This window comes from Hippopotamus amphibius, chromosome 11, assembly GCF_030028045.1.
Source record: "Hippopotamus amphibius kiboko isolate mHipAmp2 chromosome 11, mHipAmp2.hap2, whole genome shotgun sequence".
In the NCBI taxonomy this organism is placed as follows: domain Eukaryota; kingdom Metazoa; phylum Chordata; class Mammalia; order Artiodactyla; family Hippopotamidae; genus Hippopotamus; species Hippopotamus amphibius.
The window spans coordinates 89,079,062-89,200,957 of NC_080196.1; the positions used below are offsets into that span (position 1 = coordinate 89,079,062).

The 121,896-nt window shown below is 37.9% G+C and overlaps 1 protein-coding gene across 9 annotated transcripts; it reads right to left on the reverse strand.

The window, feature by feature from the left end:
- Positions 1 to 22,095: 22,095 nt before the first annotated feature.
- Positions 22,096 to 112,193, reverse strand: SMAD2 (SMAD family member 2). Of its 9 annotated transcripts, XM_057698117.1 has the most exons (12): positions 112,056 to 112,183; positions 111,648 to 111,731; positions 83,540 to 83,828; positions 53,728 to 53,817; positions 52,482 to 52,675; positions 51,544 to 51,678; positions 48,768 to 48,842; positions 37,627 to 37,680; positions 36,225 to 36,437; positions 33,376 to 33,513; positions 33,047 to 33,191; positions 22,096 to 28,893 (listed from the first exon to the last, which is right to left on the reverse strand). In XM_057698117.1, the coding sequence occupies exons 3-12, from the start codon at positions 83,773 to 83,775 to the stop codon at positions 28,770 to 28,772; spliced, it is 1,404 nt and encodes a 467-aa protein (XP_057554100.1). In that variant the 5' UTR covers positions 83,776 to 83,828; positions 111,648 to 111,731; positions 112,056 to 112,183; the 3' UTR covers positions 22,096 to 28,769. The 9 variants fall into 9 exon arrangements, with proteins under 9 accessions (XP_057554100.1, XP_057554099.1, XP_057554105.1 ...); XM_057698116.1 differs by lacking the exon at positions 111,648 to 111,731 and having other exon boundaries at positions 112,056 to 112,193; XM_057698122.1 differs by lacking the exon at positions 111,648 to 111,731 and having other exon boundaries at positions 83,540 to 83,823; positions 112,056 to 112,169.
- Positions 112,194 to 121,896: the final 9,703 nt, after the last annotated feature.

Consider the following 121,896-nt stretch of genomic DNA (forward strand, 5'->3'; position numbering starts at 1 on the left):
AACTCACTCTGCTTAAGCTTTGAACCCCATCACTTCACCAGATCAACTCCTGTCACCATCACCAGTGACCTCCAGGATGCTAAACCTAGTGATGACTTCTCAGTCCTCCTCCAACTTGACCTATCAGCATCAGCAGTATGTGACAGTCTGATCCTTCCCCCAAACACCACACTCACCTGGTTTTCCTTCTTCCTCTCTGGAAGTTCCCCCACCTTCCCCCTCCTTTTTTCACTCCTCCTCACTTTACTAATCTCTTGATATAGCAGTACCCAGAAGCAATTCTGTCTCTGTCCATGACCACTTCCTTGGAGATCTCATCCCATGACTTTATATTTACTCTCTCCTGTAAACTGAATGTATGTGTTCCCCCCAAATTCACACGCTGAAACTCTAACCTCCAATGTGATGGTATCTGGAGGTGGGGCCTTTGGGAGGTGATTAGGTCATGAGGGTGGAGTCCTCATGATGGAATTAGTGCCCTCATAAGAAGAGGAAGAGACCAGAGCCCTCTCTCACTCTGCCTTATGAGGATAGAACAAGAAGGGGGCCATCTGCAAACCAGGAAGAGAGCCCTCACTAGAATCTAACCCTGCTGGCACCTTGGTCTTGGACTTTCCAGCCTCCAGGACTGTGAGAAATAAATTTCTGTTGTTTACTGTCATTTAAGTCACCCTGACTATGGCATTTTGTTACAACTATGACACCCTCATAGTTACCACCTCCAGTGTTCTTCATGCCTTTCTACCTGGTATTAGTTCCTTTCAGCCTGAAGAACTTCCTTGAGCCTCTTTTGTGTGTGTGAGTCAGCTGAAAACAAATTCTCTAGGCTTTTATTTATCCGAAGACATCCCTATTTCACATTCATTTTGAGATATATTTTTGCAGGATATAGGATTCTATGTTGACAGATTTTTTTTTTCTTTCACCACTTCAAAGATTTACACATTGCCTATGAACTTCTCTTTTCCTGGTAAGTCAGCCATCATTCTCAAGGTTTTGTCCCTCTGTGTAACATGTCTTTTTCTTCTTGTTATTTTTAATATTTCCTTTAATCTTTGGTGTGCTGGCTTAGCTGTAATTTGTACTGGTTTTCTTTGTATTTATCTGGCTTAGGATTCACTGATATTCCTGCACCTGTAAGTTGCTATGTTTGAGGAAACTTGGAAAGTTTTGGCTAATATTTCTTCAAATATCTTTTCTGCCCCGTTCTCTCTCTTCCTTCTGGAATTCCAGTTGCATGTGGGCCACACTTTTTTGATACAAGTCATTGAAGCTCTGTCCATTTTTTTTCCGATATCTTCTCCTCTGGGTGCTTCATTTGGTTGATGACTTGTCTTCAAGTTCACTGATACAGTCTTTGGTTGTAACCAATCCTCTGAAGTTTCTATTGCATATGTTGTATAATCCAGTTCTAGGGTTCCCATGTAGTTCTTTTTTATGGTTTGCATATTTCTCCTGAAATTTCGGATCTCTTTATCAATTAATCCATTATTCCTATTGATTTTTCTTTGACTAGGGGCCACATCTTCCTGTTTCTTTGAAATTTTTTGTAATTTTGGACTGTATATAAGACATTGTAGATGATTTCTTATAGAGACTCTAGATTCTGTTATCTTCCTCTGAAGAGTATTGTGTGCTGTTCTAACAAACTGTTAAGTAACTGACAGATCATCTCGATCCTGAGATGGCTTAATTCTAGGTTCTGTTATGGTGGGTCTCTTTTAGCTTTGTCCTTAGTCATAGTGTGAATCCCTCAGTCCTGGGATGTATCTTTACTTCAGGAGTGTGGGCTTTCTGGAGTTTCAGTGGGAAACATGAGACAAAGCCCCTCTGCGAAGCTGCAACCTCTGCTCAGTTCTATCAGCCTTCCAGTCATTGTTTTCCTCTGGGCACCTTGAAGTTTTCACCCCCACATGCCTACTTAAGGAGTCAGGCAGGGATTTGAGAAGAGTTTATACACAGATTATGGGGATCCCTGCTCTGTGACTCCTTCTTTCTGCCTCAATTTCCAACTTCTCTAGAAACCTCAGCCCAGTATGACTGCTACTTTTCGCTTTAGCTCTATTCACTGTGCAACGCATGGGCCAGTGAGTACCCTCAGGAAAACAACCTGTATAAACATGCTCTCATGCAGCGTGATTCCCTTCTCTTGAGGGCTGAACCTCCTCTAGATCTGTCTGCTTTAGGTCACTCTCCCATGCTTCCAGAGTTTATCACTATTGTCAGCAAAAGAGTTAGTCTGACACAAGCTCCTCTGTGATCACCAGAGGCTGAAGCTTCAGCCTTTGGGCTTTAGACATGCTCTATCATCTGACAACTCCCAAATTTATATCTACAAGCTCAGTCTCTCCCTGGTGTCCAAACTTGTATATCCAACATTTGCTGGAATGTCAAATAGGCATTTCAAACTACACATAAGGAGAAGTAATCCCTTGATCATTTCCCCCGCAAAGTTACACCCCTTGCAGTCATTCCCATCTCAGCAAATGGTACCTCCGCCCTCCACAGCGAACTTTGGAGACATCCTTGGCTCTCCTTTTCCCTCACATCCCACATCTAATCCATCAGCAAATTCTTAAACACATATTGAGAATGAAGTAATATCTGATATTTGCATAAAAATAAAATGATAGGAGTGTAATGAAACAAGATCAGCCATGAGATGATAATTGTTGCATCTGGGTGATGGGCAATGGTTATTTGTTATCCTATTCTCTTTGTTTTTATAAATGCTTGAAAAGAACACACACACACACACACACACACACTATAAAATCAAACCACTTCTCACCACCTCCATCATTACCATCCTGGCCCAAGTCACGACCACCACCTACCTGGATTATCGCACATGGTTTCTACCCTTGCCTCTGCACAGGTATACCACTCTCAGCTCAGAACCTATTAACCCACTAATGGCTTTCCAGTTTATTCACCAAAGACCAGTTTAAAATCCGAAGACCTCATAACGTTCTACAAGGCTCACTGTTACATCCCTGTCTTCATCTTACTTAATTCCCCACCTCTTGCTCATAATTACTTTGTAAAATGTCCCCAAATTTGTTTTTTCTGATACCTCATCATGATTAAATGCAGTTTATATATTTGGTAGAAAATCCACTCAAGCAATCGATCACTTTTTTTTTTCGATCACTTTTTAAAGGAGGGTTCCACCAAGTCTCTCCACTGTAAAGATACCATGTTCTTCCTTGTAACTGATAAATAATCTGTGCAAATAACCCAACCCCTGATTAACTTTCACCCAATGGTTTTAGTGTTCGTTGATGATTCTTATGAGTTAGTCATTACTCTGATGGTTACATAATGGTGATTTTCTGCATTTATTGGCTGGTACTCACTGTAAGCAAGAGCCTCTCTGGGTGAGGATGATTCTAGGGGCTGAGGTTAGTGCTGGCTTCTTAGCAGTCTGAGGTGATAAGTTTTGGACAGAGACTGAAACAATGTAAGAAAAGTGAACTAGCAACTCTAAGGACAAGGAAGAACATGGTCAGCATAAGAATATACAAATGTAAATCCCTGGAGATAGGCCAAACCTGGTGTATTTGAGAAAAAAACGAGAGGGCATGGAAGACTAGAGCAGAGTGAATAGGAGGAGAGAGGCAGGGGACAAAGTTGGGGAAGTAGCAGGGTTAGATCTTGAGTGCCTACAGGACTGTGCTCCAGGAGTTGGATCCTAAGAACGATGAGAAGACAGTGATAGTCTTAAGCAGAGAAGGGACATCATCTGATCTACCTTTTTAAAAGATCAAGTCCTCTTACCATTTTTCACTTGTCAGATGGAAAAGGTTGAACAAGTTTCATTAATGCATTGGGTTGATGAGGGTATGTAGCAAAAGGAGCATTCTCATTCATAACTAGTGGTAGTATACACTGATAAAAATTTATAGACGGTAACTGCAATAACTCAAAACTGCAAATGGACTTTGATTCAGCAAGTCTACCATTGAGCATTTCTCCTACGGATAGACTTGTATTTGTTCATAAGTTCAATGTTACTCATTGCAACATAGTATATTATAGTAAAACACAGGCAAAAATCTAAATGCCCAGCAGCAGGCATTAAATACATTGCAGTGTATCCACACAGTGGAATATTATGCAGTTGTGAAAAAAGAAATGCCGGTATTCTTTACTGACTGATATGGAATAATTTCCAAGAAATAATAAGTGATAAGATTAAGTTACAGGGGGCTTCCCTGGTGGCGCAGTGGTTAAGAATCCACCTGCCAATGCAGGGGACACGGGTTCGAGCCCTGATCTGGGAAGATCCCATATGCCATGGAGCAACTAAGCCCGTGCACCACAACTACTAAGCCTGTGCTCTAGAGCCCGCAGGCCACAACTATTGAGCCCATGTGCCACAACTACTGAAGCTCGCGTGCCTAGGGCCTGTGCTCCCCAACAAGAGAAGCTACTGCAATAAGAAGCCCACTCACCACAAAGAAGAGTGGACCCCACTCTCCGCAACTACAGGAAGCCTGCGTGCAGCAACAAACACCCAATGTAGCCAATAAATAAAAAATAAAATAAACAAATTTATTAAAAAAAAGATTAAGTTACAGAACAGTGGATCTAGTATATTTACAGTTAAAATGGGAACGATAGGTGGTCATGAACTATATCTTAGAAGGATATTAAAGAAGCTGGTAACACTGATTACCTCTAGGAAAAAGAGAGTAACTTCAACGTCCACCCAGTTAGCCTTTTTCAATATTATACTATCTCAATCTATTTCCTATTCAAAAAGAAAATGAAGATAAGAAGACCACTCTGGCTTCTATGTGGAAAAGAACAGAAACCGAGTGACCAGTGCGGGGCGGGGGGCCTTGTGGTCCTTCACAGAGAACTGGTGGTGCCTGAGCCCAGGTGGCAGTGGGGGAGCTGGTGCATCGACCACGGCCGTTGGAGCCCCATCTCCAGAACGTTTATATGTTACTGTCTCTCAGAGGATGTTTCTAAAGAAGAAATCATCCCAATAAAATCCCCTTGTCAGTCCCAGAGAAGAGAAGGGTCTTGCCCAGACCACACAGCTCATTGGTGATGAGTAGATATGAGATCTTAGGTCTTTTGAGTCCCAACCCAGTGCTGACTCATTTCTAATTATTGGAGTCTTGAAACCAAACCCCACTGCCTCCTGCCCCCTCTCCAAGCCACCACATTTTCCACGCCCTACCTGTGAAGCCACAGGCGGCAGCAGTACAGGTTCTGTGGCTTCTGGGCTCTTTTCTCTCTTTAGCCTTCCTTCCTTCTTGCCTGCTGCCACCCCTGCCTTGGAACTCAGTTATCCTCCCCCTCCCACTCTCCCTGAGAACCCCCCGCTACACACACGCATGTGCACACTCGCAGGGGGCTAAGCTCTTTCAAGGACCACCACCGCAGTTTCCCTCCCAGGATGACCCTTCAGAACCCTGGCTTCTCTCCCACACACCCAGCAGCCTCCTCTTCCACCCATCAGGCTCAAGACTTGCCCATCCTATCTTCCCACCCCTTTGAGTCATTTTGGCTAACGTATCTAATGAATAACAATTCTACCTGCCATTGATAACAGGTTGTTTTTTTCATCACTGCTGGGGATGAGAGGCCTAAAGGGCAGGCATTTCAGGCTGCTTCTGTTCAGATCCACTGAGCACAGGACTGGGGTACTCCCTACCACGCCACTCTGGCCCCTTCATGTGCCCAGAACAGGGCCCAGCCCCCAAACCCTGTGCTGGCTTTACACTCCCCATTCTACTCACTCTTATTCTAACATTCAAACTAAGAAGTCAATGCGTTAATCCTGCCCTGGTTCCTAAATATCTGTATGTGAGCCAGAGACTCTGGGAGCCACTAACGAGAATGACTCATTATGGGAATGACAGTCCCTTGGCAGGCAGACTGGGGTGTTTTTCTGGGATAGGCTTTCACCTAATTCCAAAGATACTGAACACTACATCTCTCCATTCTTTTCCTGGATCATGGCTGGGCTTGAGGGGTCTATGGCTTGGGTACAATTTTGTGCTCTGGATGCCTTCCTGTATAGACTCTGTCTTGCTCATACATGGACAGCACTTTGGCCCCATGACACCACACACAACTATGAAGAAAACAGAGTGGACAGGCTTCAGTGTAGGCAAGTAGGAAGCCACAGATGTCAAGATGAAAATAACCGCCGTGTGCTCACAGGAACCTGGCTCTGGGCGCTGATGCCAGTTTCCCCTGTTCAGAGCTTCACCCAGGGTGACCACAAAGTGACATAGGCAACTAAATATCATAAATGCTTTACTGATAATTCAACACACACTATACTCAGTGCCATTCCCTGATATGTTTAATGGGCTTATCATAGTCAATGCATGGTTCCACATGCTGTACAAAATCACAAATAACCTGGTGCACTAATGCGACATTTCCGTCCAGGCCTCACGATGCATCCGGGATACCTCGCCTCATATACCACTCTCTGGTTTTCACTGAATAAATCCGTGCCTATAGCACACTCAGAAGAGGTAATGGCAAGAGGGCTCAATCAGGAAAAATAAATGGATGAATGAACAAATAAATGAATGAATAACATTATCTACATCTTAAAACTGTACAGCCCCTCTCTAGTTTGTGAAGCGCTTTTACAATCATTCTGTTACCCACAGTGGTCCTCTCCTATCAGTTACAGCCCAGGAAGAGAATCTAAGACTCACAGAGACAGTGCCCTGAAGACATGAAAGAGCAACAAAGACCCCAAAGGGCTCTTCTGTCCAAAAAGACAAGAAAGCATTGCTCCTTATTCCTCTGTAAAAACCATGTCCCCTCCACCCTAACCTGAAGGCTGCTCTGATCACCACTTACCACACCCTCCTCGAGGGAGATGAAACCACGGAACAGGAGAAGGCTCAGCAGAGCAGTAGACATACCTAAGGAGATGGGGGAAGGGGGTGCTACAGGAGGATGGCTGGGAAAACTCAGCTTCTGATCCTCCTGCTTTCCCATGGCAAACAGGAACCAAACGACCACAGATGGTGGTGAAGAGGCTAAGCAGAGCCAGGCAGCTTCTGGTTCAAATCCCAGGTCTGCCACTTAAAAGTAAGCGACCTTGGGTGAGTTAGCCAAGCTGAGCTTCTGTTTCCTCGCCAGGAAAGGAAGAACAATACGTGCTACAGTCACCCTTTACATTTGAGTACACAGTTCTATAGAGACGTAGATTAGAAGACAGAGCCCATGCCCTCATGGAGAACTGGAAATGTGACTATAAAATACAGTAGTTCCCCCTTATCCACAGGGGATACATTCGAAGAACCCCAGTGGATGCCTGGGACAACAGATAGTACTGAACCCTACATACGCTATATTTTTTTCCTATACGAACACACCCATGATAAAGTTTCACTTATAAATTAGGCACAGTAAGAGAATTGCTAGCATCACTACTCGTGCTTTGGGGCCATTAAGTAAAATAAGTGTTATTTAAACACAAGCCCTGTGATACTGCAACAATTGATCTGATAACCTAACCAGCTACTAAGTGACTAAACAATGGGATACACTGAATATCCCGGGTAGGATGGAGCTGGATGGTGCAAGATTTCATCAAGCTACTCAGAACAGGCACACTTTAAAACTTATGAATTGCTTATTTCTGGAATTTTCCATTTAATATTTTTGGACCACAGTTGACACGGTTAATTGAAACCTAGTAAACAAAACTGCAGAAAAGGGAGGACTACTATAACATAACAATTCTTAAATCTGTGGATCTGTTATGTTGGAATGAGAGATGCCCTTCAAAGTAGAGAGGCAACTCAGCATCTGGGTTAAGATCTCAGGCTCTGCCCGCAGAGGCCTGGATTCAAATCCCACCCATCACTCACCGGCTGAGTGGCCTGAGTAAGACACTGATCTGTGTGTGCTTCAGTTGTGCCATCTGTGAAATGGGGACATTACTAGAAGTGTTGTAAGGATTAAGAGAGATAATGTACGTTGAGCCCTTGGCACAGTGCTTGGCACACTGGCTACACCTAAGGCTATCTATATGCCTTTGTGAGCCTTGCTTTGCTGGAAATATTTCTGGATTTTAAGAATTTATATCAGAGTTAATTTACAAAAGACAGAGAAAAGCACTTCCATTGCTTCAGTTCTACCTTTATTGTTCAACAGCCCCTTATATGGTAATCAACCAAGTAATTTGGGCTGTTTCCAACAATTTGCCTGCTGACCTCACCATCATAAAGAACTACTAAAGGTGTCACAGGCAGAGCTCAAGGAAGAATTCTCAGTAAAGTTCTCAACAACAGTATCACAGGAACAAGTCTGTCCTCCAGCATCTTGGTGGTCGGGGGAGGGAGAAGCTCTGTGCTGCCATGGAAACAGGCAGTCTCTACACTACAAGCCAGGCCTGAAGCTTCTCTAGTCACCCCCACCCCTTCCTTTTATTCAGTTCCCTAAAGCATAAGGCAGATGTCGGTTGGTGGTAAAGCAATGTCAGTTTTCTAGGCCAGAAACAGGCAGGGGCGGGGGGAGGGGGGTGGGGGTGGGGATGGGGATGGGAGGGACACTTCAATCTGGAAACTGAACCAGGAAGAGGTTAAGGAAACCCACAGGGGATTTTCAGGTAGACCAGCCAGTCTAGATACGTGCTCTCATGAAGAACAGCCCACCCCGGCCCCTCTTCCCAGGGGGCTAAAAAGGACCCAGAACCAGAAAGACAATTAAGCACTCTTGAGTCCGAGCCAGGTCTTCCAGACCTCCAGGTCTAGGTTAGAGCTCAAAAATGGGGCACTGACTCCAATCTTTTAAGAGCTTTGTTGGATGACATCCAATGTTCAGCCTTGTCTGTCATTTTTTCCCACCACATACCTGTTATTTGGATGGAGATTTCTTCTTAATTCTTGACCCAAAAGAACAAACTATCTACTTCCTTTTGCTTCCTTGTCTGAGACATACTTGGATATGGAGTGGAATGAAGTTGCTACAGAAAACCTTATAAAGAGGAGAGTGGGTATAATTTTTTATTTTTTTTTAATTGAAGTATAGTTGATTTACAATGTTGTGTTAATTTCTGCTGTACAGCAAAGTGACTCAGCTATACACATATACGCATTCTTTTTTATATTCTTTTCCATTACGGTTTAACCCAGGATGTTGAATATAGTTCCCTGTGCTGTACAGTAGGACCTTGTTGTTTATCCATTCTATATGTAATAGTTTGTATCTACTAACCCAAACTCCCAGTCCATCCCTCCCCCACTGCCCCTCTCCCTTGGTAACCACAAATCTGTTCTCTATGTCTGTGAGTCAGATCATTTAAATGCATGATAGATTTCTACCCCATTTGCCAAAAGCCATCCTCAAGAGGGCTGATAAAAGTCTGTTAAACGCTGGTAATTACATAGTGGAAACACATACCCTTGCAGACATGAAGTCAGAGGGCTCCTACCATCCTGGCTGCCTAGAGGGTTCATCTGAGCTTGGTCACTGCCAAATGCCCCAGCCAGGTACTCGGGCCCTGTGTACTGGCTTCTCATCCTAGGAAGAAGTAACCTGATCAAGGAATTCTAGGAACCAAGCAAATTCCAAATTGTACACTTTTGAAAATAAACTAAATGGCCACCAATCAAGTCACTTCCCTGTTCTAGACCCTCCTGGACTTTCCCCTTGCCCACTCCTCTTCTCCACCACGCGTCTCCTGTACCTCCATTCCTCCACGCTCACCATCCCCAAGGTGCTTCTGCTCAGGCTATGTTCTCAAAGTCAAATGCTACCCATCCTCCCCTCCCCATCTTGGCCCACCCTCATTGCTCCCTCAGGGACCCTGTGGCACTTTGTGCCAGACTGTGCTTTTGATTTGATTCCATACTGCCTTATAGTCGGAACTGGTTCCACCCGTGACAGCATATCAACGTTCTCCCGAATAGGTGGTGTTTCTCCTACAGTACCCACAGTGCGAGGCACAAAATCAGTATTTAAAAAGACTGGTTGCTCAACCAACACATTGGGTTCCACGCATCTGCAGGCGCAGCTGTGGCTGAACCCTCACGCCCTTGCACCGTCTTCTGGATCCAGCACGCTCCTCACTCCCTCGAGTGGGGGCGCGGGGCGTGCTGCCAATCCTGGTTTTGTCGTGTCAAAATAATCTCTGCGCCTGTCTGGTTCTCTAAAGACATAATTATTGACGTAGAGTTTTTCTGTTGGAATGAGCACCACAGCCCCCAAGGACTGGAGTGCCACGGGGTGTTCATTAGGACCACACTGCAGTAGCCACAGCTTCAGCTGAGACTAGTCTAACTCCGAGCCCCCAGCACCAAATGGAAGGTAGGCACTAAGCCAAGTCCCCTTGGCTTCCAGGGACAGAATGAGAACCACAAGGTTCTGCTGCTTTGAAAAAAGCTACCCCTGAAACCCAGATGTGCTTTAGCACTTCCAGGTACCATTTCCTTCTATGAGCTGGAATGGGTTGGTCCCCAATCCCACGTCTCCCCCTGCCTCCATCCAGAGCTCACACTTATTTCAATGTTTGCCAAAACCTGTGATCACAAAAGAGAAAATGAGCCACTGATCAAGATGCGACCCCGTGGAAGGCAAAAAAAAATGTGGACGGAGGAAAGAAGCAAACCGAGCATTTCAAGGAAAACAACTTAAAAATTAATGAGCTCTCAGGAAAGGAAGACATCACAAGAGGATCAATCAGGAGAGGGTTTCTGAGCACCTGTCAGTCCATCAAGATACGTGTATTGCATGCCCGCTTTGCATAAGGCACTGCTGGAAATGTTGACGTGGTTACAAAGACGTAGCATATAGGAAAAAAAAATGTTTGGGAAAAACTGATTTTAGCCTCTGACCTCAAGGAGCGTATAGCCTATGTGGTGCTGATCAAATCTAAACCACTCTTTCTGAAGGCCCCGGTACTTACAAACTGGCTGTCGAGGTCTCTTTCACGAGTGCTCATGGCACTGTCTCCCGTGCTCCCATATAAGATTTTGTGTGTATGCATCTCATGAGCTTCCAAGTGCTGCAGCCAGTTATCGCTACGGGGGAAGGGAATTTTCAATAGCGGTGGTTAGGGAAGGTTTTGCAGAGGAGATCAAATTCAAACTGGGTCAAGAAGCATGGATAAATTTGGAAGTGCAGAGCGAAGGCTGGAGAGCTTTCCAAGGCAGAAAGGAGCCCATGATTTAGCAAGGAAGTTAAGTGCACATAGGCCTAATTATAACATGATAAATGCTCTCCCACCAGTAGGCACAAATGACAAAGGAAATGCTCAGAAGGGACAAAGTTTGGAGAGAATAAAGAGGTCCTTGGTGGAGGTGATATCTGCACCGGGCTTTGAGGGATGTTATATTAGGCTGAAGAGAGGACATTCAAGGTACTAGGACAAGAACAGGCAAACCTTGAAGCCAGAAAGAGCAAGTCTGGGGTAAGAATGTCTATGTAGAGCCAATACTTTGATAATATTAAACATTCCATCTTCCTTGTACAGAATTCCTCCTGCAGTCTTTCCAATAAACCTAGGCCATGATGTTTAATAATGGCAGGACAGAAAAGTCTATGTACTAGAGTAATAGCTTAGTCACTACTCAGCTATGACCTTTAGTCTTTATTAGTTTATTATTCTTTGGCATCTCTAGGATGAAGATAAGGAGTCTTGGGAGTCGGGTTTTATTGAGAATGAAAAGGGAGTTCTAAATTCTAAGAGCTCCATTCTCATACCGAAAGCAAAGCTTGGACTGAACGTGAGTATTACCCTAAGCTGTAGATAGAGGGAACTTAGTTTATGAGGTAAGAAGAGTCGTTTCATTCGGGAGAACGAGGAATGACTCCTAGGGCAGGGAGAGAAAAGGATTCAGAAAGAAGAGTAGGTTGTAAAGAAGTAAGAACACCTGTGACTTCACTCTCTTTCCTCTCAGGGTCAAAACTCTAGTGTGGAGAGGGCAGGATGGGGATGGAGAGTGAGACAGAAATTGCATGATGGGTAAATGGACCACTTTCCTAGGCATAGCCTGGGGAAGACTGCAAGCCACTCAGAGAAGTCCTTCTTGTGGCTCAGAGGCATATGCAATACAGCTTGGGGGTACTAGCTCAGGGCTGGTAGAGGGAGCGGACCAGCTAGTCTGAGAATACTCTGTTGGCTTCTCAAAGCTTGAGTAAGATGCTCAGGATATCCCAACATTCCAACCTCCTCCTTTCTCAAAAGTCAAGCAGATAAAGAATCCTAAAGTTGGAAAATGAAGGCTGTTGAAAGTGGAGATCTTGAAACCAAGGGCAATGGCAGAGCTGTGGTCAGCAGTGGGACATGCTGACATATAAACAAAAGTCAAGGAGTCAGTAAGATTCAGTAAGGACAGCAGCCACTGAACAGAGACAGCAGGATGGAACACCAGGAGCAAGACTGTCCAAGGACCTGAGCACATCCACTGGAGAACCACTTCCCCTGTCACCCAGAGGTGACTTCTATTCCCCCACCCACTACAGCCATCTTGGGGAGGAAGATTGGAAGACACTTTGAAAAGCTGAGCATTTATTCCAAAGAGGCAATCTGAAGCCCAAGACAAACTGTTGCAATAAGAGAATGAGTTATCTTTGATTGGCAAGTTTAAGGTCATCTACCGCCTCCCACACCCTCCTAAATAAAGCCAGATGGGGCTCACGAGGAATTTTAAATTATTGATATGAAATGAAGAAAGTGCAACTTTCTTTTGCACAGTCTGAATTGCAATGTGTGGGAGGTGGGAAAAGGGAAGAGCATCAACGGGACAAGGTCTGAAAGCCCACAGGGAAATGCGGTCTAAAGCAGGGGGTTGCTGGCTGACCATCGCTTTGGGCTTTCTAAAAATGCAGCTCCCACTGCTCTCTTCCCGACCTGCTAAATCCCTCAGGGGAAGCCAGGGAAGATGCATTTTAAAAGCTCTCCTTGTGACTCCATTTTGGAAACCAGTTATCTAAGCACTGGTACAAGAATTAGCCTTGGACAGCATATAGCTTCCTCCCAGTCTGAGGGAAAAGACAAACGCTGCATCCAAGAGCAAGTGCAGAGATTGGAGAGGTGACTTCAGCGAGTAAGGGGATTAGGACAGAAAACCGAGATGACTGGTACAAACTGGTCTCAACATGCTTGGCTGTGAACAGCAGGCCTCCTTATGGGGTTGCAAAGAACTTTGTCTTCATTTTCCTGTTGTCTTTTAAAGTGGGAGTTACTGAGGATGTATAGGCTGCAGGAAGGGGCAAGTGGCAACTGAGAATTGACAATCTGAGAAGGAATAACTGATTGGAAGCCTTCTAGAGAAGCCACGCAGAACCAGCTGGGCTTATAACCCATTGCTTAGTTCTGACGCAAGACTTTTCCTCTGGCTCCGGGCTGAGGAGGGGAGGAGGGGGATCTGCTGGTGAGGAGAATTCGAGCTCTGGAGAGTCACTGTGGGACTAGCAGGGGGGTCACCTAAGGGACGATAAAGATACATTCTCACCATGGGGGACTCTCAGAACCTGGAGATAAGATCAACTTTCCTTGCAAATTTTAACTCCCAGTCCACTTTTAGCAGAGGCAAAAATACCCAATGGTTTTCTTCAGGGAGGGCTGTGGAAGTGGATTGGAATGGAAGGAAATTCTTTTTTTTTTTTTTTTTTAATTATGTCTATGTATTGTTCAGAAATTTTGGTTTTCATGAAAAAATGTTCTTACATAACTGTGTAGCTTTAAAAAAAATACCAAAGCACATTATGACATTTTTGGATTATATGTAAAATGTATAATACTTTTCAATAATACATTTACAAGTTGGAAAATAAGAAAAGACAGAACTTCATCTAATAACTGCCTAAACAATTTACCAAAACATGAACAATGAAGTAATCACAAATGGTTTAATGTAACTAATTGATTAGCTTGGCATGTTTAGTACTATGTATGTCCAATATATTTGCTATGCTCATTATATCCAAACACAATACTAGGTGATCAATCAAATTCTTTGGTTCCAATGCACTTTTATTTTAGGACACTTGCAACAGACATGACAAAGAAAAGTTTGGTTCCAAGTACACTAATCAGAGTATATAGTCCATTTAAGGCACATAAAAAATCATGCATGAAAAGAATGTCTAAAATCTTTATATCTAATCTCAAACACCAAATTTTTGTGTTGCTCAAAGTGAGTAAAAAAAAAAAAACTTGTCCATTATGGCTTGTTGAATGGCTTAATGCATTTTAGAGATTTTTCTTATGATTTGTAATAGCTTTCACTAACTGAATGTGCTGCTGGAGAAGCTTCAAACATTTCCCGTTAAAAATACATATACATCTAGGACTTCCCTGGTGGCACAGTGGTTAAGAATCCGCCTGCCAATGCAGGAGACACGGGTTCGAGCCCTGGTCTGGGAAGATCCCACATGCTGCGGGACCGCTAAGCCCGTGCGCCACAACTATTGAGCCTGCGCTCTAGAGCCCACAAGCCACAACTACTGAGCTCACATGCCACAGCTACTGAAGCCCACATGCCTAGAGCCTGTGCTCCACAGCAAGAGAAGCCACAGCAACGAGAAGCCCATGCACTGCAATGAAGAGTAGCCCCCACTTGCAGCAACTAGAGAAAGCCCATGTACAGCAATGACAAAGACCCAACACAGCCAATAAATAAATAAAATAAAATAAATGCATATACATCCAAAGTAAGGAGAGGAAAAAATTACACCAAACAGTGGTTTTCTCTGGTTGTTGTAATCTGGGTGATTTTTTTTTTTTTGCTGGTGCTTCTGTATTTTACAAAAATAATGGGTGTATTATAAAGTTAAATACAGAGTTTCATCCCTTGTGCCTCCAGTAAAAGATCATGAAATATTTTTGTGTAATTATATGAATGTGATAATCAAAAGTTGTGTGACCATTAAAGAGGAATATGGGGAAAGGGAACTCATTTAAACATATTTGAGGAGAAATATACTCAGTTCTCTGAAAAATGTGCTAAGGAAACACAGGACACAAAAGTTGAAGGCTGAAGTCAATACCACTTTCCAGGGCTACCGTGGAAAGCTCAGCCGTGTCACCAAAGAAACGCTCACTTCCCAACTTCCTCAACAGCAGAGACTCAGAGCCTCCACACAATTTTGATACTTGTAATAAGGAAACAGGACACAGATAATTGTGGTGTTTCCTTTTTTAAAACGTGTGTCAGAGTTACAACATACCGTGATCCATCATTATCATTGGTGAAGTTTCCCTAAAGCACTCCAGGCCTCCAGAAAGGGCCAGCGTAAGGTACAGTAAGCATACAGCTTCTTTGCATATAAGAAGTCCCAGAAAGGTTTTGGAAAGTGGCATTAATGAATGTAAAGTTCATCATTAAGAGAATAGTTTTCTCTGAATTGAAGGCTTCCTTTTACCTCATTTGTGAGGTGGAATCTCCTAGTTCTATACAAGCCAGTCTCGAAGTTTAGAGGGTGCTAATTCCGGTCCTGTGATAACGGCCGGGGGCAACCAGAAGGAAGAACCTAGAGTAGACAGAAAATACATTGCTTTGGGTTGTTTTTTTTTTTAAAGATTTTATTATTTTATTTTTGGCTACATTGGGTCTTTGTTGCTGCCCACGGGCTCTCTAGTTGTGGCAAGTGGGTGCTACTCTTCATTACGGTGCATGGGTTTCTCATTGCGGTGGCTTCTCGCAGAGCACGGGCTCTAGCTACTCAGGCTTCAGTAGTTGCAGTGTATGAGCTCAGTAGTTGTGGCTTGTGGGCTCTAGAGCACAGGCTCAGTAATTGTGACACACAGGCTTAGCTGCTCCACGGCATGTGGGATCTCCCTGGATCAGGGATCGAACCCATGTCTCCTGCATTGGCAGGCGGATTCTTAACCACTGCGCCACCAGGGAAGCCCTCCATTGCTTCAGTTTTAACTCACCTTCAATGGTGTATGTTAGAAGAGGCTGCTACTTAATTCTCCATAGATTGAAAACACTTGAACCAAACAGATCCCAGCTGGATGTCCTCAACTTCCCCACATTTCCCACTCTTTATTGGTAAATAAGTACAACAGTCAGACAGCACAAAGCGCGGGCATGGTGGATTGATTGCCTTTAGGGCCCCAATTCTTCACCCTCCTGATACCCTCCTTCTTTGCCTTTTCACTGTGTGATGCCTTTCCACTCTGAGCTTTGCCTGGGGCTTTCTTCTGGAGAATGCCGGTCAGCCCGCAGGGAGGGTGCACACTTGAAAGGGGCTTGTGGGACTGGGTTCAGTTGCCCTTCCCTCCTACCACCTCATGAAAACATGCCTGGGGTAGCTGTAGGAGGAAGAGACACAGAAAAGGGCTGAGTCAAGGACACCTCCCCAGCGAGCCAGGCAAAACTAGAACTACCCAGAGACGCCCCATCTAAATCACTGACCTAACTCGTAAACTAAATGAATGTTTGTAACTGCATACCACTGGGCTTTTATGGTTGTTGCGCATTACTTCTGTGGCAATGGATAATTGCTCCCACAGGTTTTCATTTACTTGACATCTCTGTGTGGTATCTCTCGCAGTTTTCTGAGGCAGGTTTGGTAACAAAGACCTTCTCCGCTGTCACCACCTCCTGACTGTGGATTAGACTGTGGATTCAGTCCTTCAGCACTGACCTCCTACCCAGTGTGAAGTGCTCTCATTTAATCCTCATAACCACCCTGAAAAGCAACTTCCTCATTTTGGGGAATTGGAGGAAATGAGGAACTCAAAGCCGACTGTTGAAATTATCTAAAGTCACCATAAATTGGCAGTCAGGGGCCAAACCAAAGATCTGACTCTGAGTTCAGTTGTATTCTCCATTACATCAGAAATGATAACCAAGGCTTAAAACTAGCAGAATGTCATCCTGTCCAAAGTCATTAAAGACAGAAGAAGTTTGTTTAAAGAAGGCAATGGAGTTTTATTTCATTATCCAGGAAAACTGAAGTAGCTGATCACTGCAGGGATCTTTTCTTCAAGCACTCCACCCCTAGCATTCTTGTTGCTTAAATGTCCTTTAAGACATTGCTATGCCCAGTTCAGAAACAGCCAGACAACCAAAGAGACTAAACTATATAAATCTTCCACCATTTCTCAGTTTTATCTTAGATTTTATGTTCAATCTGCTTCTTCAGCCAGTCACTAATTATGTAAATTGTAAATCTGAAGATTAGTTATTCCTTGGTGTCACTACTCAATAGAATAAAAGTACACCCATGGAAACAAATTAAGAGAGGATACACAAAATATGCACCCATCTTAAAGGTGATCTTCTGAAGAATGTAATAACAAACCAGACTTAGACACCTCTCTCTTTTGTGATTTCCGCTCTTAAAAAACATAGAAACAAATCAATTAAATATTCTAAGATAAGGCAGTTTTCTAAGGGTTACTTTAATTGCAAGAGGTTATAGGGGTAGGCTGGAAATAGGGGGAAGCAGAACACAGAGAATTAAGCAACATTTTGGTTAATGAAAATCACCCCATATAAGATTTTATACAGACATTACTAGAAACTTTACTCCAAACCTAGTTTACCAAATCTAGCTTGATTTTATTAACATATTTGATTTTATACTTATGTTAAATGTAAGCACCTAGATACTGGAATGATAAAAGATAGGAAAACAATTGTTTACTTAAAAAGTAGTTAAACTTTTAGGGGATAACATTTTGTCAGTGGTTGTTGCTTTAGAATTTAAAAACTGAATTTCACTTTGTATCGTACTTCCTTTATGCATGTACCTTGGAGCAGAAAATCCCCCCTTTACCAACTTCAGAGCAAAGCAAGAAACCACAGTGGTTTGCAGGCCACTAATTCTGTTACAGATGAAAGCATTCAATTATCTCTATAAAATTCAATTCCTTAGAAAATGTGTTTGTGATTGACCAAGTACGTTTTTAAAATGTGGTGATACCACACGCTATTATTCAAGATCTTGATTTAAAAGTTGGAACGAAGTAGCTTGTGGTTCTTGGGTAAAACAAAGACACTCATCTGTTTTTTTTCAATATAAAAATATTTTCAATATAAAAAGGCAACCTAGAATACTTTTATTCCAGATGTTAAGCTAGGCTTGTGCAAATCTTTTTTTTCCCACTGTAGCCCAAACATACTTAAAAACTGCAAACAACCATTTAAAAGTGGGTCATCAGTTATATTAACATCTTATTTACATGGCATTTATATTTAAAAGTGTGACCAAATACTGCCGATAACAAGTTAATATAGCTTAGAGATAAGATCTCTCATAAAAAAAACCTTAAAGATTTTAAATCAGAGTTAATTCTAGCTTAAGTTCAAGATGGGTAGTCTCAATGGAAACGCTGTCGGGCAGTGGTTAAGGCCTCTGATGATTGCTACTTCTCACCATAAAAGTCTACCTGTACCACAAAATTCTGCATAAAATTTCAGAGGGTTCTCTAGATTAACAGTCTCCAGCTGTAAATCTCACTTAATACACACACGTATACGTACGTGTTTAAACTGCCCCCTTCCCCCACATAAGCAGTCCATCCTCAGCTGGTGTCATGGCTGGTGTCCTCATGTCCTCTGCCCCAGCCAGCCAGCTCAGCAGCACAATCTCTACGTAGATTACAACACCCAAGGTGTAGAGTTATCTACGGCTTTTCCTCCTGGTTATCTAGGTTCTATTATTGGATGTGGGCTTCACAGTAGCACCTACCTAGCTGTGGTTGTCAGTTTTCTGCTCACCATACATAGCAGCTCAGTAAAGTTGTCCAGCTTTCATGCATATTCAGATCCACAAGTTCTGTTCCAAGATCTCATTTCGACTGGCCCCAAAGGTCCTCTCCATCTACCCAAATTCAATGCATCCTTGAACAGTGTGCTTAAATTGCATCTTGTCCTTCCTCGTCCTGCACCACACCATTCTGAAGCAACTTCTCCTTCCTCTAGGACCTCATCACTTTCCTAAACTACTTTTTAAACTTTTTAAACAAATTGATTGCCGCACAGCATTAAGGTAGGTGCAGAGGCAGCCAACAAAACAACTGATGATTGTAAAAACTATGGCAAGTGCCCATCTCAAACTCCTTTTATCCTGTAACCAACAATAAGGTCATGTAGTTTGGACTGGAGCACAAGTAACACATTCTACTCTGTCACAGCTTCCTAAAGACCATGTAGTCTGATGTTGGCTTATCACAGAACTTGCTACCCTTAAGTCTGGTTCAATGTTCTTGCCCTCAGTTAATGCGGTCGACTTTAAGAATGCAATTATTATAAGTCTACATGCAAACTAGCACCAGATCAATTCTACAAGTATTTCCATATCTGTTCATTGTAGCAGAAAATAGCTTGAACGTATGCTTTTGGCTTTTTCTTTTGGATTCCTACATTTGCAAACTTAATTTTTAGGTTGGGTTCATCTCATATTATTTTGATGAAGAGGATATGAGTCTGTTAAAAAGAAGCTGGATAACTGCATGGTGCAAATATATTCTTGGGCAGCGGATGAACACAGTCTTCACCCTAGTTCTCGGGCACACCTGGTGCTGAGAATGAGGGCGCTGGAGTACATTTGTTTGATATTAATAGGTGTGCTTCCCACACTAGGGCTTTCAATCTATTTTGAAGCAAGAGGGAAAAAAGGATTTGCCAAGTGGAGAGAAAGCCCAAACACACAAACAATACTTCTCTCTTCAGCCCCTTGAATATGCACAATTATGGACACTGGGCTTGTTAGGAAAATCTCCTGGTGCAGATAAGCAGCGTCACTACCAGCAGGGTCACGAGTAGGGATGCTTCCAGGGTGAAGGGACAGTGGAAAAGGATCTCTTCTAGTCATCTGTCAACTGAAGTGATGCTGTAGTTCAATGTTGGGAGGTTGCTTTCACATTGTTTATAGAGCTTTATGGTGTAGCAATTTAAGTAGGATTTGTTTAAGTAGGTTTCCTACCAATACAAAATTTTTAAGGAAATCAAGCTAGTCCCTGGGCTGGTTCAATGCCAATTAGCATAGTGTATTTCAGCTTTTGAGGTCCCTTTTGTTGCATCCTAAAGTAGGTGTCTTATCGATCCATCCTAGGAACTGAGCTCTTGCAAGGCACAAAGAAGAGTCCAGTTGATCTAAAAAGTTTTTCAATTATTTCATGACAATGATATAACTAATTATGAGTATGTCTTATGTATTATTTTTCAATAAAGTCTTTAAAAACATACCATTTGCTTTTTTGGTTAAGAGTACATTTTGAGAGTAAATGTGAATTTCACTTTCTAGTCTGTCTATAGCACAGATCATGTGTATTAGATCACTAATTTGGTACAGGAAAGCTCTGAAGTAAACTAAAATGCCTAACCTACTAGCACTGTGAGGTGCGTGTTTTATGTGTATACTAAGCAGTGTGTATCTGTCTGCCAGGCGAGTGGGAATAGACTTCTCATACAACACCAAGCTTAAAAAATAAAAAGATGCACTCTTGATAGCATAATTCCATTATGTGAAAATACACGCAACAATTTTTTTTGGTTTTTGTACAATTTAGAGTATGGTCAGCAAAATAGAATCCCCTCTAAAAAAAGATCAGTTTAAATCAAAATCAATGAAAACAATTAAAAATTAGTCCCGTAATAACATGGTAAACAACTCAAATGGCTTTTTTTTTAATGCTAGGAAAAATGTTCACCTTTCAATGGTGACAGTACTGTTAACACAGGTAGAGAGCCAACAAGGTAAAAAGTGAAGCACATACAGACACACACAAATATATATAAAAATTTGACCAGAAATCACAGGACATTTAAGCAATGTTTTCTTAAGTAGAACTATTTTTTTGTTTTTGTACTTTAAATAGACTAAAATATTTGGTGTGGGTGGAGGGAAGGAAATCAGCATTTCACAATTTTAACTTGAAAACCAGCTGAAATAAAGCCTCAGCTCATTGATTTAAAAAAAAATGGAACCACATCATATTTTGACAATCATAGGATTAAAGCTTACAAAGAACACATCTACCATCTACATCACAGTGCACAGAGGATGCAGTCTGAGGACTACCACAGGGAAACAACAACAGACTCTGCATCCATCATATTGCATTACAAAATTAATGCCATCTCAGAAAAATCTCACCTCCCGTGGTTGGTGGTGTAGCTGGTAAGCACCTGAGGGGTAGGAGGCTATCAGAACTGAGGGCGCTGCTCAGTCTGGATCAGGACACCCAATTCCTTCACCTGCCATTGGCTGACGCATTTAGTAATCTCAATACAACATTCACTGAGCATAGACATATAATGCCACGCTCAGGCTTCTTGAGCAGGAGAGTCTGCGGAACGTAGTAGAGGACAGAGCATCAAAGGCCATATTTTCCCTCAAGAGAGAAGAAATCCACACACTACTGAGTTTTCTTTTACCATGAAAACTTAAATTTCAGATCACATTTAACTCCGGGAAGACATGATCTGTACTTACATATACACACAGGTTCTGAAGAACTTCAATATTTAGTTGCCTCTTCTGTTTCATTAAACCACCAGTTACCTTCCCTGGATTACTGTGTTGGTCTCATTACCACGTTGGTGCTATTAGCTATTATTGGTATAAATCTCACATTCCATCAACAGTAATAAGTGATTGGAGGACACATGGGCCATAGGGCAGCTGAGCTGAATCGCAACTATTACAATGTTTAAGGTGAGGGTAAGTCACTAGAACACCTAGGGCCATCAGCGCCTCCTTGGTGTGCCTGGGGCTTTCCTGGGTTTAGCACTCAAAGTCCCACATCCCAGGCACAGCCTCAGTCCCAGGCACAGCAGGGCAGTTGGTCTCCCTAAGAACACTACTCAGTCCTCCCTTAGTATCGCTAGAGAAAGGGTAAGAATTTTCAAGAGCATACAGGGCTACTTATGAGGGAATCAGCTCAAAAATATTTTTAGGACATTTGCTCATCTCTGGTTCCTAGAAGTCCGTAAATATTTAACAGTATCAATTTTAAGAATAGTTGGTAAAACTTAAGCAAATTGGTGAGCAGTGTATAAAAGTTCATCCTTGAAACCTGTTTTCACACAAATCCTCTCTATAGGTTCTTCTGGTTTTGTACAGTTATACAGCATTTTACTGTATCTTTTTGAGATTTTGAGAGCTAAATGAATAATCCAGTCATATCTTTTCATATTCTTTTTTTTTTTTTTTAGGTGAAAAGACTCTTTGCCAACTATTTCCCACATTCTTGCTTCATATATTAACAAGAAGACTGCCAACTGGAGCTATTTCCCTCAGATTACAAAGGCCCAGAATTATGTTACTTTTAACTGTGCTCTACCAGAAGGTCTGGCCTTGGGAAAAGATGGCAAAAAAAAAAAATATTCTCAGATACGAACATTTTTATTTTGCCTATAATGCTGTGATCTAGCTAACAACCGCACAACTACTTTCATCTTAATCTTTATAGTTTTTCTTGTTTTGCCGTCGTGTATAGAAATGGTTAGTGTCACAGTTTCACTACCACTAATAAAAAGATATAAATATTTATGCCTTAAAGGCCAGAGTCAAAACAGCAAAAACGAAGCCTGAGGTAAAGTTGGTCTAAGAAATGACCATTTTGGGTTCTACATTTTGCAAAAAAATAGGGTATTTAGAAAAAAATGTAAAATCCATGCATGTTACCTACTATGTATGTGATAATTCTTTCTCCTGATTTTAAATTAATCTGTGTATATTAATTACATAAAACCAACAAATGATTACATTCTTAATGCAGGTACATACATTCATCAGAAAAGGACCCTAATCTTTTTCACCAACACTTTTTTTTTCCATTTGAACAATCCAAGAATGTGAATAAAGAGAGTGACAAACAAGTATTTTCTCAGGAACTTCTTGAGAAAGGAAAATCTCTTTGGAAGAAAAAGACTTTAGTAAGACTTCTACTTCTACAGACAAATGCTGAGAACCAACTTTATGCCACAGCACTGTAAACAGCAGGACTTAATACAGAACCAGAAATATGGCAAGTTAACCTAGTGACTAACACTGTAAAATGGCCAATAGCTGTAAAGCCACATGGAAAAAGAACAGTCGAGTGTGAAATAAAAAATATATAACTATTTTTACAATTCTAAAACTTCACTTTTGTCCCTAAATCAATATATTATGGATTTCATGGTTCAATAAATTAGCGTCTTTAATTATAAAGAGAAAGTAAATCCATACCCACCAGCCAAAACAGCAAACTGGAAATTCTGGAGAAAATAAGAGCTTTTTTTTTTTTTTTTTTTTTTTAAAGAGGGTAGACAAATATAATTCTGGGGAAAACCTGGCTGGGAAAAAATCTGAAAGTCCTTTGTGTGGAGTTAATGAATCCTCACTCCCATCATCAGCGGCACTATTCTTTCAAAGGGCCCTTAAACATCTCAATCAGTGGTGAAATTCTGAGTCTACTATGGACCTCAGGGCAGCAAACCAATTGACACTGAAGTTAACTGAGACTAATACACTCTGGTTAGATCCTCTGTGAATCAGAAAGGGCCCAAAGAACTTTGGAAAATCCATTTCTGCTCAGCAGAGCTAAGAAAGTCATCTTCAGGCTACCCTTAAATACAGGAAAACTTGACCTGGCAGTGGTACTTCCCAGGGTATCTTAAGCAGCAGTCTTCTGCCAGGGGAAAACAGCAGGGGTGGGGGGCACACAATCTCACATTATCAAAAAAAAAAAAAAGGTAACCTTAAGTCAGTACTTTCCAGAGACCACTCAGAGCCTTTTTTTTTTCTCCTTCCGATGTTAGTAAATTCCAGTTATGATTGTTAATTGTCAAGCTGCCTAAAAACGGCATACTAACTGAACTGCCAAATTAGGACCCTGGCAGAATAAGAAATTTACCCTGGTGGTCTGTCCATGAAAGGGAAGTGTCAGCAGGCAACTTCAGAATTTTTTACTGAGATCTGAGATTTAAACAATAGAATCATTGAACACTGTTAAAATGTATGCAAACGACCCCTACTGTTAGGATTTTTCTATGAGTGTATATGTATATATAAATCCATATATACACATTATATAATTTATTTCCTACTAAAAAGATTTAAGGCAGTTATGCTATATATAAAGTTAGCTATACTATCCAAGATAAAACAGTTCCTACTCAAGAAATTATGTGAACAGACAAGTTCGTATCATAAACGCTATCATGAGGCTATCTGCATCTAGTATAGCTCACATTTCCTGGTTGAGGCTCCCAACACAGGAATTCCACTCCAAGAGATAATTTGTCCCTCAATCTCCACACACAAAACGTAGTCTGAACAGACAAAATATTTAGGAAAACTTGAAAAGATATAAAAGAAACTCAGTAGGATTCTGACAACCTCTAGACACCACACACTATCATTATTACTCTTGACTTTACCAAATACAAACACCCCACTATGCTCCAAGGTGGAAACAGGGCTAGTATTATAGGGAAATAATTGGCTGCAACTGCCAGAAAAGTTCATAATCCTAAACATAATTTAAAACAGAATCTGATGATTTATGCTATTTGATCATCACAAAAACATTTAACTGGATAGAATTTCTGAGCCATTTGTAAGATGTCAGTGACTGACCAATCTGAACAACGTCAACTTTCGTGGTGAAGAAATTAAGACCCTGGGTATGAACAGCACCGTCCTTTTTGGTCTTTAGTAAAGCTCAAAGGAGAGAAACATTCTGTTGGACACGGATAAAGTATGGCTGGCAAGGAAGAGGGCACCTAGCAAAACCAATAGGGATATGTGTTGCCAAGAGAAGGAAAGGAAGAATAAAATTCAGTTGATGAATATAAAGGACTTCATAAAGTTCATGAAGAAAATGGGTAACAATTTGTTATGTCTACCCCTCAATGTCTTGCACCAGAGTAAGAGACAAGATCATGGGTTGTTTACGTCCACAGACTACTTAGGTATCTAAAGAGATACTGGGGAATGGGGGGGGGGGGGGGGGGGGGGAAACTATGAGAATGGAACATTTAGCTATGAAAGTAAAGGCTGTACATAAAGACAGATGTTAAGTACAGTGAGGATTGTCTTGCATTATATTATATCCCCCCATCAACCAGACCAGGAGGGTGCTGATTATTGAATAAATGCTCGAAGTATTTAGTTATTTTAAAAAAAGAAAGATGTTAAAGGTATATTTGGACAGTTTTTGGAAGAGGTAGAGAAACCAACTGGGTATATATACTTTTTGATTTCAACTAGCAAGAGACTAGACTTGATTGTTTTCCAATTTCAAAATCTTAGCCTTGATGAAACTGACAATTAAAGGCACAAATAAAGTGAAATTATCAATAAAATAATGTTAACAAAGGAGAAAATCTGGCAATGTTTAAAGGACTGATGAATCAAGCAAAACTAGATATGATTTAAGGTTCAAAAAAACTCTAGATATTAACAATTTGCAAATATATACTTAGAATACACAATAAGAGCACAGAAAAAGAATATTTAGCTTTCAAGAAAATCAGGCAGATTCTCTTCTGGCAAAGTGACAGGTCCTGAGAGAGAAAGTAATCCCCACAAGACTAAGATGGCTTGAGAGTCAGTACCAAATCCCAGTTATCTTTTTATTACTCAACATCTATCACACTGGCTGGGTAAAGAACAGGCATCAATAAATGTTTATTGACTGAATGTATATCATAATGTACAATTAGCATACTAACTCCTGTAGTTTAAAACTAGTCAGGAAAGTCTAACTTTTTTTTGAAGCAGTAAAACTTTTTTAAAAAAGAAATCTGTAGAACTCCAATACAGAATAAAAGTGAAGCTGCCACTGGCCAGGCCAAAGTCAGTGGGAATGTCACCCGCCTCCAATTCCCTAAATTGGCCCTAAATTGTATGCAATCCACTGTGAAAACCACCATATGTCTTAGAAATGTGATAGCATGATCATTCAGTTCTCATGTTGTTAAACTGAGGAAATAACCAGGACTGTGTAGAAGAAATTCTAAATGATGTTGCTAACTTAAATAAAGACAAAATTCTACAGAGAGGAGATCTTAGAAGAATGAAAACAAACCCTAAAGGAAAAAAAAAAAATCAGCCAAAATTAGGCCACAGTGGACAGAAGAGAATGCAAAACCAGCATCTCATTAAAAAGCAAACAAGACCACTGAACATATTCATACCAGTCTAACCACCACCACCATGAAGTCGACTGCTTGACAGGTCCAACTGCTGAATACAATAGGTGCTTCCAAAGAGTTGAGTCCCAGTTTCATACTGTACAGAAGAATCCCACCATAATTGTAGAGATGTGATGTAGAGATGTGTGTTGAAATGCTACAGATGACACTGCTTCGCTTAAAATATCAATGCAAGAGTAACTGCCAGGACCTTGTACCACTTTCAAAGTTGTTCTTTGCGCCCAAAGAAGAGTGTTCCCTAACATCTCTACAAGTTCTCAAATAAGTAAACACTTCTGAAGGGCAGAGCCTCCATGTTTCCAACAGGTCTGAAGGTGGTAATATCTAGGACATTTACTCTAGCCACAAGATGGGCTGTAGAAGTAGTAATTAGCAGGCGGCAGGGCGTCTGGAAGCAAGCAGCCAGTTGCTACAATGGTGAAAATCTGCCCAAGGCAGAATCAAAGAAAGAGTTTAAATGGTACTGACCTGGTGAAAATTCTTCACAATAAGGACTTGAGGAAGAGGAAATATTAGTGAGAATGACACATGAAGCAGTCTGTCACAAAATAAGGCCACCTTCAACTATTATAAACTGTAGAACCAATCTGATCCTCAAGTTCAGATCTGTGTAGAGGTTTTTGTATAAAGCATAAACACCTAGTAAATAATGAGCTTCCTTTAAAATAAGCCTTGCATTTGATGCCATTTTCTTTGCCAAGAATGCCTATTTTTCCCTGGCTCTCCACATGGCTTGCTCCTTTCTCACATAAGTGTTAACTCAAGCATCGCTACCTCACAGAAGCCTTCTATGTTCTATCACAGTACCCTGTTTATCTCCTTCATAGACAAATAAGCTAACTGTTACAGTAACTGCTAACTCAGCAAAGGCAAGGGCCATATCTGTCTTGTTCACCTTTACCCAAAGGCTAAGAAAGTTCCTGGCACACGTAACAGGTGAACAATAAATACCTGTTGAATGAATAAAAAATTACTAAGCCAAGTTTACATGAACACATACACGCATAAACAAATATAGGAAAATGGGGACTATTTAACAGAAAACGACCAAATGCTGAGTACTGAAAATAACACCTGCAGATACAGGTGAATGTGGTTTCAAAAAACAAGTACCGAAGATAATCTGTCTTTAAAAATATGAAAGCTTACTAGCAGGGGACCAGGAGTGGTTATTTTCCATTTGTGGTTATTTTCCATTGCCACTGAGATGCAAATAAATGTTTAAATTACAGTGAATTAACAATAAACATAAGGATTATCTGCTGTAGGATGGGCTTCCGACAGTTTCTGACATCTCCTGTCACTGTGGAGCATAAAGTATGATTGGTTCTAATAGTTACCACATATTCAGGATTAGTTAAGAACAGCTCAGACTGTAGGTAATTATAAGCTAATAAACTTGCTAAACTGTTTCTCCCCCAAATTTTAAAATTGGGAATTCATAATTATGTAAAATAACACAGATTTTATAAATTTAATACAGCATACCTTAAAAACAGATGACCTTTATCTGCTGATCATACCTCAGCATCGCTCTCCTAGGTATTTTGCTGAAGCAATTACATTTTCAAAAGGTCCATTCTATAATACAATCTGATAATTAAATCAAATGAAACAACTCAAGAGCACTAGGTTTGCTATTGAAATATTTTAAAATATCTTTTTAAATATTGAATTTTTTAAAAGGACAAATATATTGAAATAATTGTAGCATATCCCTGAAAATAATTATACTGCCACCTGTGCATTTTTTATGTGTAAAGATAAATCAAAAGACTGCTAGGTCATACAAGTCTATTATCATCCGTCAAAACTGAAATTTGGTTTAAGACAAAGGGACTTACTCCATATGAATTCTTACTGTACCCCAGAATTAACTGGTGCTGGCAGTATCAGTGCAACCATTATTGGCGATGGATGTCACGCTACGCTGTTTTGGTATCAGGACAAAAGTGGAAATGGAGGAGTGGTTTGGAAAGATTTCCATAAGGTTTTAGCAGTAAGTAAATAAACACAAAAACAATGAATATTTAAGACCCACTGAACACATTAAGGTCAAGGATTTCAAAAGTTAATCCACTTTTCTTCCCCCAAGAGTTTATTTTTGGTAAAAGGCAGAAAAATTAGTTTTTCTACAAGGGAAATCTGCTTCTAAATGATAATTTGAAAATCTTGATATATATTATATATTAAAAAAGACACACAAAAATAACGAAATGGGAATAACAGATTAGGTACTGTAACTTTATAAAGGCTTGCCTAAATCAAGAAGCAGCACACACACACCTAATTTATGCAAACTAAAAATGTATATAAACAGCACAATACTGTGATACTGGATCATGATACATTACCTGTACACATAACTACTACTGTTATTAATAAACCTTTGGGACACTCAGTTTTACGCCCAACAAGACATCAGTAAGTCTTTAAAATCTTCTCCTCCTCCTTTATGGGGGGTATTTCTAGACACTAATTTTCCCATCTAATATTGGAACATAGGAAACCAATTCCACAAGGTGCTTTAACTGATGAGACCTCAAGTGCTGTTTTCTCTTGAATTTTTGGATAGTAAACAGTCCATGGGGACCACACACAAATACTATGACAGAAGAGTTGGTACGTTAAGTCTTTTGATGGGACTTGATTGGTGACGAAGCTTTATGACATGCTTGAGCAACGCACTGAAGGGGATCCCATCTGAGTTAATACTTTGTCCAACCACTGTAGAGGTCCATTCAGATGAAGTTCAATCCAGCAAGGAGTGCTTGTTACTGTCTGCCTTCTGTTTAAAAGAATGTAAGAAAATAATTATGAAATTAAAAGAATAACATGGCTATGGAAGAATTTAGATAAATCAAAAGGTTGTATCAGTATATACTAAAGCTTAGATTCTTTTTTGAATGGGTATCAATTTTGGATCTCCATTATTCTGAAAACTGTTTAATCCTCAAAGTACTTATGATGATTTTTTTTTTTCTTTTAAAGAGATTTACAAAAACATTCTTTTCCCCTCAAATTAAAATTAGTAGGGTAACCTTATTATTTACAATCCAAAATGGGACACCTTTAAGACAGAATGTAGTCATCGTAAATAATGACTGCCAGGGCAAGAGACATAAATGAGCACTGTCCCAAACACACCAGAATATATAAAGTCACCCTACTTATTAATCATCCACAGAAGAGAAGGCACTCAAATAGCAAATGAAGTCCAAATGGAACAGGATTCAAATTTAAAGTACAGCTAAAGAATATTGTGACCCAAGCTTAGCACAGAATGTTAAGAGCTGGGGTTCAGCTTCTCCTGACAAAGCCAATAACCAACATCCCTTTCAGCAAAATCATGCAGTTTTTTATTAAGAAACACCTCTAGCACTTCAACAAAATGAGCTACCCTCTGGGAATCACAAATTGCTCAATGACATCTTGTCACTTCCACATACTGATTTTAGTTTATTACATACAGTAAGTCAGTAAGTCTGCTTGCTTCCTCAACATGACAGCCCTTCAAACATGAGAAAAGGCCATTATCATCTCTTCACCTCCAAGTGACACATGCTCAATATAGTTTAAAACTGTATTTCAAAGGATGCCATTTTCTTTAGCAGATGGCGTCAGTGTCCCACTCTACCCTTCAGATTTTCAGTGTTCTCTAGCCAGCTTCTACTTGTAGGTATCCGTATTTCTGTGCCTGAGAACCTCTCTGCTCTGTCCAGACCAGAAGTGCCAGGAAATTAACATCCCCAGGAACAGCGCTCAAGCAATGACACAGGAATTGGCATTTAAACGTCCAGTTTCCTTCCCCTCTGGGTGAGATAATTCTGTGTGTTCTTTACTCTTTTCTAAAGTTTTCCTACCGGAATTGCTCTAGTGACCCACCCACTAGAGTAGATGGCTTAAGAATGGTACTGGCTACCTTCCCTCCCCTCCCTCTCTTCCCTACTTCCTCCTTCCTGACCAGTGTTCCCTCCATTTCCTGAATAAACTTCTTGCATGCAAACCCTTGCCTCAGGGTCTGAGACACACATTATCTGTCCCTCGCCTGTTTATTCGCTTCAGTACTAATTCACTTTACTGAGACATATTTCTCAGTTAACTATGAATTCTTTACACATCTATATTTTCTGTTTACTACATTTCCTGATTTTCATGCTGGCAATCAAGCTGGCACTAAAGAAACTGAAATACAGTTTTAGAAATCCAACCATTAGATCTATCTCCTCAGCTCCAGTGTCATTAAGGATAAAAGGTTCCATAGTTCACAGATCTATGGGTATATGAGTTATTTTGGTCTCTAAACGTTAAAGGAAACTATTATCCAAAGTAGATGTACCTGACTCCATTACCCATGAAAACATACTGTGTATTACTGCTTCTCATATAGATATAAAATTATCTCTGGGTTAAAGAACAACAGAATCCACAGTGAATGAAGGGCAGCATCTCTCTCCACGAATCAAAGCTGGTCTTAACAGGAGACCCACTGATGCACATGGACTTCTCCCTGACCTACGCAATTCATATTCAATTCCACTGAATTTCTACCATGCTTTGCAACATTATAATTTTTTGAAGAGAAAAAAAAAAGTCTGACCTAATAAATTAGTATCAGACAGTACTATCTGAATCTGATTTTAATATCAACACAATCCAAGTCCAAAGGGAAAAAGAAACTCAGCATTCTTTAAAGTTATCACATCTCAAAGGGGAAATGGTATTGGCTACATTTCCAATGAGAGATCTACAGCAAAGTCAAAAAGTGAATTCGTCTACTAACATAACTTGGACAAAACAGTGAGAAGTCTTCATTCTAGGATATACATATATCATACAATACATTTTTATAAAAGTATTCAAACCAGCAGATCTCAAATCTTACCATCACAAAAGTCATACACCTCACAAAACTTAAGACAGAGAATCAAGTTTAAATGAAATGAAATAAATTCTGAAGAAGGAACCAAACCACCGAAGGAAATAGGAATACTATTATTATACTACATGAATTTTTTTATATACTATATCTTTTTTATTTTTTAAATTAAAGTATAATTGATGTATAATATTATGTTTGTTTTAGGTATACAACATAGTGATTCAACATTTAAATACATTACAAAAGGATCAATAAGTCTAGTAATCATCTGTCTTCATACAAAGTTATTACAGTACGACTGACCATGTTCCTTATGCTATACAGTACAGCCCCGTGACTTACTTATTTTATGACTGAAAGCTTCTACCTCCTAATCCCCTTCACCTACTTTGCCCAACTTCGCCCCTGCCCCACCGCTGGCAACTACCTGTATTATTCTCTGTATTCGTCAGTCTTTTTTCATTTTTTTGTCTGTCTGTTCATTTGTTTCGTTTTTTAGATTCCACATGTAACCGAGATGATATACTACTTGTCTTTCTCCGTCTGACTTATTTCACTTAGCTTAATACCCTCTAGATCCATCCATGTTATCACTAATGGCAAGATTTCATTCTTTTTTTTGTAGCTAAGAAATATTCCATTGTGTGTGTATATATATACATGCCAAATGTGTGTGTGTGTGTGTGTGTGTGTGTGTGTGTGTGTGTATACGCATGCCACAACTTTATCCATTTATCTATCTATGGACACTAAGACTGCTTCTGTATCTTGGCTATTGTAAATAATGCTGCAATGAACACAGGGGTGCAAACATCTTTCCAAATTAGTGTCTTTGTTTTCTTTGGGTAAATACCAAGAAGTGGAATTGCTGGATGCTATGGTAGTTCTGTTTTTAATTTTTTGAAGAAATTCCATACTGTTTTTAATAGTGGCTACACTATTATATCCTTTCTCTCTTGTTCAAGGGTAATGGTGTTCTCAGAGTTATATTAAAAATCCAAAAAATTTAAAATAAATTGGAAACATGGTAGATTACTTATTTCTACATGAATATCTTCTTAAGCAAACATTCAGATAGTAAGTAATGTGAACTGGAGAAAGACTAAGTATTTTACTTATAGTTTCATTCTTTAATATGCTGATGAAGTACTCCCTTTCTCTGATGTGGAATCCAATCAATTGTTTACTTTAGCAATACCCTGATCTATCTTATTGCCTGATGACAGATTAGCTTTGGTAAAACTCAATTATGTGACTGCTACTACTATCCTTAGAGAAGATGTTAAAATTCAAGCAGAGCTTCCTCAAGTCCCGTCTCTACCACCTAGAATGTGTCCTTGGGCAAACTATCAAATCTTTTCTAAGCCTATTTCCAAATAAATCTTAGTTTGGACCATTTTTTACCTTACAAAGATTGCAACCTTGTAAAGAAAGGATAAAAACAGCCACAGTAATTCTTAGCCCATGTTGAAAGGCGTGAGATACTGCGTATAAAACACAGAACAGTGCCTGGCACCTAACAAGTACCCCCTGCTATTACTGAATGAAGTTTTAACCTTTTAACCTCATTTTGAAGGTGTCCCAACTTACTTGTCTGGCCTTATCCCTCTTTGCTTTCTATACGCCAGTCAAGCTGAACTGCACTCTATTGCTAGAACCAGCATTTTCCATCCCGCAAACCTACGACTACTGAAACCCTAGGCATCTTTTAGAACCCAGACCCCGTGCCATCTCTACCCCGCCAGCCCCCGCGAAACATCTCTCCTTCCATGAACTGACATAACCCTTCCAATATGCCATTTATGGTATTTAACACTGCATTCTGTTACAGTGCCCATCCATACACGTTTTAATTCCATGGTCTATAGTACCAGCACAAGAATGTGCAACAGTTTTGAATCTAGAGAGACTCCAACTTTCTCTCATTATTTTACATAAAGATCTGCTGACTCTATAAACCTCAGTGAAAATAAATACATGTGAACTTCAGAAGATTCAAAGAATGGGAGAAAGAAGAATTACATTGTAGAAATTTAAGAACTGAATATGTATGTCATACCGGTATTCTGCTCCCCATCCTTTCACAAAACTCATTCTTATGGTGCACATTCTAGTTAGCTGATACACGGCTTCAAAACCCTGATTAACGGACTGAGCCAGAAGAGCAGCAAATTCCTGGTTGTTGAAGATCTTCAGGTTACAGCCTATGATTGAAAAAAAATATTAAAAAATTATGTAAAAATAATATTACCATAAGAAAATCATTTTCAAAGGGCTATAGATATTAGAACGTGAGCATGCAAATCATCTCCTGATCCCTAAAATTAATAGCAAAGAAAAACTCAGCAAGTTGATATGAGAGGTTTATTTACATTGTTGTATCCATACCTGGTGGAATTTTACACACCGTTGCAGGGTGCCAGCCGTATCTCTGATTACAATTGGGGCTCTGCACAAAGATTGCACTATCACTTAGGCACTCAGCAAAAACTTCCCCACCTATGTAATATAAGCGCACTCCTCTTCCTAAAACAAAATATATATGGAATTAGTTTTACAACATTTACTATTTCAGCATGACTTCTGAAGAGTCTTTTTAGAGGAACAGTAAAATAATATAAAGTATTTTGATGACCTTTTCCACAGCTATGCTTTTCAGAAATCTAACTTGGAAGCATACCACTGTATATTTTTCCAAGTATTTTTTAACAATGATTTTATTGATTTGTAAAGATAATATATGCTTCTCAAAAACACTTAAAATGTAGAAAAGTGAATGGATAGAAAAACAAAGAATTTCATACAAATTATATTTATTTTTAAATAAAAGAAACTGAATTCATTTGAAGGAATTAACTAATGTCTGGATTACTATGTCTTCATCATAATAAATGGCATTTCTTTAAAGAGACCACTATGGTTAAGAAAAAAGGTAATAAAAATTATCAAGAGTTTAAAGTCACCTATCCCTTTTAAATAGGGATCTGACAGCCAGATCCCTATTTATATAAGCAGAATTAGCTAAGAAAAATTATACTGGAAGATTTTAACCTACCTCTTTCAGAATCTGACAGATCAAATATGCATAAAATATTAGCAATACAAGGATTTAAAAAAACACTCTGAAAAGCAGAATTTCAAAATAGCAGTTAAGACTCTCACTCCTGGTGTATTTATCTTCTCAATTATTCAGTCAAACACTAACCTACAAAGTACTGCTTAAAGGGATTTTTCAGATGTAATTAAGTTTCAAATCATCTGACCACAAGAAACCAAGATTACCTTTGGTGGGCCTGACTTAAGCAGGCAACAGCCCTTAAAAGGGACTGCGCTGGGCTGGCCCCAGTGAAAGTGATTCAAAGTGTGACTGTGAAGATGGAGGGGGCCATGCAGGTGGCCTCTAGTTGCTGAGAGCAGCCTCCAGCTGACAATCTGTAGAAAATGAGGATCTCTGAGTGCTACAAGTTCAAGGAAGTGAACTCTGGAATAATCACTTGTGAGCTTGGAAAAGGAAATCAAGTTTCAGACGAGAACACAGCCCACCTGACCCTTTGATTTCCCCTTTTGAGACCCAAAGGAGACTCCTAACCCACAGAAGCTGCGACACAATAAATTTGTGTGGTTTCAGGCTGGTAAACGTGTGGTAATATGTTATGCAGCAAAAGAAAGTTAATAAAACAACCAACAAGCCAGACTTACTACATAAATACAGAACCTGGTGCCCTGTTCTCTTAATAACTACAGAATATATATTTTAAAAAAAGTTGTGCACTTGACCATTAGGAAAACATTAAGTCCAAAAAGAAGAGATTTTTCAGGCTATAGTTTCTGATCAAAACCACCCAATAAACTAGAAATCGAAAGTAAAAAAAAAAGATGATCCAATAATTACAGCAATCCAAAATTTTGTAGAGAAGTAAATAAGGTAGGGTAAACCTTCTGTTAAATTTTTATGCAGAGCCGTAATTAGAACACAGAAAAATGAGAACTGTTTTAGTTAAAACAGGGCAGATATTCAGAGGCCTTCCTCACCTACAAGACACCTGAGTACTTAATAAGATTATATAAAATTTATACATCAAGCAAGATTTGAGAAATTCCCCATGGAGCCAGCTAACAGACCTCTGAAGTCACTAGCGCTTGCGCTATCACAATGACTCCCTAGTGGTCAGCACTATTTCTCATAGGAGGTGATGGTTAAACGAAAACAAGCAAGCTATTATTAAAAGAAGTTACTTTAAGGTGATGAGAACTACGTTCAGTTATTTTATGGTGCTCAAACTCTCTTTTACCTCATTGTCAAAAAAATACTGATGACGCAAAGAGTCGTCGTTTATGTGTATTACATCTATGCAAACTTACCGTATTATGTGTTAAGACCGAGATTTGCTAAAAACTTATTAATTCATTTGAAAATCAAAATAATAAACCCACTACATGTTAACATAAACAAATTTATGAAAAATAACTATTTTGCAAAGCAAGGAAAAAATTAGTGAAAAGAGTACCAATGTTTTATATTTTTGCAATGTATTTTTTATATATTTCTCCTTAATGTCTGGCTTAAGAGAGCAGAATTCCCATCAGATTCTACATTTAATTTCTTGCAAAATGGTAAGCCTTGTAGCCTTTGAAATACTTCACCGTACAGTCATGAGAAAACGAGAGTGAAAATGGCAAACAGCTTCTTAGTACCACTGTGAAAATAGTTTTCACCTCACTAACTTGCTGAAAGGGTGCCTGGGACCACCACATTTTAAGATCCTATGAATTATTTTTGAACAAATTAAATGGTAGGTCTTGTTTCAGATATCTTGCTCCAGATTAATAGTGTGCAGATTTGATACATGAATTCACTGAAGGCAGACAAAACTAGGAGATGTAAACAAACTAGAAAAAATACATGATTTGTTAAAATTACAACCCTAAAATCTGAACATGACAATTTTATGACTGGTAGAGGCTCAGCAGAGTGAAGTTATTTTATCACGTATTTAACTCAAGGACTTCCCAGTATCAAGGGTGCCAAATAAAGAGAAGCTCCAGATAAAAGTTTGCAGGTGGAAAGATCACTAGGATCTATTAAAAGCTGAGAAGCTGTGCACTTAAACATGACTGCACTTAAGCTGAGAGAAGGCAGGCTTTTCTGCACACAATCTCTTGATGTGGTAAACCACATAATGCTCTCACGTTATGAGTATATGGCATTGGTTTTTCACACAAGAGAAAAAAAATACCTATATGTCTTCTTGTCATTTCGACTGTAGCATTTCTGTTGACATTGGAGAGTAAACCTAGGCAGAACCTCTCTGAATTTGATGGGTCTGTGAAGCCGTCTACGGTGAGTGAGGGCTGTGATGCGTGGAAGGTCTCTCCAACCCTCTGGTTTAATTCATAATATGCTATTGAACACCAAAATGCAGGTTCTGAGTAAGTAACTGGCTGCAAATCTGGGGGAGAAAAAACAAACCCATACAAGAAATGTTGTGTGAACAATTCAAGCCACGTCAAGCCAAGAATAGACTGAATATCATCATCTTTACATGTTCTATGCCAGCCTACGCTGGCAACAGCTCAGGAAACAGACTTAACATCTACATCACGAACTCCAGACTCCAAAGATCATACCAGATTTTCAATTTCTCAAATTTCCCCTATCTCATTAAGTCATCCAAATCTTCAAACATCTTTTTTAGACTTCATGGTGGATCATTTGTTCTACTAGTAGTTTTACCCTAGTTGTACCAGTCAATATGCATTATAAAGTTAATTTTGGGTAGGATAGAGTAGAACAAAGCTGAAGCAAGGATTAATGCATCAAAAGCCACAGGAAAAAAAAATGTCTAACAGGATACAAAATATGACGTATTTTTGACATTTGTCTATTTTAACATGAGAGTCTTACTGAGTTATCCTAGTTACAAAAATAGAAAACTCACATAGACACAAGAAACAGAAAGTAATAAAACATACAGTATGCAAGTGGAAACAGAATACAAATCAAAAAAATCTACATATTCCATGGAAAAATGAGGATCACACGTATTTAAGGGCTGTAATTTTGTTTAAAATGCATCATAAGTAATATCATGGAAAAAAAATAATGCTTTTGTAGAATAAATTCCAATGTATAGAAACTGAAGAGAAATTGTGAGATAGTGAGGTAAAATGAAGACCGAGAATAAAGTACAGAACGTATACACACATACACATATATGTACATTAGCTATCGCATATATATATATCTCTCCCATATTACATGTACATATGGGAGTGATATATGTCTATATATATTTATACGCACATCTCATTAATAATTGCTATTACAAAATATATAAGAAACTAAATACATAAAAATCTAGCCATAAAGAACATAAAATTTTTCATGAATAATATTATGCTTTCCATGAATAAAAAGATTATTAATTTCTTATATTCATACGTGCCAGGAGAAAAGACTTTTATTGGTATTGAGGCACATTATCAGTATCATTTTTAAAAAGCACTAATTTGAACAATCATTTGATTATTCACTGGGATCTTTTTCTCATATATATGGAAAACAATTACCAAGAAGGACATTTAATTAAAAAGGTGATACAGTATAAAAACAGCAGGGGAAATGTATTTGCAACTTACCCAAACTATGATTAACGGGGGAAAGAGTAGTAGGAGATAGTTCTGCTGGAGATCCTGAAACAAAAGGATTCAATTTTAAAATAGTTGTGAAAATATTTCCAGAATTTCTGACCAAATAATAAAACTGATTGTATATGGTTGTAATTAATTATCACAAATAATACACAGATAATTTACATGCCAAGAATTCAAAACATACAACTGCTTAATGGAAGTTTAATTTTGGAAGTTTCAATACATAAAAGATAAAAAAAGTCCTGACTTCAAGCTATCCTCTTCCAAAGGCATCCAAAGGTATCAGCTCTTTGTGTAAAACCTTTCCAGAAATACTCTACAAACCATACAAGCAAATATATTGTGTTCTGTGCTTCCTGCTTTTTATGTACAGATGGTAACACAGTTCTGAACTTTGCTTTTATACTACTTATTCTATCAGAGATGTTGATATGTTTCCTTATTATTTACTTACGTATCCATCCATCCATTCACCTATTAGCTGCATAACATTACATCAGTGTATATCATGATCCCATACTGATGGATAGTCAGGTTATTTTCAGTCTTTTGCTTTAAGAACCAAGCTTCCAATGACTAATCCTGCGTATTGTGCATACTCTCAATTGTATCTGAAGGATAGACTCGAAAAGAGAAACTGCCAAATCAAAGGGCTGTCCATCTGTAATTTGATAAATTTTGCCAAAACTGTCATCTATAGAGGCTGTACCAGTTTACATCCCCAGTAACAATATAAACAGTGAGGGGAGGGGAGGCTCATGTGTTCTTGTTGATAAGTGAGAACAAGGTCTTAACAAGTATAGTTTTAATTTGCATTTCTCTCATAAATGACATTGAGAAGCTTTATACTTGTTTATATTTTACTTCCTTCCTGTGAATGGTCATTCTTTTCTTTTGCTCAATTTTCTATTTTGGTGTTGATCACTTTTCTCACTGTTACAGAAGGCTCTTTATGTTTTAGTGATATTAGTCCTTTCATGGTATGGGATGCAAACATTTGGTCATCTGGCATATGAGTTTTCATCCCAATTTTGATTAAGCAGTATTTAAAAAAATCTTTCATGTGATATAACCTACCAATCATTTTGGAGTATGTCACATTTTGATAAAACAGTGGTGATAATGTAAATTCTTGTCTTACTCTTAACTTTAAGGATATACTTCTAGTATCTGCCCATTAAGTATGATGCTGGCTTTGTGGATGAGAGAGATAAAATTCTTTATTTAGGAATTTTGCATAAATAATTGTAAGCAATTCTGTTCTGCAGATTTATGCTGCAAGCACAAATGTTATGTTGCCTCATAAAGACAAGCTTTAAATAAAGCTTTTAGAAGCTTTATGTCTTTTCTATGCTTTGTGACAGTTTAAATAACATTGGAATAACATTCTTTAATAGTTTGGTAGAATTCCTATGTGAGATTCTTTGAAGTTAATTTTCTAGGGTTTACTCTAACCATTTCTCTCTTTCTTCTATGCAGGTTGACCGTTCAAATTTTCTGGAGTCAGTTTCAGTAAATTATATTTTCTTAGAAAAGTATTCATTTCTTCCGGTTTTAGGTAAACTGGCTAAATCTAATCAAGAAAATAAGGCAGGAAGGCGCACAAACACATAAAAAAAGAAAAAGAAGGAAGAACCACAAACACAAGAAAAAGAGCGACAGAGATTACTTCACTCAATTTCATGCAACTAAATTTTAAAACATATTTGTTGTAAACGGCTGTTAAATAATATTATAATTGTAGGACAAATTTTGTTTTCATTATTCTCTACATATTTTGAGAATGTTACACAAAAAAGCATGACCTACAGCTCCCAAGCTTTAAAAATATAGCAATGGCATAGATGTTGAATAAGGTCAGATGCCCTCTGTGGACCTCTCCCCTCTCTACATTAGGATAGCCATGAGCTAACATACCAGACAATGCAGGTGAAACCGCAACCCACCCCCCACAGAAACCAATGAATCAAAAATAAAGAACAGGTGATGATGATTTTTGAGAAGACAGAACAGCCTTCCATAACAAAGTTATGTTCTTTTTTTGTTCCTCAGCTTGAAAAATCTGTTGGCAAGTCACAACAGGTACAGTTATGAAAAAGGTCAAAGTATATTTAGAACAATGAACTAAAACTCACTGCTGTTTCCTGAAGCTGAGATAAAATAAACAAAGCCACTATTAGAAATGGAGGAAACTGCCCAATTTTTCATATTTTTTAACTGTTTACTCCATTAAATACTTATTAGAAGTAACCAGTAGATTCACAGTTCATTAATTTAGACTAATAGTTCTAAATTACTCTAAATGAGTCCAGGCAGATGTTATAAAAGTTAGAACTACAGGTTATGAAAAGTTGATTACAACCATATATAAAATTTTTAGAAGTTAAATTAAACTAAAAACTTATTAGCCAACAGAAGTTTTTAGAAACATTTTTTAAAAAAAACAGAGCCAGGTTAGATGATGATTAACCTATTAGTTACACATATATCCATGCTCCTACTGAAGTCTGGGACTTTCAGTTATGAGAAGTAATAATCTCACTATTTAAAGCTAGTTTCTATACTTGCAGCTGAAACACCTAGAGACATGCTTGTGAATGTATCCTTGAATACAAGTTCACATATATTTGTAGGATACATTTTTCAACAGGGAAATGCTACATCAAATGGAATATGAGGTTAAATTTTTGTAAGTGCCTTCCCAAATGTTTGGTCCCACCAACAATTTACGAGCTAATATTTCTTCATGCTGTGTCACTACCTTTTTTTTTTTTTCAAATTTATTTATTTAATTGGCTGTGTTGGGTCTTCGTTGCTGTACATGGGCTTTCTCTAGTTGCGGTGAGTGGGGGCTACTCTTCATTGTGCTGTATAGGCTTCTCATTGCGGTGGCCTTTCTTGTTGCAGAGCACGGGTTCTAGGCACATGGGCTTCAGTAGTTGCGGCACACAGGCTCAATAGTTGTAGCTCACGGGCTCTAGAGCACAGGCTCAATAGCTGTGGCTCACGGGCTCAGTTGCTCCGCGGCATGTGGTATCTTCTTGGGGCAAGGCTCAAACCCGTGTCCCCCACATTGGCAGCCGGATTCTTACCCACTGCGCCACCTAGGAAGTCCTGTGTCACTATCTTTTGACATACGACAGTTTGAAAGGTTTAAAAGGGGCAATTCTGATTTTTTAAAATTTTACTTTTTTTTGTTATAAATAGTGCATTCATGTTCTTTATGTCCATTTTTTATTAAGTACTGTCTTTTTCCTCTTTATTTGTAGGAGGCTTTAAATTTAGAAATCAGTTATTAGGCTTGTCGTACATTTACAAATATTTCTCCAAGTTTTTTGGTTTGTTTTGGTATGTCTTACAAGATAAAAAGTTTTTCTATGTTATTCTTTAGAGCAGTTATAGTTTCACAGCAAAACTGAGCATAATGTACAAGAGTTCCCATATACCAAGTACACATGCATGTACAACCACACCTGCCAACAGTGTCGCACACCCAATGTACATTTATTGCAACTGAGGAACTACACAGACATCATTATCACTCGAAGCCCATAATTTACATTAGGTTTCATCCTTTGTGCTGCACATTCTACAAAATTTGACAAATGTATAATGACATGTATTCACCATTGTAGTATCATACCAATAATTACACTGCCCTAGAAATCTTCTGTACTTACCTGTTCATCCCTCCCTCCCCTCTAATCCCTAGCAATCACTGATCTTTTTACTGTCTCTATAGTTGTTTATGCCTTTTCCAGAATGTCATACAGTTGGAATCATCAAGTATGTAGCCTTTTCAGGTTGGCTTCTTTCACTGTAATATGCATATAAGGTTCCATGTATTTTCATGCCTTTATTTAGCAGTTTCCTTTTTAGCACTGAATAACATTCCATTGTCTGGATGTACCACAGTTTATTTATTCATTCACTTACTGAAGGACATCTTGACTGCTTCCAAATTTTGCCAATTATGAATAAAGCCATTATAAACATTCACGTTCAAGTTTCTGTGTATACATAAATTTTCAACTATTTTAGGTTAATTAACAGGGAGCGTAACTGCTGACTGTATGGTAAGTTTGTTTAGTTTTTAAGAGGCTGCCAATCTGTCTTCCAAAGTGACCATACCACTCATTTTGCATTACTATCAGCAATGAATGAGAGTTCTTGTTGCTCTACATCCTCGTCAGAATCCAGATTTTGGTCATTCTAACAGGTGTGTAGTGGTAACATTTTAAATTTTATTTATTCAAATTTATCAATCTTTCTGCTATGGTTTTATATCTTGCACAGCTCTCACTCAGATTATTTTAAAAATTCTTCACTGTCATGTCCTAGAAATTAGTCTCATTTTTAATTTGTTTTCTCCAAATGGAATTCATTTTGGCATGAGATGACTTACATGTCTAGTACCTATCTATAACTTTTTGAGAAATATTAAAATTAGTTTGAATTTCTTGAGCAAAATTAACAGCGAAGAAATACATACATTACTTTTTAAGTTTCACTGTGTTAACTAACCATAAATTATTATCATTCAAATAAAAACAAAACAATCTTTCAAAAGGCATACATGGAAGGATACCAAAGTTAAAGGCCTTAAAATCATTTCATTTTACCTTCTTTGCATTCATATTACAGAGATAATCCCTAAGAACTAAAATTATCTACGGTTTTGTCTTTATACCAAAAAAGGCTTAAACACATGCTTTTAAAAATCTCATTTACTGCATACACAGACCAATCACATTCACAAACCCTTCAAAAAACTGAGAATCACGCTGGATTATTCCTTCAACCATATCCCTACCTAATCACCAACCACGTCCTACCTCAGCAATATATTGCAAAAGCAGGTATTTCTCCCATGTCATCTGAAACGAGCCAGAGGAAGTCTAGTGTAGCAGTCAAGAACAGAATTTCTAGAATCTGAGATCCTAGGTGCAAATTCCTCTGTCACTTTCTACCTATTTTTCTATGATGTTCATTACGGTATTGTTTTTTATGAATTACATATAATATTTAAAGTTTCCTGTTTTACCTAACTGCTTTTTAATTTTTTATAATGAACATCCATTTTTCATTATAAAGTCCTGTGTAATTCAAAATGTTGCATCATAATTTTAATCTGTAAAATACTATTTAACTTTTATTTGATATAGAATGGTAAAAATAAGAGATTAAGCAAAAATAAAAGATACAGGTACTATGTCAATTTCAGTTTAAAAATACATACTTCCTTCATCTTTCTTTACTATATGCTAGGTATTCCCAAATTTCCTATAAGCATGAATTCTGTTCATAATCAGAATACAGTTGCTCTTCTTTTGTTTTTATTAGTAACTTCCACAGGGCTCCCCTCATGGTTAGAATGTAGAAGACTGTTGGAAAAACCACTGCTCTTACAATAAGAAAATATCAGAAACACTAAAAAATTTATATTTTTATCAAAAAGTGACCACCAAACTCTAGGTCCATTTAAGTCTAAATGAAGTAGTTTACAGAGCTCTTCCTATATAAGCAGAGAGCAGTAACCACTGTCATTGCTGGGAGCATCTGCCAAGTCAGGGCACAGACACACACAGAACTGCACTTGCCAAAAGAGAAACCAGCTGAAATTTTAATCGCCACACACAGGCAACTGGAATCTGAGATGCCCAAGCACAGATACGGTCCCCTTCATTAGCCAATTCTAACCCTCATGTCTTCAGCTGAGTAGCCCACGGTAGCACAGCAAGTTTCAGGCAAGGATGGAAAGCAGTGAGAGCCTACAGAATCACCATACTCATACCTGAAAGACCTGCTGAGTTAGGGGACTGTCCTTCCTTCAAACCTGAGGTGATCTGATATTAAGTATTAAATCATCACATATCCAACTCATCTAACATACGGAAGAGGTTAGATCCCCAACTTATTTAGCAACCAGAGAAAGAAAAGTGCCAGTCTTTCCCAAGGAAACTATTGTCTATATTACTCTCTAGTATTATTTTATACACAATATCCACCATCCAACTAAAAAAACATGAGACATGCAAAGAAGCAGGAAAAAATGACCCGTAATCAAGAGTTTAAAGTTAATACAAGCAGACCTACATATAAACCAGGTACTGGACTTATCAGATAGAGTTTAAAATGGAATATTAAAATGGAAGTTATAAAACTGAAAGACAGATTATCTGAAATGAAGTCAATGAAGTGGCTTAGAGAAAACCAAAATTTAGACACACATATACATTATCGTTTGATTTTCAACAAAGGAACCAAGGTAAATCAATGAAGAAAAAAAAGTATCTTCAACTAACAGTGCTAAGACAACTGGACAAATTTCTACAAGAAGGGAAGTTAAGAGCATTTGGAAAAAAATGCAGGTAAATACAAAACATTACTTTTCAGTCCTTTGAAAAAATTTTTTAAAAACCTCAAAGTCTAAAGCAAAACATAACATCTGGGAGTTTGCACATACTTATAAGTAAAATATATGAAAACAGTAGCACAAACAACACAGGCAGGTGAATGGAATTATAGTGTTGTAAAGTTCCTATACTTCACATGAAGTTGTAAAATATTACAACTTAAGTTACCTTCAAAGTAGAAAGTGATGGTAGGGGATATACACTGTAATCACTAGAACACTTACTGAGAAAACAATGCTAAGTGATACTGCTACAAATTCAAAAGAATAAACAGAATGGATTCAAATATAAACATATTTGATTAACCTAAAAAAGGCAGGAAATCAGGAACAGAGGAACAAAAACCAGATGGCACAGACAGAAAAGAAATAGCAAAATGGTAACCCAAACCCAATGATTAACAAGAATTACATTAATTATAAAGGAACTAAATATTCCAATTAAAAGACAAACATGACAAAAATTTAACAAGCCAAAAACTGGCTCTTTAAAAATACTAACTGATAAAGCCCCTGCAAGACTTATCAAGAATAAAAAAGTCAAATTATCAATATTATAAGTAAAAAATGGAACATCAAGATTTACCTGATCTTGCAGACATCAAGGGGATGACAGAATATTAGGAATAATTTTATAGCAATAAAATCTACCACTCAGATGAAATGAACAAAATATCTTTTAAGACACGAGTTACCAAACGAACACAAGAAAACTGAAAACTAAATAACTCTCTATTTAAAAAACCCTTCTCTATAAGAGATGGTTTCTCTGGTAGACACTATCAAGTATTTAAGGAAGAAATAATACCAATCCTATGCAAAGTCTTTCAGAAAATATTAGAAAACCTCGTCTATTGTATTTTGAGCCCACCATTACTATGATATTGAAACTACAGAAAAGCATTACAAGAAAACTAAAGACCAACATCTCTCATAAACATAGATGTGAAAATCCTTTTAAAAACATTAGCAAATCAAATCCAAAAATATTCTAGGAGCGTAATTTGTCATAACCAAATAAGGTCAAAATTGGTTTGTTATCAGAAAAATCATCTGATGGAATTCACTTCAAAAAGAGTAAAACTGTATGACCCTCTCAACAGATGTAGAAAAAGGACAAACAAAATCCCACAGTCATTCATTACAAACACTCAGAACACTAAGAATAAAAAGGAAAATCCTCAATCTGACAAAGATAATCTATTAAAAATCTACAATTACTTATTAGGGGAATTATTAACTGTATTCCCCCTATGGTCAAAAACAATGCAAAAATATCCACGCTTAGTATTTCTATTCAACAGTTTACTGCAGGTCTTAGCCAGGAGAGAAAACAAAGAAAGCAAGAAATAAAACTGTCTTTTTATAAGAGATGACAAGGTAGTGTATACAGAAAATCTTAGGCATCTACAGAACACTAGACACAAAAAGTGATTTTAGCAAAGTTCAGGAGAAAAGACCAACATACAAAAATCAAATTTTATTCTATATCCTAGGAGCAATTAAAAATAAAACTGAAAAATAAACATTTATAATAGCACTAAAAGGTTAAAATAGTGAAGAATGCATCTAATGACAGATATGCTATATATCTATGCTAAAAATTATAAAACACTGCAGAGATGGCATAGCCAATAAGACCACTACCTTAAAGTTCTCAAACCTGACCCTTCGTTCTTGACAAATAACCTTACCTTCTTATTTTACTGAGAAGATCCTAATCATGAAGATGAACTGCTTCTGCTTCTGGATTTCAACCCCTCAATTTACCTCTAATTTTCATGCAATCAACTTTCTTTTTCTTAGTGGTTAATTCGTCCTTTTATATTTTCCTTAAATATACTCCTATGGTATTTACTATGCGTTAGGAACATTTAACTGCTTTACAAAAATTAACTGCTAACAACCCTATTAGTTAGATACTATAATTATCCCTAATTTACAGATAAAGAAGCCATGTGCCTAGGCCATCTAGCTAGTATCTAGTAGAGGGACAATTCAAGCTCAGGTCGTCTAGTTCAGAGTCCAACCACGCTATCCTGCTGCCATGCATTTGGTTAGAGAAGCTGCCTCCTAAGCGAGGTATGTTTATCTTGTCTAGGGGCACACAAAACGACTGGCTTATATGAAGAAAACATTAAAACTAAATCAAACTTATATTTCTTGTGATGTTCAGCCTTATCCTTAATGTCCACAAACTTTAAGTAATGAAGGCTTGACCAGAGAAATTAAAAACAAAACAAAACAAAAAAAAAACCCACAAAAAAAAACCCACACCCAAGGCAAAGCAAAAAATAACAGGTGCTAGGTTCATATAGTTCTGTATTCTGCTCTATTTGTCCTCTGGTTACCCTTTTATTTTTTATTTTTTTAAAAATTTTTTTGGCCTCATGGCTTGCCAAAGCTTAGTTTGGCTTAGTTCCCTGACCAGGGATTGAACCTGTGCCTCCTGCAGAAGAAGTGGAGTCCTAACCACTGGACTGTCCCTCCTGGTTACCCTTCTAAAAAATATTAACTCCTTCTAGTTCAGCAGGTCTTGAAAGATCAATTTAATTATGTCCTTCCCTCAGGGAAACTATGGACCAGAGTTTAGAGAGAGGCTAATTTTGTTCTAGACTGGGACCCGACAACTGTCAGAAAATTCCTGCCATGGCACTGAGAGAACAACAGACAGCAGGGAGAAGACTGATACTTAAACCAACCTTTAGCATCTCATGAATCAAATATTCACTGTCACTGTCATTACAGTAAACAATTTTAAATGTGTCATTTCGAAAAAGACAGTAACATTTCCCCCACTAAAACAGAAATATTAGGTTATGTTCAAGCTAGCCCCAAAACACTGAATTCATTTTAGCTTACTGAGTCAGCTTATTTTAGATTTTGGCCATTACCACAACCAGTGATTCTATTCATCTCATTGCTCCTCCCATGTTTCAGCTATAGTACAGAACAGGCGTGTGTGCACTAATTGGAATCCTTATGGCCTTCTGTGCCTGGCTTCTTTCACCTAATATAATGCTTTCAAGGTTCATCCGCATTGCAGCATGCATCAGTACTTCATTCCTTTATACGGCTGAATAATATTCCAACATATGGATATAACTCACTTAATTTATCCATTAATCATCTGAAGGACAATTTGGGTTGTTTCCACTTTTGGACTACTATGAATAATGCTTACATGAACATTTGTGCACGAGTTTAGTCTGGACATGTTTTCAATTTTCTTGGGTGAAATTGCTGAGTCGTATTGTTATTCCAAGGTAACTGAACCATTTTACATTCCCACTAGAAACATATGAAGACTCCAACTTCTATCTTCATCAAGACTTGTTAAAATCCTTTTTTGATTATAGCCATTCCAGAGGGTGTGAAGTGATATGTCATTATGGTTTTGACTTGCATTTCCCTGATGATTAATGATGTCATCAAGGCATATTTTTATTGGCATTCACTTCTACATGTCACAGCAGCAACTGTCCATCATGGCGCAAAAAGAAACACGGCTGATTTAGAAACACAGTTCTTTGACCCACGTCCATGTTAGGAAGACGTATTTGGAAAGCCAAATGTCATTTGCAGTAAGACCTTTACATTAAGATGTACAATATGTGGAATTCCCTGGATGTCCAGTGGTTAGGACTCTGTGCTTTCACTGGTGAGGGCAAGGAACTATGATTCCCACAAGCCTTGCGGCCAAAAAAACCAAAAACAAAAACGTACAATATGTTATTTCCAATGATCATCATCTACTTTTCTTGGTTATCTACTATTTTGAAAGGCGCTAAGTATGATTAGCTGTAGCAGAAGCTTCTCTACCTGGGAGTGTGAATAATGGAAGACTTCAAACAACAGAAATATTGTAAAAGCCAACCACCCCAGCCCCCACCATGTAAAAATTAACTTAGATTATCATAACTGCAGAATGCTTTAATATAAACTGTGTAGAAAAGCTGATGCTGTAATATGGCAGGTTGTGATATTAAGGTGTCCAGTCCTTAAGATATAACCACAGTGGAATAAATCAAAACATACAATTACAACAATGACATCACAGCTATTTCACTGGTAACCTATTAGTTCTGATGGGTTATATACATTTTATTACATAAAAACTGTTTTAAAGCTTTGATACGTGTAATATTTATTACATATCCAAATCTTTTCTTCATTGTGTTTCAATTCAAGGTGATAGCTAAATATTAATTAATTGAATTAGGTCAGGTACAATTATACAGGTATTTTGTGTAAACAATCTACTATAATTCAGAGCTCATTATTAAGTTAAAAGAGCACTGAAAAGCTGATCCCCATCTCTTACTTGCAAGTTCCTCTGAAAATCTGTTACTGGGCTAATTAGAGTCTTTCATCACAAAGACATTTATTCATAGAGGACCTAAAACTTTAAACAGAAGCACAAAATATAATACTTAAAAAGAAAAGTAACTGGGTGTTCTCCAATTTTTATTTACTCTAATAAGAGAAAATTCTAAAAATTATTCTGCAGAGTAGCATATGTTAATCTTTCACTGACAACAGGGTCCTCTCCTTGATGATTCAAATATGATTAAATCAAGATAAAAGATTCTTTTTTTGATATGTGTCCCAACTTCTCTTAAATGTAAGGGTTATGAATAACTCTAGTGAGTTTCAAACAAGGCAAAAAAGTATATCTAATTACTGAGGAATTTTGAAAAATATTTTTTACCTGTATCCATACTTTGGTTCAACTGTTGGTCACTTGTTTCTCCATCTTCACTGATATATCCAGGAGGTGGCGTTTCTAAAAAAGTTTAGAACAAATCACATACAGCCTCAATTTAATCTCGTCGCCTTTTCTCCCAGCTACCAAAGATAACCAACAAATCACTCCAAATAACATATGAATGTTATATAATATCACTATAAAAAGCAATATTGGATACCAAGGGCTTATAATTCAGGTTCTGATCCAAACCTTATAGGCGCATCTTTAACACTTACTTGTGATGTAATTGAGCTCTCTGTGTATATTTTCTTAGCTATTATTTACATATCTGGCTCATTCTCATATGTATATTTTCTGGGCCAAAAGCCAAAAATATAACTTCAAAGATGCCTCAGTTCTGATCAGTATGTTTCAAAGAAATTAGTATCCATAGTTTTTTTTTAGCCTAATGGCCATCGTGGATGGGTACTTAGAGATGATTAAAGGACACATAACACAGACGCACAAGATTTTGGATTACAAAGTAATACAGGCTTACATCTTACATTAGGTTCTATAGGGCAAAATATGGTAATACAGTTCAGGAATGGTCTAGCTTGAATTCTAACTAAAAAGTGCATTGCTCCATGATTTCTAACCAGTAAATCTTGAATGCTTGAGACAGAAAATTAAATTCAAACACAGACTACTACACAAAACTGAGGCAAACTACTTCCTGAAAATACGTAAGATTCTAATGTGTCATTTCCAATATGGTTTATGAACAAAATGTTTGTATTCAGGAAGCATGTGACTATCTGAATAAGCTTCACATAAAAAAAAACATCTATACAATCTTACCAATTATAATTTCAAGGAGGAAAAATAAGTTTAAATGATATAGCTTAAAGGCCTCCCTCATTAACTCTTTACAATCTCTTCAATAAGCTAACTATAAATTTTTTTTAATTATTTATTTATTTATTGGCTGCATTGGGTCTTTGTTGCTGCGCGCAGGCTTTCTCTAGTTGCAGTGAGTGGGGGCTCCTCTTCACTGTAGTGTGCAGGCTTCTCATTGCAGTGGCTTCTCTTGCTGTGAAGCATGGGCTCTAGGCATGTGGGCTTCAGTAATTGTGGCACAGGGGCTCAATAGTTGTGGCTCACAGACTTAACTGCTCTGAGGCATGTGGGATCTTCCCACACCAGGGCTCGAACCCATTTCCCCTGCATTGGTAAGTGGATTCTTAACCACTGCCACCAGGGAAGTCCCTATAAATTTTAAGTATCAAACTTTTCATTTTAAGTGTCAGTGCCCCCAAGTTTTTAATAAAAGAATAAAATAAATTCCTTCATATACTCAAACAACAAAGAATATAAAAATAAGAATAATACATACCATTATGTGCTATTTTAAAAGTTAAAGTAAATAAAATTAAAAAGAGCTAAGCTCTGCCAGTTTAACTCATGTCTCAAAGGTCTAAATAGGAAGAAAGACTGAACTGATAAATACGTTATCCTTCTTCATTTTTCTCCATTATTATTTATGTATAAAATAATAAACAACTAAGGTACTAGTGTTTTGGAGGAAATGTTAAAATTTCTTTCGCAGTGGAAAAAAAAGTGAATCCTAAGGTTTTGCTGTCAGTTGGGTAAAGCCCCACTGTCCAGAAAAGCAGATAGGCGTAATCCACTTGTGATTTTCTACCTTGTAAAATACCCAAATCTAAACAAATAAGGATGAAGGGAAATTAAGCCCAATCATCTCCACAAGCCAGTAAACATTTTGACTAACATCCTTCCACAAAATTATTGGGTAGGTGTCTTATAAGAGTGTATGCTTACGTCTCAGTTTCCTAAGTATTGTTGAATTATACTAATTCCCACATCAGAGACTTAAGTATTCCCTCACCCCAAAACACAACCCACACATAACTACCTCCAGTCAAATTCTCCTCCCTACAAAATGCCCTGTGTTCATCCTGCTTCCCCTCATCCTAGCCCCCGCTCTCTACAACAAACTCTTTGCCCTGTCCTCCTAACTTCTCAAACTGTTTATGTCTCCCAGCTATCCAAAAACAGCTTTAAACCTTCTTTTAAGCTTTAAATCTTTCTTTTAAAATAGTAATAAAAGAAAAAACATTGAAATAATCAGAAAACACTTTCTAACCTTAAAATTATCTATTTTTAAAAATCCCCTTTTTCCTTATGCTTTCAAAATTATCTCCAATGAACATTATTTCCATGATGAGATATATTAAAGGAATTTTTTAAATGTAGTTGAAACTCTAAGTTCCTTACATATTTTCAGTTATATAAAATAAACATAAAAGTGGAATAGATAAACATTACATAAGGAGAAAAAAATTAAGACACTAAAAAATCCAATGTCTAGCTAAATGCTCACCCTTATACCTTTAGTTTGTGCTAGGAAAAAACTCCCCAAAAAACAAAAAAAAGGAAACAGAAAAAAATGTAAATTATTAGCTGTTCTTCTAACAAACAGTAAAAACTAAAAGAGCAGTTTCCATATCATGGAATATTACTGGACACAAAATATAACAGAGCAGAATTTGAGAACCATGCAGTTCATTTATTTTTCAGCACTACTGAGTCCCAGATGAGAAAGAACTAAAATAGAGGTTTTCTGATTTTTAGCACAACATACGTGCTGCTATGTCTGTAGAACTAAAAATTTTAAAAAGCCAAACCATAATTTATTAATTGATTAATACCTGAATGTTTATGAACAAAATTTGTATCTATCCCAACTTTTAGGAGATTAAGAAGGCAAAAATACCTGGGATGTAATTACTCTGTGGCTCAATTCCCGCTGGGAAATTAGTGTTTTCTGGAATGGAGTGGGTGTAATCATCCAGGGGTGGTAGTTCTGTTAAGATCTCAGTATGCCGTGGCACTAACACTGGAGGCAACACTGAAAAAGTGAAAGAAAACCAAGTTAACAGTAGAGCAAAGGGGAGGGGGACACCTTTATTAAAAATGTACACACAAAAAGAAGTAGCCTGATTAACTTTTGAAGTTTAGGATCCACCTATTTGCTATTATTTGGTTATTGAGAAATTGACAGACCTGATTATGATTTTAATTTACCATGTAGTCCACAATCTAAATCTCCAAGTTGCAATTTATCTTGTACGTTTGGGGACAAAGTGATCCTGGTAATATTATATTACCACAGAAGTTCATAAATCCTCATTGGAAAGGTTGCAGAAAGATTTCTAAAATCAGATTTGGGGTATTTTTTTTTTAATATAGCTGTATTCTTTTAGAAAGTTTCAAGTATACAGCTAAGTAAACTGAAAGTCCTCCTATGAGTTTTACCAAACTGCTTAGATACAAATAATGTCATTAAAGTACATCAAAAAAGCAAAGAGCAAGATGACTGAAAACAGTGCAGCAGACAGGTAATGAGACATGTCATTCAGTCCTAAGCAGATGATGCAGCTGCAGGATTAGAATTTCCTAGATAGGTACTTTGACATGAAATGCTAATCCAAGAAACTAACATATCTTTCCCTTTAAGATATATTTTTCCATAATATATGTTAAAAAATTTTAAAGTATTTTTAATTACCACCAAAAAAAATGCTGAACTTAAGGTAACTTGTTAAGAGTTTTATATCAAAATTTCCCTGGGTCAATTAGGTATATGAGTACCTAATATACTTAAGTTCAAGCATTTAATTAAAACAAGGGAAAAAAATCTAATTTTCCTACCTGGTGTCTCAACTCTCTGGTAGTGGTAAGGGTTTACACATACTTCATCCTTTTTAAGATTAAAAGCATATTCGCAGTTTTCAATTGCTTTGAGTTCATGATGACTGTGAAGATCAGGCCAGCGCCATAACCGGCAATATATCACATGAGGCAGTCCTTTTCGATGCGATACCTGCAGACGACCATCAAGAGACCTATCGGGAAGCAAGGGAAAAGGAAGGTGGGAACTTTAAAAAATATGTACACTCAAATGGGCTAAATCAGTACAGTAAGAGCATAAAGAAAGAAATGACAGACGTTTAGTTAGTTTTAGTGAGTCTAAGGAAGAAAAATGTGTTATCTAATGGATCTCATATACAAGTAAGCAGCAGCACTAGGGTATGTTTTTTATAAATATGCTACATAAATGACTCAAATGTCAATGAACGGATAACCGCTTGGGGAAAAAATGCTTTTTTTTAAAAAAAAAAAGTATCATATAGCTATACTTCCAAAACTTTTTGTCAACTTCTATCTTCAGGGAATCAAATTCTTATTTAGGGAGGCTTTTAAGGGCATTACTTCTGTAGGGGAGAGAATTATCAACAAAAGGAACTAGTGTGAAGAATGATAAATACCAACAATGATGTAAAAGTAACTTACTAAAACTAACATAACTCCTTACCCAGCTGTGGCTGTTCTGAGTACTGAGGTACATTTTTATAGCTCACACAGAAATGCAGATGGTGATGGATATGATGAGATGAAATGGACAAATACCAATATGCTCAAAAAAGAGAATAAGGTGATTTAAAAAAAAAAGATAACATAAAAATGAGTTAGCCTGGCATTAATTGTCATATAAGGGGTTCAGTAAATAATTATGTACTTATTAGTATAAAAATGAGATTTAGATGATAGCAAGAAATTTAGCAAAAACTGGTCACATATCTACTTAAAAATTAGGCCAACAACAGATTATAATCTAACCTCACACTAAAATGAGAATATAGTTATCCATGTTCCTATTCTTTAGGGGATGCAATAATTTAAAGACGACTCAAAACTAGAATTTCATTGATAAAACATCAGCTGAAACATTTAATATATTTTTAATACTGGCAAGCGGTTATTTTAAATGCCATGCCTTATTTTACATTAAGGAAACATCCTACGCAAAATTATACTAAGCAACCCACTACAGGTCTTCCAAAACACCCTCCCTCCCACAAGATCTCTAGGATTCGATAGAGGGCGGAATATTCACCTGGTTTGTTCAGAGAAGCTGTAAAGGCCTGTTGTATCCCACTGATCTATCGTATTTGGTGTACTCAGTCCCCAAATTTCAGAGCAAGTGCTGTGCATAAATTGAAAAACAAAAAATTGATGTGAACATGGAAGCATGGTTATTCAAATTACCATGATGTAAAACATGGAAAATGTACAGAATACTTCCTTCACCCAGAAAATATACATTGCTTCACTTTTTCACAGGCATTGAGTGCTGGTTTCTATATTTTCTATATGAAGGAAGCCAATAAAATGGAACATGTGACTCCAGATAAGTTATGATTATGTTTTTAAAATGTGAACACCAATGCTCTCTAGCTTAATGAAATCATACCTCTCCCTTTCCCAATTTCCTCTACTTACAACAAAGGATCCTATGCCATTAGCCTTACTAGCAGCTTTATTTTTATAATCCAGTTTTTTAAAAAAACTTATCTAAAAATGGATGTCAACTGGTATTTTTAATATAGGTAAAATTCCAATTGAAATAGACATATATCCACAGTTAATATTTCCAGGTTATCTGTTTGGAACACATATATTCAGTTTTACTGAAAATTATTATTGCTCTCAATACTATAAAGGACAAGGAAATGAATCTTGAAGTCATTCTAGTACAGCACTCTACCTTAAAAGTTTTAAAAAATTGCTATGAGGACTAAAGATACATGAAAGCAAAAAATTCGTAAAAGATAGTATGAATATGACAAAGTTGCTATATCTAGTTTTTTTCATCAATACACCTGACAGACATACACCAGAAAAACCTCGAAATTTTTCTTCCACATTTCTTTCCAGAACAAGGGCAGCCCAGAGGTAAGTCTGCCTATTTTCCCTGCCACCACTTCATCTGTGGGAGAAGAGAAGAAAAGGAAAAAAGAAGAGGAGCTTAAAAAACCATATGGAATGAAACTACTGACTGCCAAAGGGGTCTCAGGTCACAAGTCGTACTTTTAAAATCAGAGTCAAAAGATAATTTCTGAAGCTCTATTCCACTTCTTACATATTACATCATCAAAATTTAAAGGAAGAGAAATATTTCAAAACAACTTTTGAAAATAAAATTAAACAACTGGTTAAATTCCAGATGTATACTTTGCTACAGAGCTAACACCATCAGCATTTCAAAGGGCACTGGTGAAAAATGCTGTCTTCCTGTGGCTGGGCAACACATCACGTGGGCTGCTGGGCTTCAGGCTTTCAGCGCCACAGGGCCTCTTGCACAGTCACTGGGCTGCAGAAACATTTCACACCGTGCTTTGGAGGCTACAGTAAGTGTTACACGCATGGTTTTCAAAAACACACTTTTAGACACTTTCCAGCAGCTTTTGAGATATCTTACAGATTCTCTCGATTTTCAGGCTTCTAACTTTCACTTCTCAGACTATAAAAGTCAGAAAAAGCCATAGTGGAGGATAATTCAGATCTTTCTTTTTTTCCCAAAGATGTACTGACTAAAAAACCATTACATAAATGGTTCTCTTAAGATATTTATCAACTATCTACTGGAAACATACAGCACCATGTAGTTTAAAACACAATAAAATTAACTAAATTCTAGAGTCTCATGAATATGAATTTAAATCTCAGAAGGAACAGGATACATCTTACTCTTCTCTCTTTGAAAATAATGAGGAAGATGATTGATAACAGAGTAGATAAGGAGGCTATTCTGCTCTTATGAGACTAAAATGAACATTTCACTCAAGTAACTCTGGAACTGACACCAGAACCAGAATGTAACAGGGCATGAAGAGCCTAAGTTGTGCTTTATTCAAACCTTGAAATATATCAGAGAACCATAAACAGCAGTTGTTAAAAACATGCAATCAATCTAGAAGCAGACAGACCTAGATCCCAACTCTAACTCAGCCACTTGCCCATTGCCATCACAGGGTATACTTAAGTCTCAGTTCTATTGGTCATTACAATCTCTCACACACAAACTGAAAGGTTTATTTAAAAATAATAAATTTGCTTCTATGAAGTAAAAACTTTCCTTGTTTACATAAGAAAAAATTTTTTAAAGAATCAATTTAATACAAAATATACAAAGCACCTAGAATAAATGTAATTATAAATGTCAAAACTACACCAAGAAACATTTTAATTATTACTAAAGAACACAAAAATCAACTGAGCAAAAAGAAAAACATACAGTTTCTTAGATAGGAAGATAATGTCATAGCAATATCAGTTCTGCCAAATTTATATATCTGATGCACTCGCAACAGAAATTTTTAAAAAATGTTTAAGACCCAGACAAAATCACCCAAAATACAATGTATCAAAATAAACAAGAATGACCAGGAAAACTCTGACAAAGAAGAAACTGGCCCTACCAGATCCTGAAACACATTACAAATCCTCAATAATGAAATAGTATGCAATTAACAAAAGAATACACAAACAAAACAGAAAGAAAGTTCTGCGGATAGAATAGCCTCAATTAGGCAAACCTTCCTTTGGATAAAAATGATAGCCTCTGAACAAAACATAATTAACTATTGGAAAATGTAATAAAATCCACTATTTAATAACAGTGGAGAGAGACCAAAAACAGATACAAATTGAAGGGAAGTCAACCTCTGTATGGGGAGAACTGCAATAGATGAGAGCTGCATTTGTGTGGCTCTCTGTTCAAAAGCACCCCACAGTGTAAGCTACCCAAGGCAATGAGACCTTAAGCAGCAAACAGCAGTTCTAAGGACCTGCAGAATCAGAGGGTGGATTTGGGGCTGCCGGAAAGGCTGAAGAAAGAAGGAACTCCCTTAATGATGGAAGCCACAAACAGAAAAAAAAATCAAAACAGAAGTACTTAACTCTGCCCTGACCCCTAAAACTATACATGTGGGAGAGACTGTGAAGGCCTGCTCAAAACCAGCACTTGAAAGTCTGAAAGAACTAAGCTGAGATTTCAGCTGTTCCTTTTCTCAGAGGCAGTCTGGACTCTGAGGTCACCCAAAACTATCTGTTAGAACAAAAATCAACACTTTTCAGAGAAAGAGAATTTAGTCTCTGCAAAATTTTGTCCCAAATACCCAGTATAAAAATCACAAAATACTAAACATGTGAAGAAATAAAATGTTACCCCCTAGTCAAAAGAAAAAACAACCAGTAGAAACAGACCCCCAAGATGAATTAACAGACAAGAATTTTAAAGTAACTATTATGAACATGTTCAAGGACTTAATAAACAGATAGGAATCTCAGCTGAGTAATGTAAACTATAAAAACAAATTAGGACTTCCTAGGTAGCACAGTGGTAAAGAATCCACCCGCCAATGCAGGGGACATGGGTTCGAGACCTGCCCTGGAAGATTCCACATGCCACGGAGCAACTAAGCCTGTGTGCCACAACTATTGAGCCTGTGCTCCAGAGCCCGTGAGCCACAAGTACTGAGCCCATGTGCCACAACTATTGAAGCCCACGCGCCTAGGGCCCATGCTCCACAACAAGAGAAGCCACTACAATGAGGAGCCTGTGCACCACAATGAAGAGTAGCCCGCGCTCGCAGCAACTAGAGAAAGCCCGTGCGCAGCAACGAAGACCCAACACAGCCAATAAATAAATAAAATAAATTAATTTAAAAAAAAGAAAGAAAATGAACAATAGTTAAATAAGATTTCAAAGTCGTAGTATATTAAAAAAAACAACAAATTAAACGAAAACTCTAGAACTCAAAATTACAAAATCGGAAATTAAAAATTAACCTGATGGTTGGAGAAGACAGATGAGTCGGTGAATTTGAAGATGGATCAATAGAAATTATCTACTCAGAACTGAAATTAAAGACTGAATAACAAAATAAACAGTCTCAGTAACATGTTCAGTCTCAGTAACATGTTCAGTCCCAGAAAGAGGGGACGCAAGAACAAGAAAAAATATTTGAAATAATAATGCCTAAAATATCTTCAACTTCAGTGAAAAACTAAACTTATACTTCCAAGAAACTCAGTGAATACCAAGCAGTTTAAATACAAATCAAACAACCAATCAAAAACATACTTGGGCATACATATCATTGTCAAACTCCTAAAAACAAAGGATGAAAAGAAAATCTTTAAGCTGGTGAGAAGTATAAAAACTCCTGACACAAAGGACTCCATCTAAACCCCTGCAGTAAGAGACTTGACCAAACTAACACCGCTTCTAGCAACCTAATGCCTCGTCCCTGGTGTGACCCAGACCCTTTTGAGTTCCTGTCTGGAAAAGTTCAAGGCTGCCAAAAGCATTTACCATTTGTTCCAGCCAATACTGGCCCATAGGCTCCTGACCTCCTTTTCACAGAGCATTTAAAAAGCTTACAACTGTAAATCCTTCCTGTCTCTTTGAAATGTATATATGACTCCTACAACTCAGGAGTGGAGGACAGGAAAACCATTCCTTGGAAATGTAACCAACCATCAGGAAAAAATAGGGCCTCCTTCTCCCAGTCTGCCCTCTGAGGGAAGACAGAAGTCTAACTTCCAATAAATGCCATTTAACACACACAAATGGCCTAAATCACACGGACACTGACTAAACCTCCTATCCACTTTTTGGGTAATTTTTCACTTCCCTGACTCTGTTTCCGACTCTACTCATTATCCCCTCGCTACTCCCTTATTCTCCCAGTTGCCTCCATGCACATTGGAATTGGGCTCAGATCTTATCTCTACTGCAATGGTTACTGAACTGTTTTTACCACCTTTAACCAACAATGTGCAGTTCTGTTTAACTCTGACAGCAACCAAACCAAAGCAATTCACACATGTAAAGGCATAAAGAAATGAATAACAATTTCTCATCAGAAACAATGGAAGCCAGAAGATAATGGAACAGCAGCTTTAAAGAGCTGATGGGAAAAAAAAGAAAAAAGAAAAAAGGAAAAAAAAAAAAAAACCTCAACCTAAAATCTATAATCAACAAAAATATCCTTCGAAAAAGAAGTCAAAACAAAAATGTGTTCAGATAAATAAAAACTGAGACTTCTAGCAGACTTTGCACAAAGAAATGCTAAAGGACGTTCTTCAGGATGACGAGAAATGACAACAGATGGAAACTAAATCAAGGGGAAATTTTTAAAAAAACTAGAAAGTATAGGTATGTAAGTAAATATAAAATATTCTTTTCATCTCTTAATTTCTACAAAAAGGAGACAACCAACTACAGAAAAAAACTATAACTCTAAAAGTATGCAGATGTAATTTATATGACAAGGCAGTAGAAGCAACAGGAGGTGTTTAAAAACCACTACATTATTGCAAAGCTAAACATGCATACTGTCACCAGGAAAGCAACCACCCCTCCCTTCCACATACAAAGGGCAAGGTGATATAACTAAAGAGCATATAAAAAACTAAAATGAAATACTAAATAATAAGCCCAAAGGAAATAAAGGAGAAAAGAACAAAAAACAGATGATAACTGAAAACAGAGTAAAGTGTAAACAGTAAAACAGAGTAAGTCCAACCCTATCAACAATAACATTATACATAAATATACCATATACTCCAATAAGCTGGAGACTTGTCAGAATGAATACAGGATGTAAAATGTCTACAAAAAAAAAAAGATGTACTTAAAATATAATATATAGATGGGCTGAAAATACAAGAGTGGAAATACACAGTTCATACAAGCAATAAATTTAATAAAGTATAGTACCAGAAATAATAAGACGTCAAGTCTACGAATATTACCCAATATAAAAAGACATTTCCTTAAGAGGGCCAATTCATCAGAAGACATTAACAATCCTGTGTGCATTTAAAAATAGTTTCAAAATACATGAAGCAAAAACTGACAGATCTAAAGGAAGAAATGAACAAATCAGCCATCAGAGAAATCTCAGCAACTCTTTGGACAGACTACAAAAAAAAAAAAAAAAAAATCTATATATCATAGAAGAGCTGCACAATACTATCAACCACCACCTAACTGACATTATAGAATCCTCTTCAAGTGCACATGGAATATTTTAAAAAGAGAGCAAAATAGTGCCTGACAATCAGCTGGTGGGTGGGTGGGTGCCTGGTTCTTTAGAAGAGGTTAGAAAATTGCCTAAATTTTTCTAGAAATGCTAATGTCCTCCCAGAAATGGCTTTCAAATTACATCACTCAAAAACCCAGACCAAACTTAGGACAATTTTCTCTTCCCTTCTAGACTTTGTGTATGGGGACGTGTAATTCAAGACCTCCCAAGGGAACTCTATCAGTTTTCATCATTATGCATTTAAAAAAGAATGGCATGTAATGAGAAGTCATCCACGGATCCCATGGTATAGTCAGTGGTTTTTGAAAGAAATCAAAGGACAAGATAAGATCTAGCACAATAATAGTGACCCAAAAAATAGTGATAAATGAATGAACTTTATGGGGAATTCCTTGTAGGTATTTATATTTATATTGTAGGCATTAAAGAGAAGCACAGACTAAGAGTGAGACAAGAGTACTACCTCCTTTGCCTTCCCTTTAGGCCTGAGGCACCTCTATTTAACACTGGGGTCCAAGAGAAACTGATTAATAATCATCTGGAGTCAACAGGCAATGATCAAAGATCAACGAACTATTTTTAAGAAATGGTTTGCATTATTAGGTGTTAACTGAACGTTAAATGAATGAATAATCTACAGAGATCTAAACTGAGTTTACTTCTAAGTTACATATCGTGACGTCCTTGATTAATAAGAAAATGAGAGAGAGCACATGCTGAGAGGCCAGTTAATTTTAAACCTTTGAAATCCTATAGATTATGTTCTCTGACCATGTGAGAATTAAATTAAAAATCAGTGATGAAAGATACTTAGGAAAGTCCCAAGTATTTGGAAATTAACAACATATATCTAAATAACCCACAGGTTTTAAAGAAGAAATCACAAAATAAATTAGAAAATACTTTACATGATAAGGACTCCACAATATAAAAAACTGGGGAAAGGTGACGAAAAGAATTTATTGCTTTAATGTTTACATTAGAAAGAAATATTTTAAATTAATGACAATTTTAGTCAACACTGTACTGGAGGTTGTGGCCAGTGGCAAGAGAAAAGAAAGAATATTAGAAAGGGAAGAAATAAAACTGCTTTTTTTAAGCCAAACTCAAAGAAATACAGAGTAGAATGGTGGTTGCCAGGGGCATGGGGGAAATGGGGAGATGTTGGTCAAAAGGCAAGCTATCAGTCCTGGGGATCTAACGTACAACATGGTGACTATAAATAACAATACAGGCATACTTCATTTTATTGTGCTTCACAGATATTGTGTATGTTTTTTTTACAAATTGATGATCTGCGGCAACCCTGAATTGAGCAAGTCTATTGGTGTCATATTTCCAGCAGAATTCAATCACTTCATGCCTCTGTCACGTTTTGGTAATTCTCACAATATTTCAAACTCTTTCATTATTATTTTATTTTTTATGGTGATCTGTGACCTTCGATGTTACTATTGTAATTGTTTGGGGGAACCATGAATCACACCCATATAAGATGTGTGTGTTCTGACTGCTCTGCCTACCAGCTACTCTGCTCACCCCTGACTGCAGCACCACCCCCACCTCCCACCTCCCTATCCTCTGAGACAAAATACGGAAATTAGGCTAATTAATAACCCTATAATGGCCTCTAAGTGTTCTAGTGAAAGGAAGATTCGTACATCTCTCACTTTAAATCAAAAGTTAGAAACGATTAAGCTTAATGAGGAAGGTGTGTTGAAATCCCAGACAGAGAGAAAGCTAGGCCTCTTGCGCCAAATGGTAAGCCAAATTGTGAATGCAAAAGAAAAGTTCTTGAAGGAAACTAAAAATGCCTCTCCAATGAACACAAACATGATGAAAAAAAAGAGAGCAAAAACAGCCTTACTGCTGATACGAATCACCAGCCACAATTCTCCCTTAAACCAAAGCCTAATCCAGAGCAAGGCCCTTTCTTCAACTCTGTGAAGGCTAAAAGAGGTGAGAAAATAGCAGAAGAAAAGTTTGAAGCTAGCAGAAGTTCATTCATGAGGTTTAAGGAAAGAGGTCATCAAAGTGCAAGGTGAAGCTGCTGCTAGAGAAGTGGCACCAAGGTATCTAGAAGATCTAGCTAATATAACTAATGAATGTGGCTACACTAAACAACAGACTCAATGTAGACAAAACAGCTTTTTACATGGGAAAAATATGCCATCTGGGACTTCTACAGCTAGAGAAGAAAAGTCAATGCCTGGCTTCGAAGCTTTAAAAGATAGGCTGATTCTCTTGTTAGGGACTGATGCAGTTGGTGACTTTAAGTTGAAGCCCATGCTCATTTTCTATTTTGAAAATCCTAGGGTCCTTAAGAATTATGCTAAATCGACTCTGCTTGAGCTGTATAAATGGCACAGCAAAGCCTGGATGACAGCATCTTTGTTTACAACATGGTTTACTGAATAATTTAATTCCACTGTTGAGACCTACTGCTCAGAAAAAGATTCCTTTCACATTTTTACTGCTCACTGACAATGCACCTGGTCACCCAAGAGCTCTGAGGGAGATGTACAACGATATTAATGTTGTTTTCAAGCCTGCTAACACAACATCCAATCTGCAGCTCATTGATCAAGGAGTAATTTTGACTTTCAAGTCTCATCGCTTGAGAAATACATTTCCTAAGGCTACAGCTGCCATAGACAATGATTCCTCGGATGATGTGGGCAAAGTCTACTGAAAACCTTCTGGAGAGAATACACCATTCCAGCTGCCATTAAAAACACTCACAGGAGTTTGGAAGAAGTTGATTCCAACCCTTGTGGATGACTATGAGGGGTTCAAGCCTCCCGTGGAGGAAGTAACTGCAGATGTGGTGGAAACAAGCAAGAGACCTAGACTTAGAAGTGGAGCCTGAAGACGTGACTGAACTGCTGCCATCTCATAAGACATTCACGGAGGAGGCGCTGCTTCTGATGGGGGAGCAAAGCGGCTTCCTGAGATGGAAGCTACTCCTGGTGAAGGTGCCGTGAGGGTGTTGAAATGACAACAGAGGATTTAGAATATGAAGAAACTTAGTTGATTAAGCAGCAGCCAGGTTTGAGAGGATTCACTTCAATTTTCAAAGAAGTTCTGCTGTGGGTAAAATGCTATTAAACACCACTGCATGCTACAGAGAAATTGTTCGTGAAAGGAAGAGTCAATTGTGGCAAACTGCAATGTCTGTCCTATTTTAAGAAATTGCCACAGCTGCTCCAACCTTCAGCAGCCACCACTCTGATCAGTCAGAAGCCATGAACGTGGAGGCAAGACTCTCCATCAGCAAAGAGACTACCACTCACTGAAGGCTCAGATGATGGCTAGCATTTTTTTTTTAGCAATAAAGTATTTTTTAATTAAGGTATACACATTTATGGGTTTTTTTTAAAGATGTAATGCTATTGTACACTTAACAGGCCCAGCATAGCAAAAATGGAACTTTTTGTATAGAATGGAAAACCAAAAAATTCGAATGACTCGCTTTATTGAGATATTTGTTCTATTGTGAGGTCTGGAACAAAACCCATGATATCTGTGAGGTATGCCTGTGCTGAATTATATATCTGAAAGTTAAGAAAGCAGATCTTAAAACTTACCAACACACACACACACACACACACACACACACACACACAAAGGTAATTATGTGAGGGGATGGAAGTGTTAACTAACTTCTGGTAATCATTCTGCAATATATATGTGTATCAAAGCATCACACTGTACACCTTGTTTTTATATGTCAACAATCTCAAAAAAGCAGGAATAAAAACACTTTTTCTTGACAATGACATAATTATTTACATAGAAAATCTCTGAAGCAATTTCTAGAACTCAGTGAATTTAGCAATGTTGTAGGATTTAATGGCAACTTATAAAAATCCATTACATTTCTATCACAGCAATAAACTATTTGAAAATTAAAAATTTAAATTCCATTTACAATGGTGTCAAAAATATAAAATACTTGGACAAAAGGCTTAATGCAAGATGTGTAAGACCTGTGCACTAACAACTAAAAATCTTGCTGAAAGATATTAAATAAACCTAGGTATATACTGGAACACAATATATTCAAAGACTAAATGACTCAATATTAAGATGTCCATTTTCCCTAATTCCCTAATAATATTTGGTCTATTTTTTTCTCAAATCCATTGCAATCATGATTTCAGCAAGATATTTTCATAGCAATTGACAAGCGGATCTAATACATATATGGAAATGCAAAAGATCTTGAAAAGCAAAATATCTGGAAAAAGAAGAATTACTGATACGCACAACATGGATGAATCTCAGAAATATTTACTTGACCAAGAGAAGTTGAACATGAAAGACTATACTGAATGATTCCATCTATATAAAGTTCTAGAAGAGGCAAAATAAACTGAAAATGAAAAAAATTCCAACAGTGGTTGCCTCTAGGGGGAAAGAGAATGAAAGAACTTTCTGGGTGATTGAAATGTTCTTTATCTTGATACACTGTACATGCACTTATCAAATCTAATCCTAAAAAAGCACTATGATTTGTATACTTTACTATTTGAAAATTTTACCTAAAAATACAAACAAGGAAAAAAAAGAACTTCAGACAATGAAATAATAATCAAAATGGAAAGTACCAGCAAAAAAGTTTATGTTTATTTAGTATATGATAAAGTCCCCTATGAATTGATAAGGAAAGATCTCTAAAATAAAGTATTAAGTGGAAAACAACATATACAATATTTTAGTAAGCTACTTTTTGTGTAAAAAAGGACAAGTAAAAATAGCTTAAAGTACTTGCTCATGCATATGGGAAAGCTACACACACACACACACACACACACACACACACACACACACACACACACACACACACACACACACACACACACACACACACCCCTCCCGCCACGAAGAGGCATTACTTGAGGTGGGGAGAGGCAGGGAAGGGCAAAGTTTTCAATGTTTGTTTTGTTTTTCTGTAGGCATGTGTATATATGTGTACACATAAAATACATACAGATTTTTAAACCATGTGAATGTACTGCCTTTTACTAAAATTAAACAAATCAAACAAAAGAAAACTGCCACAGAATTAAATTTAAGTCAAGTCGTCTTGACATTTCTATTAAAAGATATGCTTCTAACCTTAGATAACTAAGAATAAGAAGTACAGATTGTTATTTCCTATTCTGCGTCATTTCAGCTCACTTTGGGCATTACTAAAGGAGATAATAAAATGCCAGCCTGAGCCCTGTTTATTCTCTTCTAGCAAAATGTCCTATCTAACATGGGCCTTTGGTACCTATTTTATTCCGCAAGCATTTGTCAGCAGCCCCTTCCTAGCCACCTTTTGACTTAACTACTAATTCTTTAGGTATGCCTAGCAAATCAGGTCAATTTTTAAGTCTAGGGGGTTTTAAATCAGGCAGTTTTAATCACTCCCTCTTCTGTAAAGATTCTTTCTAACCAAAGTTTTTATTTATGGGGAAAATAATCCGTACAAGACCTTGTGGCTCCCAAAAGTCTTTGTATACCTACCACCTAGCAAGCAAGGTATCTGGTGACTAAATTAATATTTTTATAGCATAAAAAATGGATCACAACATTCCTAGGCACACTAAATAATAATACTTTAAACAACAGTGGGGAAAATGGATCTCTCAGGTTTTCAGTTTGTTCACAAGGAGTGGTGAGTTATAACTGCAAGTATGGACAATTCCTAAAAGATATTAAAAGAAACGAATGCAGAAAAAATGTTAGAGAAATAGCACTGACTGTAACGACTAGTTTATAAAAGTCTTTAGCACATTCCCTATTTCAATAAATCTAAAATGAAACATTATTTTGTGTTAAACTTAAAAGGAAAAACTTCCAATTTTATTTATATGATGCATCCCAAAGTGAAAAAATGTGCATCTTAAAACCAATGAAATATGTAATAATGGTTATCTTCATAAGTTATCTACTACCTACTACATGTCAGGTACTATGTAAGACTTTAAATATATTATGGACCTTATAATCACCTGCAAGCTATGTATCATGATCTCACTTTAAACAGGAGGAAACCCAGCCTCAGAGGAATATCTGACCAAGGTTCAGACTCCTAACAAGTGGCAGGGCCAGGGTTCCAGCCCACTCTTGTTAGCAACACTTTCCACTCCACCAAGAGCTTGCTGAGCTTTTACTTTCATACCACCTACCTCAGCATTTCTGTGACTAAAACCTAGGGATCCCTGGGCACCTCAAATACAGTGCTGTCAAGGGTCTACAATAATTTTTTAAGTTACATTTTTATTCTGAGTAAATAGTTAACTTTACGTAAACCTTCTAAACACATATCCTGGATAACCTGGTAAGCACGAGTCTTGTTGCTGCATCATCTCAGTGTCTGGGTTTGGATCTAGGTTTGACAATCATCTCAGCACCAAAGGTAAGTAGAGAGATTGACTTAACTTGTAAATGATGAGATCACTCCAAAAAGGCCAACTGATATCAGGATGTGCTACATAAATTTTGTTTCATAGTAGTCTTAGAGAAAAGAGGTAGAGAATTTAGCAACTCAGGGCACATGGTAGTATGCTGACCTCAAAAGAACCTTAGTCCTTCAGCTGCACAATCATAATGGAAACAAAAAACCAATATTAACAAATTGCTAACTTGATGTCACTCAGAATTTTCTTGGTTATAGAACTCAGTATAAATTAGCCTTTTGATAAGCATAAGTTTATACTAAATTATGTTTCTATACATTTAAACAACAGTAAGAGGACTCCACAAGAATCATCTATACATTACTCGAACATGAAACGTATCAACTGGCACAACATCAAGCTGTTGACAAATAGTAAGGAAGAGAAGGATGGGTCTGAAAACATTAAACTCATAAAAATACTTGCTAGGTGACATCCACATATCCCAAAGAAGGTATTACACTTTATTAACTACAAAATTAACTATAGTGATAGCATTATCCCATACACATTAGCTCAACATCTCCTAAATTTGACTATCTGACTTCAGAACAGTCTAAAACCTTTAAAATTTTAAAAAATACCATGCTAATTGGTTAAAAACCAAAAGGGGTCTCAGGTAATTCTGCCTGATCAAAATTTGATATTGTTCACCAATGCAATTAACATAGAATATTACAAATATATGTTGAAATAAGATGTAATAGATCATAAATCGTCTACAATGCTGTTCGTGCATCAATTCACAAACAGATGAGCAAGCACGTCTATATTAGAATCTCATGCAAAGTCCTGCAATCCTTTATATGGAACACAATTTCTTAAAGGCAGATTACCGACTCTGAAACTTTCTTGCTTACATAGACTGAATTTTTAAAAACTGGGGAAGAGAGTCTGGAACAGCTATTAAAATCACTGGGACACTAAACTGCCCCAAAAAACAGTATGGCATATTGTATATTAGTTGACCACTGGACTAACCAGATGACTTGGTAGTAAACCTGGAAGAAATCCTTATAGAATTGCCCTAGTAATCACTCTTACAATAATTATCAGCAAAATCAGTACAGTAAAGCTTTTCTTCACCTAAAAATAAACCTTTGAAAACTGAAGTTATAATTTAAAATCTAGTGTATAATTTACCAACTATATGTATGTATAGGTATTTTAGACACACATCTACATTAACATTTTGCATTTTGGTTCAAACAGACATTATTTGTTAATATACTTTTTGAATTAAGGACATGTATATTCATTTGTATACTTGCTATCAGGAGACAGAAGAGAAGTAATGTGAACTAAGCTCAAGAAAAAAACGATGACTTTGAAGGCTCATATCACAGAAGCATATAAATCATTAAGCAAGCTGTACTGTCCCTACAGTATTTGCACAATTTTCTGCAGCAGTCAAACCACCAGTGTCAAAAGCAATAAGCTTCACTATATTTTACTAATTCATTATTTTTCACAACCTTCTTCCCTAAAGAGTGTATTTCTTCTACAAATCAAAAGGGGTAAGGATCTAGACTGTCACTGGGGAAACCCATATAAGCAATGCCGAACACTGAGTAAAACTAAAGGGTTAACAAATTAGCAGAATGGCATCAACAAAAGAAACTTCACTAGAGGCTCCAGCTGGATTACTGATGTACTCATGAAATACGGACTTCTACAGAATAATATGCAACTACCCACCCAAAATTATTTCTACTTACAATGATCAGTCCTTCCATTTTGTATATAAACTTGCTAAAAGTTTATATCAGCTCAGGAATCAAGAGCTGATAACTGTAATAAAAAAAGTCTCTATAATTCTACATACTGTATGTGTCTGTATACTTCACTTCATCACCATCGTACAGCTGAGGGGTGGGCAATGGAAAAGAAGAGAACGCCTACCTCCAGATAGTTTTTAACCTTCCCTCCATCACCAAGAAAGGAGCTTTAGGAACAACCTTGTTCTTAACAAATCAGCAAAGGATACAAGTGAATGATTCAGAAATTTTCGTTGGCTACAGAAAACTTAAGAAAAAACTGCTGACATTTATTTTAAGCATTTGCTATGTACCTGGCACTATTCAAAGTGCTTCATATGTATTATCTTATACTCATATCAACCCTATTAAGTGAATTAACATGACCATTATTTTCATATAAAGAAACAAATGTGAGCAGTTAAATAACTCCAAAGGTCACAAACTACTGAGATAACAGCCAGGATTTATATCCACTGCTGGCTGGCTTAAGAGCCTAAATTGTTCAAGGTATACTTCTGCAGAATGATGCTTTGAAATCTACAGCTTCAAACTTTTATAGGAACATGTATTTACTATATTTTCTTCTTTTCTGTATCCTTGATACTCTGGCATCTGGAGCCTTGATCCTGGAGAGGCTACCTGTCCCAGGTCTAGAGATGGCAAGAAACTGCCTTGAGAGCTTAACTTTGAAACACAAACCAACCAATCCACCAATCACACACCAAGGAGTGTGTGATTTAATAAAACTCTGGCACACACCAAGCCAATATTCTTCCTGCCCTAAATCACCCTAAGGCTAGGTACTGGACAACTAGGAACCACCCCTACAGCTCAGAGACTGGCCAAAATCACTAAAATTATCTAATCCTAAACTTAACTCAGCGTATCTACCCAGCACTGTCATTCCTTCCCCAAAAAACTCCAATAAAGGCTCTGAGCCGTGCTGTCCTTACCCCAATATCTATTTATCAATCCACCTTATTGTTTGATGCATTCAAAATTAAGTTGCAGATACTTCAAATCTAGACACTTAAAGAATGTGTATATTGTTAACTAGAGTTCACTGTTCACTTTTTTTGAGGTAACATTTAAATAGTGCCAAACAAATCTTAATGGTACCATTTTGTTACTTTTATTAAATACCCTCCATCATGCCAAGAAGTCCCTCCTGCCACTTTCTCAGTTAATCCCTGTTATCCCCTCCCCCACCCCCAAAAGCAATCACTGATGTGGGTTTTTTCCATGACAGGCCATTCTGGGGGCTGTGCAGTGGTATTTCATCGTGGTTTCAGAATTTACGTTTTCCTGATGACTAGTAATACCAGACACTTTCCATTTGCTCAGTGGCCCCTTCTATATCTTCTTTTGTGATGCATCCAAATCTTTTGCCCATTTTTAAAATCAGGCTCACTACTGAGTTACAGAAATTCTTTATAAAGTGTGGATACAATCCTCTTGTCAGAAATGTTTTGCAAATATTTTCTTCCACTCCGTGACGTGTTTATTCATTTCTTAACCGTTTCTGATGAAATGTTTTTTAATGCTGATGAAGTCTAACTTAACAACTTGCTCTTATTGCTTTCCATATCCTTTAAGAAAAAAACCCTTTGCCTACATCCAAGTCACAAACGCATTCTCCTGGACAAACTTGATAGTTTTGACTTTTAGATGAGAATATGGAGAATCCAGTTCTCCCAGTATTATCTGTTAAAAAGACTTTCCAGTCCCTACTGGATTGTTCTGGCAAATTGGTCAAAAATCAAATAACCATGTAAGTATCTATTTTAAGGTTCTCTATTTTATCCCATTTATCTACTTGTTTGTTTTTATGCCAGAATCACAAGATATGATTACTGTGGCTTCGCAGAAAGTCTTGAAGTCAGATAATTTAAGTCCTCTAACTTTGTTAATCTTTTTCAAGATTGCTTTGGACATTCTAGGTCCTATATATTTCCATGTAAATTTTAGGATGTTTGTATATTCTATGAAAAACAAATATATATATATATTTTTAGGGTTTGATGGGGACTGATTTGATTCAGATTAAATTGGGAGAGAACTTGAGTGTCCAAATTCACAAACATACCTATCAATTTATTGCATGGTAGTTTCAACATGAAGGTTGTTTCAGGGTTGGTCTCCACTGGTCTCCTCCTGAGAAAGGGTCACATTTTCTTTGTTCTTCATACGTTGAGTAACTTACGGACTGTATGCTGGACACTGTGAATGTTACATGCCGGAGATGCTAGATTCTGTTATATTCCTCCAAGTGTTTACTTTTTGTTTTGGCAGGCAATTAACTTGTTTGCACTCAAACTGCAAACTCTGTCTTTGAACAATTCCAATCAGTTTTTTCCCTTCAGCTAGACTGCACTAACTCTACCCCACACATGTGTGGGTTTAGGGGTCAGCCTAGTGATCTCAGCAAAGCTTTTAAGGAAAATCTGGGGCCCCCCCTCCTGTGGCTCTCTTCAGCAACTGTGGCTGCCCTAAACTCTGATTTCTGGTTCTTCAGGACAGAAAAGGCAGATTCAAAATTTCATATTGAAATTTTAGCTACCCTGCATATTCTGCATGGATAAAAGCTATAAAAACAGAAAATTCACTTGTCCCTTCCTTCCTTCAATGGTCAAATCTCCTCCAAAATATCTATTCTGTTTACTCTCTAGTGCCTTATTTTTTTTCTTTTTATTCTGTGCAGAGTTTATAATTGTTACCTGAAGAAATATGAGTCTGATAAAAGTGTATCTGGCCACACAAAAAGAATTCCCTCCCCATTTGTTTAGTCTTCTTTAATTTTTCTCATTAAGGTTTTGAAAGTTCAGTGTACAGATCTATGTCTTTAAAAAAACTGTATTCCTAGGCATTCTAATTTTATTGGTGCTACTATTCATAGAATTGTTTTCTTAATATTAGTTCCATTTGTTTGCTGTTAATATTTATGAATATTTATGAAAATACAACTGATCTTGTAAAATGCAGCCTTGCTAAATTTACTCACTTGCTTTAGCAACTGTTTTTGTAGATTCCTTAAGGTTTCTTATATAATCATATCATCTACAAAACCAAGAGTTTTGACCCATTCTTTCAGATCTTTATGCCTCTTTTATTTATTTCATTTTCCTGCTTCACTGCACTGGCTAGTTCCTCTACTAAAATAATGAATTGAAGAAGACACAAGAATGGACATCCTTGACCTACTTCTGATCTTATGGAAAACATCTTATTTTGTGAGTAAGTATATTCTTAAGCTGTCAGATTTTCCTGCAATGTCCTTTATCAGACTGAGGAAACGTCTTTATATTTCTCATTAGCTGAGAGTGTTTGCCATGAATAGATGATGAATTTTTGTCAAATGCTTCTGACCAAGTAAAGTGATCACACTGTTTTTCTCCTTTGTTAGTGAATTACATTGATCAATTTTTGAATATTATAAACTAACCTTGCATTGCTGAGCTAAATCTCATTCAATCATGATGTGCTCTTTCTATATTGCTGGAGTATATGTTTTGGTAACAATTTTTTAAATCTATGTTCATGACAAATATTAATCTGTAAATTTTCTCCTTTTGGTGCCATCTTTGTCAGGTTTTGGTATCAGGGTTATAGTGACCTCATAAAATAACTCTATTTTTCTGAGTTTCTATGAGATTGATGTTATTTCTTGCTCATGTTTGAATTTACCAATAAAACCGTCCAGACCTGGAGTTTTCTTTGTGGGAAAGATTTTGATTATGAATTCAATTTCTTTAATTGATATAAGGCTATCCAAACCTTCCATTCCTCTTGCACCAGCCAGCATAACATGTTTTTAAAGAAATTTAACTATTACAAATTACTGACATAAAGTTGTTTAAAATATATTCACAGTATGCTTCTAATGTCTGTAGGATCTAGCATGATAATATCTCTTTCATTTCATATGCAGCTAATTTATGGTTATGGGCTCTCTTTTTTTTTTCTCCATCAGTATTATAGGAGTTTATCAATTCTATTGATCTTTCTAAAGAATCAGCTTTTGGATTTATTATCTCTATTGTCTCTTTTCTAATCACTGATTTTCTGCTCTTTTTATTATTTCTTCCTTCTACTTACTTTTCCATTTTCTTTGACCTTTTTCCTACTTTCCTAAGTGGTCGACATCATAGATAACTTTTCTAGTACAATTATTTAAAGCTATAAATTTCCCTTTAAGCACTGTTTTAGCTGCATCCCACTTATTTGATATAATTTATCAATTTCGCTTCTGGTTTTCTTCTAAATAATCCATGGGTCAAAGTACTATGATAATTTCCATTTTTAATGTCTTATTGGTATTAATTTCTAATTTTGTTCTCTGTTGGCAGAGGACATACTCTGTTGATTTCAATCTTTTAAAATTTACTGAGACTCATGCCCTGCAAATAGTCTTTCCTGATGATGTTACCATGAGCACTTGAAAGACTATTACTATACTGACTTTAGATTTAGACCATCTATGCTTTCACTCACTTTTTTGGTCTAATTGAACTCTCTAACTATAACCACAAATTTGTGATTTTGACCCATTAATTCTATCAAGTTTTACTCATGTATTTTGAAACTTGTTTTATTAAGTAGATACACGTTTATGGTTATGGTTTCTCAGACATGTCATTTTATAATCTTCTGGCCCTCTTTCTTCTGCAAAAGGTCACCCATCCTTCACATTACCGTTCCGTGGTATATAACATGTCATTGTTAACTGGCTGCTTTCAAGATTTTCTCTTTCATGGGTTTGACTATGATGCACCTGCTGTGGTTTACTTTTCATTTATCCTTATTGAGTTTAATGAGGAATCCAACTCCATTCTTGATATATGACTGTTGAGAGTTGAGTCTTCTGCCTCAAATCTGAGCAAGCTGATGAGGGAGCCCTTGGGGATGGTGGGACTTTTAAACCAGGCAAGTTTGGGCACACACAGGAACCTGGGAATTATCACCCCAGCCCCATGTCTTCTATCACTCCTTTCTCAAGTAATTTTTGGACCATGTAGGGAGGAGCCTGCCCTACTTTCCCAAAAAAGCCTCATCATCTGAGCAATAATAATCTTTTTCACGCCCTTTCAGTACATGTTTGGCTTCATCTGTCTCACATCAAAATCAAATTTGGGGAGGGATCCATTCCACATATAGTTTACACTGATTAAGCACTTACTAAATATCATGCATAGCACTAAGTCCTTACAGATATTAAATTACTTAATCTTCCAACAACCCACAAATTAGGCAGCGACCCCATCTGACAAATGAGATAAAGGAAACACAAAGTAACATGTTTAAGTTCATACAGGTAGCAAGAGGCAGGGAGAGAGGCTGCATTCTTAATTACCAACACTATTCTGCCTCTTACCTAGTTTACTAAAAATAAAAACACAAGACAAAATTAAAACAATAACTTTGGTATAGTATCTCAGGTAAGTAAAGCATTATAGAATGTGCTTAATTATAAAAACTAGACATTTCACTATGAGTTAATTTCTCAGAAAAAAAAAAAAGAACTCTCTGGACAAGGAAATTAGTAGAGTCACTCCCAAATTAAAACAGTGAGACATAATAAAATTTCCATAGAGTCCAACAAGATAAAACTGATACCCTTTTTGGCTTGGAACTGCTCTTCTTAGAAGCAGAAGACAGGATCAAGTAATGATTGAAAAAAAAACTTCACCTTTCCCTTTAAATGTTATGTTGAAAACACTACTTTGAGATCTTGCTAGATATTTCCACTGCCTTTGAAAAATAACAAAATATCTCCCACACAAATAAAATAGTCCCTATCATTGAAAAGATTTAAATATCAATTCTAAAAATAGTTGCTCAAAATATTTCAAGTCCTTTCAAAAAAACAGAAACTTTTACTTACAAAGAAAAAAAAAAGCTAACACCAAAACAGACTCAGGAACATTTATTATAATAATGTAGCTGATGGATTTTCTAAATTTATTTTAATATATATAGTTTGTTTTTAACAATTAAAAAAATGGTATCATAAAAGACAAAAGAGATCCTAAGAGAAAACATAAGTACATGATCATCCACTCTCTTAAATTAAATATATAAAACATAAAACAAGGATTGCACTACAGAACAGAATTCTGTAAAACTCAACTGATTAATCACACATTTTTGTGATGTTGTATTTGCCTGTAAAGAAAGGTTTTTTAATCAGACAACTTTAATATTAGCATCCTAAAACATAAAAATTAACTCACATTTATATAGCACTTTGAAGTTGATAATGTGCTTTTACATGTAGAGGTTAAAATGTTTAATACAGTTAATGCAAATTATATAAGTCATCACATAAAAACTATGGGGAAAATTAAGTTACTTAAATTACTTTTCATTATACATTTTTGTTCATCAGCATTTGATGCTCAAGTTTTACATCATCCTTAACACAAACATAGCCTCCCTTAACCTCCTCCCCCCTAGCAAACTGGCCTAGCAAACATGGAGTAAACCAAGTTAGGGAAATATTATGTCCTCTTACATATGTAAAAAGCCATACAGATAAGCAAAGTTTATAAAAGAAAAAAGTCTGGGATGAAGGAGTTAATAAAAAAAACCTTATATACTTTAGTTCTAATTTAAGCATTATTCATGATCATAGTTTCATAAGAGTCTCAAGACAACCATTTCACAGTGCTTCCCATTATAACCCAAGAGCAAAGCTAAAGTAATGCTGGATTTTGAGAACAAAGATTAAACTAACAGTTCAAGGGGAAAAGATGTGATGGTAATAGAAGAAAACTCCAATTGTAATAAAATCGTCTCTTTGGAAATAAAGTACCACTGGATAATTTAACAGGTATATGGTCAGATATTTTCTATTTAGAAAAAAGTGGTCTGTTAAAATCCTACATACTTCATGAAGATGTATGTAACATTCCTCCATTCTCCCCATATAGTCTACCCGTTCCCAGCACCACTAAATTTAGATTCCCAAGTTTTCAAAAGGGAAACATAGACAGCTTATTTAAAAAGCTGGATTTGTTGAGTCTTCACATATCATTACCCTCAAACAAGCTCCTGTCAAACTGTTTTCCTCCTTTCTGCATAAAATCTCAAAAAGACCCCATGGCTTTTCTAGTCACACCCAAAGAGATTATACATATCTATAAAAAACAATAAACCTCTTTACAGAAATTAAAATTTTACTACCCTGATCTAAATCAAAACTTTATTCTCTCATTCAATTTTGCTAACTTCACCTCTTCCAAGACTCCCCAGCTGTTATTTTTAAGGGCCCTACAGGGAACAGCAAGAAGAGGGGGGTTTTAGAGGAAGAGGGAACAGCCTTATGAGGTCAGAAGCCCAAATGCAGCCTCTTCCCAGTAGTTAGTTCCTGTTGCAAGAATTTCTCTGGCTGTTTGGCTTGCGCCACTCTGACTCTCTTGATCTTTTCAAGACAAGTCAACTTCAACTACCTTAGCAAAGTCCACCTAGCCCACGGGGAAATTCTTGCATCTTTCATGCACTGAACATGCAGGCTATTCCCACAGTGCCCTTCCTTCATTCTACTGATATAGAAGCAGTTCCAGCTGCTCTCTCACTTTTTTAGCCTTTTTCAGGTGACAGGTACCAGTCTATTTATCTCCCAAACCTCATGTCAAACTGAGAAGCTCCCTGAAGCCCCTAAATTTGGATGAAGGAAAGGAGAAATGCCACAGCATACCCTACTCTCTCCCAAGTTCTCATAAGAGATCCCTCCCACGAACTCTTGTATTTTATTTACATGGCTCAGAGGTCAGTGATGGGTTAACCATAGCAACACTTGTCTCAGCTAATCCTTTCTGCAAGTCCTACATGAATGGTATAGCACCTCAATTCTGAGTATAGGTTACTTGCAATCAGTTGTTCTCAGATCTGGGGTCTCTGAATAAGTATCAGAAGAGGCCCACTTTCACAAGCTGTTACAATTTTACTTTCAGGTAAGATATAAGCAGGTCATAGTAGGCTAATGTTCCCTGATGCAACAACTGGGGGGAAAAGACAACAAAAAATACTTATTCAAAGACAGTGGAGAGCTATTAAAGTAATGAGATCCAAATGAACAAAGACTGCGAGAGGAGAGAACACTTTCTGCTGAACTGACAACTGTCTGCCATTTCCTTCCCTGGGGTCACCTGCAGATTCTAGGTACAGGCTGAGCATCAACCTCGGTCTGGGAAGAGAAACTCTACTGAAGAAAATAACACAGTCGAACTTTTGACAATCACAGGATTCTCCTCCCTCAAAGATGTCTGCCTGATTTTAAAAATGCAAGAATCAGGAGGCTCAAGAGCCAAACTCAAAACTCTGGAAGAAGAGGAGAAGTGAATCTCCCACAGTGTCTGAGGGAAAGGGTGACAGAGACCTGCCAGGCTTTCAATCAAAATCCCAGGACCATCTTATTTGCAGAAAAGGAACGTGCCAGTATAGACTAAATCAAATTAAAATGGCAACCAAGCCTCAGCCCAGATCAATCCCTTAGAAGATTAAGGTGATCAGCCTATCTACCTAAGATAGGAAATGCCAATGACTCTTTGGGGAAAGCATCATTTGCAGCATCTATAATTCTCTTGTATGCAATATATGGTATACCAACAAAATTACACAGCATATGAAGAGGCAGGAGAATGTGATGATAAACAAAAGAGTGAACAGACAATAACCGAAGCAGACCTAAAGATGATTCAGATGTTAGAGATGACAGGGACTCTAAAATAACTACTATAAATATATTAAAGAAAATTCAGGAAAACAGAAAAAATGGGTGAAGAATTTCAATAGAGATTCAGAATCTATAATATCAAAGGAATATACTAAAAATGAAATATGTAGTGCTTTAAATTAAGAACTTATTAGATATGTTTAACAGAAAACTGAACATAGCACAAAATAGGAGCAGTAAACTCAAATACAGGTCAATAGAAAATATCCAAACTGAAAGAGGAAAAACAAAAAGAATGTAAAGAACAGAGTATAAAAGACATGGGGAACCCCGTGACTTCAGTACAAGTACCAGATAAGATTTAAAGCAAGATTAAAGGATATCCTAAGTGATGTTTTACTACTATTTGCCATCTTCATGGTCCATGTGTGGTACTGTCAATTTCAGGTCCCTTAGATAGCAGTGGTACATTTACTTGTATCACCAATGGGGACCACATAGGCCTGGAAACACTTTACTACAAGACAGGCAGGAGAAGGAGCAAGCAACATAGTTAAATGTTGTCCCCAGTAATTATGATCTTCCCAGAATGTGGTTAGTCACATAGTCTGGGCAAGCTGGAATGGTTCCAGATAAGAATGGAAACAGACCAAAGATGCTGAGAAAACAAAAGATGGCTGTAATTTTTTAAATGCTTATTACTTTAGCTAGGTTGATTCTAGGTTGAGAAATGAATTCTTTAAAGCCAAAATTTACATGAATGGGACAAGAAAACTGGGGATGATGCTTACTGTGTCGAGTGTTAAATTTAAAATTATAGATATTAATTAATCTAGGTAATAATCCTAAAATGTTATGAAGGAACCTAGGTCCTAGGGCAGGTGGATGTTTCTCCTAATAAGGTAAATGATAAAAATGCCCTGTGGAAGAATTCATCATATACACAAAAGGGCTCTGAATACTAGGGTCCTAGAGCATAAACTCCCTCAAAAAAATCAAACTGTAAATGTAGGCACCAGATAAAGGTTAAGGGTCTTAGCAAAGTGTCTTTCAAACCGTGTTTCACAGGACCTTAGTGAAGGGCTCGTCACAAGTGCCTTCATAACTTATACACAGAACATAGAAAGAAAATGACAAGTTAGATGCTGAGGCTGATAATCTCAAAGCTGTAGTTTGCATTTATAAAAAGTTTCACTGCTTTGACTAATTGATTTTATAAATAAATGTTACTCTAAATTATGATAGCTGTCTGGCAGAAACGTTTACTAAGCAAAGATAGACAATACAATTTAATGTGAGTTCTCTCAGAAAACCTGGAAGGAAAATGAAGATATGGAATATCTGTGAATATTTCAAACAAATCATATTCCTGGCTATAGTGCCTTATAGCTTACAAACCAAACTTACATTATTTCAAAGGACCCAAAAATAGTCCCGTGAAAGAACTGAGACAGCAACCCTCCCTTTCACAGATGAAGAAATAGTCACAAGTATAATTACATGCCTCAGGATTCACATTCATCAGTCCTGAAGAAGCTGACTCAAAAACAAGTCATCAAACTTCAGAGTTCTTTCTGTCATAGTACTCCATATATATTATCTCTCTCTCTCACACATACACACACACACACACACACACACAGTCTATATCTATGCATGAATGAGGGTGAGAGAATTATTCTTATTCTCTTCTGAAATAACGAAAAAGCACTTATTTAAGAAGAACTGAAGGATACTACAGTTTGGTTTTAAAAGACCTCTCTTTAATTCTTTCTGGGTTATCCAGAGAAGTAAAAGGGTAGGAATATGAAATTAAAAATAAAAATTGACAACCTGCATAAAGTTTACTTCAATTACTCTGATGTTTTAAAAACTGAGAAGATCGAAAACAAAATCCAAATGTTAGTGGCAGCATTAACGAGAAACATATTCCCCTGGAAGGATATAAGACACCAATAATACAACTGGGTGAGAGATGGGTGACAACAGGAGTGAGAGGGAGATATTTTTCCACTGTATAATCTATGTTTGAATTTGGAATCATGTACACATACTACTTTCTGTTTTCAAGGAACGTACTTTTAGAAGGAAAAAATGTAAATACATGTATTAGAATGTTAAGAAAATGAAAATATAATTGCCCTTTAACAGAAAAATTGACATAATTTAAAGGGTAAAAAAAAGTAAAACCTAAGAATAGTCTAAGTATTGCCCAAAAGTTCTTTTTAAGCATTTAATTGTGCTGACTACAGAAGTAAAACATACTTTCACAGATAAATATTAGGAAAAACTTACAGGACATTTCTTTTTTAGGTAATCCATAAATAATGACTATCAACAATTTGATGTATTTCTCTCTAAAGTTTCAAGACTAAGTGTCAGCATTTTTAGAAGTACATTTTATCAAGTTAAGAAAATTCGTATTTCTAATCTGTTAACATGAATACTGAATTTTATAGAAAGCTTTTTCTAGATGCATCAAGTTCAGAGTGTTCACAAAGATGACCATGGAGCCTCCCATATTACTGGATTTCCTGTAGGTGAATCATACTAGCATTCCCGCAATAAATCTTACCTAGTCGTGATTTTGTGGTTTTGTTTTTATACAAGCTCTTTTATTTATAATTTTTGCCTCTATTTTTATGAGTGAGATTGATATAAACTTTACTTTTACTATTCATGTTCAATTCTCATATAAAATGAGTTGGGTAAGTTTCTTCTATTATTAGAGTTAAGGAAACTATGGGTTAAGATGGGGTTTCTCTAATTCTTTGCTATTATAAACAATGCTGAAATGAACACCAGAAATCTTAGCCCATATTCCTGATTGTTTCCTTAGGATGAAGGAGCAAAATGTAATTATATATGGTCAAAGTACCACCTTAGGAAAGCCCTTATAATTTATGTTTATGAAAATAAATTCTGCACTCCTACACATTTATGTACAATGGATGTTATCAAATTGGCATTTCAGACCTCACAGCCACTTGTTTTTAACTTTACAAGCTCTCCATCCCCACTGCTGTTTGGATCTTGTAGATAATATACACTGAAAGGACTGTGTTTCTACCTGCAATTTAGTCCCACTCTAACATTAGAAGATGGGGCTGGAGGAAAGGAAACTGTTTCGAGTCAATGAAACAGGTTTTTTAACAGAAAACATTTGCCATTTTAAAAAAATAAGTAATCTGTTTCATGTTCGTTAATACATGATGAATACATCAATACCTTAAGGTATCTCACTGACAACTTACTTGCAATTTTGAAGTTAATAAGCTTACAGTAAATCCATCCTGTATTACATTTTAAGTAATTCTGCTTAAGCTACAGTTTGGATTCCTCCATAATGGACCCTTTCTGCACCCATTCCCTACCTTTTACAGTCTACATAATTAAGAGTCGACCGAATGTTTAAACACATTTAGTAGTTAAGAAATGACTAATAATCTGACACAATATAACTGTTCTATTATTAAAAACAAGGCAAACTTTATAAAATATATGGCTCCAAACTATAGTGCAAGAAACTTAACTTTGATACACAACAGCCAATATTAACAAACCTAATTTCTTAAAATATTAAAATAAAGACCACCAAATTAGACAAGCAAGTTTCTAAGCTTCAAGGAACTTTTGAAGAGTGAAAAACAAGATCCTGGACAAGCACCACTTCACTTTCATTACTCAGGTAAAAATGCAGGGAAAAAAATCTCTAAATGATGAAAAAGCCCTAGAATATGAAAAAAGATCTCTAAAAAATAGACTGGAAAATGAAGAATGGAAAATAAGGAAAAGAAATATGACTACGGGGACTTACACAGTTTAAATACAAAGTCTATGCATTTTTATCAAGAGGCTGCTTCCTACTGTATCTCCTTAAAAGACTCGCTTCTCAGCTCTGTTCTGTCAACCTCACTGCCCTGGCACCAGAGCCCTAGATGAAGCTGTGCGAAAGCATGGCCCCATGTCTCCCTGGATCACACAGCTCCCTTGGATGAGGAGACAACATCCTAACTGGTCTCCCTGCCTCCACTCCTGACAGTCTCACAACCATTTTCCTTACTTTTTAACCTAAGACTCTTTGACACCAAACTCCCCCATCACCCAGCCATACTTGGGTTCAGTGCAAACCTCCAGCACAGGCTGCGGTGCTTCCTCACTACCACACAGCTTCTGAGTCCTGCCATTTCCTGCCTCCCACCTTACACTCCTAGGACCCCTGTCACCAGTCCTCTCGACCGCCACCTCTCAACACCACAGGACCACTCTGGATGATCCAGTTTCTCCTGACTGAATTCCTCCTTTACATCCATCCAACTCAGGCACCAATCTTTCTCCAAGAGGAAACTTTCCACAAGCCACAGAGTAAGGGAGGCTCCCCACTTTGCACACAGCTCCCTGAGCACACAGCTTTCAGAACACCTACTGTATGTTATGAAATTATCCTTATTTTTTAAAGTTTACCTCCCTTACTAGGAAGTAAGCAACCTAACAGCAAAGACTATATGTTTGTAAATGTTTATTGAACTGAAATACCAGGCACCATACAATGAAAAATGAACAAATAACACAACTTAACCAATTCACTAGCAAGTTCTGTCAGTTCAACTTCCATCCAAATCCATTCACTTCTGGTGTTAGCACAGCCACCATGCCAGCCCAACCTTTGGCATCTCTATTTTGGATTACTTCAATAGTCTCTTGATTTCCCTGCTTCCAGACCTCTATACCATACCATTTACTACACACACACACACACACACACACAAACACACACTATACCACTATCCATCCTCAGCCCCAACCACTTATCTCCAGCAGCCAGAACAATCTTTGTAAAATATAAATTTTAAAAATTATTTAAAAATGGATTTAGCTGTAAAATAGTCAGTGGGAAGTTGTTGTATAACAAAGGGAGTTCAACTCGAGAATGGAAGATGCCTTAGAGGACTGGGGCGGGGAGGGTGGGGGGGACTCGGGGGGGGGGGGGAGTCAAGGAAGGGAGGGAATACGGGGATATGTGTATAAAAACAGATGATTGAACCTGGTGTACCCCCCCCCCAAAAAAATAATAAAAAAAAATAAAAAATAAAAATGGATTTAGGGGCTTCCTAGGTGGCGCAGTGGTTAAGAATCCGCCTGCCAATGCAGAGGACACGGGTTCGAGCCCTGCTCCAGGAAGATCCCACATGCCACAGGGCAACTAAGCCCATGTGCCACAACTATTGAGCCCATGTGCTGCAACTACTGAAGCCCACGCGCCTAGAGCCCGTGTTCCACAACAAGAGAAGCCACGGCAATGAGGAGCCCACGCACCACAAGGAAGAGTAGCCCCCACTCACTGCAACTAAAGGATGCCTGCACACAGCAAAAAAGACCCAACACAGCCAATAAAATAAATAAATAAATAAATTTATTTAAAAAAAAGAATAAAGGGATGTTAATTTTAAAAAAAATGGATTTAAATCTAAAAATCTTTATTTGCTTTCTATAATATTGGCACTAAAAACCAAACTGCCCTACGATGCCCTATATGATCTGACCCTTTCCAAGTTTTGTACTCATTTTGTATTACTCCATCTCCACTACGATACAGTAAGTTCTCCAATACGAGCTATGTCCCACCTTGGCATCTTTACACTTGCTCCATCCTCTGCCTAGAAGACTTCCCTCAGTCATCTGCTACTTCTCAAAGCTCAGCTGAAGTGTCACAATCCAGTCCAAAGCAGCCTTTTTATCCCTCAGTCGTTGTTTTCTTTGCACTCATTACCATCTCATTAATCCGTCCACTTGTTTACTGTGTACACCTATCCCTAGGAGGGCAAGAACTTTGAGTTTTGTTCACACTATACCTATCCCACCTATCCTATGTACCTAAAACCAGTGTCTTGCACACAACAGGCATTCATAAACATTTCTAAAACAAAAGAATAAACCAGGAAAAGAGACTCTTATTTAAGAAATCCATGAAACAAGTAAGGTAAAAGAAATGGATAATTAATCTACCAAGCAAAGCATGAAACTTCTACTGTTAGTATTTGCAAGTAGACAGGCTGGTGTTACTAGGATCTATTACCAACAGGCATCCAGAATGTATTTCCCAAAGCTCATTAGAAACATGTCAAGTAGAATGGTTTCAGATGCCATATGCTAGCCTATGTGTATGACACTGCAAACAATCATTTTAGAAAATGCTATAAACAGACACTCCCCCAAACCCTGTAACGTGCACAACCACCATAGTACACCTTACAACACTTAAAAACCACCTGCTACTTCATTTTAAAAAACAGTATTTCTGACAGTGGTACTGATCTGTAAATGATTAAATTTACACTAATAAAACTTCAATCTTTCAAGTAACAGATTCTTCTAATACAAGAGGTGGGTCTTCAAGACAGGTTCTGACCACCTATGACACCTAGGAAGCTGTCTCACATACTGTTCTTTGTTAGAAGTAATGCTACAACTCAAAACTATATAAAATTCATCACAATGTTAGCAGTCTCTGTTAACTCCTTACTGAACTTTTGACCAAGGGAAGAGAAAACTGTCACTCACTACAGTACTAGTAATAGAAAAATCTTTGAATCTTTATTCAAATGTCATTCAATCACAGAAATTAGGATAACATACAATGAAGCATTTAGGCAATGAAGGTAAATGAAGACAGTGAAGATAAAAACACAATCTAAGTGTTTTATTTTGCTTGATTAAACCTTCTCACTGTTTGCGAAAATGATCTGTAAAATAAACAAGTCTTAACAAGTCAAACAAAATTAATGACAGGTTAAAAATAGCTGTCATATTTTAATAATCACTATTGACAGGTGACTGAAAGTAACAAAATTTTAGTAACTTTCCTTCAGATTCCTTTAAGCAATTTTTAACAGTATGGCCATCAAATTTCTGATCTAACAACACTTACCTTGGTATGGTAACACATTTAGTATTACAATTTTGAGTGGTGATGGCTTTCTCAAGCTCATCTAATCGTCCTGTTTTCTTTAGCTTCTTCACCAAACTTTTAACTGCTTTCTCACACCACTTTTCTTCCTGTCCATTCTGCTCTCCTCCACCCGCTCCTCCAGATCCACCAGCTGATTTCTTCCATCCCAGCAGTCTCTTCACAACTGGTGGAGTGAATGGCAAGATGGACGACATGTTCTTACCAAAGGCAGCAATTCGCTCTAAGAAAATATCCTCCTTAATCTAACCTAGAAGAGATATGGAAAGAATAATTTAGAGGCTAACTTTACAATCAACTACTAGTTTCAACACAGTATCAAAGGTAAATTACAAAATGAAATAGAAATTCAAATGATTACTTTCATAACAGATGTTCAGAAGTTATCTTTTTCACCCCTGAAAATGTCTTCACTAATTTAAATGAACTGTGGAAACAAATCCTTCTAAAAACAAGACAACGTTGTAAGTGGACAGATTTAATAATTTTGCAAGTAAAATCTTTTATCTTTATCAACACTGGACAAGTGTATCACTATGCATACTACTTTAACTTTTAGTTAAAAATGGTATCAATAAAATATTTCCACCAAAAGTTTTCCTCTTTTCAGAATTTCAATCTATAAACACGTAACAAAAATATTTTTAAAAATTTACAAGCCCAATATCCCCAAAGTTTTAAACTTTCATAACTAAGTATCATAAATTAACTCTAAAGTTGTAACAAGGCAAAGGGCATCAACTGCTAAGTAAACAACAAGAAAGAAATAAAGGCAAACAGAATCTGTGAAAAAAAGATGTGGTTCACTTTTACCATCCCTTGAGAAGACTTTTAATTAAGCCTCTTTTAAAAAATATTTTCATTTATACCTAAGTAACAACATGCATAGTGAGTAAAGCCAAATACAGCTCCTCTTCTCACACCGAGGTACAATTTTTTAAAATCTTTTAACTTTTATTCTTGCTATTTATACCGCAGTAACAGTATCCTTTGAAATATCAAGTTTAGATATACACCTATTGATTTTTCTACAGAAAATGTCTTCTATGGAAAACACCACGATCACTTGCTTTCCTTCAACCTTAAAAATAATTATCTCCCAATTGTAGTTCTGTACCTGATGAGATTAGTAGTAAACTACTATATAACCACTATGTACAACTCTTTCCTTTCCTCAGAGCTAGTTTTTCATTTGCCTAGTTTTCTAAGCACCTACTACAAATTCTTCCCACACTCTCCACAAGTCCCTCAATTAAAATTTAATGTCAATGACTTTAAGCTCAAAGAGAGAAAATAATTTACCACTTGAGGACAGAAATGGAGAGTTCAGATTTGGGAAGAATGGAAAACATTTCAAAACCTAGCTCTGAGAAATACTATAGAAAATCAACTAGAGTAAAGTGAAATAACAAACTTTATCAGGTATTTGCCAGATTATATATCAGAAAGTATTCCATGAAGGAGTTACACTTCTAATCAGGATGTATAAAATCACAATATACCATCACTTTCACCCTAACAATCAAAACAAGACAGAAAAGCTATAAAAACATGGTTTTTCTGAACCCATCAGAAAGATGCAAAGTAACCTAAGTGGATCTAGATTCCAGAAAGTGTTCAGTCTTGATAGAAGAGGGGCCCACCGATAGTCTCTTTCCTGATGGGAGTGGCTGAAGAGGAATAATCCCACTACAATGAAGGTAAGGAGAAATCAGCCTAAATTTTAATACATTTTAACAGCAACATGTAGGCGGACAAGAAATATTAGAATTCCAAGGATTCCACAGAGCAACTATGCACCACTCAACCACTCAATCCCACAGGTCTGCACCAAGAGTTGGCCAAAATATGCCAAAGATTGGAGGACAGGGCAGGAAAGCTGAGTCCTAAGAAGCTTAGGGTCTTCTTCAAATGCCCTGGAAGGGGGCCGGGTGGGGAGGCAGTGTGAGAGGTGAGAGAAGTCAATCCTAGGGACTCCAGATATTCAGTTGCCAAGGGCTGAGGTGGGACAGGAGAGTTGAGACAAAAACTTCCATGCAGATACTCTGGAAATTAAACTACCAAGGCTGGGGTAGGAAAGGACTGCTGAGAGAAAGCACTGGAAGGTATTACTCATAGAGAGAGATCTCACTAGGCACAAAAGCCTGGGGCAGGACTGGAGAGCAAAAAGAACTCCAGAATGACCAAGAAACCAGCAGCCAGGCTGTAAAGCAGAGAAATCACCCACAGTTCAGAAAGCTGATGGCTCAGATACAAAGCATAACTGAAATTACTCTAAGACAACAAATCTTGCAGAAAGTGAAGTCTTAATCCTACTCTCAAAACACTTGCATTAATCAAACTAAAGTTGAAAATAAGCCCAGAACTAGTTCCACTACACACACATCTTACTGACTTAGCCCCACAAGAAATGATGGGCCATTTGGGGGAAGTAAATAACATATACTTCAACCTGTATTGATTTTACACAAGTGTTCAGCATTCAATCAAAAATTACATGACAGAGAGAGTAGCAAACCATAGTCAAGAGATGAGCGTATTAATATAATCTGATCAGAGAGGGCCTAGATTTTGTGATTATCAGACACACTTTCAAATAACTATGATGACAACTGATGGAAGAGATATAGGAAATGGTGAATTTCATCACAGACATTGAAGCTATAAATAAAGATCACAGGGAAATGTTAGAAATGAAAAATACAATATCAGATATTATAGATTTCTTTAGATGGATTTAAAAACAGACAGAAATAAGCAGTGAATGTGAAGACAGGCCAAATTAAAGTGCCCAGACTGAAAGATGAAGAGAAAAAAAAAGTGTGGAAAAAATCCCACAACATCCAAGACCAAATGCCAACTGGGGTTTAAGTGGAGTGTAATTGGGTTCCCAGAAGGAGATGAAAGAGAAAATGGGGCAGGTAAAGCATAAGAAGAGATAATAGCCAAGAACATTTCAAAAATGATGGCAGATGTCAACCCACAGATGCAAAGGAAACATACAATAGTCAATCTACTTAATGTTAAAGGTAACAGCTGAGTGTCACTAGGATGGCAGTTAAGAATCCCTGAAAACCCAGACAAAAGGGGAATCACAAGCTCTTTCAAAGGCCCTCAACTGAGTTCTCTTGAAAAAAAATGGCATGGGGCAAGAGCTGGGAGAGAGCTCCTCCCCTTTAAGTACCATCTAATATGAAGCAAAAGCCTTCAACCAGGAGGGGAGATGCAAGAAAACCTCCTACACCCAAGGCCCAAGGCAAGATTCCCTGCCTCAAAGGGAAGAGTAGAGCAAAAGCTATGTACTATTTGGGAGGGTGGGGAGAGTAGAACCTATTTGCCCACCTCCCACATACAAATAAGCCTTTCACCATGTAACATAACCCCAGTCTACCCCTAGAGGAAGGCAGGAAACCTTCCTGTCAAACAAACATACCCTGATGCTGAAGAATGAGCAGAAAGAAAAGCTATCTGACAATGGGCCAGGAGCAAGAAATTGTCTTTGGCCCAAGATTCTGCACTAATACAAAGCAAAGGTCTGCTACTACTAGAAGGAAAAATCCTTAACAAAATATTAGCAAATCACACCCAGTAACATACATAAAAAAAGTAATACATCATCACCAAGTGGGGTTTACCCCAAGGAGCAAAACTGGTTTAACAGTTAAAAAAAAAAAAAGTCAAGCACCTCATTTACAGTATGGAGGAAAATCCTTATGATTCTCTTAACTCATGCAGGAGAAAAAAAGAAGCATTTGACAATCTTAATTTAATATCTATCCATGATTAAAAACTGAGAACTAGAAACAGAAAAGGGAAAGAAGTTTTTCATCCTGGAAAAATGACATCTATGAAAAACCTAAAGCTAGCATCATATCTAATGATGAAACATTAAGTCCCTTTCCCTTATGATTGAGGATAAGACAAGAATGTCCACTGTCACCACTTTTATTCAATAATGTACTGGATGTTCCAGCCAGCACAATAAGGCAAGAAAGAAATAAAAGGCATAAAGAATGGAAAGGAAGAAGTATATTCTCCGGTGATATGACTGTCTCCATTGGAAACTGCATGAAATCTATAAAAACACTAGCAAAATTAGTAAGTTTAGCAAGGTTTCACAATAGAAGGTCAATATACAAAATTAAGTGTATCTCTACATACAAGCAAAGAACAAATGGAAAATGAAATTTAAAGCAATACCAGTTATAACCGCAACAACAACAAAAAACCTATAGGTCAGTCTAAAGAAAAATATTCAAGACATCTATGTTAAGAATTGCAAAATATTGCTAAGGTAAATGAAAGAAGACTGAAATGAAGAGAGACCATGTTCATAGACTGGAAGACCCAATATTATTTAAATGTCCATCCTTCCCAATTTGATATATAAATATAATCCCTGTGGAAATTCCAGCAGGATTTTTTTTAAAGAAATTGATATGCTGATGCTAAAATTCCGATGCAAACAAAAGAGCTCTAGAATAATAAAACCAATCTTGAAAAAAGAAAAAAGGCTTTTGAAGGACTCATTCCACCTTATTTCAAAGCTAACTAAAAGAGCCTTAGTAATCAAGAGTATAAGGTGGGCATAAGAAAAATAAAGATAGTGAAATAGAAAAGAGTCCAAAAATAGACCTATACATATTCAGTCAACTCATTTTCTACCAAGGCACCAAGTCAATCCATTTTCAACAACCTTTCAAAAATATGGAAAATAGTAAGCCTAAAGCACTATTTTATACCATCCTCAATAGGAAAGTAAAATCTTAACTCTTAGAGGAAAATACAAAATACTTTTATGTCCCTAAGACATAAAAAGCACTAACCACAAAAGAAATATAAATAACACAAACCTCATCAAAACTTAAAGGCCTGCTTACCAAAAGACACCATTAAAAAATGAGTAAGTCACAGACTAGAGAAAAAATATTTGCTATAAATATATATGACAAAGGACTACTATACAGAATGTATAAAGAACTGCAAGTCAAAGAAAAAAGTGAACTCTTTTTTTAGAACTAGGCAAAGGACAAATTACAGATATTTCATGGAAGAGGATACAGGAATGGCCAATAAGCACATTAGGAGGTGCTTAATATCAACAATCTTCAGGAAAATAAAAATTGAAACCACAATGCATTTCACACCATCTAGAATGCTTTAAAAATATTTTGATACCATCAAATGTTGGTGAAGATGTAGAATATATTAGTTTCCTATTGCTGCTGTAACAAATTATCACAAACCCAGTGCTTTAAAACAACAAAGATTTACCAAAACGAGTTTCAACGAATCTTTAAAGAAAGTCAAAGTATCCTCAGGACTGGTTCCTTCTAGAGGGTCTGAGGGGAGAATTTGCTTCCTTGCCTTTTTCAGCTTTTAGTGGCCTCCTGTATTCCTTGGCTTGTGCCCCATTCCTCCATCTTCAAAGCACATCACTCCAATCTCTGCTTGCATTGTCATACTGCCTGAAGGCATCTGAAGTCAAACCTCCCTTTACCCACCCTCATATAAGGACACATGTGATTACATTTAGAGCTCACCCAGATATTACACAATAATCTCTCCATCTCAAGATCCTTAACCACACCTGGGAAGTCCCTTTTGCCATATAAATAATATTCACTGGTTCTGGGGATTAGGACCTGGATGTCTTTGGGGACATTATTCAGCCTGACATCTGTAGCAACTGGAATGCTCATACCTTGTTGATGTGAGTGTAAAACGGTACAGAGCCTTTGGAAAACTGGCAAGTTCCTAGAAAGTTAAACATACATCTACCCTATATCACAACAATTCCACTCCTAGACACATTCAAGAAAAATGAAAACTTAAGTTCACAAAAAGACTTGCACAAGAATGTTCATACTCATAATGGCACAAAACTGGAAATAGCCCAAGTAGCAAGAAAACTGAAAAAATAAAACGAACAACTGTGGTATATTCGTACAATGGAATACTGCTCAGGAACAAAAATGAGTGAGCTACTTATACACTTCACAACATGGAGGAATCTCAAAAATACCATGCTATGAAAAAGATACTCAAAATATAACTGATTCCACTTATGACTTCCAACAACTGGGGAAACTAATATAGTGGCAGAAGTCAAAATGATTGTCTCAGGAAAGGGAAGGAACACAAAGAAATGCTTGGTCAGAGGTACAGATACCTTTCTGGGGTGATAAAATTGTTTTCTATCTTATTTTCAGAAGTAAATACATGTAAGTACATAATTATCAAAACTCACAGAACTGGAAATTTAAGATTTGGGCATTTATCACATGTAAATTACAATTCAAAAAAAATTAAAGAGCATCTAAACAAATACATGAAGAAGTTCCAAATAAGCAAAGTTAAATGGATTTATTTAAGAACTTATCAGACCTTCAATATGCCAACACATACTATAAGTTTCAGAAGGCAGGAGGTGGCAATTGACCAAAGATTTCAGTAAGCCTACAGGTGTCTCCCACAACTTGGAGGTAAGCCTCTGCAAGCACATCTAGGTATATGCTGGGGAACAGGGCTGAGGATGTGAGGGGTTTTTTTTTTCTTATTTGAGAATAAACATTGAGAGCCCAAATGACATCCAACCACAAACTTTTTGGGGCAGTGGTGGCAAGGCTGCTGCAACAGAGGTATACATTTACTTCAAAAAAAAAGTAAGTATAATTTTCAAAAAAGGACTTTAAATTCTCAAAAGACCATTCTCAAAAATGGTCTTCCAACTGACAATACTTAGGCGTTGGTATAGTTTGCTAGAAAGTAATGGTTACGACCTAATTAGTAATCATTCATTCCCCTCAAAAGGGAAAAACAATTAACAGGTACCCAACCTCAATTCAGGAGATTGTCCCAATGGTCTCCCACAAGAGGTAATATAGTATGCCAAATGTCACAAATTTATTTGGCCATGGTAACCCTTTTATAGGGACATCTCTGGAATTCCACATAACAATGCTGCCCTGGCACCCTTGATAGCCCAACTGTGGTTTAGATGCTAAAAATCTGAAAGGAGCCAAAAAGCAGGAGTATGTGGACTTCCCTGGTGGCGCAGTGGTTAAGAATCTGCCTGCCAATACGGCTTTGATCCCTGGTTCAGGAAGATCCCACATGCAGCGGAGCAACTAAGTCTGCGTGCCACAACTACTGAGCCTGCGCTCTAGAGCCCGCAAGCCACAGCTACTGAGTCCCTAGAGCCCGTGCTCCGCAACAAGAGAGGCCCGGCAATGAAAAGCCCGTGCACCGCAAAGAGCCCCCGCACACTGCTATCAGAAAAGCCCCACGCACAGCAACGATCGCCCAAAGCAGCCAAAAATAAATAAATAATTATTTTTTAAAAAGCAGGATTATATGACTTCCTTTAGCAATACAGCGGAAATGATGGGAAAGTGAGGTTTGCCTAGTTAGGGAACTGTAAGATAAGCACAGAACAACGAGAACTTGACAGCAGGTAGCACCATTAAGCTGTTTGGAGTGGGAGATGTTATAATAATACACATAAGCAAGTGTATATAAAAATGCCATATATTATACTATAGTAAATACTATAGTTAAAAAATACTATAGTGGGCTTCCCTGGTGGCACAGTGGTTAAGAACCCGGATGCCAATGCAGGGGACACGGGTTCGAGCCCTGGTCCGGGAAGATCCCACGTGCCGAGGAGCAACGAAGCCCATGTGCCACAACTACTGAGCCTGCACTCTAGAGCCCATGGGCCACAACTATTGAACCCACGAGCCACAACTACTGAGCCCACGTGCCAGAACTACTGAAGCCCGTGCCCCGCAACAAGAAAAGCCACCGCAATGAGAAGCCTGCGCACTGCAATGAAAAGTAATCCCCACTCACCGCAACTAGCGAAAGCCCCCACAGCAGCAATGAAGACCCAACACAGCCAATAAATAAATAACCCACAAAAACAAACCCAAAGCAATTTAAAAAAAAATACTATAGTATATAAAACTACAACTTGACAAAATAATGCAAACACAAAATTTCATCAAACACATGTACTAATCCACCAAAGTAGACACTTGCAACTACCAGGCAGCTAAAGGTGTTATTTGGCTACCTTTAACCTCTGCTGAATTCCTACTCTGTGTCACAAAGCACGCTCTAGTGGAGCCAAGTATATAAACCTCAGTACCATGTGACAGTCTTATCCAAGTACAGAGAACATGCTTATTAATTCAACCTTTGGAAGGGAGAGGTATCACAAAAGCGACACCACAGCAGAAGCGTGAACAGAGAAAGAGAGAGAGACAATACCAAGCAGAAAGTTCAGCATGTTTTGAGAGACAGGAAAGTTTTAGGAGTTACCAAAGAAAAAAAAGAAGAAAAAAGGGGGGGGGGGCGGGGGGGAGGAGGTACTGCTAGAACACAGAGTACAAGGAAGCAACGCGGTAGGAGAGAGGGGAGAGTGAGGCCAGCCCGGTTTTAAAAACTGAAGACAGAAGTTAGTGCTAATGTTAGGAGTTATTACTTCAGTGATTTCAGAAACAATTCACATGTTATTGGCCAAGTGGATGTGGAAAATTTAGGAAAGAGGAAAATGCAAAGATAACAGCCGCCAACCAATGTTAGCTGAGCAGCATGGAATGGTACACTAATCACTATTCAGAACACAGAAACATAAGTAAATCTGAAGGCTAAGGTTACAGGGTCAGTATTAATACATGACTTTACGTAAGTAACTGTGTTCATCATATGACCAGGGTGCAGCAGAAAATACAGCAGAGGCTAAGGAAAGAGGATAGTCAGGGCAAGATCGCACACCCAAGCAAGGCAGAGCTAGCAGTCCTGCAGAGACAAGACTTGGATTCTGAGCACTCTCCAGGCACTGTTTCAGCCCCACACTGATTTCATCCTTAGAACAAAACTTTCGTGAGTTAAACGAGGAATCCCTGTTCTTTGTGAAAAACTGACAGAACAAGCAAATATAACAAGACTCTATCTACAAGTGCCTATACCTTTAGTTTGATTAATTCATCCATAAGAATTCAGCCTAGGAAAATGACTAAATATTAAACTTTTATATTATCAGCAAAAATGAAAAGGATTCTCAATGTTAGGAAGAATCTGAGTAAACAAGTTTTCTGTTAGACTTTTGTTAGAAGTGCTTCTTGTGAGCTAAGATGTATTCTTGGGGATCTGAAAACTTCCTATAAAGTCTTTAAAAATTTTTTTCTTCATGGAAATGAAAACATGAAAAGTTTAAGCCTATTCAGGGTCATCTGAATGACCTCATGACCTAGTACTGCCACATGATTTCAGTGTCCCATGTCTTAGAAGAGCTGTTATGACCACTCTGGAACTATGCGATCACTTAAAGTTACCAGCCTTAACTTGCCATGTCTTAGTAACCACGGCTGGCTGACTCCCGGCTAACTACCTCTGGAGAATTTTCAATTATGCAATAAAATAATATTTTCCAGTAATGCTGATAATACACTTTAATTAGCTGAACATTTCAAATAGCTATGGTATCATATTTAGCCAAGTTTTGAAATGTAAAAAGACTGAGTTTAGGTTTTTACAAGGTATTGATTTCTCCATGTTTCAAGTTGAAGACAAAATGGAGTAATAAGAAAATTAGATTTATGATCAAGTTATTGAGATGTAAATGAGTCATTTACATAATATACAGATTTCCTTCAATAGTGTGGCTGCAAGCTCTGTACTAAAGTTAGAAATATTTTACCAACATGTGCAAGAAATGAAAAATAAGTTCAGATACTCTGTTCCTAATTCCAGCTATAACTGATACTTATACAATGCAAGTTTCAACAGAAAAGGAAGACTATCTTTACAGCTAAATAAGAAAGCTTATCAAGTGATACCTTGGCAAAACTGGGATTCCAAGATTACTCACTGGAAAGTTTCACTTAAGTAAGAGGTCTGATTATCCTGAATTAGCAAATAAAGCCTTCAAGTTATTAATAACTATAAAATAGTTCTGCAAATAGCATTCTCTATATGTCTTATTAAACTACGGTTCACTTTCTTTGAAGAGTCTTCAACTTGCTGTTTTTCGCATACTGTTTTTATTCTGATATAAACCCTATCAATGAATATGTATTAAAAAAAAAACCCTCCAAATCTTTAGAATGTTTTTTATTTTCTTATATTGTCTTTTAGCATACACAAATTTATATTTTAATCTAAAATCTTTTATGACACAACTCTGCTTCTTTTTAAAGAAATCCCTTTCCGCATCCAAATACAGCAGGAAACATTTATTGAGTGCTTAACTCAATGACACATTAGTCTAAGAGTTTAACTCACTGAATTCTCATAAGAATCCAGTGGGGTGGGTACTATTATTTACAAATGAGGAATCTGAGACACGAAGAGATACCCTGATTTTATAAAGATATTGCCCCCTCTATATATTCTTGTAGATATTTTATATTTGCCTTTCACATTTAGGTATATACTTTATCAGGAATTTCTTTTTAAGGGGTGAGATGGCGATCTAAATATCTCCTGTAAGGATAGCCTATTTTATCAGCACCATTTATTAGTTTACCTTTTCTTTACTGATTCAAAACACCACTCCTGTCACATACCAAATCCCTATAAATAAATGTGATTGTGGATTTACATCTTGTTCACACCTACATTACTACCACTGCTTTCAAGCAAGTTTTGATATCTGTAGGGTAAGCCCTCCCTCGTTTTTCAAATTTATGTTAGTTATTTTAATTTGAGCTTGTGAAATTCCACCAAAACCCTATAGCACTTTGGAAGTACAATGAATGTATATTAGTTTATGACAGTGAGTATTCCTATTTATGAAAATGAGATATTTCCATTTGTCTAATTTTCTGCATAAAGGTCTTACACATCTCATTAAATTTACTTATTCCTCCAGGTATCTTGGGTTTTATTGTGGCTGGGACGTTTATTTAAAAAACAAATAAATATTTCAGTCATACAAAAATATATTGGGGGAATTCCCTGGTGACTCAGTGGATAAGAATCTGCCTGCCAATGCACGGCACATGGGTTTGAACCCTGATCCAGGAAGATCCCACATGCTGCGGAGCAACTAAGCCCGTGGGCCAAACTACTGAGCCTGCGTTCCATAGCCTGCAAGACACAAATATTGAGCCCACATGCCACAACTACTGAAGCCTGCGTGCCTAGAGCCCGTGCTCTACAACAAGAGAAGCCACCTCAATGAGAAGCCCACACACCACAACAAAGAGTAGCCCCCACTCACCGCAACTAGAGAAACACCACACACTGCAACAAAGACCCAACACAACCAATAAATAAAATAAATACTTTAAAAAAAAGAAAACAATATATAGTGGGTTGGCCCAAAAGTTCATTCAAGTTTTTCTGTAAGATGTTATGGAAAAACTCAAACTTCTTGGCCAACACAATATATTGACACACCCTTGGATCTCCCATCCAGCTGTCAACTCTCAGCATTTTGCAGTATTTGATCAGCTATAAGAAATAAGGCATGATAGATGGATGTAGCTCAAGTCCCCTATGAACACCTTCATGATCCCACTCTCCTCCCTCTTGCTTCTCAGAGATGGTCACTACATATGGTATCCATACAATAAAGTTTTGCACATTTTACAAATTTGTGTCAAATTTTAACACTGCTCATGTCACTTCACCTTTTTCACTCAGTATTGTAACTATCCATGTTGATACGTATATAATCCTCAACTCTGGCGCATTCATTTTAGCTGTCATACAGTATTCCATTGTATGACTCCAACACAGTTCACTGTCTAGTCTTCTTTTGGTTTCCAATTTTCCACTCTCAGAAGCTGCCATGAGTAGTCTGGCATATATATTCTCATTCATATATGAGAGCTCTTTAAGGACAGAAACTTTTGAACTTCTTGATCAAAAAAGAAGCCCCACAGTGAGAAATACAATTTTACAATGCAACCTCACACACACACAAACACACATACACTTAAAAGAGATATTTTACCATGTTATTCTCTGCCATTGCTCTAAATTGAGGGTTATGAACCATTAATGAATATGAAATGAACTTAGTTGATCTTGAGAAGTATCGTTTTAAAAGAAGAGAAAAAAAGAGAATAAAAACAGAATACAGTAGAAAACAGAGCACACTCAATTATTTCAAAAATTTTAATTCAATGACCCAGCAATCCCACTACTGGGCATATACCCAGAGAAAACCATAACTCAAAAGGACACATGCACCCCAATGTTCACTGCAGCACTATTTACAACAGCCAGGACATGGAAGCTACCTAAATGTCCATCAACAGATGAATGGATAAAGAAGATGCAGTACATATGTACAATGAAATATTACTTGACCATAAAAAAGGAACAAAATTGGGACATTTGTAGAGACATGGATGGACCTAGAGACTGTCATACAGAGGGAAGTAAGTTAGAAAGAGAAAAACAAATATCGTATATTGACACATATGCGGAATATAGAAAAATGGTACAAATCAACCAGTTTGCGAGGCAGAAAGAGACACAGATGTAGAGAACAAACATATGGATACCAAGCGGTGAAAGCGGGGGGGGGGGGGGGGGGGGGGGGGGCTTGGGAGACTGGGATTGCCATATATACATTACTAATAAGAAAAAAAATATCAAATTGTACACCTTAAATATATGCAGTTTATTGTATGTCAATTGTATCTCAATAAAAGTTATTAAAGAAAAAAAATTTTAATTCAGTCTGTGTCTCACATAAAATATATTTCCCACCATGGGTGTAAAAAACATATGAAAACCACTGCCTTAGGACATATACCAAGGAGTGGAAATGCTGCATAGTAGGACATGCACACATACAACTTCACCAAGTACTATCAACATGATTACACTAATTGTCATTCCCAACCAGGAAAATAGGAGTTCCTATTTTACTCAGTATCACTAACACATCATTTGGTCCCTCAAACTTTTGTCAAAAGGATGGGTGCAACACAAAAGGCTGTCCATGTTTAGCAGTCAATGTTCAGCACTTCCCCAACTACTAGGAAGTTTGAGAATATTTTCATGTTTACTGACTTTTCAGGATCCTATTCCTTTGAATCATTTGTTCACATTTACCATCTTTTTCTTAATTCACAGGAATTATTTATATATTCTGAATAATAATCTTGTTAATTACATATATCTTCACCTAGCAAGTGACTTTTGATGGTCTTTTTTATACTTAAGTATTTCACTTTAATGTGTTCAAATTTATCAGTATTCTAAATCATATGTATACATTTGTACCTTTGTAAAGATCCTTTCATATGCTGTCACCTTTTAAAAGTCAAAGTGTAAGGTTTTGCTTTTCACACTTGTAATTTATTTTTGTGTATGGTGGGAGGTAGCTATCTTCCCCTCCCCAACAGAAATAATCACGTACACCAGCACCATATATTGAATCTTTTCTTTCCTTCCATTAGTCTATATCTAAGACAAATATCATCATGTCTTAACCATTAAAGCTAAAGAATATGTCTTGGTATCTGATAAAGTGAATTCTCTTTCACCTCCTGCGATTTTAATTGGAATGACACAATTTATAAATAAATGGAGGAAATCCGATACAATACTGCCTTCTATTCAGAAACACAAGTATATCGTCTTATAATTGAATATTATATGGATCTTATAATTTTTTCCATTAAAGTCCCACATATGTTTTTATTTTTTCCTAGGTATTTTGTAGTTTGTGTTGCCATTTTAAAGGGTGGCTTTTTTAAATTTAAATTTTGTTTGTTGATGGCATATAGTAATGCATTGGTTTTTATATACAGTTGACCCTTGAACAAGGAAGTTAGAGGTGCTGACCCCCCACGAAGTCAAAAATTTGCATATAACTTTACAGTTAGCCCTCCATATCACAGTTCTGCACGTGAGGATTCAACCAACCATGAATGGTGTAGTACATAGTTACTGAAAAAAAAAATCCACGTAGAATCCACAAACACACACACACTTAAAAGAGACATTTTACCATGTTATCCTCTGCCATTGCTCTAAACTGAGGGTTATGAACCATTAATGAATACGAAATCAACTTAGTTGATCTTGAGAAGTATCGTTTTAAAAGAAGAGAAAAAAAGAGAATAAAAACAGAATACAGTAGAAAACAGAGCACACTCAATTATTTCAAAAATTTTAATTCAATGACCCAGCAATCCCACTACTGGGCATATACCCAGAGAACACCATAATTCAAAAAGACACATGCACTCCAATGTTCATTGCAGCACTATTTACAATAGCCAGGACACGGAAGCAACCTAAATGTCCATCAACAGATGAATGGATAAAGAAGATGTGGTACATATATACAATGGAATATTACTCAGCTGTAAAAAGCAAGGAAACTGGGACATTTCTAGAGACATGGATGGACTTGGAGACTGTCATACAGAGTGAAGTGAGAAAGAGAAAAACAAATACCGTATATTAACACATATATGCGGACTATAGAAAAATGGTACAAATCAACCAGTTTGCAAGGCGGAAACAGAGACACAGACATAGAGAACAAACATATGGACACCAAGTGGGGAAAGTGGGGAGGGTTGGGGGGGAATGAATTGGGAGATTGGGATACCAAATTGCATGCTCTAGATATATGCAGTTTATTGCATGTTAACTGTATCTCAATAAAAAAAAAAGTGGACTAGCACAGTTCAATGGTCAACTGTATTTTTTTTTAAAAATCAACTTTATTGAGGCACAGCTTACATACAATAAAATGCAGAGATGTTAAATATATAATTAAATGGGTCCTGATAAATATACATCTCCATATAACCACCATCCCAGTCAAGATACGGAACATTTTCTTCATCTCAGAAAGATTCCTTGGGTCCTTTTTGAGTCAATCTATCTTTCACATCCCTGATTCCTATGAAAGTAATTTTACCTGTTCCAATTATATGAGTTGGAATCATGCCATAGGTATACTTCTGTTTCTTAACTAACATCATTTACTCAAATTAAGCAAGTTCCCTTATATTCCTAATTTTCTAAGAATTTTTGTCGAGACTAACTACTGAAATTGGGAGATTGGGATTGCCATATATATTACTAATAAGAAAAAAATATCAACTTGTACACTTTAAGTATATGCAGTTTATTGTATTTCAATTGTATCTCAATAAAAGTTCTTAAAGAAAAGGAAAATACTGAATTTTATCATACGCTTTCCTTCACACATTGAGATTATCATATGGCTTCTCTCTTTTGATGTGTTAATGTGATGAATTTCATTTTCAGGTTTTCTAATGCTTAATCATTTTTACATTTCTGAGACAAACCCTAATTAGTCACAGTGGGTTTTGTTTTGAGCAAATACTAATATTTTACCCAAAATTTTATTGCCATGTTCATTAATGAGATGTAGTCTATATGTTTCTCTTCTGATACTACACTTGCCCCGAAATGAATTTCTCTGATATTTTTTATGACATTTTGTATAACATTGGAATTACTGGTTCTTCGTAAGTTGGGTTTTTTTTTTTAATATTTATTTATTTGGTTGCAGCAGACAGGATTCTTAGTCATAGCTCTCAGGCTCCTTAGTTGCGGCATGCATATGGGATCTAGTTCCCTAACCAGGGATGAAACCCCGGCCCCCTGCATTGGGAGCACAGAGTCTTAACCACTGCGCCACCAGGGAAGTCCCAAGGTTCTTATAAATTCTGGAGAACTTACCCATCTGGGATTTTCACTTGGGGTTTGGGTTTTTTGTTTTTGGATTTTTATTTAATTTCATTTTGGTGTAATTTCTAACTATGAATTTAAATTTCAAAATTATAATCTAATCAAGTTTAATCAAGTTCCTTATTCTTAATCCAATTTTGGTCATTTATTTTGCTAGAAATTTCCATTCTACGTGTTTTCCAATCTGAAGGCAAAAATCTGTTGAACAGTGTTCTTAGTTTCGAAATCTCAATTTGGCCACAGTCCTATCCCTTTTTCATTTCTAATATATTTGTGCCTTCTTTTTCTCCTCTATCTTGGCAAACTTAGCCTTTTCAACTTAGCACCTTAAGTTTGAGTTGTTCCATTTATATCTATTTTTCCCCCATTAATATTTCTCAACTTTGTTTCCTTCCCTTTTCTAACTCATTACATTGCATAGTTAACTCATTTATTTTTCTCTACTAAATAAACATTTTTAATTCTTTAATAAACATTTACGGTCCTATGTTTTCCAGATAGGCAAATGAACTTTTGTTGCATCCCAGTTTTGATAGGTGGTATTTTCATCATCCTAAACATTTTCTAATTTTTATGAGTTGTTCTTAAATTTAGAAATATGTTTTTCAGCATACAATTATGAATTTGGGAGCTGTTGTTGCTATCCTCCTGTAATATTTCTAACTTAACCGCACTAGGGCCCAAGGACATGATTTGTAATGTGCAAATTCTTAGGAATTGGTCAACATTTGCTTTGAGGTCTAATACATAACCAAGTTTTATAAAACTCCATGTGTACCAGAAAAGAATATATCTTCTGTAATTGTTGCATGCTTGCTAATTGCACATTTCAAACCCTGTATAATCTTATTTTTTATCTATCTTTTCTTAAATTACTGTGAGGTATGTTAAAATCTCCTACTATGATTATTACACACTTGTTGACTTATCCTTGTAATTCTGCCAATGTTACTGTATAGATTGCTACAGACTTATCCCTACCACACCTGCCCTGGTCGGCACCCAAATTCATATGTTGAAACCTAATTCCCAGTGTGATGGTATCTGGGGTTGGGGCCTTTGGGAAGTGATTAGGTCATGAGAGTAGAGCCCTCATGAATGCGATTAATGCCCTTATAAAAGAGACCCTAGGGCTTCCTAGGTGGCGCAGCGGTTAAGAATCCGTCTGCCAATGCAGGGGACATGGGTTCGATCCCTGCTCCGGAAAGATCCCACATGCCGCGGAGCAACTAAGCCCGTATGCCACAATAAAAAAAAAAAAAAAGAAAAAAAGAGACCCTAGGAAATTCTCTTGCGCCCTCTGCCATATGAGGTTACAGCAAAAAGACAGCTGCCTATGAAGTAGGAAGTGAGCTCTCACTAGACACCAAATCTGCTGGTACCCTGAACTTGGAATTCTCAGCCTCCAGAATTGTGAGAAATAGATTTCTACTGTTTGTAAGGCACCCAGGCTATGGAATTCTGTTACAGCAGCTCCAATGGAGATTATGCCTAGTACATCTTTTTGCATTCCTTTACTTTAAAACTACATATGTCATCATAGTTTCAAGAGTATCTACTAATAAAAAGCATTTAGTTCATTCTTAATTTTTAAAAGTTTTCATTCTCCTTTAACCAGCAAGCTTAATCTGAAATTACGTATTGGTTTATAGAAATATTTAAGCTTATTTTCCATCTTCTGATTTTGTTTTCTAATTCCTAAGCAGTTTTTTTGCTTCTTTTTTCCTCCTTCCCTGCCTTCGAGTTGAATGATCACATATTCTTCATTTCCACCCCCTCATCCCCACTGATTTGGAGTTATACATTCTATTCCACTTCTTTCAGAGAGTTATCCTTAAAAACTTTTTAACAGAAAACTTTACTTAGTGGGCTGCAGGTGAAGAAAGCAAACAAAAACAAAAATAACACACAATAAAGGAATTTAAAAAGAAAGAAGAAAAGAAAATCTCATGCGGATAGGAAAAAGAGTAAGAAGAAAACAAGCAAAACTTTGATAATTGGAAAATGGATGGATGAGTAATAACTGTGAACAGATCAGAGACTACTACTAACTCTAGGCTCCCTGTGGAGAAACATCCTGATTTACACAGCAGAATTCTCAAAAGGTTAAGCAGCAGACACCACCAGTCATAGCAAGAACTGAGGGCCAGGAGGGGGAGGGAGATAAAATAGGTAGGATTGGGTGAGAGATATTTGAGAAGCAATCAGATACTTAGATCTGCTCCCCCGCTCTATGCCACTGGGTAACTGCTGCTCTTTCTCTCCAGAAGACGAAATGTTTATTCTTGGCAGAGAGTAAAACAGTCTACCTGGACTAGGAGATGGCCTGGCTCCCATCAGAAGAAGAGAGGGAGTAAATGAACGCAAGCATGCTAAAAGCAGACACTCCCCAACCTCTTCCTCCACTGAGTTCAGGCTCCCAAAATACTAGCAGCCAGACCTTTACCCATTTAGTCAGATCAAGACTCCTCTCTGGGGTATCTGACCCACTCAGGAGGAAAAACATACAGATACTAATATTGAGAGTTTAACAACAAACAGTCCACTACTCAGATCATTCTACAGTGAAACTGAAAGGAGACAAGCCTCACCCACATGTTTAGTCTTCAATCAGCTTTTTAGACCCCTACCTTCTTAATCAAGGATTACCTGGATTATCTGAGGAAAAATGCAAGCAAAAACAGAAAAACGCAACTTCAAGAAGTTTGAGACTATACAGAGAAAGAAAACATTGTCAAAAACATCCCTATACCCAGAGAAACAAAAGAGGATATGGGAATGTTCAGAGTAAAAGAAGAGCTCTTGGACAGCTTGACAGCAGAAATGGGGCGGGGGGGGGGGGGGGACAAGGGGGGACGACAATAGAAGGGTTGGAAGATACATTATAGGAAACCTCCCAGAAAGCAGAATAAAAAGAAATAATGGGGGAAAAAATGGAGAAAAATGAAGAAAACTGGAGGACCAGTTCAGGAGGTCCAATATCCAAACAGAACTTCCAGAAAGACATCAGACATGATAATGGAGGAATTATCAAAGAAATCAAGAAATATCCCATGAACTGAAAGTTGGGAGTTTCCAGATTGAAAAGGCCCATCAAGACCCCAGGACAACGGATGAAACACATCCACATCAAGGCTAGTGGCTGTGAAACTTCTGAATGCTGAGGACAAAGGAAGAGCCAAAAGCTTCCAGGGATAAATTCTTTGAAAGGTCATATAGAAAAGAATCACAATGGATTTGATTTTCGCAGCAGAACACTAAGTGAAGTCAACAGAGCAATGCTCTCATAATTCAGAAAAACAATTATTTTCAACCTAGAATTCTACTACCCATCCAGGATCGAATAAAGGTATTCTCAGACATGTAACATCTCCAAATATTACCCATATACACGGTCTCTCAAGGAAAGTCCTGAAGGATGTGTTTCATCAAAAGAAGGGAGAGCAAAAGAACACATCTAGCAAAGGAGAAAGGCTAAGGAACCCCATAAGATGACAGTGAAGAGGGATCCCAGGACAACTGCTGTGTACTAGGTGTAGGCAACCAGTGAAGATGAGCAAGTTCAAAAACATGTAGCAAGAATAATACCAGGCTTCTCTCCAAAGTGGACAAACACTGTAAAAGTCCATGGAAGCATGACTTTCGCTGATGAGACCCACTACGATCATGGTAAATGTTGACAGTCGATGTAACGATAAAGAACCTCCCGGTATGTTTTAACCAACATCGAGATTTCTGATCCTACAGATTATAATACAAGGAAAAAAAAACCTGCCTGATAAGAGGAATCCTCATACATTCAGACATGTTTGTATATGTATGGAATTTCTTTAGGCCAGTGCCATTCAACAGAAATAGGATGCAAACCACATATATAATTGTCAATTTTCTATTAGCTAAAAAATAGTTAAAAGCAATCATTTTAATAATTTTAATAATTTACCATATCTAAAATAGTTTCAAAGTGTAATCCGTATTAAAAATGGAGATATTTTACACTCTTTTTAAGTATTAAAAATGTACTGTGTATTTTACACATGCAGCCCATCTCAATTTGGACTAGCTACATTACAAGTGTTCAAGAGCCACATGTGGCTAGCGGCTATCTATTGAACACAGCAGCTCTAGAAGGATACAGAACTGGGTAGGAGGAGGTAAGAGATCTGAGGGAGACTTACTTTTCATTATTTACTATTTTGTTCCTTTTGAATTTTGCACCATGTGCTTTTATTACCTATTCAAAGAATGAATAAAGTACATTCCCTAAAATAAATATACAAATGTAAATATCCTCTGACCTACTTCTAGAAATCTATCCTATGCATGTGTATAATGATGTATAAACAAAGTTATTTATTGCAGCACTATTTTTAATACCACAAGACTGGAAATAAATGTCTATCAACAGAGGACTGATGAAATATATTATAGACACCCATACAAAAGAATACTGTGCAATCAAAAGTTGAAAAGTACTCATTATGTACTGACATGGAATAATCTACAAGATGCATTACTAAGCAAAATACAGGACCAGTTTTGTACTGAAAGGTAATATAAGCACAAAATTGCTCATATATGCATAAAATCTCTGGAACAATACAAGAAAACCTAGTAATGCTACTTGCCTTTGGAAAGACAACTGGGTGGCAGGGACAGGCTTGCAAAGAGACTTTTCACTGTATATTCTTTTGTATCTTTTGAATTTCAAATTTTGAATTTGAATACAATAATGTATTACCTATTTTAAAAACCCACTAGTCTAGATCTAGCTAGTGTCTGCTTCTTATTTACGGTGCTTGGCCTTCATGTGATGTTTAAGTCCATCTACAAAGACTAGTGTTTTTCTAGTTTTTCCATAGAGAAGCTTAAGGCTTGTTTTTCCTAGAGGCCACAGAAGTTTCAATGATATCAGAATAGAGATACAGATATATATATTTTAGTATACAGTTCCCAGAATTTTATCTCCTTTCCCCAAATGGCATTATGACCCCAGCCCCAGCTACTGAATTATTTATCTAATAAACTTCCTAAGGCCAGCTTTTCCTTGACACTAACTGATTTTCTAAGCTTCTGGTACCTGGGGATTTTTCTCTCCCTCTCTTCCCTCCCTCACTAGATAAGCTATATATATACATGACAAAAAAAAAAGTTTTACATTTTATCCAACATTTGTAGCAGGAGGAATGGGCCTAATCTGTGTCTCTTTGTGTGATTTTAAGAAATTGAGAGAAAGAGAGTATAGTCAATGACGCAAACACTTCAGAAAGTAGTATGATGATGGAGAAAAGACTGCTAAACTTGGCAGTTCAGAATTCGGTAATGACTTCTGAAAGGGCAGCAGGAAGGCGAAAATGAAAAAGAGTGGCAAAAAACACTTCATAAAGTTCAAGTCTAGAACAAAGGAAGTCATTAGGTATAGAAAGTAAACGTAGATTTCAAATATCTTCAAATTGTAAATACAAAATATTTCCCAAATACCTATATATTTATTTTGAAAGAAAATCAAGTTAGATATTTCAACATAAAATACTTGAAATGTGATGGTGCTACCTCATAAAGAATACCTAAGTTCCTGCTGAAATAGTATAAAATCACTATTAGATTTTGGCAATCCACATTCAAACATGTGTCACACAAGGTAAGAAAAAAAGCAAGATGTACTAATGACCTGGATTTTTACAACTGTTTTAGTCAAAGAAACCAGGACAATAGAAAGCATTAAAGAAATAAAAACTAGTTTAAAAAAAAAACAAAAACAGATTTCTCAATTCTCACTGTAACTATGTTTTTTTCCCCAAAGTTGTATTCTAGTAAGGAAAGACACTGCCAATTGGAAACCTACGTTGGCCCCATGGAGAACAACGGGTAATGTGCCTTTTAAACAAAAAGCAAAGAGAAAACATTCATGTGTGCAATTTTACGGACTGTTAAAACCTAATGTCAGAGCTTGAATTTAACTGTAAAAGCAGGTCATTAGTTCAGTGAAAGTCCACATTATATGGGGACTGCTGTGTAAAGACTCTATCTGTTCTTTACCTGAGTTACATCCCTTTCACCTTTAATGAGTTGTGTGGAATCCACAGGTCTATATTCAGCTTGTAAACATAAAATTACATACTAGTTTATCATCCCCAGATAGTAAAAAAGGACCCAACTATTGAAAGACTACACAAGCCCAGACTCAATCAGCACAAATATCCAGTACTTCAATCTCCCTCCAAATTCCCAGAGTCTGTGTATTGACCTTCTGCTGAAGCAACAACTTATGCCCACATCAACTGGGTACAAGTCCTCAGGATGTAAAAGTGCAATTAAAGCAAAGAGTAGAGTAACGCTGCCCAACAGAACTTTCTATTAAATTAAAATTAAATTCAACATTCATTTCCTCAAAGTCGCCATGTTTCAAGTGCTAAATAGCCACATGTGACTGGTATCTACTATACTGAATGGTGTGGGTCTAGAGCAAAGATTCTTCTCTATGATCTATTATTCCTCTAGAGCTTCAAAGGCTTTCCAAAGGAAAAATGAGCAGGCAGGGCTTCAGCAACTGCCACTTTCCTTACATTTTGAGACTCTGTGTAATGTTGATGCAGCTGCTGGTAGCTTTCTTTCTGGTTGCTGTTGTGTGCATACAGGTTTGTGGATGTATTAGATTTGAAAACTGGTTTAGAGCAAAAATGGCCAATGCACAAACCTCAGGCCAAAACGGCCAATGCACAAACCTCAGGCCAAAACGGGACCCTCCTGATACTTTAAATATTTTATAAAATAAAGTTTAATTGGCCAGCTTACATGACCTACAGCCTAACCACCTGTCTATAAAGTAAAAGGTTGGTCTAAACATGGAAAATTTGCATTCACTGCCACAGATAGAGCATCTCTAGTCAACAAAAAAGTTTCCATAGTTCATTCAAATCAAGGGAGAAAGCCCATGGGCCCAGCTTCTGTTGCACCATTTATCAGGAGTTTAGTCTGTGAACTTTGAAAACCAGATTCACCGCCCCACATTTTGTAATGAAGGATGTGATTAAAGACAGAGCATTTCCTTAATATTTACAAGTCCGTAACCATTATCTCTTTATAGAATTTTCTGGAAAAAGCTGAAACAGCATATGCAAATGTACTTTATCTTAAACGGGCAAACTACAAGATCACAGATTTACTATGCTACTTCCTCAGATTAAGGTAATAAATTTGATGAATTTCCAATGGCTCCTTCCAGTTATTCTTCCTTACTAGTTGAATATATTAAACCTAAAGCTATGTCCTCCCCACAAAAGAGAAGAGAGGTTGCAGTAGGGCACCTCAGATTTTTTAAGGAAATGCAGGTTTTCAGATGCAAACTGGACGTGTGTACTGAACGGATCAAAACTAAAGCCTGCACTCACTTTCCACTGTTCTAGTCTTGAGGCCAAAGTAATTCCAAGATTTTGAAAGTTACATAACTAGCTGGAAGAATGAGTGACAATATCATAGTAAACTCACAAATTTTAATGAGAATGAATCACTTTAGGATTTCTGTTTTCTTAAAAGCACAAACCTAAAGAGAAATCTAAAATCACCAGGCATCTGTCCTATCAGTGTGGCTCACTTATATCTAAGAGGAACCGTACCCTCTAGAAAGTAAGTCAAGTATGCAAGCCACAATTACCTTAACTACCTTACAATTTCTGGCTAACTAGCCAAACCAGAGGCAGGGTCTAAATCCATCTGGCTTGGCAAAATTATATTCTTCCTACATGAAATAACTGAAATTGAAGCTCAGAGCTATCCTTGAGATGTCTACCAATCGTCAGCACTGAAACATGTCCTAATTGAACACATCACAATTATAACAATCTGGAGATGATCAAAATTGATCAGAGATAAGCAGTAAGCCTCAAACTGTGCATTTTTAAACAAAAAAGGCTGGATAACTTTTGTACTACTACTTTAAAAAAAAAAAAAGTCCTGTGTTGGTTTGGTTTTTTTCCCAAATAGCTAAGGCTATAAATTACAAAGTCACCAATAAATATTTGATGGAGTAGATGGTTTACAAAGTAACCCTGAGACAGGAAAGAGGAGGATTCAAAAATATTACCAAGGCTAACACTCGACAGAAGTCATATAAGAGGCATGAAGCCCTCAACTGACAGACTAGCCAACTGTCCACACTTGCTCAGTCCTAGAAATCTCTAGCAACTTTACCTTAAAACCTGAATGAAAAGCTGTACATGACACCCCTGCAGACTGACAAAAAGAATGATTTATTCCAAAGAAAAGGTGTGGCACGGGGGTGCTACACCATTTAGATCACCTTTCTTTACTACTGGTCTAGCATGAAAGATTTCTCTGTCTAGAATCACAGCATTCCAAATGGCACAACAAATGAATAGCACCTTGGTCAGAGTAGGTACTGTGGATCTTTCATGAAGTTATTAGAACCGTGTTCTACCCCTTTAAGAAAATTTGTTAATCATCCTGAAAGACAATCTAAAGTATATTATGCAGATTACCGTGCTCTTTAAATAGATTTTCCCAAATATGATTTAACCTAATTGATGAACATTCATTACTATGCTTTCAGGTCTGGTCCTGCACTGAATGGTTCCAGACATGCTAGCTAGGCTCTGAGTATTTATTTTTGTGTCTTGTAGATTCTCTCTATTATCCTCACCAGGCTGTTATGTTTTTTCTTACAACAGACAGAAGGCTAACAGTTCCCCATCCTCCTACCCCACACCCACTAGACCCCCTCAACCTCCCACATTACCCACAATCTACTTGTCTCTAATCTACTGTGGGTTTAGAAGCAAGATAACTTTGCTTGTTAGAAACATTTGAAATAAATTCCAACAGGTTCTAATTAAGGGTCGCAATGGCTCTCCTATGACTAGAGCTGTAAGGTATGGACTTGGACAATTTGGCTACCCTAGGCCTTTTCCCTTAGTGTCTGTTTCTCAAATGTATTTTATAATAGCTCAAGGAGAAGAGTGTAGGAAAATCACCTGAATTAGAAAGAAAGTAATTGGAAGCTACAATCAGAAGAGAACAAAAGAGATCTTCTGAGAAGACCCTTATGTTTGAGGCACTGTTCTAGGGTACCTTCATCACAATCATTTACTCTTTGTAATAAACTTAAGCGGTAGGTGTTATTAGCTCCATTTTCAGTCTGAAAACCAAGGCTCAGGAGTTAAGTAATTTGCCCAATATACTAACTGAGAAACTGAATGTAAACCTAGGTCTCTGACTCCAAAACCCAGGGCCTTTCCACTACACAAGATTGCAGCTCAATCCTTATCTTCGTTTAGCTAATTGTTTTTATACTTTATTTCTGATTCTTTCATTAGAACCTGACCAATTCAGGTTTGCTTTCTTTCCCTAACCAGTTTCAATAAAAGGCAATGGATAATCAAACTAAGGCCAAATTAGGCTTAGCTCTACAAGTGTTTACCTGCTCAGCAACAAATATATCTCTGAAAGATTGGTCATATCTTCAATTTGTAGAGACTGCAAAAATGATGACGACTTCCCCCAACCTCCCAAAAATACACTACCTGTTCCCAGTGACAATGAGTTAACACGTGACACCTTCCCTAGCGACACCTTCCCTAGTGCTGTCCTCTATACAATAAAGAAAGCAGTGCAAGCACACTTTAGGAATTGGCTCAGTCCTGTATTACAATCTCCCTCAATCTGTACACTAACGTGACTTTCCTACTCTAGACATTGGCGGACAGGGCAAGAAGATGCAAAGACTTTCCACTTTTCTAATTCCATTAAGGAACAGGGGTACACTTGTTCCCTGTTACTTTATCGTCTAGCTCAGGGCGTGACACACAGCAAAAGACTATCTTACTGTTTAATAAATAAATGTTACCTGTTCAATAAATACAAGTTAGTTGTTGAAGAAATGCATAACCTCTCTTGAACTGGTTTTGAAATCTTTTTATTTCACATTTTCTGACACACCTTTGCAATACTTACTGGAAAACATCTTTCCTCTTACAGATAAAAATGGCTCCTCTACTCCCATCAAAAGACATGCCCCCTCCATCCTCTAAAAATGACTCTTGTCCCAAGAATATGAATAAGACTCCATCTGCCAGACTGTACTAAATACAGCTTTTATATGCATTACAAAAACACCTGTATAAAAAAGCTGCTACAAAATGAGGCCTTAGAAGTCCTAACGTACAAAACCAACAGAATCAAAACCAAATAAGAATAAGGAGTGCTTTCACACCTTTATAAAAGCCAAAGCTGAAAATATCTGCAAAATGTAAAAATTCAATAGGTGTTTGATCAGCAGGTTAGGTAGCTAAACTATTTTTCACTCACAGATTTTCCCCCAATGTGAAGTAACAAGATTTTAGCAACATGTTTATGATATTTACAATATGAAAATGAAAAGGGGACCTTTTGCCATCTTGAAGCAGAAACAACCTTTGTTCTTACTAAAGAGAATTTCTGCTGATATATACAAAACTATCCCCAAATTCCTACTTAACAGTTAAAGCACATACCAAGCCTGACAAGCCACAAACAGGAAATTACTCTGCACAGTTTCTTACAAGGTTATTATTTGATGAAACTTACAGATTGTGTGTGTAGAGATTTGACTATGACTAGGTACAGGTAACTCACAACCTTGAAAAAATCAAACTTTGTTGAACACCTTTGTTGAAATCACTTTAGAAGGTACAGCTACAAAGTATAAAAAACAAGTTATAACAGCAATTTCTTACTAAAACAAGGCCAGAAGTGGATGTTTCCAATCACATTACGTTAATTAAAACATACCAATGAATTACTTTAAACTCAATTTTAACATTAAGAGAGTAAGTGGACAATCACCTTAGAAATGCCCACAGACTTGAACTGTTCTTATTTACTACCACAACTAATTTTATGGCAAAAAAGCTAAGGAACTTTAAAAATCAGCGTTACTTCCTGAATTTAATATAAATGTTTGCTAAACGACCTTCTGGTGGAGAAAATTCTATCAATATCTTGTATGCATTTTTTTAAGGCAAATGGAAAATAAAATCCCCAAACCCTGACACATTTATGAAATCCATTTTACATTATTTCTCCTGTCGCTGTATATTTGCTTCACTTATTTATTTATTCACATCAAAACTTCCCAAATTTAACTATTTACCTTACACATCTATGTAAGGAAAACTTTTTTTTTAAAGGTGATCAAAGCTAGAGCAATAGCTAATGTATTTTCAGAATAACAGAAAGTGTATTATTATCTTATTAGTCTCAAGGAAAGCACCTTTACAATTAGTGGTGAAGGTTCAATTCATATGAAATCAGAAGTAACTAAGAGTATAAAATCCTTCAGAACTCTGGAAATTCAAATTTCCGAGACCATTTCTGAAAAGATGGAGTTTGTGTGATCACTTATTTATTTATTATTACTTTACCTGTATCGTTTTAAAAGCTGAAAACACCAAAATTTAGGATACTCCAAACCGTAACAAACATGACAGGACTTAGATGGAAAATGCTGCTTCATTTTCATTTTACCTGGAAATTTTTTTTTTTTAAATAAAGGTTTAGCTGATAACAAAACCGGGTAGTATTTAGCTTTTAAAGGGCCAACAGGAAGATATAACACAACCAACTTAAGTATTGTTTTTCTTTTGTTTAGGCTCAAAGAGAAACCATAACCACAAAAGGGTTAAGTAAGTAAAACACAAAAGTACTCAACCCAAGGGCAGTATCCCCCAGGAGAGAACAAAACAATTAAAGTTGCAGATTTGAAAACGAAGTCTGAAATACGTGAAATCAATTAGCGTGCTCTCTAAAGGCGTGTGATAGAAACGAACAGGCTCGCTCACAGAGCAACTTGCACAAGTGAGTAGAGAAGGATCTGGACAGAGTATCAGCCGTGTGCGTGTGTGTGAGCGCACACACAAGCGATTCAGAACCCCGAGACCAGAGTGGTTAACAAAGGTTACAGCATCAAAAAAAAAAAAAAAAAAAAAAAGTAGAAGCAAAGTATCGCACGCTCCTAACTCGGCTTCCCAACAACTCCCGAAACCAGAGCTCTGTCCCCCCGGGCTTCGAAAATCACAAGCACAAACTACCGAGTGTGTTCGCGGCGGAGGGGACGGGCCACAGCCGGCCGCCGCCCCGGGCCGCGCGCGGGCGGGCGGGCGGGCAGCTCCGGGCGCCGAACCCGTCCCCCCCGGCCGCCCCGCCCCGCGCTCCCGCACCCCGAGGGCCCGGCGCCCCGCGGCCCCGGCCCCGGCCCCGCCACACCCCAGCCCCCGGCCCCCGAGGCCAGGGGACGCGGCCAGCCTCGCCGACCCGAGTCCCGCATCGACACACCCCGGCCCCGAGGGCCCGCCGGGCGCCGCGGCGTTACCTGGACCGAGGCTCCGGGTCCCGCCCCGTCAGAGCCGGGGGTCCGGGACCTTTTGTTCCTTCCTCTTCCGAACGGAATGAGGGGCTGGGAGGGGAGAGGGGAAGGGGCGATTGGAGGCGGAACTGAAAACACGCTCGCGGCCGCCCGGCCGGCCGCCCGCCCCGCCCCGCCCCCCGGCAGGCGGCCCCGGCGCGCGGGGAGGGGGCGCGGGCCCGGCCGCCGCCCGCGGGGAGGAGGGGGTGGGGACGCGCGTCCCGCCGCCGCCCCTCCTCCCCTCGGGCGCGCGCCCGCCTCGCCCCCACCCCGGGCGGCCCCGCCGGCCGAGCCCTCCCCCGCCGCGCCCGCCGGCCCACCTCCGCTTCCGCCCTGCGCCCTCCGCCGCCGGCCGCAGCGGCGCGGCGCACCCACCTCCGGGCGGCTCGCTTGGCGCTCGCTGGCTGCTGGCTGGGAGCTGCTCCTCCGCCGCCGCGGCCGCGCGGTAGACCCGCCTCCCACCCCGGGCCGCGAGCCCCGCCGATTCGCCGGCGCAGCCCCGGGGCTGGCACCCTGCCGCCCGCTGATTGGCGCCCCCGGCCGCCCGTTAGGGCGCGAGGCACGCCGGCCGAGCGCAGCGCTCGGCGCGCACGGAAGACGAGGAGAGCGGAGGAGGCAAAGAAGGAGGCCAAGCGGCCGGGAAGGGCCGGGCGCGAGCGGGGCTCGGAGAGTCGCGGGCCACTACCTCCCCACCTCCTTTCCCTTCGGCCGCCCCGCCCTCCCGGCCGGACCGGCGGCGCGCGCAGCCAATCAGCGCACGAGGTGCTCGGGGTGTGAGCCGCGCGTCGGGGGCCTCGAATCGGAAGGGAGACGTCGCTCGCTGATTGGTCCCGCCTCCCCCGTAGAGCGTGAGGCGAGGCGCGGCCGAGCGGGTGGCGGAGGACTGGGCAGGGTGGGACGGCCGCGGTTTCGGTTGGCTTCGCCTCCGGCGCGCTCCCACGAGAGGCTCTGGGAAGGGGAGGGGAAGGCGCGTAACCTGCCGCGCTGGCGACCACCCGTCCCTCACTCCCTCGGCCCTGGTCTCCCTCCCGGTCTCTCTCCAGCGCCATTGGGTGGGGCCTGTCGGGGGCCGCCTGGCCCACCTTCCGTAGTCAAGCCGGGAGTGGATACGTGTTCTTCGCGGCGCGGGGGTGGGGGGGCCAAGGACGGGACGAGCCCGGGGCAGAAGAGGGTTCTGCAAGGAGCCCGGCTGTTGGACCCGCACTGGGCGCGCCCTTCTGCGAATAAGTGGGCGGGGCCCTCGTGGCGGTAAACGGGGGCGGGGTCCGAGATGTAAATAAGCCCAGGGCGGAGATCTTTTCTGGGCAGTGGGGCCGGGGAAGGGGGATGCCAGGTACTTCTCTTTTAACCGGAACCTTGGTTCAGTCTTCGTTAAAAATGGTGGTAATCATGCATGCTCTGAGTGGTCCTTGTGAAGTCTAGAGCATAAGTGCCTGGCACGATGCCTCTCAATTGCTGAGTTATCTTCCCTTCGCCTTCATTTCTGCACTGTTCAGGCGCTGTTCTTAGGGCCCATCCTCGCACACGTCTGCACGACAAATCTGTAAGCCGCTCGCTTCCCGAAGCCCGTCGAGTCATAACCACAGTCGGGTAACTTGGTCGCTTTTACCTTACAGACACCTGAGCCGCTGCCGAAATATTGAACCCAACCAATCACATGAAGCATTTATTAAGCACCTACTGTGTTAGGCAAGAGAACACCATAGAACTAAAGTTGGAAAGAAACTTTGACCTCACTTAAGTAGTTGGTGGCAGAGACAAGACTAGAGCACGGCGTTCTTGGTTCCCTATCTGGCACTCACTCTCATGTACTCCTTACTTCGTGGATTTAACCGGGGACTCAAGATAAAAGGGCACTAGCAATACAAATCAGTGAGCAGGAAGTACCAGGCGACCATTTCAAACAGTAAGACTTCTTGAAATATATTTTTTCTTTTCAGAAATGAAGGCTTCCCTGGGGAGGGTACGTACCTTAAGTGGAACCTGGAGAGAGACTTGGTCATCCTCTGCGTCTTACAGGCTTTCCAATTATCCTTTAAAAATCTCCTGCATTTCCACCATCTCTGTCTTCAAACATGGAAGTAATTTTCTCATCGAAAGTTTGTGATGGAAGAGCATGAACCCTGGAGTCAGGCAAATTGTAGTTTTGAATGCAGCTGTGCTCCAAATTTGTGACCTTTGACAAGTGAAACTCACCTGCAATGATAGCTACTGAAATATAGTTGTGTGATGATTAAATAAAGTAAGAAATATGAAAGTGAATAGCACAGGGCTTTGAAGTTAAAAGAAAACCAAAAAAAAAAAAAAAAGAAAACCAACATCATTATCCTCTCTTCCTTTTTGTTGCCTGCAAGCACGTATGCTGAGATGAACCCACTCAGCAGAAATGCTACCTTCAGAAGTTTACCTCCAGGGTGGTGTCTCCCCTTGTCAGTTTAGGGGCAGCTCTACTCACCCCTTTTTAAAAACGGATTGTGAAGGAGATCTAGGAAGCCAATTGGTGGAGCTGTTCCACCTCATAAGACTTCTCTTTCCACTTCCCAGAGCCACCAGGGAGGATGTTCTAGGGCAAAGGCTGTTCGCTTTAGAAGTAGGAAGACTGTTTATGGTTTTTGGTCCTTCTCCCTACTAACACAAGCCAACAGTTTTTATGTGAAATGGCCTATAAAAAGCTATCCTGGGTCACACAAGTGTTTTCTCCTATGTGACCAGGGTTTGCATTTGGCTGTCCATGTGGGTGAGTAGAAGTAGAAACAGAAGTAGATCTGGCTGGAATTCCAGAAGAATCTGCTCCCAGTATGGAAGTTAGGTACTTTGAGGGGCACATTAATTCAATGGATAATATGCTTGAGGACTAAGACCATCTCTCCAAAGTGTCAGACTTTGGATCCCTAACTCTTCCATTTAGGAAGCCTTCCAGGATTTGTAGAATTGAGGGAAGGGGAGGAGGGGCAATCTGGCTACCAATGCAGTCCCCAAAAGGCTTAGAAAAGGAACGTGCCTACTCAGCTAGAAATGCATCTAAGCCAAAGTGGGTCAAGATAGAAACTGAAGGCAGATGGAGCAGGGATTGCCGTGGCAACAGTCAACTTGGAAATTCACTAGGGTACCTCAAGACCTATCAGTAGGTCCCTACTGTATAAATTATACTGACTAAGTCTTATGTCTATATGGATAGACACCTTGTTTAACCCTTTGTTATGCATGATACTGAAAAATCAAAATCAGAATCTATTTAAAAGTAGTAAAATGTACTGGAAAGACGTGTAAGGAAAATGGTAATGCTGGTTGCTTCTAGAAAGAGAATCTTGAAGTCGTGATTGGTAAATTTACATTTTATCATCAATTCTGTCAAGTTTTAAAGGCTACATGTATATACACATATATATACATATATATATATGCATGTATTGATTTTTCAAAAGCTAGAACTTATATTCCATCTCCTCTCTGCTAAATTTGTAAAGCTCTTCCTGGTTACTCCATGGTCAGAATGATTTACATACTATGACTTTGCTTTGATTAATGTCTTGATCTGTTAGTTTAGTCTTGAGCAGTTTTTTAACTTCTCGTGTAAGTGTTTTGTCTCACCATTTAGATTATAAATTCCTGAAGGGCAAGGACAGCAAGCATCTTGTTCTCAGTTGTTTCCCCAAAACCTAAGATAAAAAATACCATGTAACTGAAGAAATGTGAAATACAGCATTTGTATGGCAGAAAAAGGCTGTATGTGTGTCACAGGTCTGCAAGTATTCAAACCCTAACGCTAACCCAAATGGCTTTACCCCATCCTTCCAGTTTGTAGTTGCCCTCAATACAACTATTGAGTATCTTGTCAATGTCCAATCTTTATACTTGTTCATCCTCATGGAACTAAGTTGCAGTATTACTACATCTTAAAGAAAGATCCAGTTATTTCCAGCTGAAAGGACACTGACTAAATGAGATAACCTAAGTAAAAATTGTAAAGAACAAGTGTGTAGGGTTTCTTTTGTTATAAATGAAGAAACCAGCTGGATTTTTATCTCAATACAATGAAATTTCATGTTTTAAATGAATTTATGTTGGAGATGTGTACACCTGCCTCTACAAACACGCACACATACACATACATGCACGAGTCCTCATTCGCATACTAAATTTAATTAAAAATAAAAAATATTTAATAACTGATGGGAAATGCTGGAGATAAGAATAAAGCATATGCAAGGAAAAAGGATTCCAGCAAGTATTTATCAGGTATCTGTTACGTGCTTATCATAAAAGCATTGGTTGTTCACGGTGGAAAGTTCTCATTCCACAGCCAAATCATTCAAGAAGATAAAACTTGCAAATAGGTTTTTTAGATTTAAAGATAATGACATTGGGAAAGAAGTTGGCTCTGGCTGAGAGAAAAACATTTGGAGAAAACAAGTTATATTTCACATCATTCTCCAGGCATCTGATAATATTATATTTCTTGTCTGTACATTTAAAAGCATAGAGAATCACTGGATAATTTATCATTGGATAGCTAATCCAATGATTGTTCAAATATTACTTGGGTGATTACAATTCCAGGGCAATGAGCACTCCCATAAGGCATTTAAATGTTATCTGAGATCTCCATATTTTGGAAAAAGCTGAACGGCCCAATGTCTAAACCGTGGAAAAACAATGGACAAATTATTTAAAGTTCTATTGTGAGAGGGATAATTTGGTAGTCAGATGTCAACAATAGGGCCTTATGCCTTGATTATAATTGTGTGTGACAATATTGACTGAGACAGGCTGCTGCGAGGCAGGATAAGTGTATGAAGGTATAATACTCTTAGAAAATTTCAGCCTTATTAGCATAATTGCTCTGATGAAGACTAAAGAGCTTATTTAACATAACTGACTAGAGTAGACAATAGATGCATAATCAGTGTCCTAACGACTGAATTAATGAGCCCCAATTGTTTGTCCTTACTGTAAGGAGTCCTCAGCTATGAAAAAGACATTTTGCTGAAAGAGCCTGACGATTGTGTTAGCTGATGAGTGGCCAGAATGTAGTTAAATGATGGGAGAGCACCGATTGCTATTGAGTCCTAAAGACTTCAATGGTGGATTGCAAGGGGTGAATAACATAGCTACATAGAAGTTTCCTATCAGTTCCTCCTTGCCTTGATACAGTAGCAGAGCCTGACCAATGCTCTTTTTTTGTATCTAAGGAAACCGAGGCCCAGGCTTTTCCAAAGTCCCATGACCACTTTGTGTCAGGGGTTATACATATAGTGTCTTACCTTTCCTGCTCTGACACTGCCCACCTGTCCCTGGTCTACAGCCTCACCTATGCCTTTGCTACTCTCTTTAAACTCCCTTTTACCTTCTATGCATGTCCTGATCAACTATTTCACAGCTAAAATGGGGCAAATTTACTCTACACACCTGAACCCCAACAGTAGACAGATATGTCTGTCTCCAGATCTATTCTCCCAGCCATTTCCTGTGCAAGACCTGCTCCTCCTTCTGGAAAAGGCTCTTGCATCTACCTATTCTCTGTTCCCTTGACCACCCAATCTCAGTCAGAACAACCCCCCTCCACAGCATACACACAAGTCACACTATCATGTCACCTTTTAAAAATTTTCTTTAAGACTCTTATAATTATCTGGAATTATCATGTCCACTTATTTCTGTACTGATTTATCATTTGTCACTTCTCTCTGCTGAATGTAAGCTCTTTAAGAGCAGAAGACATGTCTGTTTTGTTCACCAGAGCATCCCTACTCAAGCATGTCTATTTTGTTCACCATATCCCTAATTCAAGCATACCTGGAGGAACTCAATACATATTTTTGAACGGATGGATAATTTCCCCTCAAACTCAAAGCGTGTGAAAATTGAACTCATCAACATCTGTTTTCCTCTCTGGGTGTGTTTTAGCCAGTTCCCTAGAAAACAGAGCCTGATGCAAGGATGCTGATACTTTTTTTAGGAGATATTATCCCAGGGCAGGAACAAGGAAGAGGCAAGGAGGAATGGAGAGCAATGCCCAGTGATGCGTTACTGTGCTGAGCACTGCTTCATGGCAAGCCTTGAGGAGATAAAGCCAGCCTCTTGGCAGGGCAACCACTTGGCCAGACAGACAGTATGGAGGACTCATGCCTTGGAACAATCCGAGGAAGGGGGAATTTTATGTCTCCTGTCTCCTATTGGTCAAAGCCTGTCCCACAGGGAGCTGACTTTCCCATACTTCCCAGTTGTGTTATCCATATTCTTTCATAGCCACTCAGAAAGCAGGTCCCTTCCCTGGAATCCAGAAGTGGTGGGAAGAAACTGTTGGTATATGGCTGGTCTGCCTTGGGCTGTCAAACCACAAAGGACTTAACTAAGTCACTCATGGTGGTAGCTGAGACAGGAGCAAGAGGCCCAAAACATCTGAGAAGACATAAACAGGGCCTAATGTAGAGTAATTGTTACCACAGCAAAGGTAGGAACAGGTCTATTTCATTCACTGCATTGTACTAGCACCTCCCAGTTAAGCCAGAACCTTGGGTTGATCAGTGACCTTGCTTCTGAATTCGTACATTGAGGACAAAAATTCCTCTACCTCCTTAACATATCTCAGATCTAATGCCTCTTGTCCAAGCTCACTGCCTTGATTCAAACCTTCAGCATCATTCATTGTAACACTTGCTATATAGCCCCTTAACTGGTCTTCCCATCTCTGGTCTTCCTCTCCTCCAATTCTTTCTCCTTCCTGCCAGAATTTTCTAAAAATTAGTGTGTTTTCTGAATGCAAATCTGATGATGTCACTATGTTGATTAAATTGATAGTTTTTTTTTAAAAAGAATAGAATCAAGGCTCTTTAACATAACCCAAAAGATCCTTCACGATCTGTTCTAGCTAGTCTCTTTAGCTTTACACCTCATCACTCCCCACCTTGTCCTTATACCCCAGACAGACTGAATTCCTGGCGTTTTTCCCAGTACACCACGCTCTCCCATTCCTCAGTGCCTACGCCGTGCTCCTTGTTCTGCCTGGAATTCATTTGTGCCTGACGAACCTCTACTCATACTTCAAAACACTGTTTCCAGGTAGCCCCCCATTGATCAATACATCCCCCACCCATTTACCATCCAAGATTCATTGTAACTTGTCAAGTTTCTTAGTTGCAAGCAGCAGAAGAAATTGACATTGCTGACTTAAGGAAAAAAGGGAATTTGTGAAAGGGTATTGGGTGGCTGACAAAATTGCTGGAAGTCTGCAGAAACAGGCTCAGACAGTAAGCAAGAACAGGAAGTCTGGGCAGCAGCTAGGATCACAACCAATATCATGGCACAACACACTGAGGGAGGTGACCACCAGGGTACCTCAGCTTACACTTCCAGTTCAATAGCACTGGACACAGGTACCATCCACCACTGGCACTACCAGCGCTGTTGCCCCTGGAAACCAGATGCCACTGCAGTGCCTATTATTGCCACTAGAATGGATTCTCCACCAAACCTACTTTTTTTATTACTAGGACTCCCTCTTTGAAGCCTGTGGCAGATCCATTAGGTTTACTAAGCTTAACATACGTCCCTTGTTCTAACTGCAGGCAGGTTTGGGAAAGTAAGGAACAGACATTTTTTGACATCTATATTGTAAATGGGATATGCTTCACTCCAGTAATCATTAGATTACCCCCCTCAAAAGGAAAGGGGGTCAGATTTTGGGAAACCCCAAAATGACAAATATTCTCAAATTCATTCAACAAATAAATTGACATCTGCCTGTGCAGGATTCTCTTTGAGGCACTAGGGATACAAAATTGACTGAGGTGACTACACTCACTGGGTTGTATGGTCAAAAAGACAGAAAATAGGGCTTCCTAGGTGGCACAGTGGTTAAGAATCCGCCTGCCAATGCAGGGGACACAGGTTCGATCCCTGCTCCAGGAAGATCCCACATGGAACGGAGCAACTAAGCCCGTGTGCCAAACAAAACAAAACAAACAAACAAAAAAGACAGAAAATAACCAGAGTTGGCAAGGATGTAGAGAAATTGATGGGAGGAATGTAAAATAGTGAACTTTGGAAAACAGTCTGGCAGTTCCTCAAAAGATTAAACAGAATGACCATGTGACCAAACAATTCCACTCCTCGGTGTATATCCGAGAGAAATGGCAACATATGCTTACTTAAAAACATACACAAATGTTTATAGCAGCATTATTCATAAGAGCCAAAAAGTGGAAACAAATCAAATGCCTGTCAACTGATGAATAGACAAAGAGTGGTATTCCCACACAGTGGAATATTATTTGGCCATGAAACGTTCCGAGGCATGCTTCCACATGGCTGAACCTTGAAAACATTGTGCTAAGTGAAAGAAGCCAGTCTCAAAGGGCCACGTACTGTATGATTTCCTTTATATGAAACATCCAGCCTAGGCAAATCTATAAGGATAGAAAGTAGATTAGTGGTTGGCTAGGTCTCAGAGCAGAGGGGGATGGGATAGGGAGTAACTGCTAATGGGTACAGAGTTTCTTGCTGGGGTAATAAAAATGTTCTAAAATAGATTGTGATGTTGATTGTACAAATCTGTGAATATACTAAAAAATGTTGAATTATATACTTTAAATGGGTGAATTATGTCTCCATAAAGCTGTTTTTTGAAAGGAATAAGATAGAAAAGGCTTTCTTTCCTCAAGGAGCTGACATACTCTGGGACAGCAAACAACCAGGAAACAACACAACTTCAGCTAATGGTCAGCCTCTTCCTCCCTCTTATCTCTTCTTTCTTTATTCCTCAAGAGGGAATAAATCCCCTCCTTCCCTTCACAGCACTTATATTTTTTATCACCTTTCTCTGAAAAGTGAGATCCTTGAACTAGGGTATCTGTCTTTGAACTTTGAGTCAACAGGTCTAGATAGAGTGCCTGGCTGTAGTAGGCTTATAATAACTGCTTGTTGGATGATGAGTGAATGACAGAGCCAGGACTAGAACGCAGGTGCCCTAAGTCCCAGATCAGCACTCCTTCCAGTCACATTGGTGCCTGAAATGAAGGTTCCCCAAACTGGACAGCTAGTCAGGAGAGGTCTACATGAAAACAACTGTGCTTTTACAAGCTGTAAGTTTCCCGGTACGAGTGTACATTTTACAGAATAATTGTAACTTTGCTGTTTCCTTCCTCATTAGGCTGTGTCCTTTGAATACTCTTTCTACTCACTTCATTTACAGCTTTCTCCCTTGAGTACATCACACTGTAGCAGCTTGCCTGGCATCTTCAGCATCTGGTAATCCTGAATCCTCAACATTGAGTGGGGCTCCCTGGGCTATGCACACAGGGGTTCAAAGGCCCAGATTTTCGAGATCTGGTTTTTCATTTACCAAGAAGCAACAAGTAAAGACTATTTAGAAAATTAATTTTTTTCACAGTCTATTGAGGTTTAACTTTGCAATGAATGTTCTCTACTACTTTTCAAAAACAGCTTTATTGAGATATACTTCACACACCAAGCAATTTGCCCATTTAAACCGTACAGTTCAATGGTTTTTAGTACATTCACAGAGCTATGTAGTGATCATCACAATTGAAGTTTAGAACATTTCACCACCCCAAAATAACCTCATATCATTATCATTCACTCCCCTTCTTCCCTTCCCTTATCCCAGCCCTAGGCAACCACTAATCTAGTTTTTTTGCCTTTGTAGATTTGCCCATCGTGGGTGTCTCATGTAAATGCATTCATACAGTATATGGCCTCTTGTGACTGACTTCTTTCGCTTAACCTAAGTTTTCAAGGTTCATCCATGTGGTAGCATGCCTCAGAACGTCATTCCTTTTCATGGCCAGATAATATGCCATTGTGTGGATATGCCACACTTTATTATTCATTCATCAATTGATGGGCATTTGAGTTGTTTCTACTTTTTGGCTCTCATGAATAATGCTGCCATGAACATTCTTATATAAATTTTTATACTACTGTCTAGATCATAACTTTATTCTAAAATGTCCTCTCCCCTTCTGGTCAGCTCTAAATATACTGCCCATCAGTCTACAAGATTCTGCCAGGCTTTTTCTAAAGCATTATTCATGGATATTGAAAGCTTGGCAAATGTACAGCCTTGCTGCTATTGGAACTGGCTGCCAATACATAAAATATTTCACTGAACTAATGAAACAATTATCCCTCCAATGACATTTTGTGACTTCTGTTCAAAGATGCCAAGGAGCCAAGTTTTCCATTCATTTGACAG

Excerpts from the sequence above, each read along its gene's own strand:
- SMAD2 (XM_057698116.1), bottom strand. The coding sequence starts at position 83,775 with ATGTCGTCCATCTTGCCATTCACTCCACCAGTTGTGAAGAGACTGCTG. Across the intron at positions 36,438-37,626 it reads CCCCGTTAATCATAGTTTGG|ATTTGCAGCCAGTTACTTAC; the intron begins GTAAGTTGCAAA and ends TTTCTCCCCCAG. Across the intron at positions 28,894-33,046 it reads GGATGGGGAGCAGAATACCG|AAGGCAGACAGTAACAAGCA; the intron begins GTATGACATACA and ends TCTTTTAAACAG.